Genomic DNA, 144,179 nt, shown 5'->3' on the forward strand with positions numbered 1-144,179 from the left:
TATGTTTTGGAATGTATGGTACCAGTATTGCATGCAGTAAAGATATGAGTTAGGGATGCATTATTAAACATTGGTAATAAGTACGGGTTGCTTGATTTCCTGCATGCTTCCACAATTCCCTGGTTATGAATAGTGCTTCGTAAGATTTAGTTAGTTTCATTCAATATTTAGTTATTACTCGTGTTCAAAGTGGGTGGGAGAAAAGAAAATCAAATCAAATCAGTGTTAATTACTTCCTTGAGCTTCGAACTTCTTATGTGTTAGTTCAACCCTGTTGTCTTTTGATCTTAAAAAAGCCAAGAAAACAGATTATTGATATACTGAGATATAAAATGTTGGTGAACATGATACATATTGTTGTTTTCTCTATGACTGTTGATAAAATCGAAATTTCACACCTTGATGGAAAATGTCTTGCATGCAGGTCCATCAAGATTACACATATCTAAAAATTAATTGAATATGACAGATGTACAGTACCATTCAAAAAAATAAACAAATATTCATTTAAATAATAAATTAGAAATATGTAATTAAATTAAAATGTATAAATAAAGATGAGTATATATACTATCCTCAATGAAATCTGGTCAGTATTGTGCTTTTCATTTTTTTCAAGCATTGTAAGGCTAAACTATATTCATATGCCCTTCTCACGTGTGGAGGATGATGGGCTCTGACTGGCTCTTTTTGATGGAAAGCATCACGTGTCATGATGGAATTACAGTATTGGTTCAACGCCATGAGCCCCTCCACCATATCAACAATTCACCATTTTCAATTCATTTCATATATGTAAACACAGAACTACTCTCTTCTTCTGAATTCTGTACAAGTGATATTTACAATACATAACACAGTGGAATTAATTTTGCTTACTTATTTTTCATCGACGAAGCCAAGAGATTCCTTAACTGCTGGCTTTTCAAACAAAATCAGTATGAATATGTATAATGCTTCAAGATGTTCAAAGCGCATATATTGTCTGTAAACATACATCCAATCAGAAAGAAAGAAGTTGAATAATACTCTCAACATGGCATGCCCACATAGAGGTGCAAGTAGTGTTTATAAGATAGACAACTGATGCAAGATAAGGAGAAAGAAAAGAAAAAAAGACCACTGGATTTGCCAAAGATTGTGAGGTTCGTAGCCTTGAATCTTTGAAAGATAGTTCAATGTTTTGTTTGAGGTAATTCGCAGCTGGTAAACGAGATCTTCCAGTGCGACTGGAGGTAACACTTTATTTTGATGGTCCACTTTAGGCATTCTACTAACTACAAGCAACATGTCAACTAGCAAGTCATTAGAGTATTAGTAGACTGCCTGCTTTATATCTACTAAACAGTCTATTAATAGTCCAATGAGAGTTAGTTGACTGGTTACTAATAGTAGAATGTCTAAAGTGGACCATCAAAATAAAGTGTTACCCAAATGTATAGCCTACTTTCATTTTAGTGATATATGTGTCAAACAATGACCCGGTTTCACAGACAGGGCTTAGATCCAGCCAGGAATAGGCTTTAGTTCAATTAGGGCATTTAAGTAGCTTTTCTAAACGTGACTTAGAAAAATAAAACCAATACTGGTGTGAATCTTGAGCCAAAGCAATGACACTGACATATTTTAAGAGATATATCAGTGCAAGTTACTTTGATTTAAAACAGCTCAAACATGCCAACATTTTAGTCTGGGACTAGTCTCAATTTCCGTTAATTTCATTAGTGTTTCTGTACAACTATTCACAGAGACATCTGTGCCATCGATTAACCTTGTGGACAAGATTTTTGTCAAAAGTTAGTACCAATCTATTCTCACTCAAAAGGAGACAAAAACCGAAGCGTGATCAATCGCTTTGACAATAATAAACTGCATGCTTGCAATTTCTTGCTTTATGTGTCTCTTATCATTATAATTTTAGGGAAAATGCCTCCACATTACTGTTTTTTTGTAAAACAAAATTGATTATGTTTTTAATACTTTTGCAAGTATCTGTAAATGTAGAAATTATTTGTATCCTTTTATAGATATTTTGAGCACCTAATCCCACTCATACACCTAAACCAATCACTTCTCAACAAGATAAAACACATAACAGGACAGCCCGGTCTCACCCCAAAACGTCATATACTGACGGGTCTTGACCATACGTCAACATACGACGAAAAGGGTACCCCTATAACGTCAATATGAGACGAAGACATAAGCGCACCAGCAGCGCCTCCTAGCGGTACCCTAACGCATACCTAAACCTACCCATAACCCGAACCGTCACAGAAGGACGTTAAAGGGGTACCCTTTTCTTCGTATGTTGACGTATGGTCAAGACCCGTCAGTATATGACGTTTTGGGGTGAGACTGTGTTGAACAGGCAGATGAAAGAACAGTCACAGTAATGTATTGCATACAAGTATGAAAAATGACTTGTGGTGCATTCCAAGTCCTCTAAAGCCATAGGTTATTTTTATGTGAGGAATAGAGTGAAATTTAAGGTTTTAATCACTGAAAATCTCCATGCTCTGTGAAGACAGTCACACACCTCATTCAATACATGACGCTTCTTCAGCAAGACTTGGAATATTTGCAAGTTTTGAATAAATAATTGTGACTGTACTTGTATGTTCTTATATCCTCCTTTATGTTGTTTTATATTGAGAAATGGTTAGAGTTAGGTTTAGGGGTTAGGCGCTCAAACTGTCTAAATTGTAAAATCAGGGATTGGCATTCACTTTTTTGCTCAGTGGTTTTCCAAAGTTACTAGCCACTCAGCATTTTCACTGGCCACCATTTTGACATCGATACCATGGGGAAAAACTGGCATATAGATATGTTTAATATTATCTCATAATTTGGCAGCAGGTTTATTAGGCTGCTGTCACTTTAAGACCTGACGCACAGATCCATTATACTGTTACACATGCGTTTCTCAACTGTTTACGTTCACTTCAAACATAACTGTGTTTACGTGAATACTCATCAAGACCAGCACTTTAACATTATTTTGTGTGTATTTGACTGTTGAAGTGCAATAAGCAGCGAAAAATAACTCAATAGCTGGGTTTCAGTCACGTGATTATGATGACGCGCGAAGGCGGCGCGATTTTAGACGGAGGGCAGGAAGTAAACATGGAAAATACGTCTATGGAGGAAACCATTGCAGAGAGTCCGTATCGTACAGATTTAGATCCAGTTTCAAGACATAGATACAAGGAGTTAATTAACAGATATGTTGGACGTGACCCGTTCCTCATGAAGATGAGTGAGTTTTCGGTAGAACTTAAAGATTTGCAGACAGTCGAGGCTGTTGACATCACCAACTATCTGGTCCTTCAGACATCATGCTACACCAGATAGCAAATGTAGGCCTATAAAAGTCTGGAAGCGTACAACTTTTTTGTCGAAGAGATGCCTCTGATTTAGGCTGGCCGTCGGAGCCCAGTCTACCGACTCAATGTCATCTAAAGCGCTAGGGCAGCCTAAAAAGTCCCAATGAAGTCCATATCAGACTACCGGTAACTTTATAATCACTACTAAGTAAATGAGCATTTAACGACAACCTAATGCTATATAAACACAGACACAAAAACCAAGTTAGCTAGCTAGCATACCTCCGACGAAGTGGTCGCTGCAGACACGGGTATTAACGACTCTGCTCCTCCCGACCGCAGACGTAGGTTTAAAATCCACTTTTTACGGCGTTGTTCTGTGAGCTTTTTACATTTCTCACCTTTATGAATGACTATATTTGGTACTCTATAAAACCCCTTTCCCTTTTCTTGGTTAGAACGATTGGAGCAGCCGTAAACTACACAAAACATGGGCATTTTTTCAGACGGAAGATCCAATTTCACTTCCTGCCCTCCATCTGAATCTCGAGCTCTCGCGAAGCAGCAACGTGACGTCACGCGAAACCAACCTATTAAGCACTGAGAGGTGGCACAAAATTTGCGGGAATGAGTAAAATTATGCACAATACGAGCAATGTCACGCCAAAATTCAAGCTCTGTAACAGCAACAATATTAATCCGGAGCAAATGAAACGAGTGAGTGAGGAGAGGCGGGTTTCTGTGTAACTCGCTGTCAGAGAGATGAGAGAGCGAGAAAGCGCAGCTGGTATCGTGTATCTATTCTGCGGAAAATGAGTATTTCAGTATTGATGTGTATCAAAAAATCTATAATCTATAACACTACATTGCACTTAGTTTTTTTTTATTTCAGATGCCTTTTTAAAAGACTACAAGTGTAAAATTGATATATTATATATAAAATTCAACCCGCCAAAATGGCTATTAGGAGTGACTGCGTTACACGCCACTGCTGAAATACACACGCATTTGGCGGGAGTTAATGTCAAGCCCTGAGTGTAGTGTAAATAAAATGATTGTGGCTTAAACTAAAAATCAAAACTCAACACTTGTGTCGTAATGACAAAATTATACCCCAATACATAATTTCCTGACAATAAAAACCACATGTCCTGTGTGTCCATGTATTGACAGGAATGGTTTCTCATTAAAAGCAATGGTAATCCTAGTCTGTAGATAGTGTATAGCAATTGCCAAAGGTGTGCCTTTAGCGTCTTAATAGTGGCAAGGCATCTGTCAATGCTGCAGTTTTTGATGCCTTCGGAGTGAGAACGGTTTGAGACTACACACAAGGTGTCAAGGTTAGGCCGGTCACTAGATGTTGTAAAGCATATATATATATATAGTCTGAGGAATCAAATATTTATCATTTTTTGCCAGTGGTGGGGTTTTTTGGAGTGCTCTTACAAACGGGGAAAAGGGATATATTTTTCCTTGTCTGCTGCCTTTCACATCACAGCTCAGAGTAATCGCTGCTGAAGGGTTTGGGTTTAGGTTTGTTCCTCTGATGCTTTCAGCCAATAAGCATTGCCATTTCCTGCTGAATAACAATCAGTCATGTGGCATTTTCACCATCATGAACAATGATGGCAGAATTCAGGTCACATACTTTCAAGCATCAGTAGAACAACTGCAATTGAGATGAATGGGAATGCTAATGGATAGGCTAGCATTACACAAGATTTATGGGAGCTATAAAAATGATTCGAGTTAGCAGCTGAATCGAGTTGTTTGGGGTAGTTAGAAGTAATACCTTCAACTTCCATAGCATGCTGAACATCAAAATTAAACATAATATAAGCATACTGGAAATGTAAAGCTTACCAAAGTGTCAATAAACTTTAGAGTAAAGGATTTGAGTGTCACGTTTTACCAAAATAAATGAGGTTAAGGAAAAGTGTATAATAAATTCTCTTGAATAAATAAACTATCATCTGTGTGTAAAGTAGAAAATACAACCATATGATAAAACTATTCCTATAGTCTCTTTACTCAATAGACCATAAAAAAAGGAAACTACAAATAAAGGAATAGAAATATTAAATTATTGAGTGCTGCTTTCTTAACAATTGCTAAAGGAGGAAAGAGCTGACAGTGAAGTGCTGTGGATGTCTAATCTTTACGATTTTTCTGTTGCTAAAAAGATACTAATTTGCAGCAATAACTGGTTTGATAATTTTGCAACAAAACAAATATACCTAATATTGAACAAAACTCTCAAACGCACTAAAAACGACTGACTTTTGGAATAGGCACCATTTGTTCTTAACCTCTTTAGAGTGTCGGTGTCAGCCAGCAATTAAGGTGAACCCAAGGTTAAAGAGAGTTAGTCCTGATTTTAATCTGTCAACATAAGTCCTGCTTGTATTGCGAAATCAGACGCAGGATAACGGAAGAATATACTGACGTAAAAATTTGTGGCGCTTCTTGGACGGCCCCGCAATCCAGTTAGTTGACATAATAAAGCCAATAGATGACATTGAAGAAAGAAAATACGGTGGGGAAGATCATTCTCGACCATTTGTCGATTGAATTCACATCAGTTAAGTCAGGGATGTTGATTTTGAGCTGTGAAGTGCGCCGTCGTAGTCGGCTCTTCTTCTGAGCAACGTGGCGTTCCAGCGCATTGTGCCCGAAGTTGTGCCTGGCCAGGCCGGCTTTCCGATACTGCAGTGTGGTGCTGTCGAAGGCCAGCATGGTTGAACGTGGGTCGCCCAAACCCAGGCTTAACTCGGATGTGCCCATTTCATTCTTGATCTCCAGAGGAGTGAGAAGGATGTTTTCATGGGGGTCCATCTAAGACATAAATACAGATGGACAGGTTAGTAATGGTAACAGTATTATTTGCGTTATTACTTTGATATGCATTATATACATTATCAAATGGAATTTTTTTTTTTACAGATTGATTTCTGATGGTTTTCTTAAATATCTTAAACGTTTTTTAGTTTTAGTTTTTAAATACATTTCCAATCAAACTAATCACATTTACATAAAACATAAAGAATAAGAGTGCTAACTTACCTACTGCTTTTCATGAATTATTCTTTATACTTTTTGGCATTTTAACACAGTATTTAACATAGACTGAGACAAACCAACAAAGTGCCAGTAACACAGTATAATGGAAAAGGGTTTGGTGCACATAGAGATGTAAAGCAAAGTAAGGTAAGGCATGATGGTACACATGATAGTATTTATGCTACATATTTCTACAAAATTCTGACCTTTTCATGACATATAATAGGGACCGATATGTAGAAATATCTAATAAATACAAAATATATAATAATAAAAAAAAAACTGTTCAGTTGTTCACCCTTGTTTTCAAAGCAGATTACCTGTTCCTTTCTAAATTCTTACTTTCAATGGTATTTTATTAAATAGTATCTAAAATAGTAAACATCTGTTTTGGTGAGTGGTTTGGAGGGAAAAGAGAGGTGATGATGGTAATGGAGAAAAAAAACAAAAAAACACATTCTGTTATGATTTACTCACCCACATGTCATTCAAAACCTGACTTTCTTTCTTCCTCGAAACACAAGAAGAGATTTTGGAAAATATTCCGCCCACTCTTTTTCTATATATTGAAAGAGAACTGGACAAGTTCCAATAGGACAAAAATTTACCAAAAAAAAGCATGACTTGTGTACTTTATGGGACTTTTGCAAAATCATCTGAAGCTGCACGATAAGACCACGGAAAATCTTCCCTTCTGAAGAAAGTCATATCAGAGTTTGGACAACATAAGAGTGTTGAAATGATGACAGAATTTTCAATTTGAGTCAGCAATGTTTTTAAGAGGAAACAAAAAAAAAACAAGAACACCACATTCTTAATCCCAACTCGTCACATTAACATACAGGCTACCCCTTTAGCACCATTTTTCGACATGCAAGGTACTCCATTGCTTTCAATCAGAAATATAAGGTATTAATACACAAACGCAATGGTCATGGGAATTTTATCATCATGATAAAAAATATAGAATGAGTATAATTTTGCCATTATGCCCCAAAAAAGTTGGTGTTTGGATTCGAGTCTATGATTGGATCATTATTGCAGTGATTATTATGTTTCTAGAATGTTACATGTTTGGCAACAGTTCTTCTTACCCTAGTTGATGGAGTGTGTAACTTTTCATTTCTTAAACAACCATGTAGAAAGACACATCATGGCCATATTCCAGGATGACAATGTCAAGATTCATCAAACTTTACAAAGTGCTGGACTCTTGTATTGACAATACAAAATGTTGATGCCCCTCTTGATAGAAATAAATGTTTTTCTATCAAGAGGAGCATACATTTTTGGTCAAGATCTTGAATTGACAATGCAAGAGTCCAGCACTCTGTAAAGTCTCCTCCAGCACATCCCAAAGGCTTTCAGTGAATTTAAGGTCTAATGTAGATAAAATCAATTGAATGCAACCACTTACGATACATTTTTTTTATTAATTTCAACGAATCATTTTTATCAGTGCATTCTTTCCCCATTCGATCCTGATGAATATTGACATTGTCATCCTGGAATATGGTTATGATGTGTCTTCCTACATGGTTGTTTAAGAAATGAAATCTACACACTCCATCAATCAGGGTTAGAAGAACTGTTGCCAAACATATAATGCGCTACAAACATAATAATAACTGCAATAATGATCCAATCATAGACTCTTAAGCATTTGCCTATTTAAATCCAAACAGCGACAGTGTATATTGTGGTATGATTTTCAGTTTAAACAGCCAGGATAATTGTATTTGCATTACACTATTTAAACATTTTTGCACACATAACCCAACCCATACCCCTAAATCAACCATTTTGTATATTATATAATATAAAACACAGGATATAACAGGCAGATACAGCTACAGTCACAATTTATTCAAGTTGTACATATATTGGAGGGTTCTGAGGCCAAACGATTGATTTACTTGAGGAGCAGGCCCAAAAAGTGATCACAATTTTCATCCGCCGTAAAGCTCATTTCCTAGTGATTCAATTCCTCATTTCCAAAAGAGTCGATTCCTCGACTCGTAATAACCCTCATGTCGGAGTTGACTCCAGCACAGGAATCGACTCTCGTTGTCGACTCCGTTGCTGTGTCTGAAATCGCTCAATCGTGCATCAGAGAGCTGGAGCTGTCGCAGAAACAACATCACAGTCACATACTTTTGTAGCTTGCTTTACAAAAGATAACAGCCAATTACATTGTAATTATACATACCTCAATGCCAGCTTTGTGGTTTCACCAAAGTTTTTTTTAATACAATCGATATTAAAGGGATGGTTCGGAGTAATTTCAACCTAGGGTCCTTTGCACCATGACCTCGAGCCAAACACCCCCCCCAGAAGCCTTTTTTCCCTGAAGCCTTTTCTCCCTTGGTTGAACATTATCAAAGTTAGAGCTTATTTAGAGATATCAGCCGAATGGCTTAGTGCAGGCGCTAATGGATCCAAGGATATATCTCGTAAATTACCCCACTAATAATGCCCAGAATGGCACCAAACTTCTACAGTAGTACAAATAGGTTCTGTACTCATAAAACGAGGCATTGGAAAGTTTGAAAGTACATCAGGAGTGTATTTAAATAACACTTGCCTGATGGCTTATGCTACTGCTAACCCAGACATTGACGTCACTTCCGTGATTTGGGTCATGGTGCAAACGACCCTAGGTTGAAGTTACTCCGAACCATCCCTTTAATTTGGTTTGCCATGGTTATTCTAATTTGTGTTCATAATCAGTAAACCTTTACACTTTTTTTTAATGTGTCCCTGTTAGAGCGTAATTATACATTTAAATATTTAAATACTTAGTAATATGAATTAACTACATGTACTTACTATAGGGTTATGGTAGGATTAGGGTTTGGTTTAGGGCTAGTTGCATGTAATTATGCCTTATTTAAAGTTATTACTATAGTAAATATATGTAACGTGTTACAAGGACACATTAAAATAAAGTGTTACCCAGTAAACTAATAAAAAAAAATATATATATAATAATAAAAAATTAATATGTGTATTATATGTATTTAGGCAAGACATTGTTTTCAGTATCTTGAACTTTCCTGTCCAAGCAGCTTTTTGGACTAAACTGGACTAATTTGACCAATCACGCTTAACTATGTGTGGCTTAATAAAAGGAGTTTTAGGCTTCATGTCAAAAAAAAAAAAAAAGATTAGCCAACATTTAGTGTGTAATAATACGGAGCCCATGAAGTGATGGTGGAAAAAAAATATGAGATGGGAGAAAAAATAATAAGTCAATGATTTTGCGTTCTCTCGCAAATGTGTGTTCGCAAAACCTTTGCGTTAACCATGAAACTTTGCGTCAGCCCGCAAAACTTTTGCGTTCCCCCTAGAAACTTTGCGTTTTCTTGCCAAAATGTTTTGTGTTCCCCTGAGAAAGTTAGCGTTCGATCGCAAAACGGTTTGCGTACCTCCGAGAAACTTTGCAAGCGAACACAACTTTTTGAAACATTTGGCAAGAAACATTTTGGCAAGAAAACGCAAAGTTTCTCGGGGGAACGCAAAACATTTGCGAAAGAACGCAAAAGCTTTGACAAATATCTTTTCCTCCATCTCATATTTCTTTCCTTCACCATGTCCCTTCAGGTGCTCCGTGTAACAATGACGGCAATCTTGTATTCTCATTGCTGAACCTATTTTGACAAAGTAAATGGAGAAAATGGAGTCGATTCCGGGAGTCTATTCCATTGACTCCTACGGTGGGAGTCGGAAATCTGTGTCAACGGCCAGAAGAAGCATTACATTAGCTTTGATTGAGAAATGCCGTTGGCTTTTGTGTGCCTTGCGACTGATTGCGACATGCTAATGTTCGGCTGTATCATTTGAATGAGATATGACTGCATGCGTTCATTTTCATTTGCTCCAAAAATATCTAGGAAAGTATAAATATTTATGAAATCATCTCTACTTTTACAAACGCATTCAAATAATTAAATGTGGCTTGATCTGATGTATAAGGCAAACAACAGAAAGCAATGGAGTGCCCTGCACATTGAAAAACTATGATAAAGAGGTACCCTGCACGTTAGAAAGTGACGCCAAGGGTTCCCGACCAAGCGTCCATATGTGACAAGTTGGAAGTGAGAACATGTTGTAAAAATAGACGAGGTCTCAAATAAATTTGCCGCGCTATACGCCATAACTCTCTTGATGAACGTTTTCAGTACCTTATTTTTTGAATCGCCTAGTCCTAATGCTGCATCGTCCACAAAGATTGGTTCCCACATGGAGTCATGCGCGTCAATATCCCTCTGTTTCATTCTGGCATACAGAGCATCGTCTCTCTGAACTACATTTCCCATCAACCACTGAAAGCATACAAAATCATCACCATCAAAGCAGTCACTTTAAAAAAAAAAAAATTGAAGTGTGAGGCAATGCAGGCATTTTGTGGATTATGCTTCAAAGAAAACCACAGCTCTGAATCCAAAGCCATCCTTCATTAACTTCTACTACATCTGAGCACCAGCGAAACATCTTCAAATTTTAACAAACAAGAGTCTTGACCAGTTCCCTGAGTGCTGTTATTGCTCAGTGGTTTTCAGATATTAGGGTCAGTACCCAAAAATAGGTCACAGATCTGTAGCTGCTAATAGGGTCTCAGAGAGCATGGGGAAAACAATGCTAAATGCCAATAATAAAATCCCCAATATAAATATAGATATCTGGGTCTAGAAGCAAAAACCAGCTGAGATCTACTGATATATGTCTCTATGTTGTAATCATATAAAATATATAAACAACTTAATGACTACAGTATCACAACTATTATTTTATCTTCTTACCATAGTACGTTACTAGCCAACATTATCCTAAACAATCAGCTTTTTCCTGAAATACTGCTTTTTCTTATCCGTCTTAGATGCATTTATCTTATAGATGCAAGAATACATTTGTGAATCCTTGCAAAATATCTGGATTTCAGCATTGATAACTCATAAAACAGTTCTGGCAAATAATTATACAGAACCGCTTTGACGACAAATCAGTATTTCAGATGTTGTGCAAAGAGATCGGTCCGCTGGTAAAGCCAGCTATGCTGTCCCATCGCAAAGCCTTTTTGATGCGCATCGAGGAATTTATTCGGTAAATGTGTTTCCATCGTGGTTTATGCGAATGTTTTCTTATCGGATAAAAAGCTTATCGGACTCAACTCCATTATGCACTTTTTTTTGGTGCAATTTATGCTCATTTTCGCATTTCCATTCAGCGTTTATTTTCCCAAAATGTGCATAGAAATAGGAGGATGGAATAGTTATTGACTCCAATTAGCTTTTGGAGAAGTCGTAACACAGAGGTTCACTTACCAGCCTGCTCTGTCAATCATAAATCAGTGTTTTCACTTTTTTTTTTTTTTTTTTTTTTTGAAAAGTAAAACTTTTTGTGTTAAGTCAGATTGTGTTTATACATGAAGATCAGACCACATATTATAAGCAATCAATGCAGAAATCCACTAACTGTATTCTCAAAGGGTTAACAAGCTTAGTGTAGCCACTGCATATATATCGTTTTATTTGCCTTTTTATTATTTTATTAAATGTATTATTTATTTTATTTGTTTGATGTCCTAGAGGGTAAAACAAAAGTGAATGAGTTATTCTCACTGCGATGACGGGTTATTGCATTTGGTTGTTTGTAAAAGTTCTGCGAATATCTGTAGTCAACATATTCAATTTCATATACTAATGTAGTGGTGGTTGCATTCAGTGCATTATGTTAAAAAAAGGTTTGACTCAAATTCTACTTCAACATAAAACCACATTGATGCCTTCAAATATGACTGCAAACAAAAGGTTAAAGAAGAACGACTGCTTTCATTGTCAAACAAATAAACTACTCTAAATGTGCAGATTGTATAGTGCAGTCTCATGTTGGTTACAATCACGTCAGACATTGAAATTACAGTGAAAATATGAATACAGACTAGACAGAACATTCAAAACAAGCATTCACAAGTAACAGGCATTGACACTGACATCGATTTGCAGTGACAAAGCCACCTGGAGTCATTTAGGCCTATTTAAATTCAGAGTTGCCAACAGATTCCCGGCAACATGAGTGTCAGTGACCGTTTTCAATGTTCTGTTTTAAACACTGTTATTGAAAATTGTACACAAACATTCTGAGCAGAATTACTTCAGTATAATAATATACTATTTTGGTAACACTTTACAATAACGGCCCAGTAGTTAATGCATTAACTAACAATGGGCAATACATTTTTTTCACAGTATTTTTGAATCTTTGTTAACATCATATAATAAAAAGACAGCAGTTCATTGTTAGTTCATGTTAGCTCAGGACCATTAAAAACATTAACAGATACAACTTTTGATTTTGTTAATTGGTAGATGTTGAACTTAACATTAACTAAGATAAAAAAAAATGCTTAAGAAGTACTTATTAATCATGTTAACTAACATAGTTAAAGGGTAACCACTGATTTTCAACCCACTTTGTTATGTTACAATTATGTAAATGAACATTGTGTACACTTTCTCCACGTTACCTCCCTGTATATTTGTCAGCAAATGTCCGCTGGATGACGTAAACCATACTTTTGAGAGGCTATAATAAAAACTACAGATCATACTTTCACATTTTGTATCCCAGCTCATGGGCAGTCAGGTCAAGCCCAGTGCATTATGGGTGCTAAAGTCACCTTTTTATCTGTTTTCTATGGAAGCTTTTTTCCGCCACATAATAAAAAAAATCTAAAAGGTAATAGCAAATTTTTATCTCACAATTCAGACTTTTGAGATATAAGTCAGAATTGTGAGATATAAATTCGCAATTGCGAGAAATAAACTCGCAATTCTGACTTTTTTTCTCAGAATTGCATGTTTATATCTCGCAATTCTGACATTATAACACGCAATTGGGAGTTATAAAGTCAGAATTGCAAGATATAAAGTTGTAATTGCGTGTTATAAAGTCTGAATTGTGAGAAAAAAAGTCACAATTATCTTTTAAAATGTGTCATTCTGTGGCGGAAACAAGCTTCCATGGTTTTCTCTAGTCATGTGGCACAGAAAGAAAAAAAAAACAGTGCCTTTCTACTGCATAGACTGCCAAGTTTTACTAAATGCCCACCTTGCCAGTGGTCAAATGGAACCTTACTGTAAAGTGTCACCAAAATATTTTTATAATTCACTTTTTTCAACTTTATGTACAATTACTGTTAAAGTTACTGTGCAGCTATTATAAACTTTGCATATAATAATTTGTATAAACATACTTTGTTGGGATCCATTCTCATTTTTTCATTGTTGGCTGTGGAGGCTTTCTCTGCCGCTCTCTTCTGCCGCTGCGGTCCTCTGCCGAAGAAGATGTAGTTGACCAGCGCGTACTCCAGCAGAGCCAGGAAGACGAACACGAAACAGCCCATCAGGTACATGTCAATGGCTTTGACGTACGGAATCTTTGGAAGAGTCTCCCTCAAATGTGTGTTGATGGTGGTCATGGTCAGCACGGTGGTGATGCCTAAGTTCAAAAGGGAATTATTGTTAAGGGTGCAAATGACAAAAAGTGGATTCTATTGAGGAACTGTAATTCTTGGAAACAAAGAAGACAGGCAGGATCAAGGAAGGGAGGTAGAAGCTAGTGGCTCGAAGTGCAGGGTTTTAATAAATAAAAGAGCAAAACAAAAAGCCAGGAAACTGGAAACTTAAATAAAGCAAAAACACAAAATATAAATATGACCAAAAACCAGGAACTCGGAGGGGAACAGAAACACGAAACAAACCCAGAACAAGGGTTTCAACAACTGACAAAACACAAGAGAAAACATACGTGTATTTATACACAAGTGCTAGAAAACACCTGGGAAGGATAATGGGCTAATCAACAGAGTTAAGGGCCTTGCACACTGAGTCCGAAATTCTCGTCCGAAATTTTCGCGTGTTAAAAAATAAATACTATATCACGGCCCTCGGCCACACCTCTGCTGCCTGGTATTTCTGTCATGGCCAAGGAGGCTGAATCTGAACTCTCTGAGCTTCCTGTCATGGTCACGGAAACCGATTTTGAACTCTCTGAGCTCCCTGTCTGCTCTGTGGTGGTGTTCTTCTGCTTCTCCGTGGGGGTCTTCAGTCCCGTCTGCTTGGCCGTGGTCCTCTACTCCGCCAAGGGGATCTTCAGTACCGTCTGCTCTGCTGTGTTGGTCTTCAGCTCCACCTTGGGGGTCTTTTGCTCCTCCTGCACGGCAATGGTGGTCTTCTGTTCTGCCTGCTATGGCGTGATGGTCTCCTGCTTTTCCCTGGTGGTCTTCTGTTCTGCCTGCTCCACCTTGGAGGTCTCCTGCTCCGCCGGCTCCACCCTGGAGGTCTCCTGTTCTGCCTGCTCCACCTTGGAGTTCTCCTGCTCTGCCGGCTCCACCCTGGAGGTCTCCTGCTCCGCCTGCTCCACCCTGGAGGTCTCCTGTTCTGCCTGCTCCACCCTGGAGGTCTCCTGTTCTGCCTGCTCCACCTTGGAGGTCTCCTGCTCCGCCGGCTCCACCCTGGAGGTCTCCTGTTCTGCCTGCTCCACCTTGGAGTTCTCCTGCTCTGCCGGCTCCACCCTGTAGGTCTCCTGCTCCGCCTGCTCCACCCTGGAGGTCTCCTGCTCCGCCTGCTTCACCCTGGAGGTTTCCTGCTCTGCCTGCTCCACCTCTGAGGTCTCCTGCTCTGCCGGCTCAACCCTGGAGGTATCCTGCTCTGCTGGCTCCATCCTGGAGGTTTTCTGCTCTGCCTACTCCACCCTGGAGGTCTCCTGCTCCGCCTGCTCCACCCTGGAGGTCTCCTGCTCCGCCTGCTTCACCCTGGAGGTTTCCTGCTCTGCCTGCTTCACCTCTGAGGTCTCCTGCTCTGCCGGCTCAACCCTGGAGGTATCCTGCTCTGCTGGCTCCATCCTGGAGGTTTTCTGCTCTGCCTACTCCACCCTGGAGGTCTCCTGTTCTGCCTGCTCCACCTTGGAGGTCTCCTGCTCTGCCTGCTCCACCCTGGAGGTCTCCTGCTCTGCCTGCTCCACCTTGGAGATCTCCTGCTCTGCCTGCTCCACTTTGGAGGTCTCCTGCTCTGCCTGCTCCACCTTGGAGATCTCCTGCTCTGCCTGCTCCACTTTGGAGGTCTCCTGCTCTGCCTGCTCCACCTTGGAGATCTCCTGCTCTGCCTGCTCCACTTTGGAGGTCTCCTGCTCTGCTTGCTTCACCTTGGAGGTCTCCTGCTCTGCTTGCTTCACCCTGGAGGTCTCCTGCTCCGCTGGCTCCACCCTGGCTCCCTGAATTGTCAGCTCTGCCCTAGATTCATGAACTGCCGACTCCCCTTGTTCTCTAGGCCCACTTCCGCGACACAGGCCTGGCCCTTCATCCCTCCACCTGTTCCGCCTTCGCTCCACCACCTTCTTGACTTTTTGTGTCAGTTTTAGGAGCGTCTGGAATCTGCTCCTTAAGGGGGGATCTTGTTTGTTTGCATGTCAACTGTTCACCTACACCTGTCCTTCACTTAGTCTCTTGTTACCTTTATGTATTTAAGCCCTCAGTCATCGTCTGATCATGGTCTTGTGTTGAAGTTGAAGTGTCGTGCTGTTTTTTCTGTGTATCGTTCCTGGTGTTTATTAATGTGTTTTCATTTTTCTCCTGCATGAAGCATCGTCGTGGATTATCACGTCTAGCCAGCGTGTGGCAATTGCATTCTATGAAAACCAAATGAGATCACCCTAAGTATGTCCTCATTTAGAAAGTTCGAAAAACATGTGCAGTGTGTGAGGGGACTTTATCAGAATTCTTTTCTTTCAGTTGATGATTCAGAATCTTAAAATGGTGTGATTTTTCATGCTCTCAGCCGGCAGAGTGGGAGCTAGGCACCTTAATTGGTGAAACACAAAGCCTTCCTGCTTCTCAACAGTGATTAAGAAATAGTTCTGTCATTTTAAGCAGTGAAATATCCATTCAGTGTCATTCTGACTATTTTCATGAAATTCACCGCTGATCCTTTGACAGGTATTACAGAGCTTATGAGGTACAAAGTAAGTATTGTTCAAAAATCCTTGTGTTTTATTGTTATTATTATTATTATTTGCACTACGACAGATGCTAAAGTCATGTTATTGAAACCTTTTTGTCAACGAACATTTCGGCCTGTTTCTTATCTCTTTTTGACTGTTAAGTACTGAAAGTGTAATATGCATATGGTACCAATATAGCCATGATTCAACTTGATCAATAGCACAGCAGATTCCGTCCTCCTACTCCTGCCTTGTGGTATTGGCTAAATCAGTTGGTTATGCACTTGATACACAGTACTGCGGTAATTGACACACACTATCCATCCAAGCAGATACACATTTGTATCCAAATATTTGATGATTCTAATCAGTATGAGCTTTAAACACTTATATCTGCTCATCCTATATACACAATCACTCAGTCTTCTGTTAAATACTAAAGTTGTCATGATCCAAGTGTGTTTAATTTTCATGGACTTTTAGGGTAAGTTTACACGACAACGATATGCTTAAAACAGAGAAGTTTTTCCTTTGAGTTTTCCACATTCATGTCTACAGGCTGTTTCTTTGCCTGCTTTGTATCTGTGGACCACCTGAGTTTGTTTTATTTAATAAACACCTTTTGTTTTGGACCCTTTGAATCTTGTTCATCTTCCTCAGGACCTATACATGGCAACAGTGGTTTAAACTGGTGTGGATGAACGAGGCCAGGCCAGACAGCAATCACAAAGAGTGCTCTTTTATTCACACTGAGAAGCCAATCTCAGCCTTACATAATCAGTGATGACAGGAAAAATGTGGAGGCTTATGAGAGAGAGAGAGAGAGAGAGAGAGAGAGAGAGAGAGAGAGAGAGAGAGAGAGAGAGAGAGAGAGAGAGAGAGAGAGAAGAACGTGTGGTGATAAAGAAAATCCAATGAGTAAAAATGTCTGTCACGATGCTTGATTAAAGACTTTTAAAAAGGATCCTAGAGGGTACTTGGGGTGAATCATGTTCCAGTGATATTACATTCACATGGGAAGATCATTAATAGAACAGGGAACAGGGGAGACAGTAATCAGGAACCATAGGGGCTTTCGCACCACAGGAACCTTTTCATAGTTCCTACAAGTTCCTTTCATAGTTCCGCTTTTTGGCATGTTCGCACCGTAGGAAATGGGAACGATGTTGGTTCTAGGAACGCCTTTTGGGGGAACTTAATTAGCTCCTACTTCAGAGCAGGGTCAAAACCAGCACTATAGGAACTGCCAGAGATGTAAGTGCAGCGCTGATTCGCTGAACGCACGCAAAACACCAGTACTCGCCATTTAAAAAAAAGAAAGTTTTTTACCTATCTATTTACTCTACAAACTAACTCTATACACATGGACAACAGTGATAGAAGGACCTCTTAATTCAAGCTGAGGAGAAAATTCAACGCAACCCTGAGGGGACCAATCGAAACATGATTATGTATTTTTGATCAGCTAGCGACATTGAGCGTCAACCACACGGCAAACGTGTTTACTGTTTACTTCCTTTGTATAACAGTTCTTTCTAACGTATTAGACAGTATCATATACTAATGAAGATGGAGAATAGGAACACTGTGTGCTCGGGCTCTGGCGTACTCAGTGCCGTCAAAATAAAAGTCACAACAACAAGCGCGGAATATGTCACGTCAGTGTTCCTGCTGGTGGTGCGAATGCAACCAGGAAAATGTTCCTAAGGGAAGATTTAGTTCTCTGGGAACCACCCTGGTGGCTAGTTCCTATAACTACCCAGTGTGAAAGGGGTTCATGACAACTAAGGATAGAATCAGAACTCTGGTGACAATTAAAACAAACAAAACAAGATAATAAAACTAAACTTAACAGAACAGAACAAGACATGAATGTGACATTTACATCATATTATTTTCTTGATAAAACAACATTGCAGAAGAGGGCAGAGCAGAAAATAAGGAGAGAACACTGCTGCACTATAATAGAAGAAAGGTATGTATATATGGATAGGTGAGTGTGTATATATATAAGTATATAATGAATGTCACCATATGTGTGCGCCTACCTAAAGCAACCCTGGCAGCCGAGGCATCATAGTTGATCCAGAAAGATACCCAAGATAGGATGGTGATTAGGATGGAAGGCATGTAGGTCTGCAGAATGAAGTAGCCAATGTTTCTCTTAAGCTTGAAGCTCAGGGAGAGGCGAGGATATGAACCTGGATGAAAATAACCCAGCAACAAGATCACAATCCATTAGCTACATTTATAAAATGCTTTTTGAACAGTTAAGGGATTTGTATATTTTGTCATAGGACCAGAAAAAGTCCCACTCAAAACGTTCTCTGTTAATCTTAATTGCGCATCATGTTGTGTAATATATGCAATATTCACATTTGTGCATAGTGCTTTATAAGCCCGTAGGATAAAAGTGATGTTTGAACATATATACTGAACATATGCAGTTGATTGAGATCATTTATATTTATTAAATATATTTCTCTCTCTCTCTCTCTCTCTCTATATATATCGTCTTTAATAAGACAGTATAGGGAGGGAGAGAAAGGAAAATACAAGGGAGAATAGCAGGAGACGGGATCAGGAAAGGATATCACACAAAAAATCATGCCATATGTCAAAGCAGGGCCCATATGATATAATATAACATTTAATATATAGGGCACATGCTTAGCCATAATGTAGCATACACTTTGCTTCTCTCATCTACACAGACGCAGCAGTTGACATTTTTGCAAACCATAATTACAAGGAAAAATATTCCACATGTGGGAAATCATTGTGGTGTCCATGAAGATGTGAAAAAATAGGCATAAATCTATCTTACACATTTACCCAAATTATTATACGCCTGTTTAACCGAAGCTAATTTGGGTGTGTTTCTCCATCCCCATACAATGTCACTTCTCTGTGTTTTACTGCCCTGACGAGAACGTCGGTCTCCTCGGCTGTGAACCGCTCCTGGCAAATCCGCCGTTATTATAGCAATCCGCCATGGAACAAGTGTGCCTGCTCTTAAAGGGAATGTGAGATGACGCTCTGATTGGTTTATTTCACGTTACGCCCAAACCACACCTATGAATAATGAAGCTACTTCAGACCAACCCATTTTAGATTTGCGTCGGGCGCAAGAGTCATTTATCCCGCCGGTATAATAGCAACAGCGCCCCAGATCCGCCCACAAAGTTACTTGCGTTTCAGATCGTTAAAATAGGGCCCCTAGACTTAATGACATAGTCGTCTTGTTAAAAACTAGCAGGCTTGGTAGAGCTGTTGAAGTTTAACATCAGAACACAGTCTTCATCCTCTTTGACATGCTGAACCAAACATCATTTTTAAAGACTGCATCTACAGCTAACCTTGCGTGACAAATTCATGAATATGAAAATGTAATCAGTGAATAAATCAAGTGGTCACACAACGATTTGTTAAATAACTTATAAGAACACCCTGTGTCTTGTTTTTAGTGTATGTGTTTTTCATTCTCAGACCAGAGTTCATTCATACAACCGCTGGGGATGGGACACCACTAGCCATGCCAAATTGAGAGGGTTCATGAACCCAGACGTGTTGCTTATTTTTTACTAGGGTTCATGAATGAGTTGCTTACTGACTGACTCTGACTGAAACTGCTTCCTGAAGCAGAAACTGCCCACTAGAGCCAGCCGCATATGTGTCTATGTAGTAAATGGGTTTGAATGGGAGAGGGTTTTCAACCTCAAAGTGTCATAATATGTGATGCAGTTAAGTAACATAGACTTTTTTTTTTTTTTTTGCATTTGAGAACACCACTATAACTTTACTATTTTAATAAGCTGCGAACTGGTCTTTTAAGTAAAGTAAAGACTTTACCTTTACTTTATCAGTCATATATTTATTTCAGTTCTTGGCTTATTCCTACAGTGTTCTGTAGTTTGGTTTTATTACCTGTAGAAAACACCACGTTTTTCGAGATGAGTTTGTAGTCCACTATAGAGAACTGAGGAAGCTCTATCCTTTCAACCCCAGTTACTGCATGGTCGCCACCTCGCCAGTAGAACTCAATATCATCTGTGGTGTAGCCATCTGAGGGAGACAAAGGCAGATATTAAAACATATATGGATGGTGGTCATGTGATTGATGTCTCATTGGTTGTTCTAAAGTTTTGGTCATTAAAATGGCCAATAAATAGGCATATTCTGGCATCACTACAAGTGCTTAAGTAATGAAAAAAGAAATAAATGATACAGCTTACTTTCCTACTTTATAACAATTTGCATAATCTTGCAAATCCATTACACAAATGAACAGACACTTGCAAAGCTAACTTAAGTTGATTAGCTAGTGACCCAAAAAACAACAAGAAGATGTTTATGAACAATTTCTGCAGCTGTGATGTTGTCTGGACAGATGCCACAAAATACAATAATAAATTGTGGGAAAAATGTAAAACAGTTGTTGAATTATAAGAAATGTATTCTCTTATTTGCTCTTAAATGATTGGATAAATGTAACTTTGCCAGATTACGAACCGTCATCTACAGCAAACAGAGTCTTAATTCATTATAAACTTTGCATATACATAATTTAACATGTTAAATCATTCAAGGCATGCTAAGATGTGAAGAATTATAAATGATGAAAAAAAGTTCAGCTGTGAACATACATCTGAGGGGAGCTCTGAAATGGACCTGTAATATGGGTCATTATATGAGATATTCTCTTTTTCTAATAACAACAGAGAAATGTGTCTGTGCCATTTGTTGCTGCCTGAATCACTTTTTTTTTTTTTTTTTTTTGGTTAGGATATACCCTTGACTTCTATTGTATGGACAAAGACATGATTTTCTTTTATGTACCACATATTATTTATTTATTTATTTATTTTTGTGGCTAAAATTCGGCCCTGGACAAATCCAACCCATCCGCGCGACTGGCCCACGAGTTCTCCCTTTAATGTTTTTGTTGAGGTTAAGGCCTTAAATTATATAAATTAATAAATAAAACTAGCATAGGGGCAAATAATGATAGATATAATTGAATTTACTCCAAATGCAGTTAACAAACTTAATATTGCATTTTTGTCACATAAAATGCACTTGATAGTAAAGCACTGATTTTGAGCAAAGATGCTGTAAATTTATTGCTATTAAATTCTATCATCATTTACCAACCCTCATGTTGTTCCAAACCTGTATGCCTTTCTCTCTTCTGTGACACACACACACACACACACACACATATATATTTTGATGAATGTTGGCAACCAAACCATTTTGGTTAGGCTATACCCTTGACTTCTATTGTATGGACAAAAAACAGACTCAAATGATTTTCTTTTATGTTCCACAGAAAGATAGACATTCAGGTTTGGATGACACTAGGGCGAGTAAATGATGGCATTTTGGGTTGAACTATCCCTTTAAAAACAATGACATTTGTAAAGAGTTAACACCTAATTTATGTAAGACACTGATATTTGTCATTCATCAGGCTCTCATTGAATTAACATCTAACTGCAATCCTATTTAACTGTAATATCATGGTATTCACAGGTAAAATTATGCTCCTCATTACTGTGGGTATATGGTTTCTAAAATAAATAAATAATTATAAACTATAGAATTTGTAATAAAAAATATTGTACAATAAAAATATGAAAACAACCTCTACAAAAGTGATTTATATTCCGTAATATTTAATGTAAGTAATAGCCACATTTTAAATACTGCCAAAACACCATCTTTCTTCAGTGTTAGTAGCTGCAAGGTAAATGACTATAAAGGTGGTGGTGCTGGATTGATAAGCTGTGTGTATAAGCATTTTCCAATTTAAGTCGTCATGTATTTTGATGGCCACAGCTGTTTTCAGCTATAGATTCACCACAGAACCTGTAATGTTGCCATATCACACGGAGTTCTGACCTCCAATCAGTTAATTTGCGCTGCTCTTGGTAGATTGTGTTGGTCATTATGGAAATTATCCGGCTGCATCTGTGTTCTTTAATTTGTGCGTCGTCAGCTATGGAATTACGCTCCCAGGCTAATTTACCCAGTTTAATAAATCTGGCCCTTAGAGATGCGCCTAAAAATACAGCGCCTAATATGGGGGAGGTCTGTCTCGCTTTCACTACCAATTGGCCGCTGTCCCTGCATGATGGGCCAGTCCATGGCAATATATATATACATATACATATATATATATATATATATATATATATATATATAAACCTTGTATCGGCCCCAAAGTGCGTCGGCCCACCAGGAAAGTGCCTGGTATGCCAGATTACCAATCTAGCCCTGGTTGAACTGAACCTGTGTTATTAGAGAGCAGAGGATAAGCACATGCAAGCCTTGGGTCAAAATCATTGTCAAGTCAAATCATACGGCACTCCATTTCTGACCTCAGCTGCAGAAAAAAGCCATCATAAATATTCAAACAAAACATGAGATATTTTGTTTGCTTCAGTGCTCCCTGTGCTGAAACTGACAGAAACACGAACAGCCAGCCCATCTATCCATAAATGATTGAGAAACATCGTATTGTATCGGAGCAAACAGCACTCTGCATCAGACCAGAAAACTTGGTCTTGCATAATCCATCCATGGACGGTCCCCTGAGCGACTGTTGACTTATCACACTGAGGGCCAAAATGCAAAAGAATGATAAATCAGAGAAAAATATCCAAATTGTTAGCAGATAAAATAAAGTGTTTCATAAACATATTATATATAATTGTTTTACTCTCATGCCTTTCGAACCCATTTGACGTTCTTTCTTCCTTGGAGCGCTAATTATTTAAAGCAGAATGGTGAATCTGCTCTTTTCCATACAATGAATGTTAATGTTGACCATTATATTTAGTGAATAATGACTGTTCTCACACAAAGCTATAAAATGTCTTCAACAGACAGGAAAATATAGTCCATGATTTAGTCTTCATGGTGCTTTTTGGAACTTGACAGACCTTGGTCTTTGTTCACTTTCATTATATAAAAAAAAAAATTTAAATATAAAACCATGAACAAAAAGAAAGTCCTTTTTGTTTAGAACAACATCAATAAATTATGACTGTTCAAGACTAAGAGCAATTTAAAACATTAGGGTTGCTAATGTAACACGATGGGAATGCCTTCAGCTTGCGTAAGTGTATGAAGCATGTGTGAATTCACAGATTATTGCCCTCTTCAGTCATATGAAGTCACTGGTGCACATGCATTGCTGTAAAAGGGCACCACTTTAAACGTTATCAACTTTGAGAGGGCGCTGCTTTCTCCTGTGGCATCTTCTGTTCATCTGGGATTGAATGATTCAGTTCCACTTGGTTGGGCCGCCAACCTATGCTCAGGTTGAGACCAGGCTCTGCCTTTAGTACAGTATACTAGGTAATAGTAAGGGGGATAGAGCTGTGAGCTCCCTAGGCGTTTAATCATTGGCACAATGCATGGCAGCTTTTGTGGACTCGCTTGGTGGAGCAAAGCAATGATCAGGCATGATTTTGTAGTGGTTATATATTCAGTGGGTATTAATGTTCCCATTGTGTCGACGTAATGATGCAGCATAGAGTTCCTGCGAAAGGGAACGTCTAGGGTTATATATAACCCATGTTCACTGAGAAGGGAACGAGACGCTGCGTCTCATTGTCATACTCCAGGCATGCCTGCTGTGTCTTACTTCAGACAACCTGAAGCTGGTGACGTATTGTTTGGGTGCCCTTTATAGTACATGCCAGTGCGCCAGTGACGTCATCCTACTGCCATAGCCACTCTGAATCAATGTGTGGCACACGTGCTTCAGCCTCATGCATTAGAGCTGCAAAATTGTCTGTAGGTGTGTGCATGTGGGAAAAAGTTTAGCACACTACCAACCCTAAATGGGAAAAGAATTGTTGCTGTGGATACATATTTAAAAATTCTCGTTAAAAAAAACCCAAAGAGGATTAAGGATCTTGAAAATTTTTGTAAAGATATCCATACAATAAAGTCCCAATTGGTTTAGCTTTCATTGCATTTCTTTTTTTTTTCTGTTAAAATGACCATTACATCACACAAACATGACTTGATATTATTTTGCAAGGAATAATGGCATTTGTGTGGTTGGTTGGGCCACTTAACTCCATTGTTTCTATGTCATTGAGCCTGACTTTGCAAATTAGCTTTTGCCGACATTCCTGTCAGGGCTCTTACATCACTGTATTTGAATCGCTCCGGTAGCTGTGAACCCACATGCACAGGAACTCCAGGATGAGAATGAGGAAGAGGAATAGTGTTAAACTAATTCCACAGGGATCTGTTTCAAAACCTAGTTGTTGCCTTAGAAGGCTTCCTACAGTAACTGAAATGGAACCTCTTAAGTGGCGGATTAGGAAGGCTGTAACTTTGTGCATCATACAAATACTTTGCAAAGCACATACTGTAGAAGAAATCAAAAACTGACTTCAATAAAGTTTGCTGTCAACATGTTACTTAGTCAAGTAAAGTCACCTTTTATACAAAACAGATTGTTTTAAAGCATCTCCACAGTAATAAACAGGACAATAACAGAATCAAAGACGCAAACTTCATCAAATATGAGACCAATTCGGATTATGCTGTAAAGATAACAGTGTTGTTATTCAGCTCCAGTCAGTTCAAGTTTTGTTCTCATTTGAAAGTGTCAGTGCAGTCAAATCAAATCAATAATATTACTAAGTTAATATTAATAATAAGTTTATTATAATCTTCTATTATAATAATAATCTAATAAGAATAATGGTCACCCAAACGATGGGTAAAATAGTCATTTGTAATTAGTCTGAGCTGTTTTAAAACTGAGCATTGAAAAATAAAATAAAAGTATATTTAAAATCAACATAATCTTGCTTTGTCTGCCATCTTTAATTGATTTTCCACTGTGCTTATGACAATTGATTATGGAATGCCTTCTACACGTGGATGCATGTGACACTGCATTGGAAATGACATAAATAAAGGAATTTTTGAATGTTTTTTTCCTACAGTGTGCCTACAGTATAATGCCTAAAAATGCTTCCTTCTTAGGCAGCCCACAAAGTTGTTTCTAAGATCTGAGAACAGTCCTGCTTTGAAATCTGCTTAAATGTCTCATGTTTGCATAAAATTGCCCCCCATTAAAGCATTATGGATATTAATAGGGATTAAAAATAAATAACCTGAAGTCAGGATGGACTTTAATGTGTCTGAACTATATGACAATTCTTAATAAACCAGTCCTTCCTAAAAAAAAAAAAAAAAAAAAAACAATAAAAAGGATAAAACCCTCACCCCTAAGTGGCAGGGTGAGACCGAAGGAGCAAAAGGCCCGCTAGTTATACTTTCCCATTCTTATTTATATGCATGTTGCAGAATCATCTACTAGCGCATTTAACAAAAAAGAAAACAGAGATCTAGAGTGGGAATGTCTCCAGTAATCCACGTGTGCCTCTGCAGAAAGTTTGACCCAGATGGTTCAAAGCTACTTTAATCCTTTTTCTAATGTGCAATTAAAAGTGTCCCTAAATTCACACACGGTATACATCATCTCCTTATCTTTGCACCAACACAGAGCAGGAGAAGTCAAAACAAGACATCTATATAGGCAAAACTCTTTATACACCAGAGGAGATACAGTATGCAGTTCAAGAATTGGTTCTGATGGCTGCCTGGCTCTATATGCTGTGCTTCAGCAGTGCAGAACATTTGAGTAATATGTAGAGGCCTGGTAAAATGAGATTAGACCATCAAAAGTCAACATAAAAGTAAAAAACTATGTTAAGTCACCTCTATGAAAAGGACAAGCTTTCCCCATCCCCTATTTCTTTGTAAAATATATTCTGTATAACAAAAATATTGAAGATCAACCTGAGCACTGCAGCTACTTTCTGCAAATAATGTACAATCCAATGCATTTGATTTATTTAGCAAGCAGCCATGTACAGTATAAAGCGGGATAATGATTTATAAGGCTGGTTTGAATTCCTGAACACAGCTGTTCTGACTGAAAGACACAAAAAACAGACAACATGCAATACAACAATAAACCCACTAATCTGGAAAGAAGATCTAAAATCTAAAAGCTCATTCTCAATTTTTTGCCCCATGATTATATGATCAATCAAACTATGGAATACAAGAATAATCAAATATCCAAATTAAAACAGAACTAAATAATAATATCAGGCTAAATTTTAAAATCATTTAAAATTGGAGTCAGATTACAAATGATTCCTTTGCCAATGCCATTGGATTCTGTCGTTGGGCGTACAGTGCAGTAAACCAATCAATATCACAAAATAAGCTCTAAACGAGTTTGTGTGGACAAATTACAGTTACTTTTCGTAAGTTTTGTTCTTATATGAAGATATAATTTTAGGCAGAATTACAAAAAGACATATTATTAGATTATTTTCAAGCATATCATAGTGCTATTTCAATATGGCCATATTTATTTTCAACGTATTGATTTTTATCAAAACATTTTATTTTTGTCATATGAAGGTAACATATTAAAATTAGGCATATCTCATAGGCTTTCAATCTTAAAAAAAAAATGACATTCACCATAAAATATGATTTATTCCATATATAGAAGTATGTCAATGTAAACCAACTCATTATTTATTGTGTGGGGAAAAAAATGGTAAAATTTTTTCCAAATTGCATAAATGTCAAAGGAATTTAAACGTCATTCGAAGCTACATATGCTTAGATCGGTGTACAACCATTCATGTACTCTTATCACTCTCTCTGGTGCTCTGTGAGGTTTTTTGATATCTATTATTGCTTTAATTGGGACCTCAACATGACAAGAAGAAAGCTCCTAATGAGATCAGTTTGCCAGGACATTCTCTACCAACATCGTCTCTAATTAAGCGGATGTCTAGGCAGACAAGCACAAGTGAACAGAGAGGGATCAGTTCTCAATAAGGAGCTTAACCTGTCTGTCTCTTGTGCCCTGGTGTTACTGTTCTGCCATCAGTCTAGGTAACGATCAGAACTTGGCAGAATGACAGTTCACACACTACATTGATCCTTGAACTGAAGCTCTTAAACATCTATAAAGGCAACGACTAAACAAGCACATGCAGCTTATAATGAATTTCGATTCAATTTCACTTTAGCCTCCAGTGCATAATGGTATTCATAATGTCTTATGATATACATTTTATAATTTTCTTGAGTAATAGACAATAATGAATTTTCCTTTCCAAATGTAGTGGATTCCCTTTTTTTCTGATGAACAGGATTTGTGTATGTGTACTGATGCTCCATTTCAGTCTTTAAAAATCAAACAGGGGTGCGTTTTTAGAAAGCATTGCTAGCCAACTATGGTCGCAAGTTCCGTCACTATCAGCATAGTTCGACGAACTCTAACGAACATTCGCAAACAGCATCGCAAAGTTGTGTGTTTGGAACGACAGCTCTCCTCCACCTGTGGGTAGAAGCAGTTTCTTGTTTGCATGACATGTAGACTCAATAAATCCTTATCTTGAGCCAAATAAGCAAGCTGACATTCAGTGCAATCTGTATCTTTGATTTAGAATACATACAAATGTAATTTACGTCTTTTAGTTTGTCAAGAGATTTAAAGCACCGTTTTTGAATACTGCGCATGTGTGTACCAGCTCTAGTATGTAAGAACGAGCCTATGATTGAATATGAAAGCTTTAGCGTAAGTTCTGCCGGGAAGACTCAATTGCTGCGTCACTTATTACCTTCTCATCTATCCAATCATGTTCTAATACTAGAAGTATAAAGGACCCGTACTTACACTTGTCTGAGTTCGCAGATGCTGAACGCTTTCACTCACCACCATCCACCCCACCACCACCAAGATGGTTTCTTCCCTCCACCAACAAGATGGCTTCTTCCCTCCATCTTCTCTACCACCGCAGGATGGTCCCTTCCCCTCCAACCTCCCCACCACCACCAGGACGGTCCCTTCCAATACCTCACAGGGGGTCGGCTGCGCCCCTGCCTTCATCTTCAGGTAGGAAATGCTGAATCCGTACCCTCGGATTGCGAGTTACGGACGGGGCCTACGCCAAATACTTTATCGCATATATTGCTTGCTGGGTCACTAATAAATGCATGATTGTTACAATATCTATTCTCCCGAGTCTTTCTGGTAGAACTGGAAATAGAGCAAAATAACTGAGAAAAATGAGAAATAGTCCTAAGATGCCATGTCCGTAATTTACAGCAAAACATCCAGTATTAATTCAAACAGATTAATTAAAAGTAGTTATTACTCCACCACCTTCAACGTGGTTGAATGACCAATTTGCAACAGTATGGTTTTGGGAAACAGTCGTGACTAGCTACTTGATTTCTTCAACGATGCATTGTACTATGGTAGTTAAGCAGGGAGTTACGTCGTTGAACGGGAAACACACCCTAGAATAGAAATATTGCAGTAGTAGCTGGCGTTAGGAACACTCCTAGATGTGACGATTGTCTGAAGCCCGTTAAAAACACACCAATCCATTGGCTGATGGTGCTAGTACTGCCCCATGATCTGATGATGACTTCAGGTCTATGGAGAGTGAGCAGACTTTTTTTCTCTTTCTCTTGCTGGAATGCATACGCATGTCTTCAATCAATTTTGCATGTGAGGATTTGTGCCCGAGCCAAGAAACTCATGATGCTATCTCTTTCGGCCTTGAGGATATTTTATATTCTGCCGCTTTGGACGCAGCAGAGTTTGGCAGCAGTCAGACTGAAGCTCTCCCCCAAAGCAGTCAGGAGGCATGGTCTTCATTGGTTTATAAGTTGGCCAGCATGAAGCTCAGTCTAGACTAGACAATCATGTTATAGCTGGCCGTACAGCAAGTCTACTCTTGAGGTTTTGGAAGCAGCCTTTCTCAATGCATGTGACAAACCCTGCTACTTCTGACCTCGCCACAATTTCTGGTTTAGTAGAACAGGGGTTTTCAGAAATGACAGCAGTCGAGGAGATTCTAGTTTCCCATCTCTGACCGTCTTGGTTAGGAAACAGAGGTGAGGCCCCCACATGGAAAAATTGTGTTGAACCACTGAAGCGCATTCTCTTTTCTCCTCACTGCCATCAATAATCTGTTCTGTCAGCTCCACTGCATCTGGCACTTCGGACAACAGCAGACCATCTGTGTACGAGTTACAACGATCTACTCATTTGTGGTCCACGCATAAAGGCTTTTGGAACACACAAGTTATGCCTCGGCACACATGTCGATGACATTGTGCTTTCGGCAAATGGTGTCCCAATGGTACATGCTGGGGCCCCTATACGTTGAGTAAGATTGTGTCTCCCCTGCTGCTCAGTCATTTCAGTGTCTTGGCCAGGAAGTAGTGTTGTGTCTTTTGTGAACGTTGTTTTCTTGTCTTTTATTTTGAAATTTGTCTTGGAATCACAGGACTTGGAATCACAAGAGTCATGGTAGGGAGGTCCAATATACATATATAAAGTACCAAGCTCAAGCGGTTGTGGAGCTTGGTCCAGCATTGAACTTCCCTACCACTTATTATGTTTTTTTTTTTTTTTTTTTTTTTTTTTTTACCTTGCTTTTATGTAATAGCTGTAAGTGCATGTACTGTAAACAAGTCCACACTAAAGAGAGTTAATCTCTCCAACATATAACAACTGCCTTAAATGCACAATTTGTCATACTGTCACTGTTTCTAGGAAGCAGCTACGTCACCATTTTAGACATTTGCATAATGCCGCCTGCTGGCTACTTTGTCAAGTTCAGTATTCAGTATCGCCAACAAACACAAAGTTATAAGACTAGAGATTATCACTGCCACTGTTTATTTTTTTATATTTTTTTTCTACTGCAAGGGCAAAACATAATTACATGGACTTTCACAAAGGCAGAGGAATTTAAGAATCAGTAATTAAAATGTATTTTTAAAACTATTCCTCAGCAGTACAAACACAGCCTTTCATTCACACAATTTGTTGCTAATGATTGCTTCCTGAACCTTGCAGTTCGATGCCATGATGTACTGTAGAGAAATGAGACAGTTATAACATCACATCTGAAATGTAAGAGAGGTATGAATTTAAGAAAGAAAAAAAAGTAAAACACAGTAAAACGTCCTGCTAAGTCAATGCTTGTGAAGGTGGTTTGGGTCAATCAGCTTGTTCTTCTTGACTGTCATTATTGGACTCATGGCTCAAACTGATAAAACAGGCGCCATAGTTAGCGTAGTTACAGTGGTATTTACAGCACCACACGCTCTAAGTGCTAGACTAATCACAGCAGACAGGGGCCGAAAGAGTAATCAGAGCAGAAAACAGCTTTTCAGAAGCCGGGTTTTAAAGAAGAAGGGTTTTAAAACAGAGCGTTTAGACAGAGGGTGAAAAACACTGAAGTATTTTAATTAGTAAAAAGGCCATTCAGCTAAATCTGGATCCTGCATCCTAGAATTTAATAATGTATTAAAGTAAATTAAATTAATTAACCTTTTAAGCCCTGAAGGCATTTTTTGATTTCTGAGTGACATACACAAAAGTAAAGACTCATAACTACGAAACTAGCAAGGAGAGTCAAAAGGTAGGTATAGTTTGATGGAAAACTTTTTAAATATTTAGATGGAAAAATCATTACATTTGGACATTCTCATGCTGAGAAACTGATAAAAGACAAAACATAAAGTGTGCTAAAGGGAAATTTTACATATCTTTCTTATTTGGCATGCCATAACTCATGCCATAAGGATAATTATTTACATGTGAGCTGCATCTAGATCAGCATAAAGTAATCAAAATTTACAGCATTTGGAACCAAGGTAGCCTTTTTGTTTAGCCTTTGACAAAATGGATTATGTTGATTTTGGCCTCATTTCAATCGGGAGCATCCACTGTAAGTAATGATGTGCCATTTTCTACAATATGTGCATGTTTTATGAAGTTACAAGCGTAAATGCCATGTGAAAGCTACATTTGATTTTACTTAGCTACATGTGTGCCAGTGGAGTTTTATGTGTGTTAACTCCATGAGAGAAAATATATTTAGATCTAAGTGACGGATTATGGTGAGTTGGGCTCTTTTTAATCGAGATAATCTGCTGTAAATAATGGGTGATTCTCCACAATCAGAGCACGTTTCATGAAGTTACGAGCGAAAACGTGACTTTAATGCAGCATCCGTATATTATCAACATATGCGTCTTGCTGGGCTTCATGTAGAAAAACTAGCTCAAATTTCAAAGCCCAAAACAATTATGCTTATTGTATTCTACTCTGTAGGACCTTTCAAATGATATATGACACATGCCAATCTGAGCTGAATGATGTTTTTGACATATTACAGTTCATAGTACAAAAAAGTGTGGGAGGAGGTTGGGTGTATAGGGTTAATACAATTAATTATAATATTTCTAATTACTTTTTTTTCCCAGAAAGTAGGAGGAGCCCATAGATCAAAAACAAATTTTTAAAACTTACGACTTACAATATCATATAGATGACCTCATAACTTGACTGCCACTGAAGTACTGTTAGGCCTTACGTACTGTTGTTCTCATGTTGATGTTTGGATTGTGCGTCATTGGAGTTCTCAGCATTAACTTACAATACTGATGCTGCTACAATACCTGCATCTTTCTGCTGTGACCTATAGTGGGTGGATGGATTTGTGTGGCAGCTCCTTTATTATTGTACCTGTTTTAGAGTTACATCCAGTTATACATCATGGCAGATATTCGTTTTATAGCTCTCCTTGGGGCTAAGTCGCAGTTCATTTCTCCATGCATGACATTTTCTCAAGACATACACAGAGCAGCCAACAGCTGTGATGGAGTGGGAGTTGCACAGAAATTCCTAGAAACACAGAATGCATAATCTTGGCCATCTATTTATTGTGACCTGCATTATGTTTTGCAAACATCTGCACTGTTTCTACTAGCACCTCACCTTTCCAATTAGAGTTGCAGGAAAAATGTGTATGCTGCAACTTTTGGGCTTCCTGTTTACACTAATTATGATGCATTTCATGCCCTTTTGAGGTGATTTCCAATTCCCATGTCAACTATAATGAACAAAGCTTTGTTACAATTTTCTCAATTCACCATTTTCTCACAACTATAAACACAATCTCAGAACTACACACCAACTTAAACAAATCTCAAACTGTCACGTCAAACACAATTATTTTAGCCAAAAACACATTTGTCAGAATTACACACAAAACCTAACAAATTCATAGACTAGTTTCTAGTGAGATCACACTAGTGAGATCAATTCATAATACTGTAACAAAAAAACTCTTATTGGGATTCAGTAATTATTTTTGCAGCTCAATGTCTATTATAGTTGGATTATAGTTATAGTTGGAAAAAGTCTATATGATGAGAATTTCTGTCCCTGCAAAAGTAATAAAACATAACTAGGGCCTTATTTTAACGATCTAATCGCATGGTATAAAGCGCACAGCGTAAGTCAACTTAGGGCGTGTCTGAATCCACTTAAACTAGTTTGAATAGTTAAAAATGGTCGGCGCATGGTCTAAAATGGTTGTCCCTGATCTTTTAATGAGTAATGGGTGTGTTTTGGACGTAACGTGCAAAAAAAACAATCAGAGTCTCATCTCCCATTCCCTTTAAAAGGCAGTTGTGTTCGCGCCATGGCGGATTCGCTAGTTACAAGGCGGAATTTGCAAGCGGAAAAAATTAAAGCTTCTCTAGTGAGAAAACGGATCTGCTCGTGCGCAAGGTTAAAGCCATTTGGTACGCAGTGTGTGGACCCGCCTATAGGCGCATATTACTAGCGTGCTCTTTAAATAACAAAATATTCCGGCATTGACTTTAGATCAGGTTTCAGTTGGTCAATGGCACAGTGTATTTCAGTTTCCTCAAAATAGCAACGCGCCAACAATGTGCCTGAACACACCTCGTTTTCAGACCAGCAGCCCATGGGTGCACAGATGGGCGCAAATGCATTTGCTATTTAAACAACGTGGCGCAGGACGTGAAAATTATAACTGCGTCGGGCTGAAACTAGCAAAAAACACTTGCAGCCTGGTGCTGCATTGCGCTGAAATCTTGCATGCTCTGAGCCTAACACCTACTAGTAAGGTTGGAACTGAAAAAATTAAGCCAGCTCTTTATTATCTATTTTGTGTGCAATATCCATCAGATGGTGCATGAATAGACTTCTGGGAGTCCCGTCAGAGGATGACCTGGCTACCTGGACCCCAATAACTATTTTTGCAAAATGACTTGCTGTGCATTCAGTATACATTCATCAATATGTGCTCTCAGGGAAATGAACCCATGACCTTGGCATTGCTATAGGTAATGTTAGAGTATAGCTGATGCTCTCAGCACACACTGTGTTCCCACAAACCTCTGTGGAGTTTACTTGAAAGAAAGTAAAACTTGTGAAAAACTTCGACAGAGCTTGTGAAAGAAAAAGGTAAAACCAATTAGGCAAAGGTTCATAGGATTCTCCCAGGATTTGAAGTTATAGACACATAATGCTCACTGACAGGACGTCAATACATGTCAATACAGAATGCCATTTCACCAAAGGAAAAAAGAAAGAAAGAAAGAAAGAAAGAAAGAAAGAAAGAAAGAAAGAAAGAAAGAAAGAAAGAAAGAAAGAAAGAAAGAAAGAAAGAAAGAAAGAAAGAAAGAAAGAAAGAAAGAAAGAAAGAAAGAAGCATTTCCCAGTTGAGAAACCATGGACTTGGACATCACATTGCAGTTCTGCAAGCTCTCATGGTAGAAACCATTAAAAAAAAACTAAAAACATTAGCTCTTCTCTACAATGCAGCCAATGTGCTGGAGTTCACAAGAGCACAATTAGCAAGTGTACACATGCCCTTTTCTGATCTCCTCTAGCTCTCAGCTTTCTATCTTTCTGCTTTAATGACAGCAGCCAATGGGCCATGCGTAACAGTAGACGCTGGAGGATTACTGCTGGATTTCCACTGATTTCCCAGTGTACACCGCATATATAGAGTCACAATTAGATTTGATTAGGCCTTTTCTGCTCATGGCGCTGTGTAGCATGAATGCTGACTGGCTCTCTTTATCTCTTGGCTTTATGGAGATGAAGGTCATCCTAATTAAGGTAACGGTGGAGTACGGCTGGCTTTCTACACACACACTGTGCTCAAACCAAAAATGTGTTTCTACTAGAAAAAAAAAAAAGAACCCTTAGAATTTGATATGAATTGGTCATGATTGTCAATCAAACTGATCAAGATTGTAATGCTATGACATTTGTTTAAACAGTGTTATTTGCTTGAGTCAATTTGTTGACTTGTTGTCTAATACTTGAAACTATTTATGCTTATCTTTATATTCTTACTTTTTTCTGATGGAAGTCAATTGTCAATCAAGAAATGATTATTTAATATTACTGATCAGAACTCATCCTAAGGCATCTCATAAGGGAAACATTGCTGTTGTGACCTTTTATACGCCACCTCCGTACAGCAGATATGTCAATACTTTTGCAAACATCAAACTTGGAGTGTCACAGTCAGTCATAAGACATGCGAAAGACAATACGATTTGATACCATTGATGTCAAACCTATCTCAAAACGTCATGGCGAGTTTTGATGTGTGCAAGATTCCATGGCTATGGGGAAAAGGATAATTATCGGTAATTATCAGGGTTATGACTGTAACCCTTGTTCCCTGAGAAGGGAACTAGATGCTGCGTCGAAGGCGGCACTTTGGGGAACGTCTCCATCGTCTAAAGCACGTGTGGAACTAGTCCAATCTCTGCTCTTTTCAGAAGAGGCGAGGGCAGCCTGTGCACCTCATACGCTGAAGAAATAGCCTCCACAATCCACCATCCGTCTGCTTAGAAGCAGGGGGGAACAAGGGGAACCCTTCTTAGGTGACTCAAAACACACGGATAGCTGGTCCGAATTTCTCCCACCTGAGGACCTATGTACATAGGCCTCCAAGGCCCAGACAGGAAATAGTAGGTATAGCCTTTCCTGGTCAGCTGACAAGTGGTGGAGGATAAAAGGCCTGCAGGATAACTGACCATGCAGTGACCATTAGATGAAACCTTGGGCACATAGCCTGGCCTAGGGTGGAGAATGGAGCGAAGGAGCGAACTCGAGGCAAGAGGGAGCAACAGAAAGAGCCTTGCAGGTCCCCCATTCTTTTGAGGGACGTAATGGCTAGCAGGAAGGCCACTATGAAAGCAAGAAACTTGTCCGCCACTTCGTCAATTGGGTTCAAAGTGTGCCAGGGATAACCCCTCAAGAACCACTGCCAGGTCCCATACAGGATGAGGAGGTCCCACTTGCTGCCAGGTCCCACTTGCTGAAGAGCAGAAGCTAACACTGTTGTGTGCAGGTGTTTCTTTGTAGCTTCCATGTACGCCGTCACATGTGACGTCATGACGCAACACCAATCAAAATTGGACTAGTTCCACACGTGCTTCAGACACTATCGCGCTTGAGGCGTTCCCCAAAGAGTCGTTTTCGACGCAACGCGAGTTCCCTCAAAAAGAAACTCTACATACATTTTGGTATTTTCCACACACTATCAATTGACTCTAGAAATTGGGAATATAGCACACACATTGTATGCTGTACTTTTATCCCACACAGTTTTTGAATGTCCTAACTACAATAGGTAGTCAACCAGAATGCCTATTACCGCCACGCTAGCTGGCGTGGCAAAGTCACTGCGGCAAAAATAAACCAGTCACATTTCAAAGTCGTTGCAAAATGACCGCCAGGTGGCGCAAAGGACATTTGCAAAACTGCAGCAATTGCCGCATTTTGAAACGTAAGTGAGGCTAATGTCAATTAACAAATAAGGATGAAATACTACAACTATGGCAATTTCCAAATAAGCCTTCAATAAACATGAAAAATAAAACAAAGGAGCTATTGACATTTGCTGTACAATAATGAAACAACCTAAGATTTGGTGGAGTTGAAACTGCATGTTATAAAGTAATAATTTTATTATTAAATAAAGAAAGAAAATAAAAAATAAAGCTGATTATTTTTACTATTCTATTGAGGAATGAGACAAATGAAGAGTGCTTCTCCCTCGTGTGCGCGCACACACTGACTGCTGAACAACCGCACTTCTGAGCTTTCTAGTAAATTTGTGGTCGAGTGGTATAACTTAGGTGTCAATCATTTAGATGACACAGGTTCAAATCCCGAACAAACATGGTCTTCTGTATTTTTTTTAATTATTACTAATGGAGAGAGATTTGTCTAGGTCTAAAACTCTGTTACACCATATATTTTTGTTATATTTTTTTATATATAAAATAAAATTACCATGCATTTCCATTTTACACTAAGGACCAAATATTATCCAACAGAATGACTGAATTTACAGTTCTATAGTAATTCCACTCGTATTTTTTTCAAAAGCAGTTCTGTTAAAAATAGGAAAAAAAAGAAGAAGAAAAAAATAAACTTTATGGGGTTCCCTATACAGAAAGAGTAAAAAAAAAAAAAAGGTTGTAAGCAAGGTGCAATTTGCCAGGGGGGACGGGGATTTCCTTCTGGTCTAAATATCCCTGCTTTTACTGAATTATTTGTATTCCCCTCCACCCCTCCACAGTAATCAATGCTATACTTCACCAATAGACCATATAAAATATATAAGATAAAGATATGCAACACACACGTTTAAACAACAAACAATAAAATCAGAACCAGCACTTCTGCTCCTGTATTGAGAGATAACATGTAACGCGTTTCAGTTACAATCTTGGTTCCAGTGGCCTTAATGCATGCATGGCTTTTCAAAATGTCACAAAGCGTTTTGGGATCGTTTTGAATGAAATATTGAAGTTTATAATTAAGTATTAGGTAGGCTTGAGTCATCTGGAGATGAAGACTCGGCTGTGCTGCCTCTTTCGGGGGTGCCAGCATTGCCCGAGTCTGATCCAGAACTGACTGCCATGCTTTCCCGGGCAGCCGCGAGCATCGAGCTTGTGTGGAACCCTCCACCATGTCCCGAGCGCTCAGGGCTTGATGATCGGGCCGCGCCGTGGAAGTAGTCGCAGGAAGGCGCCCCAGCCCATACCAGCCCCACAGCCTGCCGCAGCTCAGAGATGGCTTGCAGTTCTTTCCAGAAAGTGGTTGCAGGACCTCTTCTTCCAAAGAACTGACATTCCCATCTCTGAGCCCTCAGAGGCCGCGGATGGCAGTGTGTGACGTCTGCCTCGCCACTCTCGTCCCCCTCTGTCGCCAGAGCCCTGTCAGAGCAGGCCACCGCGGAACACTCATCCTTCCCTGGCCTCCTAAGTCAGGACGCGGCATATTACCGTGCCTCCACACCAGGACGCTCTGCCTCCCACGTCTGGGCCAGTTATTCCACCTCGCTGCCCCATCGTGGGTACGTCTGTGGTTCACATGACCCCGCTGGTTCGCAAAGGTGAGATCGAGACTGTTCCTCCAGCTGAAATGAAGTCCGGCTTCTACAACCCCTACTTCATTGTACCCAAGAAGAGCGGTGGGTTATGGCCAGTCCTGTACCTGCGCATCTTGTTCCGAACCCTTCACAGACTTCCGTTCAAGATGTTGACAGCCTAACACATTTTCGAATGTGTTCGTCCGTTGGATTTGTTTGCAGCGATCGACCTGAAGGACGTGTACTTTCATGTCTCCATTCTTCCTCGACACAGACCGTTTATTCGGTTTGCTTTCGAGGCTCAGGCATACCAGTACACGGTTCTCCCATTCTGGTTAGCCCTGTCTCTTTGCATCTTCACGAAAGTCTTTGAGGCAGCCCTTGTGCCACTCTGGCAACACGGGTTTCGCATCCTGAACTATCTCGACGACTGGCTGCTCCTAGCTCACTCTCGAGACCAGGTTTGCGAACACAGGGATCTGGTGCTCCGGCACCTTGCCTGTTTGGGCCTTCGGGTCAACTGGGAAAAGGAACTGTGCACTAGGAACTGTGTCAACTTGCATTGGCCTCCATCAAATGGGTAGGGGACCTGCAGGCATTTTCGGTCGACGAAGCGTGCCTAGAATTCGGGCGGGCTAATTCTCACGTGATCCTGAGACCCAGGCCTGGATACGTGCCCAAGGTTCCCACCACACCCTAACGTTTAGCCTACTTTGCTTAAATTTGATGCAATAAAAGAAGCCTACATTTGTTTCAATTCTAAATTTGTACTGTAATTTCAGTATTGGGATTATGAATTTGTTTAACTACAATGTTTCACTTGAATTTATCTTCTGGTCAGTGAGCCACGCCAGAGAATAAACTGACACTTTTAAAAGTCTGTGATTTTAGCGCCTCTTAGCGGTAAAAGGCAGCAAATACACACCCCAAACAAAAGTATTATTCTGGTTGAGCACCAACTGTAGGGCTTGACATTAACACCCGCTAAATGTGGGTGGATGTCAGCAATGGCGTGTAACGCAGTCACTCCTACTAGTCAAGTTGGCGGGTTGAATTTTATATATAATATACAGCATGCATTTTTTTTTATTTTTGTCTTTTAAAAAACGCATTTGAAATAAGAAACTAAGTGCAATGTAGTGTTGTTAAAATTGATTTTTCGATACATATCGATACTGAAATATCTGAAACGCTTCCAATACTAATTTTCCACAGATAGCAGCTGCGCTTTCTCGCTCTCTCATCTCTCTGACGGCAACATCCCTTCACTCACTCGTTTCATTTGCATGTTGCAACCTCATGCTAAATGCTTTTTTTTTTTTTTTACATCAATATGCACTTCATACCTCTTAATGAAAAAGCAAAAAACATATTTTTGATAACATATTTGGGATAACTGTGAAAATGCATGTCAGAGTAACAACTAAGCCTTGAGGTCAAAGGAACTGTGTCAAGACACAGATCATGGGAAGACTACAAACACAGCGGCCAGACGAAAAGCATGTTTTTTTTTCAGAAGCAGGGCTTAAGGGACTGTTCATGGTAGAAAGAAAGCTGAATGCAACAAAATACACAGATATCCTTAACTAAAATCTGGTACAGATCACTCAGGATCTCAGACTGGGCCAAAGGTTTACCTTCCAACAGGATAATGACCCTAAACACATAGTCAAGACAATGTAATAGTGGATTAGGGATGACTCTGTGAATGTTCTTGAGTGACCCAGTCAGAGCCTGGACATAAATTTAATCAAATATCTCCAGAGAAACCTAAAAATTGCTGTCCACCGACAGTCCCCATCCAACCTGACAGAGCTTAAGAGGATCTGCAAGATATAATGGCAGAAATCCAGGTGTGCAAGGCATGTCACATTATAACCAAAAAGACTTTATTCTAAAAGGCAGTAATCGCTGTTAAAAAAGTCCTTCAACTAAGTACAGAGTTAAGGGTCTGAATACTAATGCAATGTGATATATGAATCAGCTTAGAGAGTGCAGGTGGAACCCGTCCTATTTCAACCTCTCATATCTAGTGTCTGGTGTTCCCTCTGCTATTGAGGTGTGTGGTTTCATCATGCAACGATCTAAAGAGTATTGTAAGGCCTTCAAAAAAACAAACAAAAAAAACAAACAAAGGTTGTGGATGCCTATGAATCTGGCAAGGGATTTAAAAAGATCTCCAAATTATTTGAAATATATCATTCCATTGCAAGAAAAAAAAAATCAGACCTATTGAAGCAATGGGCTCTGGACAGACAGATCAAAGATAGAGTTGTTTGGGCACAGTAACAGCAGACATGTTTGGCACAGATCAAAGACAGCTTTTAAGGAGAAGTACCTCATACCAACTGTGTAGCATGGTGGTGGACATGTTATGGTTTGGGGTTGCTGCCTCAGGGACTGGACAGCTTGCATTTATTGATTCAACTATGAATTCAACATCATATCAATGAGTGCTTAAAGAGAACATACTGTAAGGCCATCTGTCCAACAGTTGAAATTGAACCAAAAGTGGACCTTTCAACAGGATAACGATCCTAAACACGCTAGCGAATCCACCAAAGAATTGCCCAAAAAGAAGCGCTTAATGGAATAGCCCAGGCAAAGCCCAGATTTGAATCCTGACATACAAGAATACCTTCAAACACCTTGCAACTGAAAGAATATTGCATTGAAGTGTGGTTAAAAAAGGCCAGATGTCAGTGACTGGTGGACAATTATGGTAAAAACGTCTATGAGAAGTTATTTCTGCTAAAGGGGGCAGTACTAGCTAGGCCAGGGATGTACTTACTTTTCCAATGGAAGAAATTCACATCTACTGATATTTCTGTTGAATAAATTATTGAAAAAGCTTTTTTTTTTTTCAAGTGGATCAACTTTATTAATAGGCACTGTTTCAAAGAGTTTGCTTGTCCAAATATGTAAAAAAAAATAGCCAACAATTTCCATGGGATGTACTTATTTTTTTCACTACACACACACACACACACACACACACACACACACACACACACACACACACACACACACACACACACACACACACACACACACACACTTCAAAAATTATGAAAAATTAGTGGAGAGAAAGTCTCACGGGACACTCACAGCTCTCGATTTCCAGTGTGCAGTTCTGCTCATCTAGTGGGTATCTGCGTAAATCCATCATGCAGGCGGCTGTGGTAGTGATCCTGTGCACATAGAGGGTATAACTATTAGTCACAAGCAACTAATTCTCTAGAATCCTGTTCTTCATAGACCACATACACATTCCTTTTTTTTTTTTTTTTTTTGCATTTTCACCCATTTCATATTTTATTCCTGTAATGCACTTTCAAGTCAAATTTTGTAAATTGTATTATGATGGTTTTAAAAAATCGGTTTCCTGAGCCCTCTAAGGGAGCATCAGTTTGGCTCACTCCAGCTGAAGGACATAGCACTTTTCAGTATTCTGAAGGGTGCAAGGCATTCTGTTTACAACTTTTACTGCCTGAATGGCAGTAAAATGAATGATTAGAAATTAAAATTTGAATGCCTGAAGCATTCTGCACAAGGTTACCTTGATAATAACAGCAATATTCATGTTTTTAGCTGTTAAGATTGTTGTGGACAAATTAATGCAAATTCAATTAAGTCATTCAAATTGATGGTATTCAAATTTAAATTAGGTGCATAAGAACAACTAAAGGTTTTAAAATCCCAAAGTAGAATAAATAAATAAACTCAAGGTTCAGAGCATGAGCCAGCTACCTGAATAACATGATTCAAAAACTCTTCGCTAACAGCTTTGCAGATCCAATCCAATTACTGGTGGATAAAATAAACCCAATGTCACATATTGCTGGGTAAAAAACAAAACAAAACAAAACAAAACGAATCCTCAGAAAATGTTCATGTTCACTCAGGAATATGTGACATTAGTGTTGAGTGCAAGACATTTTTTTCAGTTGCATTTTTGAGTACTAAATTGTGCTTTATTTATAGCTGTGTAGAGAACTACTCTAAATTAATTCAACCATGTCACTACACTTCATTTTGATTTCATGACTGTTATGTCTAAAAACTGTGGACTGTTATGTCTAAAAACTTTGTACTTTTAGTGAATTAAATAGTTCCTGTCTTCCTCTTCAAAATAGAAAGTATCTAAAGAGGGTTTGAACTAAGTTCAGCACTGCAAACATTTACTGCAGTGGTAGGTGCAAGATAAATCCTCCTGCAGGGAAGGATAGATGAGCGAAAATCCGTGTCCTAGTTTCCAGTCATACCAGAATCACCTTGCCTCCATGTCATAGCAAAGTGGGAATACCAAAGAAAAGAGGGCAAGCAAGAGGGGTATTAGTATCTGCTTTGATGTATACGCTACAGTATATTACACTTAATAGTCCAGGAGCATCTGACAAAGACTTGCCTTCAGCTTCTAGTAGGGGGCTTGTCTATTTCTCCCTTTAGGTTTCATTAAAGATGCTGATAAATCTGAAACTTCCCAAGAGACAAAAACGAATATCAAAGCAGTAAAAGGGCCAATCTAACCAGTGTCAGATCATTGTCCAGCCTGGTCACTTTGGCTGCTGAAAACTGAACTCAGACCAAATTAATTCCCCTAACATCATTTAGTAATTCAAACATAGAAGCAAAGAGATACAATTCTTCTGAGTTATAAAGGTTCATGTGGAATGTTATTAATATTGAAAAGCTATTATTTTGTTTATTTAATTTTTAATAAAGTATGTTCTGACTCTGGATGGTGAGATATCCATTTTGGAAAGGAAACAGCAATGAGAGGCATCTGGCCATGTCTAGGGCTGTACTCTTTCACCTTTCAAAGTTACAACCTGCCAAAATCAGTCAAGCAGAGTAAGGGCCCTGGGTGTGTTAGCTGACTGGCAAGCCTCGGTGAGAACAAAGAGGAAAAAGAATGATATGAATTCCTCAGGGAGAGCTTGTTCAGTTTGCTAAATTTGCTATCAGGACTGGCAGCTGTTGTTAAGGTAGAAAATGGTGTTTGTGAGAGTGGTTCAAGGTAAGAACTATACTCCAACATCAGTCTAAGTACCATCATGTTCTCTGCAATTAGGCTAGACGTGTCAAATCTCTCTGAAATCACAATATTTACTCTCATATATATTAATAATTATGTAATTATTCAAGAAAGAGTTTTCTGTGGAAGGTAGAGGCATGCAGTAAAGAAAGGCATGCAATAAATAATATCGTTGAACAATATTCGTTTACTCTTGCATTGACAAGAGACCATACCGTTTGAATTGATTAATTCTAGTCAATTACAAGGCATTTTCACCCATGTCATTTTTTTTTTCTGTAAAACATGAAAAACATTTTAATTAGTTTACATTTTGTTATATAAAAAAATAAAAATAAAATAAAAAATAACATACAGAGAATGTTCCTAGAATGTTCTTATTTGGTTCCCAAGAAAATAACCAAATGGGAACCATATGGGAACATTAGGGGGAACATTCTTTGTTTGATGGGCTATTACAATTTATTTCTGGACATTTATTTATTTTTTGTGCGTGAATTTGTTATTGTTCATATTGTTACAGTGTAATTACACATTTAAGTACTAAGTAATAATAATTAACCAGGTATAGGGTTAAGTTTAGGATTAGGGTTTGGTTAAGGGTTAAGTGCATTAATATGTTATTACTATAGTAACTACAGTACATGTAACGTGTAACAAGGACGCTGTAAAATGAAGTGTTACCTAAATTTCTGATTTAGCCTTGTATTAGCAAAAAAAAAAAAATCATATTTTAAACTAATTATTGTGATAATTTTTCTCCAAATCCCAAAGTGTGTGACTCAGATCTGTTTTTTTTTTTTTTTTATGTGAACAGCACAAAACACATGGAATAAATTTTTTTTTAGATTCTGATTTGGGCCATTTACATATGTGAAATTAAATCAGATACAAGTCGGATGTTTTGCAACGAGATCTCAGTCTGAACGGTCATATTGGATTTCATGCGACTTTTACGTCACTCTAGATCGACATTCGTTGTGATGGGAGTCACTCCAAAGATTTTGGGCCTATCCAAATACCCACACTTGCATTCTTGGCCACTTGAGAGCGCGTGCACGCAACAGAAAGTAAGACCACCAAAACTCTGTGCCCTTAACGCACACTAAACCCACACTATCCGAAATGGTACTTGAGGCAAAGAGTATCCCATCATGCATCATGTTCAGAAACTCACGTGCCCCAAAATCATAAGATGTCGAGGGAAACATTCCAGTGTAAGTTAAATTAATTAGATATTACATATAATTTTATAGTAAAACATAAAGTGTTGTAAATTTTTTTGGAGCGAAGAGCATGAGTATGTGTATTTTGAACATTTGCAACTGCTTTTTAACACTTAATTAGAAGCACCGCAATTACTAAATTGTGTCATCTGGTACATAGGGACTACTGAACAGACATTTAGGGGGGGGTTTTTTTGCGTTTTTTTTTTTGCGTTTTTTTACAACACTATGGGCTAGATTTACAAAACACACAAATTAGTGTGAAAGCACAAAACCAAAAAGTGGAAAGTTCTGCGCGTGATCTACTGACGCCGCGCAAATTAAAGAACACAGACGCAGCCGGATCATTTACATAATGCAAATTAGCGTCTAGTGTAAGATATGCTTTTTTCTGGATGGTAAATAATGGCACAAATAAATTGACTAGCGCAAACCTTAGTAAATCACCTTGCATGATTCCTTTAAATACTCTCCTCCCATAAATTTTTCGTCTGAAAGAGAAACTCCTACAAATTCATATGGAACATGGTCAGTCGCAAAAATAACCGTCCACGCCTTTTCAGCGCTATTTTTTCAATGCATGTCTTTAGTAAATCCTGATAATAGTTTTTTAACGCCAAAAGAGTGTTTGCGCTGGTGCAAGCTGTTAGTAAATCTGGTTCCCTTCTCTGATAGGAATCTCGCTAGAGAGGCCAATCTACTTCGAGTGAAACTAAAACGAGCCAATGCACATTGGCATGCAATCATTTGTATCAGCTGTTCAGCCTCGCAATGCAGGTATAAAATGAGCAGCAGGTGCGATTGCATTTCAGCTTTTTGTTTCGGAGCCAAGCACTTCGATGCTCTCTTTAAACTACAAGAGTTTTGAGAACTATTACAAGCTTTTACGAAACTATTACAAAGTTTCTTTTTTGGATCTCTCCACTCTGGTGCGACTCCACTCTTTTTTCTCTCTCTTTCTCTCTCTCTCATTCTCTATTTTTTTGTTTTTGCTCTTGAGCAAACAAAAAGCTGTTCTTACAGCTGGTAAGGTGCGCGGGTGAGAGCGCTCAAAAGCCGTTTTGACGGCTGGTAAGATCAGCGAGAGAGACGAGCACAGACAGGTGCACACTCCTGTCTGTGTTTGCGTGACTGTTCCCCTGCATGTCTCAGCACCAGTGAGAGCAGTCTGGTGAAAAACGCTTATTTACAAAGATGACATTCTATCTGTGTGTTTCTGGATGCGGTCGTCACTTGGGATCGCGGGATGGTCACGATCGCTGCCTCGTGTGTCTGGGCCTTGAACATGCCGAGGCAGCTTTCATAGATGAGTAGATGTTTGATAGGGTCAGTGCTTTCCTTCTTGCAGCAAGGGTTGGAGCGAAGGCTGAACGTTGAAGTGATCTAACGATAAGGGAACGTCTCGGTTACATATGGTAACCCTCGTTCCCTGAGGGAGGGAACGGAGACGTACATCCCGTCGCCACATCTGCTGCTGCCCGCCGGGGCGGCCAGCTTATCAGGCTTGGCTCCTCAGCAAAAAACTGAAATGCAATCGCACCTGCTGCTCATTTTATACCCGCGGTGCGAGGCTGAACAGCTGATGCAAATGATTGCATGCCAATGTGTATTGGCTCGTTTTAGTTTCACTCGAAGTAGATTGGCCTCTCTAGCGAGATTCCTATCAGTCGGTCACGACGTACGTCTCCGTTCCCTCCCTCAGGGAACGAGGGTTACCATATGTAACGAAACGTTCTTAAATGTGCAGTGTGTTATTTCTCAAAATTGTTGATATTCAAAATCAACCCAAACAAACACACCCCTCTCTTCATTACTCCGCCTCCAAAGCTCACCCTCCAATCCTAACCGCCCAGCTCCAAGTTAGTCTCGAACCCCGATCACTGGCATGAGAGGCGAGTCCACTAACAAGGACTCTAAACTGTAAACACTGCATTCTCTAGCAGTCATCAGCCTGCACAACTCTCACTAACTGGCCTCTGTTACACACTCAATGCAAGAGTGGATGTCTATTTATCGTAGCAGAAGCGCAACAAAATAATGCTTCACGAAAAATAAAGCTAAGATGATGAACAAACTACAAAGAAGAACAAAAAAATGAACATACAGATCGTTGTTAGTTGCCAGACAAACAAACAATGACAGTCAAAACCAGTGTTACTCACGTTTGGAGCGAATAAAAGCAACCACCGCATTTGTTTTCAGGTCTGTTATCCATCGCTGGAAAGCTTTTCTAAATTTAGCGTGGGTCCTAAAGCTCTTTCCTGATCATAACCCTTCATTTCCCAGTGATATTCTTACGAGCTTTTCTCTTTTGCAAGGTCTCTCAGCTCTCTCTCTTTCTACAGTCTTTCTTCAAATCTCCCTCTTGCTTATTTTCTCTCCTCCACCGTCATAAGCCCCCTAATGCTGATTGGCTACACGTTCGTTGTTGTGTCTTGTTGTCTGTCTGACCAACTTTCAAACAGCATTTTTCAAATATCGCTTCCCATCGGGTAATCAAAACTTTTCAAAACACATTCTTCACACCCACTTAAACATTTAGGCCAAATACAGGAAATACATCATGTAGGAAGACAAGTGGTCAAGTGCAGAGACCACGAGAGTGGGTATTTGAACAGGCCCTTTACACACCGGTAGTTCTTTGGTACATTATGTATGATACAATTTTCAGTGATAAACCAACTCATTCACTAACTGTTTTGTCAATAACCTTCTGTCAATCTGACTGTCTGTGGCATGGGCGGGGATACAAAAATGAGGAAAGTACAATCTATAGTTTTGAAAAAGCCCCGGAGCTGTCAAAAGTCTGCCGGATGACGCAAAACTAACAAATGGATGGAATTTCTCAGTCCAGGGTAACACAGAGAAAGAGTAAACAGACAGTGCAAAAACTACAAAGCATGTTGAAAATCTGTGAAGCTACACTTAAAATAACTAGCTGTTTTCAAGCTTTGGGGTGGACTGAAATGTGCAATAATGAAGTGCTTCAGAAAGTGTTTAGATACACTGTATGAAGGAAGAGAAAACTGGACACTTTCTATGCTACTGTATTCATGCAGTCTTTTATGAGACTTTAATTGTCACTGCATCACTGAGATAAAAACATATTCTTCTTCTTCTTCTTCTTTTAAGAAAACCCTGTTAGACAACAAAGCCATCTGTTTTACTGCAGGGCCACAACAATGCCAAAGTCAAAAGATCTTTAATTAACAGTGCAGGCAACCTGACTGTCAAATAAATAAGACAGTAACTAAATTATTACTTTCATGCGCAAAACCATATGAATGGTGTACCCAAGCTTAGTTCACACACGCACGCACATGTGTGTGTGTGTGTGTGTGTGTGTGTGTGTGTGTAAATTGTATCATAAAAGATGAATTTGACCAGAAAAACACAGAAAGTAACAGAAAAAAAACCCAGCAAACTCTGATTTACTTGAGCAAAAAGTGAAACAATATTTCATACTCAGTCTGTTGTTAATGTAGATTTATGAGGCACTTGGTAACTCGTCATATAATTTTAATAATGCATTTCTTTACTTCAGCAAGATAGTTCAACTAATGTAAGGCTAATTATACTATAATTAGTTATACATAAAGAGCATATCTCTGTCTAATTAGTAGATGCTCTCATGCATATTTATATAATCAAGCATGAGTGCATTTAATAGCTTGAGATCTTACACGTAAAGAGCCAAAAAGTGTCAGTGAAGTCAAATGCTCTTACTTGCATTTTGTTAAGAGTCAGTTGCTTTATGAAAGGACAGCACTCGCTCATGACAATGTCAGTCTACGTATACCAGTGAAATTTCATGATTCTTGATACCAACTTGTCCATGCTGAAGCATGCAATATGGACAAATTGACAGCATCTATAAAACCTAAAAATTATTACGTATTGACAGCTATAGAAACAAAATATTTACAATTGTTCATAACATACATATGTTGGTGCATATTAGACATTTAAGCTAAGCATTAAAACACAGTTTACACTATGTAAATATATACAGACTGATGGCAGAAGGTCTGGACTCCATAGCAGCTTTCATTGGCCAAGGACCGCACAGAGGCTGTTTGACTGACATGTAAAGACACCAATCACAGTTCGTTTTGTTCCACGTCATGTTTAGGGGCGTGAAAATGTAACGTCAATGTCCCTTCAATAACAGACCGTTGTGTAAAACTCTTTTTGGCATATAGAGACACTGCTCCCCGCTGTAACTTTACCTGCTGGTGTCACTGTTGGACAGTGTTACTTTAGAAAAACGAGTGATTTATACACTTTTTAATGTTACATTTTGTAATATTTGCATTGTTTTAGTCTTGTAATATGGATTATTTTGTCATCCTATTTTTTTTTTTTTTTTTTAGGAGGCACTGCCTCCATTGCCTCCTCGGAGGAAACGCCATATCTCAACCTCAATAGCAGCAAATGTGAATCTGGCATGCAGAACATGCACACAATAAATACATTGCATCAAATGCTTTTATAATGTAAGTGCATAGAACTAAGGACACCTTGTGGGACAAAAAAATAACCAGGTCCTTATATAGAGCAGTGTTTGCCAATCCTGTTCCTGGTGGCACACCAAAAGTAGACTTTTACATCAACAGTACACAACTCTGCCTAATCAAACACACCTGATTCAACTCATCAGCTCATTAGGAGACTCCAAAACCTGACATGGGTAAATCAGGCTGCTTTTACACTGCAAGTCTTAATGCACAGATCTGATCTTTTTACCAAATCAGATTTTTTCCCCCTTCACATTCTCTTTAGACATGACTGGTATCCGATATCTGTGTTTACGTTAATCCTTTTGGTGAATGCTTTACTATGCGACATGGTTGACCCTCGGGCCATGCTATTAAAATAATTTATATAATTCACATCGAGTGGCACCATGATTATTTGCCACCATGCATATCTAACTGCAGAACCACATATCACTGCAGTGTTGATGACAGCAGCCTCAGACCAGAAGTTAGGGTAATGCTTACATTACCTTTTACTATAACTAGAAGCTCTTTCTTAATGAATCCCCAACCCCACCCCACCACTAAACCTACCCTTAATGATGCTATAAGCTCCAATCCAACACCGGTCTGAGGGGCTGTTTACACGACACCGTTTTCAGCTAAAAGCGTAACACTTTTTATGCATTTCGGCCGTTAGTTTACACGACAGTGACGTTTTGTAAACGTACCCTTAAACTGCTGGTCAGGCGATGATGTCCTCAGGCTGCTGAGTTATTATTGGCCAGCATAGATAAGTTAAAAGCTGTCATGGATGTTTGCAGTGCAAAATCAGATTGAACAGACAGAGCAGATCTACGCTTTGTTAGTTCTAGAATTCTCATGTAAAATAGCGAGGTAAGATAATATTTGAAGTCATTCGAATGAATTAGCAAGAGAGAGAGAGAGAGAGAGAGAGAGATTGTGAGTGTGAATTACCTGTCTGTGTCTCTATGTAATAGTGAAGCTATGAGTTTAATTACAAAAACAGCAAAGTTATCACCTCACTGCTGAGATTTTTTTATTTATAAAAATTCACGCGCCAGAGGTTGAAAACCAGTTTCTGTGAGTGCGCAATTTCTATATATATAGTTTCCACCTTAATTAAAAAAAAGAGTTAGAGTTATAGTTATATTGCGAGGACAAACAGTCACCTCTGCTTCATAAAGTTATATTAAAAAGCTATCTTTGTGGGCAAACATGTTGCCCTCGCCTTGTGGTGACTTGGAATTCCAAGGGGAATCGGATATACATGTTTAGATGCAGGACAGATGTCCAGATATCGGATATGATTTAAAACCACAAATTCAGAAACACAAATTGTGTCAGATGTGAGTAAAGTTTTATACCAGTGTAAACAGAGCCTCAGATAAGGAGAACATCCCAAATGTACACTGTTGGTGTGTATCCAGAAACAGGGTTGGGACACACTGATATATAGGAATATATATAGGAATATACAGATTTTAGACTTGCACCACACTCCTCTATCACAAAATCTTTCTGATAACCAAAAGACTGCATTCTCACAAGCCCAAGGTGATAGAGCCTCCTGACCACAAATGTCATGCAGCAAATTGCCAGTTTTTTTTTTTTTTCTGCTCATGTCTCTGACTTCTCTTTCAAGATGAAGGGGGCTGTTTCTCAATACTGCCCGTGAGAAGTGCAGAAGTGATGTAAAGCTCAGGTGTGCGCTGGGATTTGCTTCTGTTCATGCAGCTTCAGGGTTTAAAGCAAAGCATGCTTTGGACATCTGCCTCTCTAATCCTGCATTTACACTGTTAAAATCAATAATACTTGTAAATTCACTGCATGGATGAATCTCACATTTCACCCTCATTTAAAAAGAAAGGACATGAGAAAGTATATTTTGCTTAAAGACAGATTAAAAAATCATTTGCACTTTGATTTAAAAAAAACCCCTAAATTTAAGCACTTTCATCCACAAGCTGAGCTCCCAACAATTCTTATTACTGTAATAAAAACAAAATACATTCTTATAGATTGGTGCAGTGAAGATGTCAGAATATGGGGTTTTATAATGGGGGGTTTCGATTTATGCGTAAAATAAAGCCTGTGGTAAACATACTTCACTAAACTTTGATATGTTGTACTACAATGTAAATTACACACATCCATAGTAAAAATAAGATTTTTGAAGCAGCTATGTTCATTTCTAAAAAAAAAACATATGATTTTAATAAATAACTAGATAAGACTAGATAAGTTTGGGGTGTGAGTGTGTGCAGAGTACGTTGTAGAACAAAACACTGAAGTATCACTAATTTACCTTGTTTAGTAAATCTGGGCCTTGTACTCTAAAAACAAGTCTTAAATTGTATTTAAATGTATCATTGTTACAGTGTAATAACTCAAATAAGTGCTGGGTAATATTAACTAACAACATGCATTTACTAAAGGTTTGGTTTAATGTTATTAAGGCTACTTGTGATTGTGCTTGATTTACTGTTAATACTGTAGTAAATACGTGTAACATATGTAACAAGGATGCATTAAAATAAAGTGTTACTCAGTTTTGCTCCCAATGTAAATCTATCTTGTTGTAAGGATGTTTAGATTGTTTTATTGGAGAACAGTATGAAGTTACTTCTATGGGTTTGCAGCAGAGGCAATATCTAAATCTGAAGAAATGTCAAAATGATGTCTGTAATCAGATAAAATCGGATGTGGCCCGGTCTTAACCAGAAGTTTGTCATGCATTTTCTATATTCCAAATATGCCTTGTATAATTCATAACATATATATATATTTTTTTTTTTTTACAACACAATTTCTGTAAATATTATTAAAACAATACTAAATGGTACATAAAAGGGTAGTACAAAGGCACCATTTGTGTGCAGGACAGGTGGGAAATGTCCACACCACTCTTTTGCCAAATTGTAATATTGTCTCCAATAAAAAGAAAATGTGAAATCCACAAAAAAAAAAACAGTTGAAGTTTAAACAGATACAGTGAACGAGAACAGTACATCCACTGCCGCACACAGATGATGGCAGAGAACTGATGCTAAGAATGTCCTAATAATAATATGCAACTTCCACATGCATAATTCTATGACCTTAATAACGCAGCACTTATACTAAATCTGTGTGTGATGTATCAAGTTGACATAACTTCACACACATGCTGCTTTAATAGTCTTTGCAAGAGCTTGTGAGTAAGACAAAAGAGACAAATGCCTCCACAAGTATCCATCACCTCGAGGTGCAGTGAAATGTTACAAAGGGACAATTTAAAGATTCTGTCTAGCACATGCTAAATGTGTTCGAGGTACAGCATTACAAACTGCAGAAAGAACTGGCAAATAATTGGGAAATAAATTAGTCATGAGAGAAAGACTTATTTGAGAGAATGTTTGCCACAACATTATCCTATTTTAATCTATTTAAAAATGCCCTTGATGTGGATTAAGCCAACATACACATTACAGGTAATCTCTTATGCACACATGCATCTATTTTCCCTAAAACTGTGAGTCATCTCTGTGGGCACACAGTATGGTTTATTTTAGAGACAGTGTAAATACTGCCATGACTTCAACAGATGCCAAACATTTGGGTCAAAGTCCTCTTAGTGTAAATGTCATTTCACTAGAGCTCATATGGGAACAATCTGATAATTCCATATAGAGGACGACCGATAGTGGATTTTACCGTTAACGATAGCTAGGTTGGGCCATACTTGCCGATAACCGATTAATCAACCGATAGTTTTTAAAATTGATACTGGATAAAAACAAACATAACACTCCAAGTAAAACAGTGCTGAACTTTATTATGAAAATAATTCTGTCGGCTGTATGAACATATCAGTTAGCTATCTTACGTCTCTAGCTTAAAATATGCAACTTCTCTTAATATTAAATGCTTAAAAGTGACCAGCTGGATATAAACTAATGCAAATAGAGGTAACAATTGTGACATTAAACATTCGGGTCGGACTTGAGCACAGTGTTTTAACCGCTTGAGGTAACTTACTGCTAATGTTAGCGTCCTCTCAGCCTTGAAGGCAAACAAACATACTGTTGTGCTGTTCTTTCTCTACTAATGCAGCATTTAGTCAACAAATTAATCACTTTATAATGATATGACAAAATGTACTGTATACATAGGCTACCTCTTAGCTGTCGGTGCTTTAAACACGCATCTGATGTCGGCGCTCTCCACGCAGCATGTGCTCTCAGTGCAGCACGCGAATCACGTGTCGAAATAAACAACACGAGGCATCAGCGATAGTTTTTATTACACCTCTAGAGGCCGCTCTTGTACTGCATGATGCCAGCAGGCCCTTCTCAGCTCTCTCTTACTGTGTAATGAATGACAGCGCGCGCTTCTCAGCCGCTCCAGCAACGGACGCAACCAGGAAAAACTATCGGTATGTATTTTTGCCGATAACGATAGTTCCACCAATCAACTATCGGTGCCGATATGATTATCTAAACAAAATTAAGGCTTTGCCTAGTGTTTATCCTAAATGAACACTTATGTCAGGGTCAGAGTATGTTAGTTTCATTTTGGTCCATTAGTTCCGTTCTGTGTTGGTCACATGTTCATTTCAGTTCCCTGTGCTCATGTCATTGCTGTCATGGTAATGGATTGCCTTGTGCACCTGTTGCTTGTTGAGTTTGCTATTGTCTGTGTATTGAAACTCTGTTTTATTATGTTGGTTGTCCTGTATTGTCTTTACTTTGCGTGGGGAGCTGTTGTGTGTTTCTGCTACGATGCTCCTTGTTCTGGACTATCTTCTTAGTTTCTGTTTTGTAAATATAAATAAAGTAAATATAAATATAAATATAAATGCTGCATCAAGATCCAACTCGCCTCTCCTCACCTCAACCCCGACGTGACAACTTACATACTTTTACAATGTATTCCACTACAGATTACATGCAGTAAAATGTGATCTGTAATGCATTACTCAGGGTAACAATCTAAATACTTCTCCAAATAAATCAGAGATTGAACTTCATGAGGTCAAGTTTTTTTTATATTTTATTTTTTATTTTTTTTATCAAATGTCTTAAGGTCTGATACTTGCTTCTCATTTATTAGCTCATAGTAGCCTCATTCTTATAAGTCAGATTCAACATAATAGACGATTGTTGCCTAAATGTGTTAAACATTTACTTTTTAAATTTGCATGCTAAGTAATTTGCTGTTTATGTTGCCCGGACATATGATAATACATACTGTTGCTGTAGTTCACAGCATCTAGCAGTCTGTGGATTACTTTTCTGCACCAACAACAGACTTCAGAAAATTACCTCACACCGTGGGTTCTCAACAGTGCTCAAAAAAAGGTGATTTTAAGTCTGAAGTTGAGGGCCTTGACTTATAGTTTTATATATACAAGCACAGGTTTGACTGTCACTGATAGCAGGTACATGTATCAGGTCAAATCTCACAGGAATATGAACCCAAACACAGGTTTAAATAGAAGAGCAAACATCAGGTAAGTAACAAGTTCACAGTAACTTTCTGGGATAGTATAAACATCTGAAGAAAATGCATCATTCCACTTGAAAAACACCAACGCCATAACAACCTAAAAGAATACAAAACAAGATTACATGGGAGAGTATAACTGGAAGATGATCAGATGATTAGACAGGAGTTCAAACACAGGTAATCCAGAGAACATGACTACAAACTCCTGTGTCAAACTCTGTTCCAGGAGGACCACTGTCCTGCACAGTGTCGCTCCAAACAGCTGCAAAACACCTGCCTGGAAGTTTCGAGTAATCTTAAAGACCTTGATTATCAAGTTCAGGTGTTTTTAAAAAAGTTATTTGACCCAAAAGTCATAATAACTGAATAGTTTAGATGAAATCACATCACAATCTAAGCACTAACAAGGAAAATGTGATGGGTCTTCGAGTGAATGACAGCTGATGCAGTAGGGTTACACAAAACCTGATAGAATATTCTTCAATCTGAGAACAACAAAACAGCTCAGAGAGAATAATGAGCTGAACTCCTTTGATCTTTAAAGTTTAGCACTCTAAATGGCCCCGACAATATAACTAATTTTGTAGATTTGAAACAATTGGCTAAATGCTCTTTGCTCCAGAGAAAAGAGATGAGAGGTTATGTGAAGCCAACTACCAAGCATTTGCTAAAGTCAAGTCAAGTCACCTTTATTTATATAGCACTTTTTACAATACAGATTGCATCAAAGCAGCTTCACAGTGATAACATTAAAATAATACAACAACGTTTTTTTCTAGAAGAAAACTGCGTCATCGTCCACCCTAAGTAAGTCTTTCATACATTCGTTTGTATGGACTAAGTTATTTTCATGTTTTTCTTATGTTTCATTACGGTTTCTTTTGTTCCCTATGTTTCACTGCTTGTCTGTTATTATGGTTACTGATTATGTTCACCATTAGTTTAGTTCCTTGTCACCCCTGTGTATATATTGCCCTATGTTTGTATCTTGAGTTGTTGTCGTTGTCTTTATGTGTGGATGTAAATCTGGTGCCTTTTAGCCTGTTATTATGGTTTAATAAAGTGAAAAGTTTGCATTGAGATCCATTTCTCCTCCTCCTCCTCCTTGCCTGACCCTCAATGACAATCATAGAATTCTCATTTATGGCTCATTTAAATATTTTATCTAAAATATGTTTCTACTAATATTTCATCACAAAAAAAAAAAAAAAAAAAAAAAAAAAAAGAAGATCCAAGCTGGATTCACACCCACACACCAGAGTGGATTTTATTTTTTAAATAACAGATAGCAAAGTATATCTAAGATGTATCTAAAATATTGAGATTTTTCAGTGCAGGGCTATTTGAAAACTCACTTGCTATCCTTGTTTGAATGTGTCTGTAAAGAAAAACTGAAACAAGATGCATTACGTGAAGAGTTTTAATACATTTAAAGGGCACCTATTATGCCCCTTTTCAAAAGATGTAAAATAAGTCTATGCTGTCGCCAGAGTGTGTATGTAAAATTTTAGCTCTAAATGCCCAACAGATAAAAAAAAATTTACAGCATGTTTAAATTGTCACTTTTTAAGGGCCATTATAGTGTGTATCCCTTTAAATGCAAATGAGCTGCTGCTCTCAGCACAGAGGGTGGAGCCTCACGAGCTCACGCTCAGTGTCAGACCATCTCATCTCATGGAATGATAATATCAAAACAGAAACTAGCGGTGTTCATTTCGACCCGGAGTCGGGCAATAATGCCTACAGAGCCAGAGAATATATGCTGTATGGAGATAGAACAGGTGTAGTTTAGTTTAATTATGGTTATAACGTATTTGCCATCAGCTTTGATCGACTAATAATACAAGCCTGCTGTAGCGGACCCCGTCCGAATGATGGCCAAAAATATACTGATGAGTTCAATCAAGTTTATTGTACATCACACAAAAGATGAAGCGTCAGTTTTACTCCAGAAAATCACTGTAAGAGCTGAATAAACACAGTATAATAAGTGCTCTGAAAAAACAATAAGAACAATTTACTTAATTTTTCTTTGGCAAGTTTTTGCACTTAAAGTAAATTTCACACGCATATTTTTAAGTAAATTTCACATATTAAATTAAGTAAACTCTACTTAACTAACTTAAGTGAAAGCAACAAAGGAAATAAGTAGTTTTAACTTGGCTAGTAAAAGGTTGAGTAATATCTATTTAGTTGAAAGTTTCTTTGCAATACATTTCACTCATTGAATATTGAATTAAACCACACTTTTAAAGTATATGCTTTACTTAGAAACATCTAAGTAATTAATACAATAGATATTCTACATGTAGGGAGTCACACATCATGTGAACGCAGAGACCTCAATAGGTAGACAATACACAATGACGGTAACATTTGATGGATAGTTTTTGTGTTTGAATGTGTCATTTTGAGTGGAAAATGATCTCCAAATGTCACAAAATGGCAAGTTACTAATCCTAACAACAAAAGCAATGATGAAACAGTGTAAATACAGCTGGAAAACAGTGAAAAATCTACCTCATTAATTATTCAAGGCCCAGTGCATGATGGGAACACCAGTATCAGAAAAGTTGAGTAAATTTACTTAATTTTATAACGGTGATATTTACACTTTGACTTTGGCACATTTTAGAGTGGCCTTTTATTGTGGCCAGCCTAAGGCACACCTGTGCAATAATAATGCTGTCTAATCAGCATCTTGATATACCACATAATCTCGGCAAAGTAGAAGTGCTCACTAACACAGATTTAGACAGATTTGTGAACAATATTTGAGAGAAATAGGCCTTTTGTGTACATAAAAAAAGTCTTAGATATTTGAGTTCAGCTCATGAAAAATGGGGGCAAAAACAAAAGTGTTGCGTTTATAATTTTGTTCAGTGTAAGTATAACAATAAGTGGCTTAACACTGCACTCGCGATAGTTTGAAAAAAAAAAAAGAAAGAAAAGAAAGAAAAAATATATATATAGAAGAATGGCTGTTTTCTCATTTTGTTTGGTTGTAAAAAGTGTATAGGGTCGCTAACGACCCGAGCAGTGGCGATTTCTTTAAGACTGCAAGGGAAGCTCGGCTTCCCCTATAATGTCAAAAAATGAATGGTCAAATATGTACTATTGTATTAACATTTTATTGACTAAAAATGCGTTAGAAAACGTTCATCTCAAAGACGAGTTCGTTCAGAATCAGTTACATACAGCAGGTCGGCTGACTCGATTTCCTTCTCATACATTCCCGTAGCGTCACAGTGCATTTCCCTGTTGAAGCCCAGCTTCCATTGACTTCAATGGGGCTGCTTCGAACAGTTTTTTTCAGCGCTTCGAAACTAGACGGTCATTGGATAAATGCTGCGATTATGTCCCGCCCATGGAAGCTCAGCTTCTCTGGGGGTGAACGGGGAGTGGGCTGGCCTGGACTCCGGGCTTCCGCGTGATGATTGGAGGGTCTGTCGAAAGGCTGCGTCTCCTTTTGATTGACAGCGATTTCATACAATAAAAAGTCGCTGATGTTGAAGCTGTTCGAGCTCAGTCCCATCGCGGATTTTTCAAAGACAAACTGCTGCAACCTATTTCTTGGTATTTGCTTGTCGAAATTGCTAGCCAATTTTTATAATACATTTCACACAATTATACATTTATACCTTTATTATATTATTACTTATTATATTTTTTTATATTATTATTATTAGTAGTAATAATTAAAAAAATAATTATTAAAATAATTAAAAAAAAATCTTATTATTAGTAGCATTATTATTATACTTTATTATATTATTATTTATACCTTTATTATATTATTGCATTAATTTTTCACAGAGAATTTTCTTGAAAAGGAACGTAGAATTTACGTATAAATAAATGAATAATTTTTATGATGTAGGCCGAAAATGAGCTTCCCCTCTTTGAAAGACCAGCAGCCGCCACTGGACCCGAGGTATGTAATAGTGTAAGTATATTTTTCTCTGATAACTCAACAAGTGCCATTTACCTTAATTTCCCAAGGTGGCAATGTCTAGTACATGCTGTGATGTTTCACCCATAATTACCAAAGGCATAAACCAAAATAATAAGTGCCATCAGCAAAACTTGAAATGGCTCAGAGAAATTACTGTATGCAATATTATAAAACAGTTATAGTTCCAATCCTTGATTCTGATTGGTTAATAGCTGTGTTTTATTCCCGATTGATCTCATTGATATTGTTAATTGAAGCTATAGTAGAGTATTGTGAGAGATCGAGTAACCTGCATTTACAGTAGACATAGCATTTTCCTTCAGGTCAGTCCTAAATTCATAATAAAAAAAATCTGTTTGAATGTCCGCTGTGATATATTGTCCTTTTGACAGTTAAGGGGTTTTCCCGTGTCTATAGTCATCTGTCAGTTGTGTCTTCCTTCTCCGTGATCACAAGTTCACAAGAGTCCTTTCAATGTAAAAGTCTTCTCTACTGACTGACTCGCTCATAAAGACAGTCTTTGCTGCCATCTACTGGCGAAAAAATGCATGTAACTTCTGTTGCTGTTTACGGTCAGAGACTATTTTTTTTTCCAGCGGAAGGAAGGCTTTTAGTGATTTTACTTCATGAAAGTTGCATAGATGCATATTTTTCGGCTTTAATATTTGTATTGTGTGTTAACTGTTTTATAAAAGCAATAAGGTACTCAAGGCTAGTGCTGTATCGTGAATAAGTAATGGCTAAAGGCCTATCGTACCTTATTGTTTACATATATTAGTGTCAGTGTCACTTGATGGTGAATCTGGTGAAGAAGCTGTCAGCGATAAAGATATTTATTTTGAAGATGTTGAAAGCAATAGTTTTGAGAATTTGGTTGAGATCGAGAATATGAGCCAGAAGCTGGTAAGATATAGATATCATCTGTGTTAGATAGATCTGGGTCACCAAAGACCCAAATATGTAATAATGATTGGCGAAAAATTCATGCACTTAAGGCATAGTTCATTGAGCAATGACATTAACTCTTTCCCCGCCAGTGTTTTTTTTTTTTTTTTTTTTTACATTGCCAGCCCACCAGCATTTTATCATTTTCACAAAACTTCCATGGCCCCCAGAATATCTTGCTGTATGAATATCTGAACATGCAACATATCAAAATAAATAACAGAGCCTCTTTTCTAGCTTCATGCACTCTTTTTTATCAACACTTGAATGTGGGTAAAGTAAAAAAAAAAAAAAACAACAAAAAAAAACCTTTTGAACAAAGTTAGTGTTTTTCAAAGACTACAACATGCATAAGCAATGTTTTTATCCCTTGTTTCTGTTTTATTCATTTATGATCCGGAGATTCAGTAATATTTCAGAAGATGCATAATAGTGCCCCCTACCGTACAACAGTGAAAACACAGAAAACAAGAAAATTCGGTCAATGGCTGGGAAGCGTTGTCTCATAAATGACAGAAAATGTTAAGAGTATTATTAATAGTCACTGGCACATTATTCAAAATTATTATTTTTATTTCTGACCTATATATAAACTTTTTTTTTTTTTTACAAAAGAAGCTCTTTTGAATTATTGAACTTAAGTCTTTATTACCTTATGGTATGAATGAAGAAATGGAACTGTCTTTTTTGTCTTATTTTTCCACTGATATGTGGTGATTGTTTGCATTATTTGTATCATCATTATATTTACAACATTTATATGATTTTTCTGATTTTGTATATTTGTAATGTTTTTGTATTATTGCCATATGCTTTTTGAGTTCTAACATTTTTAACTAAATCCAGAAAGTCAAGTGGTGGAGGCAAGAGAGCTTGAAGAACGACCAAATGAGCAGTCAAGAAAGGCCTCTTCGGACCGTAATATGACCGTAATATGCAATATGACTTTGACCAGCCCAGGGGCAAAATCTAAACAGGATAAGGCAAGTGAAAGGGCCTGCAAGTCTCCTACTCTCTTATGTGAAGTAATCACAAATAATAGAGCCACCTCGAGAGTCAGAAACTTCTCCGAGGCTGACTCCAAGGGCTCAAAGGGAACACCTGATAAGACTTCCAGGACTATAGCCAAATATCACGTATCCCAAAGAAAAGTGTAGCAGGGGACAGCCCTGCTGAAAGATGTTCTTGCAAGGACCATCCTTCGGAAGAGATGTTAAACCGAGGTCCTACTCTCTGTGGTCATTAAAAGTCCCACTTCTTGTAAGAGTAGGGGTGAAACCCCGGTGCACCTCTAACCGAGCTGGAAATGTCAGGGCGAAGGGAACAGTGGGAACAGTGGGGTCAACTCTGCTGAAGCAATCAGGTCCACCAACTCCACCATTCCCCGGGCCTCAGTCCCTGCCTCAACAGGATTTCCACTCCCACATTCTAACACCCTGAAATAAAGACTGTCTTCAGTGATAGCAGTCTGTTCTCAGCTCAGAGCATGATCTGCTGCTCCAACCTGAACACAACCTGTCCTGATGATTTATACATGAGACTACGGATGAGTTGTCCATCCAGACCAACACATGGTAGCCCCTTAGGTCTGGGAGGAAGTAATTCTGAGCCATAAACACAGCTTTCCTCTCTAGGTAGTTCATGTACCAGGAGATTTGCCCCAAATCCCCAGGGTCAGGGTGACCATTCCGGACCGCTCTCCAACATGTGAGGGAGAAGTCTGTGGACACAATCTTGCGACAACAGTTCGCTCCCAATGTGGAATCCAAGGCATACAAATTGGGGTCTCTTACACATAGAAAGGGTACAAAGACATCTGTGCATAACCCTTATTGTTTTCAAAGTGTTTCCTGATGGGTGAAACCCACTGCTCTTGACCCACAACTGGAATGGTCTAATGTGCTGCAGCTTCATTGGTATCACATTAAGAGTTGCTGTCATGAGACCCAGCAGCCTCTGATATTGGCTGATAGGAATATCCTGACATAGCCTGAGTACTTTCATGGCTGAAAGGATGGACTCGACCCGACCCGAGCAGGTGACAAATGTGCCTGTATCGATGTTAAGTCCAACAACAACCTCACAAAATTCTTCACAAAAGTCTTGGAGAGAGCATGCTTTTCTTACTGATTAACCTCAAGTGGACAAGAACGAGATTGATTTCAAAACGCAATTTTTTTAGACTGAGCTAGAATCAGACAGATGTCAGTGCAGTTCAGTACACCGATGCCCTGAAGTCACAATGGAGTCAGGTCGGCAACGTGCAGTGCCCGGGCTCCCAGTCTTGACTAGGGGGGACACAGGCAGCCACACTGACTTCTCCCTACTCCTGTAGAAGCCACAGGCTTCTGGAACTGGGAAGGGAAAAAACTGTCATCGTCTGCTTTTTGGCCACCTGAAACCTATCGACAACAGAGTTGACTGCGTCACCGAATAGTCCAGATGGTGAATTCGGGCGTCCAACAAGAAAGTTGTTTCCTTTTCCTTAATGCTGGAGAGGTATAGCCACAGATGCCTCTCCGTGGCCACCATTGTAGCTATTGAACGATGGCACAGGCTGTGTCCCTCACCAGTGTTCAGGTGTTTTAGCAGGTCAGCCTAGTACGCCTGCAAAACCGCCATCATGTGCAGTGATGCATCAGCCTGACCTGCAGCTTCATATGCCTTATCTACCAGGCCAGGTTTAATTTTAAAGGGCCTGGATCTCGAGAGCTGATCAAGCATGCTCTGGTCCCAAACAAATCACACTCAAATCATGAACATAATCCCTCATAAAATAGTGAGGGCATGGCAGCACACATTGCTTATACTCTTTCTAGATGCCATATTTCACTCATTCAATACAATAAAGTACAATACACATCCTCCACACACAAACACAGACACGCAGTGTCTTTATGACAAAGAAGCTGATGACATTTATATTGACATCGCCTATGTTCCGTCACCTGACCTTGAACAAAAATTGCTTAGTTTCAACACGTCAAGACACACTCAAGCAGAAGTGTTAACATTGCATCAATGTCATGACACAGCATTGAGTTCCCTCAAAAAGGAACTGGTAATCATAAGGATTCTCTGTGAAATCGAAAACCCATTAGGATAGAAATTTATGTGATGGCAGTATTGTATTTTTATAATTTATTTTGACCCACAATATTGTAAGTGAAGCTACAGTAACTTTCACATCGTGTTCACCTTTATAATTGACATTTTAGTCAGCTTCCATGTACTGCTGGCCTCCTATCCTTCCTAAAGAGTGAACTAAATCAATATAAATATATATATATATATATATATATATATATATATATATATATATATATATAAGTCTTGTCTATTTCAATCAGTTTGATGATGCACAGATCTAGAGCACATAACCATTTTGAATTGTTAACTTATAAAAATATTGTTGTAGATGCATTGATTTACTCAGAAAATCAAAAGCATCTGCTGTGTGTATTCTGTCATGGGGATTATGATGCTTTGGCAAATATTGAATGAAAGATTTGTAATGTTTTAAATAAATTGCTATTATGTGATGAATAGATGCTTTTGAATTGTTACCTGAGCCCATAAAGCACAGTGCCATCTGGATGAAGACGGATCATTCTGTTCTTCACTGTTACACCATGTACAAAAGACTTCTTGTCATTCAGGAAGTATGTATCCGGCACCCACAGCTGATCAGCTACCCTGTTATCCAGCGTCAGGTTAAGAGGAATCTCAGAATAGGACAGGCGTTTGTCTCGCCAGGCTTGCTGGAAATACATAGTCAATGTGTAGTCCTGAAAAAACAAAGCATAAACACAGAGAAGATTACTGAATTACCAGGTCTAAAGACAATATAAGAAAGTCAAAGAAAGAAGATAGGACAGAAAGAAGGAGATATTTTAGGGAATATTTTTAAATCTTTTGGGGGTTAATATTACATGACTGGCTTTAAAATTTGATGATGTAACGTTAAAAGCAAGAGTGCACACCAGGTTAAAAATGAGTGTTAAAACACTGGAGACTAGTATAGGTATAATGAGACTTCTGAACAAAAATGAACCATTTCAATCATTCTTTAAAGGCATTGTTCACCTAAAAATGCCATCATGTCGTTCCAAACCTGCATGCTGATTTGGACTATCAAATAACTCACTGACCTTTAAAACAGCAATGACACTTTTTGCATAGGCATTTCAAAATGCAAAGCATTCATCAGTAAGCAACCAACGTACATGAAAAAGTACAAAGCAGGTGACAGAATATGGGAGACTAGGAATGGTTGTATGATATTTTGCTTTTAATGTTTGTAACTGTGTTTTTTGACTATTTATTTTAAATTGTGATATGTTTTCTTAGTTGTTCTGAAATTCAAATCAAAACAAGATGTGAAATGTATACATTTTTGCCAAATTCAAGCAAATAACACTGATTAATAAAAGAAAGGGAATATATAGGGAAATCATTTGTGAATGTCTTAATGGCATGTATTAGTTTCAGGACAAATATTATTTAAAAGGTAAGCAACTATTTAAATGTTCTTTATTAAATGGAAGAGGCACTCATGCACTTTTACCCCACACTCTTTCAAGTGTCGCACTGGAATTTGGCTTATGTTAATAGTACAGTCCAACTTCATTGATTTGTTTGGCCATCTCAATAATTTTACATTGACGAATGCTGCTAGACCAGCTTAAAAATGTAACTTTTTCCAACATTTTGTCATCCTAACAACAGGGCGGTGCGTAATGAAGTGCAGGGGGGACTTGTTCACCCTCAGTGTGGGCATGGCCCTAGTTTGTACACAACAGCATTACTGCTGTGTAGCAGAACTCGAAGTGTGTTTGGGGTCCAGAAACCCCACTGATTTACCCTAAAATATGTTTTAATTAGTTCCTAATTAGTTCTTAATTAAAACTAATTAAAACCCAACAGGCAAATATTGCTTCTGTTTGACCACCATGTAGAGATACACTTTTCAGAAATGTTAGATGATGGTACAATTCTTTCTTCTTTTAATTTTCCTTTCTGTTTGGGGTTATTTTTAAATACATCGTAATTAAGTAAATGAATAGATATATAAATAAATGGCTAAGTCTCAAATATTTGCTAAAGCGTTTAGCATTAAAAGAGAAAATATGTCTGTGGCATGTGGTGCTAAATGCCAGTCCAATGTACCTCAAAGGTGATGATGACATTTTTCTGTTTACACGCTGATAAACCCAATCTCAGATTTGCTCTCTTGCTGCAAAGCTTATTATGAAATACCATGCAACCTCAGGCGGGCTTTCATGGCTTTCTCTTATCATTATTAAAGGGAGTTCTGGAAAGTTTTAAAAGAAATTGAGTCTCTGAGACTTAAAGAGTATGCTTTGTATGATCAGCAAGACTTCTTAAGGTTCTAATCTTCTCCTCATGGTACTATCAGGCCAGGTACTGGGATACTGAAGAGAGCTGTCTTCTATTAGGATACATGTAATCTATTTACTCTGGCTAGAAGTTTGAGTGTGGCTCATAGTCTGGGAAAACTATATACATCCTGTGTGCCACCAGAAACACTACAGTGAGGCAGCAAACAACATAAAAATAGCTGTCATCATTGCTATCCTACATTTTCTCAGTGGAGGTGGCTGTCAAATGCTTGGAGCTAATGAGCATCATGGTGTACAGTAAGCTAGTGTGGGTGGGGACGGATGATGTTTCTGTTGTGCTTCTGTCGGAAAGGAAGGAACCATGTGAGTAACATGCTCTGGAAAGAGGTTTTGGGAAGTGTCTTCTGAAGAATCATGGGACAGAGAGTTGACATCATCTTCAGAGTTCATATGGATTTTCTGCAATGGGTGACCACCACTCAAGAGATAATTAAATGGAGAGGGTCGCCACATGAGTGCAACAATTACTAGACACAATTAGAGCTGTCTGAAGTCCAGTCTCATTAAGTTGTTGAGTTTAAATTTAGAAGATGCAGCAAATGCATTACCAAGGGCCATATTTCAGTAAGTATGGTCTAACGTTTCCTGAAAACTATGAGCATCAGATTTTTTTATTAGGTTAACTTTAAAGGAGACATATCATGCTTTTAAATCGTTCCTTTTTACATATAAATCATACATTTGTAGTCTATATAAAGCGGAACTGCAATGCTTGGGTCTGAATTCCTCATTATTATAGCTCCACAGGCCCCTTTTCTACCCCTTTTCTGATGTGCGTCTGAGAGCAACTTGTTTTGGTGCGGTCTCTTTAAATACAATTGAGACACTTCATACCCCGCCCCCTCTCCAGGTTGCAGAGGTGACACTTAGTTCAACTCCACCCCGTTCGGCCATTTTTGTAGTTTGATAGCAGAGATACGATTATTTAGCGGCACAGAAAAAAATTATTCACACGTTATTAACAAAATGTCAACAACGGAAGACTTGTCCAGCCAGCCTTACATGTTCGAGCCAGAGTCGGAGCCGGAGCGAGATGAAAATGAAGACGACGAACCTGCAGAACAACGTCTTCATATGGATGTATCGCAATGGTGTTACTGTATTTACACATGAAACTTTGGTCTTCCAACCTTTTACCACCGTGTCGATTTATTTTGATTAATATGTGCGAGGGAGAGAGAGCAAGACAGCGTCTAGTTTGGAGACGGTGATGTCTTGTTTACACTTTCGCCTGGCTCTGAAGAGAGAGAGAGTGCGGGCGCGCGACCGGGTCTCTCTCTGCTCGTTCTTTCAGTTAAACATGCGCCCTGTCACAAGCGCGCCAGTTTATCTACAGATATCGAAGATTATTAAAGTGTGCTATTAGCATTCTTCTCTTAAACTAAAAACGTTTTATGTACTTCTCAGAAATATACTTAAAATTGCAATAAAGTATACTTGACTTATACTGACAGAAAGGTCTAAGTATATTTGGACTATACATGTACTCATTCTTTTGATTGAGATATACTTAAAAGTATAATTAAGTTTTCTAAGTTCCCTTTTGAGGGAACTCGAACTGCGTCGATAAGACACTTTGGGGAACGCCCTTAGCGCAGCGGCTCTGAAGCATGAATGGAACTAAGCCAATCTTGATTGGTGTTGCGTCGTGACGTAACGTGTGACGGCATACATGGAAGCTACAAAGGGATGCCGGCACACAACAGAGTTAGCTTTTGGCTCTTCAGCAAGTGCTCTGTGTGAAACTGTCTGTCCTATTTGGTGTTGTTTGTCCCCTAAGAATTGTCCCAAATAAGGTCTGCATTGCAATATAGAATCTAGTGGCTCGGATCTCGCGTTTGCCGAGGCAGCGTGTAGATTACTGGTCTACTCTGCAATAAAGATTCTGTGACTGGGATCTTGCGTTTGCCGAGGCAGCGCGTAGATTAAAGGTCTGCATTGCAATACAGAATCTATAGTGGCTCGGATCTCGCGTTTGCCGAGGCAGCGCGTAGATTACGTGGCTACTCTGCAATAAAGATTATGTGTGGGTGCGAGGTCCGTCAAGATTATGTGGCTCATTCAACCAGAGGCATGGCGTCCTCTAGAGCCCTCATTTCAGGGGCCCCGATCCAAGAAGTGTGCGATGCAGCAGGTTGGGTCACCCATCATACTTTCATCAGATTCTATAGCCTGGACATTCCTTCTATGCCAGGCACTCTAGTGCTCTCGTCCTAAGTGTGCCTGCGTGCAGCTTCACACTGGGACAGGCAGGGCTCATTGTGGCATAGTGGGTACTCGTTCCCCAAAGTGTCTTATCGACGCAGTTCGAGTTCCCTAGAAAGGGAACGTCTCGGGTTATGACTGTAACCCTTGTTCCCTGAGAAAGGGAATGAGAACTGCGTCCCTCCGCCACACCTTCCCCTGCCTGGGAACGACTTGCTTCATCGCAGAAGCTAACTCTGTTGTGTGGCAGCATCCCTTTGTAGCTTCCGTGTATGCCGTCACACGTTACGTCATGACGCAACACCAATCAAGATTGGCTTAGTTTCATTCATGCTTCAGAGCTGCTACGCTAAGGGCGTTCCCCAAAGTGTCTTATCAACGCAGTTCTCGTTCCCTTTCTCAGGGAACAAGGGTTACAGTCATAACCCGAGACGTATACTTGGCATACAGTGTACATATAGTCTTAAACTTACATTGTTTGATTATATATGTTCCTAATCCTGGGTATCAGAATTTTTGTCTAGTCTACTGGTAGTGTACATAGGAATTTGCTTCAAATCTAATTTACTCTCTCCCCATCACTGACTGAATTTTTCAGCTATCCATGTTTTCACTGTTATACAGTAGGGGGCGCTATTATGCATCTTTTTAGTACAGAATCTCCGGATCAAAACACAGGTGAAGAAGAAGCAGATGCAAGTGATAGAAGATTGCTTGCACAAATGTAAAATAATGCGATCATTAAACATTAAACAGCATATACTGTAAATCAAAACTCCCTAATGTTACCAAATGAAATGTCGAACCCATGAAGAGGAAACGACTGTGAAGCTTTGGGGGTGTTGATGGACGTGATTTACTCCATATATGTTTTGATCATCATTCTGAATCCGGACGTAGTCTTTGACGATTTTCCCAGCTTTTTGTTTAACATTTTGCTTTTTTTATTTTTATTTTTTATGAAAATTACCCACATTCAAGTATTGATTAAAAAAAGATGCATGAAGCTAGAATAAAATGTTTTTAAAATGGAAAGAGTTAAAGAACAGTTAAAGGTATATTTCAAGTATAAAAATAATACCTAAATAGGAACATAGTAGCATACATATAAAGTGCAAAAATAATATATAAAGAGTAAACTATAAGTGTTTTATGTTCACTTAAAGTAAACTTACAAGTATACTTGCAGGACGAAACTACTAAATTAGTAGTTTACTGAAAAGTGTTCTTTCATAAACAAACAAACAAAAAACTACTAGTTCACTTGTAGTAGAGATGTTGTACAAATGAGAAACGCAGTTGTGAACTAGTTGTGCACTTAAAGTTTACTACTGTTACTCTTATGGTATACTTAAAACTTTTTTTATTTACTAAAAAGTGGGCCAATTTAGTCTCAAGCAGTATTAAGTTTACAAGTTTACTCAAGTTTACTACTAGTACATTGATATTAGTATAGTTACTACATAAAGTATACCTAAAATATACTTTACCTAAGTATACTTCATAAAATGAACTTGAAGTATACTTCTTTTTTTAAGGGTAAATAAGATCCAATAAACAAAAGTGGGGTACAATAGAGAGGTCCTTTTAGAATAATTCCTTGATCTATTTTGTTCCACAGACAGTCCCAATCTATGTGAAAATGCCAATAATCGGCAAGTTCAATGGACCAGCAAGTTCACAATAGTCACAATTTCACACACCATATTATATATATATATACATGCATGTGTGTATTGGGTGAGAAGCAGAGCTGGTCTGAGACTGGTTAGTGTTAGTAGAGTTAAGGCTGATTTATACTTCTGCGTCGGACCTACGCCGGAGCCTCTACGCTGTAGGCTACGCGTTGGTTTTCATTTATACTTCTGCGTCGTTGTCCGCGTTGACACGCAATTAGGGTACGCCGAAGGGTACGCGCGCTACACACAGCCTACGACGTAGCTACGGCGTGAGTTCGACGCAGAAGTATAAATTGGGCTTTAGTCAGGTTAGGAAGTCTCAGAACCAGCTGATCTGGGGGGACTTTTTTCAGGGTTCAGGTCTTGTGTTTGTAATGCTTTAAAATATAACTAATCTGTGGGACTCGATTTTAGATGCATCCAGAATTTAAGGGTTGGTCTTTGCATATTAATCAATAGAAATCGGCCTACAGGCATTATTTCCTTTGTAGTTTTAGAATTAAAGCAAGGCAGGCTGAACTCTGCAAATGCTTTTTTATCCTTTCCTCCCATCAACATTTGAAGTAGCTTCTCTATTTCATGGCAGTGCTCTGTGAATTGGAGGGGCCAGAATATGAAAGCCACTGGAAGCTCAGAGCGGCTATGATGTAAATGACTGTTATTCTTGCTTCTGTCACACTGTGTCTTTTCTCTGAGGGAGGTTTTTTTTTTTGTTTATTTGTGTGACCAGGGGAAGACATGATAGCATCTTGATGACTACTGAGAAAAGTGTGTAGCCTCTAATCTTCTCTGCTAAGTTTTTTTTTTTCTTCCCCTTTTTGTTCCCAAGGCTTCTATTTATTAAACATCAGTAGCAGCAGAATCAGCTCGCTAAGTGCTAAGAGAAAAATCTTCTTTCTGTTTCCCCATAAAGGTCCAGAAATGTGTAATTTTTTTTCATCAGGTGTGTGATGTCCTTTGTTAATGTGATGTCATTATGTTCCTGTCTTGCCGCCAGCCAATCGCTGCATTGCTGATCATGGTTTAGAGCATCAATATATCTGCCCTTTCCAAAGAACACAAGAACGCACAGTAATCTCAGACAACTTAATCCAGATATTGTTAGAAGGTCTGGCACATCATCTCAGATGTATAAAGCGAAGTATGAATAAAGAACCCCTGGTTCTTTGAATAAGTACAGCGTTTACTCAGAAAACACTAAATATATAAAGGCTAATATTTTATGTATTTGAGGAGCGAAGAAGAGTGTCTAAGTCTAGCATTTGTCCTCTACTCATAGCCAGTACTGTCTGAAACAGCCTGTGTGAAGAACTTCATCTTTTTTAACATGAAATTTTGGCCAAATGACAGAACAAGCTAAGAGCCCACAGGGCTAAAGTAAACTTAATAAGTTGATGAAAACGTAATGCGATGCACCAAGTGCCACAGATGCAGCCTTTCTAATGACGGACAAAACATGCATTTCTGAAATTCTTTGATCACCAACCTGGTAATTTCATTTGAGCTTGATTTTGGAAAATGTTTAATATCCCTGTCCCCTTAAATTAAATTCATGAAAAAAACAAAAAAAAAAACAGATGTTCACACACCAGCTGAGATTTACCCTAGATATTTTTGAAGACACAGCAGCTCAATCGAATGGAGCATCACACTCAAAACACATACAATCAGAGCTGTATCAGCACTAGAAGAGGGAAGGAATATAAACTAGATCTCTGTGTAGTTCTGTGGAGTGTGTCCCTGTAGATAAAGATGTAGCTGGCCGCCACATGATTTAGACACTCTTTGAGCAGATTGTACACACTATGCCTTGGCTCTATAATGAAATGCCATATGTTTCCCCTGTGCATTTCACAAATGTTATGTCTCTGAAGTGAGAAAAAAGACATACAAAGCCATTGTGATGTGTAAGGCTGATCAGCTGTTTTTCTGATGCATATTTCATGCAAATAAAATCTGAATTTATCTATCAGGCGGGAGGAATTGGGGGTTGGATCTCACTAAAATGAGATTAATTAATGATCTAATTTTAGTTAAATTGTGGACACATTTTACTTACTTGCTCTCTCGAGTTTAAATCATGACATTTTTAATCAATTTGTGCCCTCAATTTTATGAATCCATCCTCATTTTTCACATTTTCACATCCACATTCTCAATGCTTTGCATTGAATATAAGCATTTTAAGTGAGAGTCATTTTGGATTGAACGTTAAGAACAGAGTGCTTTACCAGTGGTTATATGCTTACTTGGAGGCTAAGCAAGGAATAAATAAGCAAAACGTGGCCATGATTTAGCTAAAATGAGGGAACTAATTACCATGTCATGTGCCAGCCTGATCTCATTGTTTTAACAATGCTGAAATGTACAATACAAACGTGTTGACAACATTTAAATGTAAACATTATTATGTCTTTACAGCTAAAGAAACAAAGATTTTTTCATTTACATAAGATATGTGTATAATTGTCATTCTTACATTTTAAATATCCATTTTAGATCCCTTAACCCTATCCCCAAACCCAAACATGACCATTTCATAGAGAAAATAAAAATAATATATAAAACGTAATGGACAGAAATGTGTAGGAAAATGACAATTTGAATAACAATATAGCATTAAAATATATTTTGAGCTGCTAATCCCACTCTTACCTCTAAACCTACCCATAGCCATTTCTTAAAAATGTGTACAGTTATAAAGAAAAACATAACCGACAGACGAGTGTAATTAAAATCATTTATTAATTAATTGAAAAAATGTCAAAAGCGGTACCAAAAGTAGTCCAAATGACAATGTGTTGCAGTCGCAGTTCTCTCTGGCGGTATATAATAGTTTTGTGAGCAGAATTTGAGGTATTAATTGGTAAAAATGTTCACTTCTTGAAGGCATTTATCATTCAAACACACGTCACCCAAAACACGGCAACCTGTGATGAAGCATGAAGTTTGATATCACTGCTGTAAAACGTGTCGTAAAGCTTTTTGAGGTGGCATTTATTCGCTGGGATTTTGTTTATGGTTGCTGCTGAGAATGGAGATGAAGATCTCTAAATAAAGGCTTGAACTTGGCTCTGGTCACAATCGAATGGATTCTAAAGATTTGGATTATAGCGCACACAAATATTGATTACTTTTGTGAATTTATGTTGCATTTTATTGTCAGTTACTACACTGGGAAAACAGCTTTTGTGTCCAATGGCACCTCGCCCTATGAATGACTAAAGTTAGAAGTAAATAATGTCTATTCTTTTTCTATTACATTCTGTGCCTGCGTGAAGCATCCACTAATGTCTTTTGCATGCTCGCTCTGTGCAGTCTATTATTATATGTAGTGGGTGTCAGGTATGAGGGAATATGTGTGTTGATGTATTCATGACCATGCGCTCAGAGCAGCGGGCGTTCTACACGTCGCTGTGGGCGATTTCTGGGCCCTGCTGTTGCCTGGACGAGCTGTCGTCCTTGGGAGCCATTATTATGCTGTCCACCTTTCCTCCAGCTTCATCTATTGATGAAAATGAGATATAACAGAACCCTCTTCACGTCCATGGATCGATATTGATCCATTTTGTAAAAAAAAAAAAGAAAAAAATGGATGACAGAATTGGACAAAATAATGGATATGATTTTTGTCTGTGTGTGTGTGTGTGTGTTGTTTTTGATGAAAGAACATTTGTTCAGGGCTCACTGCCTCAGTGGAAATGGTACATGTTTAAGGGTGGGGTGTGCGCACACACACACACACACACACACCCTTGGTCAAGGACACCCCTGAGGAGGCAATATCCCACCTCTATAGGAGTGAAATGCACCGGCAGGGTCTGCATGAGATGATGATGCATTGACAGATTGTAATGACTTGAAGGGATAGTTCACCCAAAGATGAAAATTATGTAATTAATTACTCACCCTCATGTTGTTCCAAACCCGCAAGACTTTGGTTCATCTTCGGAGCATGAATGAAGATCTGTCCCTCCATTGACAGCTACACAACTACCACTTTCAAGCCGCAGAAAGGTAGTGAAGACATCATTAAAGTAATCAATGTGACTCCAGTGGTTTAACCTCCATTTTTTATGTGCTTTGTTTGCACAAAAAAACAAACAAACATAAATTACCACTTTATTTACAAAATATTAATCTCCAACTCTGGTTCAGGAGAGTTGGTTAATGGGTTTTCTATTGACCCGAGAGCAGAAATATGGTGTGTGAACGCATGTTGGAGATTAATATTTTGCAAACAAAGCACTCACGCCGCTTCATACATTTGAGGTTAAACTACTGGAATCTAATGGATTACTTTAATGATGTCTTTACTATTTTGTGGGGCTTGAAAGTGGTAGTTCTTCATTTGTGTTCTGAAGATGAACGAAAGTCTTACGGGTTTGGAACGACATGAGGGTGAGTAATTAATGACAGAATTTTCATTTTTGGGTGAACTAACACTTTAAATTTGTTAACATTGTTAGTTCATGACATATATTAGGTAATGAAAATACTTATTTTTCACATTTCAATTGAAACTAAACTTATGTCAGTGCTTGTAGTACTGTATGCACAGAGTACTGTGCTTTTCTATTAACATTATCTATTAACATTTATTAATAACATATTGTTATGGTCTCGTTGCCAGAACCACCTAACCAGCTAACCAACCAATCCCCACTGTAAACACCAAAAAAACATATATATTTTTTTAATGATATTTATATAGTTAATTGCCTGACTGCTTGTTATGTATTGTACATGCAAATATAACATTGTTCAAAATCTGTTATTTTATGTGTAATGCAATAAACAAAGTCATTAAATAATAAACAACACAAGGGCGAGCAAATTATGGCAGAAGTTTCAGTTTTGGTTGAATTATTCCTTTAAAATATCATCTTTAAACATAATGTTTCTATAAAATAAAATAAAACACACTGCTTAAAATGGCCCTTGGCTAAAAACACCCACAAATAAAACACTTCAGGCTATTATTACTCATATGTAAATTGTAACATCGATGTCCAGTTTTTCTCTTGTTTGCTAAAGTGCAGAAAGCGGAACAGTGTTAAGTCACTAAATAAGTCTGTTATTGTATCCGCCAATTAAGAGAGGCTGGCATACTTTATGCATTCAGTACAACATTTGATGCTTCAAAGGTTGAGTGTATGTGTGCAATAAGCTCTTCTTAAATATTTTATTAATATTAAGTTCTCCCCTTCAACCATACCATTTTGCAGTTAAAAAGAATGCTATTATGTAATGATACAATGATGCACCATACAATGTGACTAAAACCCCGAGGTTCAAAGGAATGGTAGCTACTGTGAACATGCACAGATTAACACAGAAGAAATTACAAATGTTTGAGGAATGTTATAATGTGGTGTATTTACTGTAAGTAAGGCAGGCAATGATTGACAGTGAGTGAGTGAGTGTCAACAGACTGACACTAAGGCATTAGTGCATAAAGCTCTCTATGCCTGCATTTTTGCCCTCCTCTCTCTACCCGTCTTCAGTTAGCTCCCTTAACTGTGCTTGTAGGACTAAATTATTAAATGCCCTTAGGGTTTTTTTGGCGTTAACATAACTGCTGATGCAAACACTTGCATTCTCCTAAGTTTCATAGGGTTGTGTTATTCCTCACTTCTTCTAGATGAGTAGAAGGTGGTGATTTGGATATTGGCCTTTATGATGTTTTTTTTTTGTTTTTTTTTACATAAATCATGTAAATCAAAGAGGTTGTCAATAGTCAATGGTTTAGTGAAATGTAGTGTTATAATTGTTCATTGTTCAAAACTGGGTGCTAAAGCAGGAGAAGCAATTCTTACTAACTGTGACACCTTTGTAACTTATCCCACTCAAAATCACATTTAAGATCTGAAAAATGTGAGAACAAATGAAAGTGTGTGCCATCAGGAGTGTGTGAACAGATCAACGGAGAGCTTTATTTCTCACTCATATGCGACTACTATTAATCTGCTAAAATAAACACAGGCACAGATACAATTCCAAACTTCTATTGGTTTAACAAAAAGATGCATTGTGGCGGGTCTCAATTTCTCATCACATTAACTGGTTTATATCACACGAGAGGATTGAGCCGTATATATATTTATGAGGATGTGAAATCATCACAGATTCCTAAAATAAAATGTTAAATTTACCAAAACTGACAAACTGTGTATACATATTTAGAGCAGTTCACCATTAGTCAGGTGGCAATTGGATCAAAACTAATGTTTAATCATACCGTAATATCCCATTAAGATGCACTGCTTGCAGTAACCAAAAGGCTGTTCTGAATTGTTTGTGTCATTACCGTTTCATCACAACCATTACTAAAATTATTTGCGGTAAAATTAGCCTATTAAGGTACAAGCTATCCAAGCATCTGCCTCTGCTGCATTAGATCATCATTTAAACATTCTGTGGAAAATCACAGTCCTAATGAGATGCCCTGGCAGTTATGGCAGGGTCTTTTTTCTATTTCTCTTTTTCTTTTTTGTATTCTTTGATGCTGGTAAGGAAAATAAATCCAGACTGTGCATTCTCCTGGGCCAAAAAGTTGTCTTCGATTGTAGCTATAGTCATTCATATACAAGAAATTTGTTCATTATGACAGCAAGTATTTAGCAATTAATACAAATGACTGGGTTACATAGAGACTTATCTATGAGATCATCAAAGCTTCTGGAGCATTTTGTATCACATGCAAAATTTTCTACTTCAAAGTGAAAAATAGGAAGTCAAACTAACACCTGATATACTATATAGGGCTAATATACTACCTGTAGCAGTTTAACTTAACCTCACATAACCAGTCATGTAGGGGTTCTCACACGTGGCTCCAAATATGTTTTAGACACATGTCCCGGTGAGTGTGAGAGTGTCAAATTCCCTTCTCTGATTACAGGGTTCCAGCCAGGAATTTCACCATGGCAGTGAAGAACAAGTTTGTCATCTCCCCAATCTTAAGGATTTATGAGATATTGAACAATGCCTCGCTTACGACTGTAACCTCGGTTCCTGAAGAGTGAACGAGATGCTGCGCTGTAACTTTACGACACTATGGGAATGCCTCTGCATGACTGCAAGGCAAGGCAAGGCAATTGCATCTTGAAGCATGTGTGAAGTGAGTCCAATGGTGTGACAGAATATCATAGGCGGGTGAAGTCACGATCAGGAAGGAATAAGTCACCCCTGAACCAATCAATGTCAGCTTCTGATCTGCTGAAGTTGGTCACAGGCACGCTGGAAGTATGGCGGGGTGACTCATCATCTCGCTCCCTCTTCAGGAAACAGAGGTTACCGACGATGCTGAATCGGGGAGAGATAGCTCGCAAAGTCTGCTCCACCTTATGAGTATGGTTTCTTCTTCGGTGTGGAGATCGTGAAAAAATGTCAGGCCCCGACATGGAGGTTGCACTCTAGAAGACAGCGCTTGCTGATGACAGAGAAGCTGACATTGTTTGGTTCAGGCGTGCTTATTCCTTCCTTGTAGTGACATCACCCGCCTATGACATTCCGGACTGATTTCACAAGTGCTTCAAGACAAAATCACGAAGAGATGTTCCCATAGTGTCGTAAACTTACGACGCAGCGCAAGATCCCTTGAAAGGGAAATTTTAGAGCCTTTTACTAATATTAAGCGTGACCTCTTGGATAAATTTAAATAATTATATTTTTGCAGTAAAGTCGAGTAGATTGTACTTTTCCCCCCCCATTTTAAGTGTATTACTATTTGTTATATGTTGAATTCATGTTTATAAAAAAGACGCTTCATAGCGTGACATCACATCACGACCATTGCAGTGTCCAAAGAAATTTTGCATGCTCAAAGTCTAGTGTAACCACGGCTTTAGGCTCAGAACGTGGTTGTATCTATTGCTGCCTCACAAGCTGAAGACTCAGAGCATGGAATCTGTTGCTGTCTCTTCCTTTACAGACCAGAGACTCAGAAAAGTGTATCTATTAATGTCTCCACTCTCATGGCCCAGAGACTCAGAACAGAACAATGTCTCTGTTACTGTTTTACCTGATGGGAGACTCACGGTGATGAGCAATGTTTTTTGAGAAATGTTGCCAGGCAATGTTGCCAAGCTTGGGCACTTTCCCTTTAAAAATGGGCAACAAATTTCTATCTGGAAACTGTAGTAAATTTAGCCTGGTCCTACCAGACTCTCGTACATTTCATTTGTACAGAGAGTCTGCCCACTCTCCATTGACAAGCGTTAACTTCCTTGAAGGCGGGTACTTTGTTGAAGTTTAAACTATTGGATCTGCCCAGAGCCACTCTGGATCTGCCATAACCAATCGCTAACGTTTGGTCGTGACGTAACCCTACAACTCAAACTAGCGCACGACATCAACGTCATCGTTCTCAGCCACTTCCTCTGTTCGCTGATTGGACCCCAAAAAAATTGTCCGGAGAAAACCCAAGAATATACCGCAAACCCAGACGACTTACTGAAGGAAAATGAAAATTGAGCGGAAGTACGTAGGAGGGCAGAGCCAGGCAAATTAGTAAATTAGCTTTAAAGAAATATTAATAAATTAATAACGTGTTATAATTGATTATGAATATTTGGATCAGTTAATAGAATTAACATCATGTAATAGAATTAATATTACAATCATTTAACCTGTTTGTGCCATGAACACTCAGTGTTAATTGTTTATTAATTCTAAGAAATGTACATTTCCGGGGTATGGGAAATGTCTTTCTTACTGTACAGTACTACTAAGAGCAAGTAGTCAAAATCTGCATGATTAGTGACTCCAGTATATATGAGCTTGAAACACGGACAACTTTACGTGTGACATGAACAAGATTTTATTAACTAGACTAAACACTTAAACTACTCTAACATACACATACATACATGCATACAGTTTACAAAGGGAAAGAAAGCTGAAGCAGAATACAGGAAAGCAAGAAGTTATAGCATTGTTTGAAATTCAGCAGATCAACAGCCTTGAGCAAACCATCAGTTTAGTTCTAACATGCCCTTCTTTATAAGGGGTAAGGATACTTAATGTATCAAATAATGAGACTAAGTTTGATACTTGCATGTCTCGCCCATTTGAATTAAACTGTCTTGATGCAATTTGTTGAGGCTCCAGTCGATCTTTGCTGATGTTGTCTTGATGAGAGAGAACCAGTGTGAGTCAGAGGATCTTTGGTGAATGGAAAGACAAGGCCGCAGCCTGGCACAAGCTTGGGGGTCCTTAGAAAACTTCTAGTTCAGCATCATCTTCACATCAATATTTCAGAAAGGGACTAAAAGACTAAGGGCCCTATCTTGCACCCAGCGCAATTGACTTTGTACACCGACGCATGTATCATTCCTATTTTGCACCCGCGCACAGCAGACTTTTCCCTCCACAGACGCACGTCGGTAAACTAGGAAATGCATTTGCGCTCCCGGGGGCGGTTCAGCGAAAAGAGGAGGCGTGTTCCAGCGCAAACGTTCCCTGGTGCTATTTTGCAGGTTTAGAAAACAATTCCACCACTGACCAGGAAAAACCTAGTCTAAAGTCAGTGGCGCGTTGCGCATATCACTCATATGCTATTTTAAGGGCGCATGCTTGGCCATAATCAATGTAGCGTGTGCACAACGCGCATACACTTTGCTTATCTCATCTACACACAGACGCAGCAGTTCTCATTTTTAGAAAACCATACATTATTACAAGGAAAAATATTAACACACGAGGGAAATCATTGTTGTGTCCATGAAGATGTGACCAAATTATTATACGCCTGTTTAACCGAAGCTAATTTGGGTGTGTTTCTCCATCCCCATACAATGTCACTTCTCTGTGTTTTACGGCCCTGACGAGAACGTCGGTCTCCTCGGCTGTGAACCGCTCCTGGCGTGCGCCTGGCAAATCCGCTGTTATAATAGCAACCCGCCATGGAACAAGCGCGCATGCTCTTAAAGGGAATGTGAGATGACGCTCTGATTGGTTTATTTCACGTTATGCCCAAACCACACCTATGAATAATGAAGCTGCTTCAGACCAACTCATTTTAGATTTGCGTCGGGCGCAAGAGTCATTTATCCCGCCGGTATAATAGCAACAGCGCCCAAGACTCGCCCACAAAGTTACTTGCGTTTCGCGCTTGATACTTGCGTTTCAGATCATTAAAATAGGGCCCTAAGAGCATGATCTTGTGATCAGTGATTTTTAAAGATGTCACACCCTCTGGAGGGTTGTGAGCCAATAAGACGTTGTTCCCTTTGGAGGGAATTTCTATACGACCTTTTGTTCAAGCAGGCCTTGGAACATGTAATTTGATTGGGTGTTTAACACAGGAATCTTCAAGATTCTTATAATATTAATGCGTCACAAAGTTAGCAAAATGTAATGTAAATGAACAAATGGGGGACGACGATTGGAGTTTATAGACTAAACATGCTACACATAAGATTTTGGTTAACCATAGTATGCAAGAGTTTTAAAGAGAGAATGAATACATAGACCAAACCACATAAAAGGAAAATCATGAGATGGGAAAATTAGATACATGTCTATACATTTCTCAAGTGGTTATATATAGAATATATATTATTAAAAGAGTGTATTTCTCCTTCTCAGCAAGAATTAAGTGAGAGTCACAACTCTCTGCAAATTCCGTTCGGGGTCGTAAAAGGTCTTATCGGTCTTAATGTGTCCTGTAACAGGACATCGGGTTCTGCCAGTGTGTTAGCTTCATTTGGGATGTTAGTTTTGGGGGAAGTTTCATAGACTTTGTTGGGAGAGTGAGTTTGCTAGATTATTCATTAAATATAATGAATCATTTGTGTGTGTCTGATTGGTTCAGATGCTACAAAACTTTAGATTGGTCGTGCGCCCTGTGTCTCTCCTGGTTGCCCATTGATGGCAACATTGCTCAGCAACATTGCTCAAAAAGTTGCCCAGTGTATCATCACCTTCAGACCACCACCAGAATGCCTTCTGTTCAGAATGTGTTCTGAACACATAGAGCATAAATATGATGGGAAAATATCATGCATGCATTAATTTGTACATTAGCAGCTGAATTGTGTAAGATTATGCATTACAAATAGCTGTCACTGAGAATCACCACATTTTGTAAAATGCAATAAAATCAAGAATCTGTGGTTTGTTAATTCTCTTTAACCTTTATTTAACTAACAAAAGTACAAAGAAAAGATTTCCAAAGTTTTCACTGACCTTAATTGTATTTCGTAAAAATAAACACATTTCTATTTTGATGGCTCCTACACCAAAATCAAATAAAGTTGGGACAGAGGCATGTTTACCACTGTGTCACATCACCTTTCCTTTAAATTACACTTTTTAATTGTTTGGGAAATGAGGAGACTAATTATTGCAGTTTTACAAGTGGAATTTTTGCTCAATCTTGCCTGATACAAGACAGCTTCTCAATCGTCCGTGCTCATCATTATCTTATTCTCTTTTTCATGATGGGCCATACATTTTCAATAGGAGACAGATCTGGGCTGCATTTTTCAAAAGCATTGTGAGCTACGTAAACCGTAGACTATTGATGGCAATAGTTCTATGATCAACTTAGACTTGCGATGCTTTTGTAAAACACTGCAGGGAGGCAGTCAGACACATCCACACTTACAGTGTAGAGTATCTACGAAACCACTCTGTTGTAGCACATGCAGAATGAGTTCCTGGCACTGTCTTGCTTCCCAGGAAAGATGTCATCTTGATGGCAGTGTAAGTATCTGTACAATCCCAATACATCTCCACGTCAATGATACCTTCACACATCTGCAATTCACCATTGCAGTTTGCACTGATGCACTCCATACCATGATAGATGTTTGCTATTGCATCAGTCGCTGATGAAACTCTGGATGGTTGAGAACTTGTTATCTGTTTTTCACAAAAACAAATGAAAATGTGGACTCATCTGACCACAGCACACATTTCCACTGCCTTTTGGATCATCTAAAATCAGCTCGGGCCCAGAGAACTCGGCAGCATCTCTGTATGGTGTATAGCTTTCTTCTTGCGTAACAGAGATTTCTTGATGCAGCGGCATACTGTTAAGTGACAATGATTTTCCAAAGTACTCCCGAGCCCATGTGGCTATTTTTAACACAGAAGCATGACGGTTTCTCATGCAGTGCCGTCTGAGGGCTCAAAGGTGACGCACATTCAACAGAGGTTTCCTGCCTTGCCTTACACAGCCTGAGATTTTTCTGGATTCCCTGAGTCGTTCCACAATATCATGTACATGTTAGATCAGGGATGGGCAACTTCGGTCCTGGAGGGCCACTGTCCTACAGAGTTTAGCTTCAACCCTAATCAAACACACCTGAACAAGCTAATCAAGGTCCTCGGGATTACTAGAAAATTACAGGCAGGTGAATTTTTCAGGGTTGGAGCTAAACTCTGTAGGACAGTGGCCCTCCAGGACCGAACGGGACCGAAGTTGCCCATCCCTGTGTTAGATGGTGAAAGACCTAAATTCTTTGTAATCTTGCATTGAGAAATGTGATTTTTGAATTGTTTGATAATTCTCTCATGATATTTGGCACAAAGTGGTGAGTCATGACCCATTTTTGCTTGCAAAGACTGAGATGCTCCTTTTATACCCAATCACGATAATTGACCTACTTATTGTGGACTGTTTCAAAACAGTTTAACTCAGATATTCTATAATCTTTTCACTTTTATTTTGCCGCTGTCCCAACAAAATTAAAATTTGTTTGTATATATATATATATATATATATATATATATATATATATATATATATATATATATATATATATATATATATATACATACACTACCGGTCAAAAGTTTTAGATCGGTAAGATTGTTTATGTTTTTAAAAGAAGTATCTTCTGCTCACCAAGGCTGCATTTATTTGATTAAAAAAGTGAAATATTATTACAATTTAAAACAGCTGTTTTCTATGTGACTATATAGTTAAGTGTAATTTATTCCTGTGATCAAAGCTGAATTTTCAGCATCATTACTCCAGTCTTCAGTGTCACATGATCCTTCAGAAATCATTCTAATGATTTGATGCTCAAGAAACATTTATTATTATTATCAATGTTGAAAACTGTTGCTATGATGAATAGAAAGTTCAAAAGAACAGCATGTGTCTGAAAAAACTGTTTTCAACATTGAAAATAATAATGAATGTTTTTTGTGCATAAAATCAGCATATTAGAATGATTTGTGAAGGATCATGTGACACTGAAGACTGGAGTAATGATGTTGAAAATTCAGCTTTCATCTGAGGAATAAATTACATTTTAAAATATATTAAAATAGAAAACAGTCATTTTAAATTGTCATAAAATTTCACAATAATACTGCTTTTTTTAAATTGTTTTCTATCAAATAAATGCAGCCTTGGTGAGCAGAAGAAAAACATAAAAAATCTTACCGATCTAAAACTTTTGACCGGTAGTGTATATATATATATATGGTCAGTGAAAACATTGGAAAAATCTTTTCTTTGTACTTTTGTCAGTTAAATAAAGGTTACTGATTATCACAGATTATTGCATTTTAATGCATTTTGAAAAATGTTCCAACTTTTCTGGGGTTGTATTTCTCTAAGTATGAAATGGATGTGTTATAGGTTACTTCAATTTGAAGGTTTTCAAACATATGTATGAATGGATCTGGATGGATCCTTGTGGCCTCTCTTTGTTTAAGCCACCGCTGCTGCATCCAAAAGGCTTCTAATGAATTTGTATGGAGGTATTGGCCTAAACATTAGGAATTAGTCTAAATATAGGTGAAGGGCAGAAACTGCATGTCGACCAATAAGAATTCCTGTTACTAGGGTCCTTTTAATTGCCCTCTAATAGATATCTGTCAGTTGTCCTAGCATCCTTTTCTGATGGCATTGGACATTTGTTTGTGCTAGTCCACCAACATCCAATCAAAATATAGCAAACGTTTCTCCACTGTTGCACTCAGAGAGGGGCCCCGGCAAAAAAAAAAAACTGGGCCCTGGTATGTGCTGTTCGCTGCATGCCTATATGAGTAGACAAATTTATTTTGTGAAGACTGTGCTTCTAATGAAAAATGCTTGTTTCCTAATCTTAACAGATATTGTACTCTCTGGCAGTATACAATAGTGTTGCGTAAGGTACTGAGTCCCTGAAAATGTTATCCTGATAAAATGAAAAACAATTTGGAATCAGAAGTAACACCGAACAGAATGAAATGTTAAAAAATATAACACTTTAGAATAATGGTCCGTCATCAGTGTTGGGGTTAAATAATTACATATAACAAGAGCTACGTAATCAGATTACTTTTTTTAAAGTAACAAGTAATGCATTTTTTTGTGTTACTTTTACTTTTTTTCAAATAAGTGACATGTTTAACATTGTCATGCACTCCTATCATCATATTAAAATATGCCAGCAAGTGTTAAACATGCTAAAACATGTTACACCATGTTAGCAACACTTAGCTAAGTGTTAAAGCATGCCATGAAATGGGGAGATGTTTTCACTCAAAAATGCAATGTCCAATCTGCCTCAAACTTTACATGTTTGATAAGAGTCCAGGCCTAAAGACATCTACATGCCAATATTCAGTTATAGTTATTGCGCCACCAGCTGGTAGCAGCAACTGAGTCACGTACAAATGACTTTGATATAATCCTCCTATATTTACCCATTTAAATGCATATTGCTATATTGAAAATCCTAACACCGTGTCTACACCGCTCCATGCCGCAACAGCTACAAGCTGACCACACCAGGCGAGAAAAAGCAACCACTGCAAATAAATAAAACAGGGCATCAGTTTACCTTCGGAAATGTGTCATGTTAAGCCCCATCCAGTGTAGACAGTATCACTGATTATAATGGTTTATATTTGCTTTTGTCACGTCACGTCACGCCGCTCATGTCTGGTGTACACACGATGTAGTGCCACTGGGTTGCAGTGGCACCGGTGCGAGGGCCCGTTCTTTGCAGCTTTAGTTAGTGATGCATTTTATGGCCATGTTCAGAGTAAAAAATATAATTAATCACATCTTCATGCAGAGTTAACTATCAATGACAGACCATTATTCTAAAGTGTAACCAAATTATTTATATTTTAGTAGTATGTTTTATTGCATGTTTTAATGTCTATGCAAACGTAAATAAATGTATATGTGGTAGAACCACAATTCATGCAAAGTACGTCAGAATACTTATGGGATCACAATGAATATTTAGGGCTAAGCCCAGACCTTTGTGGATTCATGCCATCCTTTGATTAAATATTGGAATATGATATACTTCATTATCAATGTGGAAATTTTGCCTCTATGAGTTTTTTTTTTATTAATCTTAAAATTCTATTGGAACTACACCTAAAAATGTCTCACTAACCTGCTCAGAGATCAGAAGCTACTTCAAAACACAAGCTTAAAACAAGCTTTTCCAAGGAAGCTTTGTCATTCCCTTATCATTGCTGTTTGGAGGCCATCTATTCCTCCATAGTGCTTGCAAAGAATTCTCAGTAGAATTCAAATGGGTTGCACGAGATTTGTGTACTGTAGCATGATATCCGGTGGCTGTGGAAACAATACACTTTGTGCTATCGATTTGCAATGTATGGTTTGTTGCACAGATAATTGAACAGTTTTTTTTTTTTTTTTTTTTTTGATGCAGAGAGTGACTAGCAATTATCATTTAGTACCAAACAAAAGTAGAAAGTGCAAACATCTTAGAGGTCCTTTTTTTTTTTTTTTAATGCAGAAAAAACCTTGCACATAGCCAAGCAATAATGTAATACTGGACACCTTAAAAAAAGAGTGATCTAATGATCAGAAACAAACACTGATGTTGTCAAATAACCAAGATCTGTCATTCTGGACTTTATACACTATGCTAACACATTGCGTCATTACTGCATGCAATCCACCAGACATGAGGAAGATTTACATAGCATAACAAGCAACACGCCACAATATGCTGTCGATCCCGCAGTTGCCCTCATGACAAACAAACAAGTCTACGATCTGCTGATGGCTGCACATTGCACTCGTCTTTCACTGTCAGCAAAAAGCAGACACCACACTGCCAAATGACTTGCCGAGATTATTTCTGAACCCCTCTGTCTGGGTGGTGGAAGTGCTTAGAGATAATTGACTGACAAGAAGCGGCTCATTTGAATCATTGGGTAACAAGGCCTCATAAACTCTTGTTAGGGTGTTAGTGTTGTGTCATCAAGTGACATCTGTCTCCAGAACGTACCACATGTACATCAGAAAGTTGACGTGCTTATTACGAATGTCCCAAAGAATTGAAACTCACAGTCCCAGCAAGACCCTCCAGTTTGAGTTAATATAACACCTTTCATGCATTCCAAAAGCAAAACCAAACCTTAGACTCTCCACATGTGGTTGAATATAAAAGAGGTCTCTAATGGAGCCATCTAACATGTCCTGAATACTCTCTGGATTTGAGATCTAGGCAGTATTCTTTTAGGTTTCAGACATTTAAAGGGATAGTTCACTTTGAAATTAAATTTTGGTATGTTTTAGCTTACCTCAAGGGCATCCAAGATGTAGGTGTCTTTTTTTCCGCAGTAGTTTCAATTTTGATATTTTTAGGTCAAACCGTTCTTGTCTGTCAGTCATATAATGCAGGTCTATGGTCACTATCTCAAAGAGCATGCACAGAGAAGTCCAAATTAAAACAATTCCCCATCGTCCAAATGAAACAATTGCCCATCGTAAGTACACATTGATGGCCTAAGACACGAAACGAGCGGTTTGTGCGAGAAAACGAACAGTATTTATATCGTTTTTAACTCTTGTAACACAGCCACGTCCAAGTGATCTGAGGGCGCGGGCGCTTCCTGCTGCGCAGACTTGTGCATAGATATATATACACTAGATGCCGCCTAAAAGACATTCGTTCCAATGAACTGCCGTAGCCAATGCGACATCTAGTGTATATGTCTATGCACCAGTCTGCGCACACGTCACACACCAGGATGCGCTCGCGCCCTCAGATCACTTGGACGTGGCTGTGTTACAAGAGGTAAAAACTATATATATACTGTTCATTTTCTCACACAAACCGCTCGTTTCGTGTCTTAGGCCATCAATGTGTACTTACGATGGGGAATTGTTTAATTTGGACGATGGGGAATTGTTTTAATTTGGACTCTGTGCTTGTGCTTTGAGACAGTGACCATCGACCTGCATTATATGACTGACAGACAAGAACGGTTTGACCTAAAAATATCAAAATTGAAACTACTGCGGAAAAAAAGACACCTACATCTTGGATGCTCTTGAGGTAAGATTTGATGATGTGTTTTATTCATATCAGATACACATTGTGTAGATAACTATAAAGTTCACTCTATATTTATCCCAGTTCACCGGACACTTACTTTCATGTATTTTGGGAGAAGTTGATGAATTTAAGTGATATAAATCCGACAGACCCGATTCCCAGCACTCGACTCGTTATAGATTAGCTTTAACATGATCATTCTAAAGGTGTTTAAATGACAAAACACATTCACTTACACATATTTGAGAATCTGAATATCAGATAGTTGGAGCCCGATCTCATCCCAAGGCGTCATACTGACGCTTTTGACATTTCGTCTACATCCAACGCACATGGCACCCTTTAGCGTCAATATGAGACGCAGATAGATATGGGCCAGAAGGCGCCTCCTAGCGGTCTAACCCTAACCCTACCCCAGACCTAAACCTACCCATAACCGAACAAAGCTCTGTGCGTGTCATATTGACGCTAAAGGGTGCCATGTGCGTTGGATGTAGACGAAATGTCAAAAGTGTCAGTATATGTGCCCTAGGATGAGAATGTGTTGGATAGTTCATATAGTTAACAAGTTTGTGAACATTTTTAATAAGAAAGAAAAAACTAAATAAAGTGATTGTGGCTGCAGTTTGTCACGTGACAAGCTAAAATAATAAGGTGATACGTTCTAAAATAATGGTCGTGTCACGATCTGCTCCACAAAGTATGACGAAGAGAAAGGTATCCGTTTAAATAGTAGAGTAACTTTAATTAAACAACACAAAAGATGAGAAGCAAAGTAACAGTGTGTACTTAAACAACACCAGACAAAGAACTGACAGAAGCTGAAGGCTTAAGGACAAGGGCAAAGAAGCTAACAAGATCATTAATAAGGGACAGGTGAATAGGATGAATCAATAAAACACATGGGAAAACTGGGTCAAAGGAAAACAGGCAAACAGAAACTGACCACGATGAAAATTAAGACAAAACAAAACGTAACCCTGACAGTTCGCCTTAAAAAAAGAATCACGCTGGGGGCTCAGCTATAATGTTTTATACTTCAGTGCCAAAGTGCTGAAAATATTATCTTTATCTACTCTGTCGGAGATATCTTATTCAAACTTTTATTATTAAATGAAATAATATTATTATGAAGTAATATTACAATTTTTTATGATTTTTGTATTACTTTATACTTTTATGGTGCATCTATTTTATTTTGTTAATTTTCTTTATCACAGCATATTTAAACAAGACAAATGACGTCCCTCCCTTTTAATGTTGTGAATTAAATACAAGATAGAGGCCTATGTTTTGATGTGCAACCTCACAATCGAATCACAAGCATCATCAGTGTCCCAGTGTTTAGTGGAGCAAGGTTCGTGTTCACAATATATTCATTCATATCATAGGAATTAAGGGAGAGGAAACCCACATCCATCTGGTTTTGAAGGCTAAACTATATTTGCCAATCTGTTAGACACTTTATAGTGTATTTGGATCCACATATTACTGTAATTCTTTTCCACAATTGCTTAAATATTTTTCTTTTCATTCTTTTTTATTTTATTTTTATAATTGCATTGAGTTGTGACAACAATTATTTAACCTCACTAGACTGATATTTAAACAAGTGTGGCCAAATAATACAATTATGCTTCGAATGCATCTTTTTTAATATAAAATCAAAATAATTATCTTTTCTTTATCAGCCTTTTTTTCTTCTTTTTTTTTTGGTGTTTGTATGACTCCACTCTGTAAAAGGAAGTCAACATTTTTTAAAGTATGACAGTTGTCTCAGTGACTCATTTTAAATCTTTAATTAACCCTGGACATGGTTTGGAAGGCGGCTTAATTTCACAGCTGAAAATCCATGAGTGCTTTCAGATGCTGCTGATCAAAGAGCTCTCAAGACTGGGACTGGGGGGATGATGAAGAGAGAGAGGAAGACAGAGGCAGAGGAAGTGATGAGAGAAACAGCAGGGTTGTGGTAAACATCCAGAGGAAGACAGGAAAGCAATAGAAAGATATTTCAGGACAAAAATTACTTGTGAGGAAACCAGTTGATGGGCCTTCACACAGCAGCAGAATATGGTTGTCAATGCACTTTGGAAGTCTAAATATGTTTTTTCATACAGTTTTTTTTTTTTTTTTCTCTCTGAACAGATATATCTATAACCAAAGTGACTTTTCAAGACTCACGACTGAATTTTGAGAGTGACTTTTGCTAGTTTTTTGTTGTGTGAAAGCAACCCCCGTGGAAAACTAGTTATCTATCTGGGATTAGGGACTATTCGACATGTTGCCTTGCCCCTGTGATAGAACAAGGTTTTAGGAAACACCAATGAAAAGCACAGAGGCAATATTTCAGCAGATCTGTATGTGTTAGAGCATTCCTTTTGTGTTCCAGTAGAGCATATTTGATTCTGGACAATGTCCCTTATGTCTCTAGTCTGCTGTCTCAGCAAACAGAGTGTCTCGAATCCCCTGACTCTGTTCTCTGAGAACGGCTGTCTAAATTCAAACATTTGGCTAAAACATCATAGGGAGAGAGAAAACATATACTGCCTCCACTGATGCTATAGTATTCATGTTAGTAGCACATCTGAAACAAAAAAGTCCGCAACATATTAGGCATACCTTAATATGTTTTCTAAAATTGTCACATTCTGCTAAATGTTTGAATTGTTAGTTAACCTAAAAAAATGCTGTCATCTTTACTCCCTCATGACGTTACAGCAAACCTTTATGTCATTGATTTCTTCTGTGGAATACAAAAAAAAAAAAAGAATAAAAAAAACTGTAAATCTTTAGCAGTTTGTTCTGGGTTCTCTTTTCCAAACAATGGAGAAGTTAATGTTTACAAGGCACTAACCAACATTGTCAAACCTGGCACAACACCAAATGAGAATTGAGAGCTATGATGGAAGGGGAGATTTTTTATAACGGTTGGAATAAAGGATTACATGTTTCTCACACAATGCTCTTGTATGGTTTCAGAGACTTGACAAATGTAATAGGCTATAGACAATTTCATTGCCATTGGCATGGGGGAAATGTTCACTCCCATTTACTTTCATTATATACATGCAACTTTTTTAGTGTTACACATAAGAAAGAAGCCCATACTTGAAAATTAGATAATGACATTTTTAATTTCTAGTCATTTCTATCACTTTAAAACTGTTTTGAAACAATATGCATTGTATAAAGGACTACATAAAAAATGGTGACTTTATAATACCACAGAATTTCTGATTCTGTGAAGAAACTTTAAATTCATTAGGGGGTCAGTGAAGATTGAACAACAACAACAACAACAAACAATTTTTTTTTTTTTTTTTCAGTAATTTAAATAACTGATTATTCTAGATTTCTGGAAAGTAAAAATAAGATCGTCAGGATGTAATTGTTGGCAGTAACAGTGTTGAGGGTAACGCATTACAAGTAACTCAAGTTAAGTAATCAGATTACTTTTTTAAATAACTAGTAAAGTAACACATTACTTTTAAATTTACAACAAAATATCAGAGTCACTTTTTCAAATAAGTAACGCAAGTTACTTTGTTTTCTCATTTATTGACTGGCAGCTCTCCTGTCCCCATGTTGAGAAAAATTCCGTGAGTATTCCTCAAAATGAATAGAATCAGCAAAATGCAAATTGAGAATCCTACGCAAACCTCCAATAATTAAATTTACAATTTTTATGCATTTAATCTTACTTTATTGACCAATGCACTTGCTGCTGACCTTCAATGATTCAGTTAAACCATAAGCAAAAATGACTTTAGATTTTTTGTTTTTATTGTTGAAGTATAAATGTTAAAGGGGTGGTATAATGCCCCTTTTTACAATATTTAAAATAAGTCTCTGTTGTCCCCAGAGTGTGTTTGAGGGTCAGTAAAAAACGTGTCATTTCGTGTGTGTCCCTTTACATGCAATTTAACTGGTGCTCCCGGCACAGAGAGCGGAGCTTCAAGAGCTTGTGTGTGTGTGTGTGTGTGTGTGTGTGTGTGTGTGTGTGTGTGTGTGTGTGTGTGTGTGTGTGACTGTGTGTGTTAGAAGCTCCGATTACCTGACAAGCACTAAAATATCAGAAACTCTTCTGCCTTTTAAACTGGAGTCGGACAATGATGGAGAGACTCAAGAAGAATTGACAACATGTAGAATGCAACAGGACGTTTCTGAATGGTTAGTTAATGAATTTATGTTGCTGATGTGGAGTTAACTATCTTCAAGTCATTGAGTAGCATATTCTGTCATGACATGATAATCTATAAAATCGCTTGAGTGGGAACTGTTGTAAGATGCCTACAGTGACATGCTATTGCATTTGTGTTACGTACTGTATTGCATGTGAAAGGACGGATGCGACAGCTTGAGCAGAGACGCACAAATGTGCTCTACAACAACAACTCTTCCTCTTCTCAACATGGACTGCGCATTCCCGGGGGCAGGGTTTATGTAAATTTTACAGTTGGTGATGTCACTAACTCGGGAGGAATATCTTCCTTTGCTTAGAACTTTGAGTGTTGTAACTTTGCAGATGTTGTTTATGCTCAGACAGCAACATTACATACTAACTAAAGTTAGAAAAGTGAAATCATAATCAACCACCCCTTTAAACTTTCTTCTCCTGCATTCTATTCTTCTGTGGTCCAGAATAGCTGCACTGCTTAAAGGTTTGTTTGAGCTGCGACCTCTATTGTACAGGTGTTAACTTGCATTACCTTCAGCCTTATTATTTCAATTCAAGTAAGCTTCTTGACATCCTGGTTCCTCCCAGTCACCAGTCCACCACATTATCTCCATCATCAAGGCTGGACTCACCTGGTAAGCTGGTGTCGCACAGCTCCTCAGTTTCACCTTCACGCTGTCTACCTCCAGCTCCTCGGCTCCACTTCAGGTCTCTTCTTCACCAGCTAAACTCCGCGAGACGGATCCACTGGCTTCACTGCAGGACTCCAGGCCCTTGACCCCACCTCAGCCTGTCAGCCCATTGGCTACGCACTCCCTCCACTACACCATGGTCTGTCATCACTAAGGCTCCACCGGGATCCCTCGTTCCTCCGGGTTCACCTGGGTCCTTCCGAGCCTCTGGCTGCCCCTCAGTCCTCCATCCCTTCAGCTCCACCGGGATCCTTCTTCTCTCTGGTTTTGCCTTGGTCCTCATTCCCACCGGCGTCACCCCATTCTTCCAGTCCCCTGTTGTCACCTCAGTCCCTTGAACCTCCAGACCTAAAATGTCATCACAGCCCATCATCCTTGCGGCTGCGCTGAGGTCCCCACCTTGCTTGGCTCCACCTTGCTTGTCCCATGGCTTTGTACAGAAAATCCATCAGGACTCCTCCTCAGCTCCTCCCTCTGTCTGCTATGCCGTGGAGGGCCATCTTCCCAGCTCCTCCTGTTACACCACGTCATCGCCATCCACCTGCCGCCCTCCGCGGTCGTACTGTCATTTCCGGGAGGGGGCTGTAGTGTCAGGAATATGTTTTGTTTAGTTGTATATTCGTTTCGGTGTGGTTGTTTCTTGTGTTTCAGTTCAGTTTAGTTTTGATTGCATACTAGTTAGTCTCCTTGGTTACTGATTACTTTCAGCTGTGTATCTTTAAATTTAAATACAAATTTCCCGTATATGCTCTTCCTCTGGTGGAACCTCAGAGTATGATGTACAATATAACATGGGATGGACTCAAATATCTAGAAACAGCATTACAATAAAGAAAAAAATAGCTAAGTAAACTGCAGATGCCATCGTCATTATTTACAGCAGAATCACCGAGAAATTTAATGGAAAAAGCTGCTTACTGATCAAAATGCATATATGCGAGTGAAGTGTACACCAAATATATAGTTGCATATAAAAGTGATAAAAAATACAAATTAATAGCTATTTGTTGTTCTGAGAAATTAGGTATAATTCATTCAATTTTGAATCAACTAATTAGTATACGTTATTATTCCATCACCTCATTACCACCACTTTACGTCATTAAGTTCTATTGTTGAACCATCTTTCAAACGATAGATGTGTGACAAATTAACTAGATTTTCGGGAAACAATTGTTACTAGATAGATAATGTCTAGGTTACATATGTAAGTCCAGTTCCCGGAGAAAGAGAACGAGACGCTGCATCATGAAGTTGGCATTATTGTGAATGCCATCAGTTTACCAAACATGCCATTTTCATTGGCTGATGACAGTCCATGATGTCAGAAGTGGAGCACCCATGAAATTAAAAGGGCACCTATAAGACACGTCATCAACTCTTTTGTCTGAAGGAGATGTGCAGGCAAGCCCTAGGCAGGGCAATGAGATGCACCGACAAAGAGCGGAGCTCTGAGGCAAAATGGCTCAGCTATGTCAGCACCTTGACAAAGCTCTTAGGGAGTAGCCTACCAAAGGGAGTATATTCTATAACCTTCCATATTACCACTACTTTCATGGAGAGAATGCAACCCATAACTTGATCAAAAGGTATGCAAACATGAGAGCGGCATAATATAATTGCCAAAGACTCTCGCCTTCAAAACTCAACGCCTAGGGAAACCGCAGGAGAGAGCCTCAGATGTACTTAAAACATCCTAGAGCAGTTAGGGGAGAGTGTTCATGCGTTGCTTGAACAAAGATACTTCTCCGGGATCCAAAAAGAGTCCATTCACTCATCTAAAAAATAGAGTGCTATAATTACAAGGAGGGATGCTATCGGGAAAACTACCTTTACTTGTCAAGTTCTTTGAAAATGGATCATTAGAGAGAATTTACACAGTATCCAACCAAAGGGGAGCAAAATACCTTACTTTAAGAGCCAACAACAGTTGGGAAGGGAGGCAACTAAACAGGGGCATACCAATTGTCTGCCATACTTCAGTTCACATTACTCAACCCTAAGGGGTATACTAAAGTGTAGCTTACCAAATGGAGCATGCATGGCGCTAAAACCGCAGTGATTACCTCTTCAGGCTTCAACCTTCGATTTTTCCACTTCTCTAAGGGGGAGTCTACATCCCAATTCATACTCAGGAAAAGGAGAAAAAAATAGAGAAGGGTAATGTAGTGTGCCCAGTAACTCTCATCACCCAGACTCTAAACTCCAAGGGAACCAGAGGGGATCTTGGAATTCATCGGGTGTCTACTTAAAGACCCCAATGTAACTGGGGGAGAGCAGCTCAACCCTGCCTTGAGTAAAAGCACTCTACCTATGTCCCTTTATGGGTTAGTGTTCCATTCTTCCCTTTAAGCATTAGATCATAGTATGTGACAGATAACAAAGAGGGATGCCCCATAGGTGAACTTCCTCTAATTGTAAGCATTTTCCAACCAGGCCCCAGTAGAGCCCATTTCAAAGAGGAGCGACATCCCTACTTGAAGACCAACAGTAAAAATGGAGGGAGGTAAATGAAGTAGAGGGAATCTAAACGGCCCAACACAACTCCACTTACCTAACATTGACCCTTAGTGCCAGCCAAAGGGAAGATATGTCCCAGACAAGAGAAAGGCCGTCTGCAGTTTGCCAGTTTATATCCTACTCTTATATATATATATATATATATATATATATATATATATAAAGGAGGCAACAAGAGCAGGACACAATGCCATTGTCCAGAACTCTCGTCATCAAGGACCTTACTCATGACAGCTTTTTTAAGCCTTCTCATGAAGTGTAGACGTTGTTGGGCCTTCTTCACCAGGGAAGTGGTGTTCTGGCACCAGGAGAAATCATTAGTTATGTGAAGAACTCTCAGCAGATCGGCCTGGTATGCTTGCCACAAAGCCATTGTCAATTAAGCGTTTGGTGGTCTGTAGCGGTTTAGATGGCAAGACCTGAAAGACTTCAGCGAAGATGTCTTACCCTACGAGAGATAGCTGACCAGTATCTTTTCAACAGCTGGCCAGCGTGTCTTTAATTTGAATGTTGGAATGGAAAAACACTAGCTGAATAAGGTTTCTTCCAAGACTTCTCCACTTCAGCGTGAAGCTCTGGAAGAAATGGAAGGCTCATGGGGGAAGGACATTCATGGCCTGACAAGAATCACTCATCAAGTCTACCCAAAGCGACTTCCAGTTAGGCTGTAGTCAAGACCACCTTTGTCGAGTCCAAGACAAGTCCAAGACCAGGACTAGTTGAGTCCAAGTCAAGACCAAGTCCAAAAAGGTTTGAGTCTGAGTCAAGACCGAGTCCAGAACAGGAAAAAAAAGTCTGCTAAAAAATATAGCCTATAGAAATTAAATCATTATGTAATAATGAAATAATGAATGATTTAAATTTTATTTAAAATAATTGACTAATTCAAAGAACAAAAAAACAAAAAAAATTATATAGGCCTAAAGGAGCACACACATTCGTTTTGACTGTCTGATCGGCCTCACATTCTGTTCCTGTCAATCATACATGCAATGTCAACCAATTAAACTGCATGAGGGAGGGCCGAGACAACTCACACACACACTAGAGATTCGGATAAACCGCGGATCTGGCGGATGACGTGACGAAAACTAATATTTTAATTAAATTCGGGCGGGTGGCGGTTGAACCAATCAAATGAAAAAAGTTTGCCACTAAGCAAACCTGCAAGCTATGAGCCCAGCTGTCAGTACTATTGGAGGAGGCCTAAACGTCTCGTAGATGAGACTGCCTGGGTTATTTTGTTTCGATATTAGCTATATTTTAAAACAGCAAGTCATTGTAGCCTACCACTCGTGGAATAGGCATTTAAAAGAGAGGCAGATTATGGAGTGATATGACTCAGAAATTACATCGGGCAATGTTCAGATGTCATTCAGCGAGATGTTCAAAAGAACGCAAGAGCTAAACTTCTACAAGCTCAATAACATCCACACACACAAAAAAAAAAGAAGAAAAAAAAAAGGTACAAAAAATTAATTAGATGTGCAAGGCAAGTAGGCAAGTTTTCGGGTTGTTATGGACAATTAAAAATGTGAATATTCACGTTGCACTAGTGGTGGACTTTCAGCGAGTTTATTTAAACATTTATTTTTTAAAGAGCCGTTTGTGAGTCAAAAGAGCTGTCTCTTTTCAGTGAGCTGAGTCAAACGAGCCGGCTCACGAAAAAGAGCCGAAATGCCCATCTCTAGTTATTAGGTGGCCAGTGTTTCACTTTCCCTACAATAATATTTTGTTTTAATATTGCGGCGACGTATGTGTGCTTACTGGGAACATAATAAAGACACCTGGACTCGGTCGAGACCAAAAGCCATATTTGGCAAGACCAGTGGCCGAGACCGAGACAAGTCAGAGTCCGAATACCAGCGACTCCGAGACAAGTCCGAGACAAGACAAGTCTTGAGTCCGGACTCGAGTCCAAGACCGGACTCGAGTACTACAGCCCTACTTCCAGTTTCTCATGCCTGCAAGCCAGATCCAATCTGTCTGTGGTTTGGGCCATATCCAGCAGTTCCCCGTCAGTAAATTAAATTGGCATGTATGGTATATGTGCTTCAGACACCAGTCACACTGATGGCGTTCCCCATATCATATCACCTCCATGTGGCAGCATTAAAGTTCCACTTCGAAAGGGAACAACTTTTTTAATAGATTAACTTGATTGTAGTTTGAACCATTTAAAGAATATATTTTAAAGGAGACAAAGAATTGAGGTCTGCTAGTGTATTTGTCTTATAATTCAGACAAATATGTACTTTTAATTAAGGGAGATTCTCAAGACAATGATTCTCCAACAAATCATTCCACTCTGAGTGGATGGCGTCTGAAGATGCAACAGAATGTTTAATCTCCCTGACACTTGTTTCTATCAACTTTGTTTCCTAGCAACCATAAACCTCATAAGTGCAAGAAGTCTGATCTGGTCCCGGTCATGTAACAGCTGACATTTCACTGCTAGAGCTGTGAAGTAATGTAATGGCAGCTCACATGTTATGAGTAATCAAATGAAAGTAATCACACCTTATATAACTGCTCCAGTCTTCAAATAAATTACATTTCCACACACTTGTTATATTTTCAGCAGAATTTGCAGAAAACTCCCAGAAATATAGAAATAATTTGTTATGTCATATGATAAATTAACCCCCTGGGGTCAGCGGTCGCGCCAGCGCGATTGTCTCGCTTTTTTTCTTATCAGTGCAAAAGAGACTCAAAATACTCTGTTGATTTTGTGTTATACTGTATATTAGGGCTGCACGATTAATCGCAATTTCCATGTAATCGCACTTAAATCGAGATCGCTTATCGCGATTTTAAAATCGCAAAGGCTGCGATTATTTTTTATGCGCAGTTTGTCATTGATGTACGGCTCTGTAAACGCTGCTCCATCTGAAACCACTGTGAGTTTGAGTCACTTATAACGTGCATTTGAAAAAAACAACACGAGTCAAATATCTTTCCAAACACGAGAATCATTTATGAACCTCGTTTTAATAACATGCAACATTGAATAACAAGCATTTACTCCAAACTCACTTCATAACGACAGTTGAGCTACTCCTTCTGTGAGATGATGAGCTTCTGACACAGAATAAGGCAGTCGTGTATTTATAAGTCATGTTTAATCAAAGCGTTTCAATCTTCTGACTATTCAGCTACAGCGACAGGGATTTCCTGGAATGATGCGCTGTTATTGTACTTCTGCGGCGGGGCATATTTAGCGTGTTTGCGTGAGAGCGCCCTGTGGTGTTCAAATGGGGCAGTGTTTACTACCGATCAGCCGCACTCCACTGACAAGCTGCGCTTAAAATAATCGCAGCCTTTGCCAAATCGCGTGCGGTTTTATTGCGATTAATCGTGCAGCCCTACTGTATATCATTGAAAACTGTTAAATGTCTTCTTTTATTTATGTACACATAATAAAAACTAAATGTTGTGTTTTCCGTAAAATAAATTGATGCGCGTCAATTTATGCTATATGCTATAACGCTATATGATGCGCGTTCTGCCGTCTCTCTCAATGTGAAGTTCATTCTGAAACGTGACAGAAAATGACCTGTAACTAGCGAATGTTTGTCACACAGACTTGAGAAGTATGTCTTTACAAAGCTCTCAATTTTTAATGATGTAAATGATATCAAAAACAAATATTCTCTGTTTAAGTAATCTGTATGAAAGCAACAACATGTACAGTTTCTCCAGCCCGTGCTCATTATCTCTATTGTGACCATACCCACGCGTGCATGAGCAATTGACACGCAAATCAGCCACGTGAAGGAACGCAGACCTGAAAACGCCCCATCACTTCAAAAACAAAGAATCAGAGAATCAAAGAATCAACCACCGAAACAGTTGTCCTGTCAGTCAAGTAAACGTCAAATCAGCCTTTTATTAACTTTATTTACTTTCTGTTAACATTGTGGTAGTTACGGTTCGTGAAGTCGTTAAGCTCCTGGTAACCCGCGAGAGCACCACAAGTTTATCCTCCATCATCGCACTCTCCAGGCGTTCAAAGCAACTGTAGCTTTCATCACTACAACGGAAGGCCCGCCTCTCCATTCATTCGATTGGACAGTGGAAAAAAACGCGATGCCGCTTTTTCCGCATGGAGTTGCTTTTTTTTCAACTGCAAAAACGCGAGGCGCCCGGGGCGCATAAACAGCTCGCAGAATGCTCACTGCCTCTCACTGCAAAAAACACGTTAGGTGTGACCGGGGCCTTAGAAGACCACGATTTAAAGATGAGAAGATTTTTTAAGGTAAGACATTTCCACTCATAATAGTAAGCATGTTATTGTTGTATAAACTTTACATTGTAGCAACTAGTCAAACTGGTGCCAGACTAAAATGTACGTTATGAAATGAGATTGGAGTAAAAACATGAAGCCTAATGTCGTACATGTATATAAATGTATCTATATATACACAGAAACATGTTGAAATGTGAACTATAGACAGGTAGGCAACCTTTCAATGCTAAATTTATATACATGTACGACACAAGGATGTTTTTATGTTCGATAATAAAACACAGCATGATAAAAGTAGGCAAGTATGAGTGTTTACTCTAATATGGAGAATATTATAATGTTTAGACCAGTGTTTACTGTTAAATACTGTGTTTGTGGATATCTGCTCAAATGTAGATATATATATATATATAATGTGGTAACAACAATGTTTCATAGTTTGGAGCGGCTCGATCGCTTCAGTAAATGTTCTCTGCACGCACTGTGAGTTTGAGTCAGTCGCGCTGTGCATTTGAAAAGCAAAACTTGCCAAACATTAGGCTTCATGTTTTTACTCCAATCTCATTTCATAACGTCATAACGAATGGAAATTTTTGAAGTAACATATGATAATCCATATATTTTTCTCTTGTGTAGTGTTACTGAAGTGTTCTTTTTTAATGATTTATAGGTCGCCTGCTATATGCTATTGTTATTATTATTTTATGCAGTCCTACACATATATGCCTACAAGGCACAAGAAACCTGGTGTTCATTATATATATATATATATATATATATATATATATATATTGTAAATTTTAAATCGCAATTTTAACCAGACAAATCTAAAATGTATTCCCAAAATCATGCAGCCCTATAGTTGTTCTTGATGTTCAGAGAATCATCATATATATATATATATTTTTTTTTTACAGAGACCAGATGCCACTGATGAGTCTTCAACATTCACATACTCTGTACATGAACATGGTCAAATTTAAACTCAAACACCATAGAAATGACAGGAATGTACTATGTTTCAGGAATGACACAAAGGTGTGTGACTGATCAAGTCTCTGTCTTTATCAGTGTGTTCAATAATGTGCTTTTTTTTTGTCCTTTGTTGTGTATCTTTGGATTATGTTGTGTTGTAAATAAATCCAAACAATCAAAAAAGTCATTCTTTTTTAAATCTCTCCTCATTCTTTGTGCAAGGTTCCTCATAATGATAGGGCCTGATAGCACCTGATAGGGCCATTATGGGAGGGTCTTTGTCTTTCTCAGGTGTGAAACACATCAATATTCATGATGATTCGCCTCCTCGCATAAAGTGTTCTTACAAAAAACACGTCTTACAAATTTTAAATCAATATATTGTTTTATTTGAATGAGTAGGCAGGATGATTTTCACATAGTTTTGAAGCAAATATTCTAGGCTACGTGATACAATTATCAAAAGTCTTGTGAAGAAATAATCAGTATGGGTTTCATGGTCTTATTTCAGTGACTTTTTTTTTTTTTTTTTTTTTTACAAACCACGCATAAATGTCATTATCTCAAAACTACAAACTTTTACATACATGCTGCTGACATTATTATTGTAGCAGAGTTTGTGCTGAATACAGTGTAATCAGACTTTAGCCATGAAAATGTCACAAGTAACAAAAATAAGCACAAATGTCAGCGCATGTCAGAACACCTCCAGGGCCCAAAAAACACCTCAGACCCCAGAGGGTTAAGATGGCTGTGTATGACTCTATGTTTCTCTCCCTTTACCCCTGTCTGTTTTGTCCAAGTCTCCTTTCTTATGATTTGCTAATGAGATGGTGAGCTGGAGTGAATGTTGCTGAGGACTGGTCGATTGTTGATACTCTCCTCCTTAAAAGTTTGCTGACCAGAAGAGAGAGCCGATTATGGCCATGTGTTTAGCTAGTCTGAGCTGTTTGCATTATGTGTTGCTGCTCCAAAATATTACTGTTACTAGAAAATGTGTAAAATGCTGTTGTATGACATTTTCTTTTAGTAGTAGTAATATTGGTGTAATCGCCTATCTTTCTGTTTTAGTTAAGATTACTTTTGTTTGTTATGTTCTGCCTTAACCCACTTTTGAAGTTTTTGCTTCCTGTTAGTTTATTCCATTGTTTCAGTTTTTACATAAAAAATTACACATTTTGGCATCTTCTTTGTCTTATCCCCATTCTTGACTTCTTTATAATACATAAGTTTGAAATCCAGACAGAAAAATTTCTAGTGTTTTACTTGTATAACATATTTTGTATCAAGCAAATATGCTCACTTCAGTTGCTAAGTGCGACTGACAGGCCTCTCTTAAACACTTCAGACAAATACGTGCCTCTAACCATTGCAAGTCAATGTCTTGAAATGTTCCCTAGCATGAATTTTCGGGTAGCTTTCTCTAATGATTCACACAATGGCATTGTTAAATTTAGCCTGCACAATAAGGATTAAAAAGCACTTAAGTGTATTTGCATATGATCAATACTTTCATCCAGGCTTGTATACAATATATATAAAAAATATTGATCAAATCCTGAGGGGAAGCACTGCGGTGCTGCTGTAATTACACAGGTAATCTGAATTAATTAATTCATACATTTGTATGCTACTTAGTCCTACATGTTTTAATAATAATAATAATAATTATATGTTTCATTTATATAGCACTTTTCAAGAACCCAAGGACACTTTACATAATAAAGTTTTTTATACCAAATTACTGGTAATTACTGGTTACTGGTGCCTTAAATGGTTAGTTCACCCCAAAATTTAATTTCTGTCATTAATTACCCTCATGTCGTTCCAAACCCGTAAGATCTTCGTTTATCTTCGGAACACACATTAAGATATTTTTGATGAACCAGCAACGTCATTACAACTTTCAAAGCACAGAAAGGTAGTAAAGACATCATTAAAATAGTCCATGTGACTACAGTGGTTCAACCTTAAAGCTGGCCAATAATGAGCCAGCAATAATGAGCCAGCGTTCTGACGTAGAAGCCAGAAGCATCTGTGTAATCAGTGACAGTAGACCAGACCACAAACATGAACTCAGCGGGATACTGTATCTATCCACTTCTGACTCCATTGAGGAACTGGTAAATCGACTTAATTGAGCGTTATCTGAGTCCTCACGCTCCGGAGTGGCAGCCACTAGTTCTTCGTCACTGACCGTGCAGCCGCCATTACCCCCGCCTGCAGCATTTTCATATGCCTCCAATTCCATGGTCAATCCCGTATCATTTTCCAGATCAGGATTGCAGTGGATTTAATTTGCAATGCTCATTAATGTTCAAGATGCAGTCTCAGAGATTTCCAACTGATCACTCCAAAATAGCATTTATCATCTTTCTACTCACTAAATTTGTTCTTCAATGGGCCAACACCAATTGGTTTCAGGCTGGCTCAGTCACTCAATCCCTGGACACTTTCCTCACACACTTCCGTAAAGATTTTGGTAATTCTTCAGTCAATGAGCATTTATACAACCTGTGACACGTAATCATTCCATTACTGTTCCCATCTATACTCCTGTTCCCATGAACCGCCCACCCTGCAATCCTATTCATCTGGAAGCACGTTCTACCATCCAGAACCAGCAGACGAATTAATGCAGACCAATTTTTTCTCAGCTGACATCATCTGAAAGACATTGTTGCATGCAAAGGGGATTATGCCTCTACTATGGAGCTGACAGTCATCACAGTGTGCCCAGTGAAACCACCTTGTGCATCAGTAAGTTCAGTTCATACTGTTCCAGTCACTCATTCTCCATTTTGTTCCAAAGTCACAGTGACCAGTGACTATTTTTCTGTTGCAGTTACAGCCCTCATCGATTTGGCCAGATTTTCCGGTTCTCTGGGCTCATCCATCAGCTCCACCTCCAGGCCATTCCCTGCTAAATCTCACTTCTCATCCTCTCAATAGTGGGAAAGCCACTTTGGAGGAGGAATTATAACATCGCTCTGAACCTGTTTTCCTATGCATCGGTTATACTCACCTAGAGAACACTTCACTTCTGGTTCTGGAGGACTTCACAGTCATATCCTGGGACATCACTGGTTGGAATAGCATTCAGTCCCCACTCTCATGGGCCTTGCTTTAAGCAACCCAACCAAAGCGAGCATATATACTCTTCCAGTGAAAAAAAAAAAAAAACTGTGCAGACCGAGAGAGTGGAGGGACTCCATCTGTCTGCTCTAACAACTGTCCACTCTATCCTCAGTCTTCAAAAATGGTATCAGTAGTTTCAGGAGATCCAGCCAGGAAAACCTTCCAGAGGACCATCGGGGAAACATGGCGATGTATGTAGTCTACACTACCACTGCTAAAGCTGCATGGGGCCGAAAGAGGAAAAATGGGACGCTAATAGCAGTAAGTCAGCTGTAACATCTCTGTCAGCTGCCCTCTCTGTCAACTGCCCTGGGGTGCGTTTCCCGAAAGCATCGTTGGCCAACTATGGTCGCAAGTTCCGTCGTTACCAATAGAGTTCAATGGACATTGCGATGAACTTGCGACCATAGTTGGCCAACGATGCTTTCGGGAAACGCACCCCAGGCCATCACAAATTTAAAGACCTCTGCCTCCGATCTGCCAGGTAGTGAAAGATCTGCCATCTAAGTAAAAGGTCCCTTAAGGAAGTGTGCTGACATAAATGTATATTTTACAATGTCAAGCTAATATCTCCAATCTAACTATAGACTGGAGGGGCAACTGAAAGACAACAGCGTCCGCCACTCTTCAGCAAAGTAACCCATCTCGGCTTAATGGTTGCTTATTCTTATTCTGATTTTGGTTCCAGCAAGGAAGCGTGCTGATGCTGCACCTTCACCTACAGACTGACTGTGCTGGATGGAGGACTACCCATTCCTCATTCCTCCAGGCATGATAGCATTGTTGCAATGTTCACATTATCACCCCTTTACTGTGCTGGAGGGGACGACAGATAAAAGTGGGATGCTAATAGTGCAAAAGTCCACTCATCTACTCTGTTAATGATCTATTCCTGGTGAGCCTTCAGCAAGTGTACTTACATAGTTCTAGCCAATTATGCATTGTCACCTCCAGACTTATTCTTGACACATTTGAGAAAAAAATAAAATAAAATAAAAAAATAAAACATTTATGCGTAGTTGTTGATATACTGTATCTTGTAGAATATAATTTTTGTTATAAATGATTTGAAATCCATCCTGCCCACTAATTCACAAAAAAAAAACAATATACTGATTGAAATTTTGTAATTTGTTTATATGCAAGTCATTATTCATGTTGTTTAGAAAGGCCATACGCCATATGCGAGGAGGCGTGGATGATAATGAATAATTATGTGATTCACACCTGAGGAGATAAAGACCCCTCCCCTAATGGGCCTTTCAAAGAAGAATGTGACATAGACAATAAAGAATGTGAGGGCAAAATATGTTTTTGTTTGTATTTTATTTACAATATAGTTACCAATATAATCCAAATGTCAATGAGGCACATTTTGGATGTGCCTGGATCTTGTAGAATATTATTTTTGTCACAAAATGATGTGAAAATCATCCTGCCCACTAATTATAACAATATATTTATTGAAATGTTGTAAGTTGTTTATATGTAAGTCATTATTCATGTTGTTTAGAAAGACCATACGTGTCATATGCGAGGAGGCGTGAATGATCATGAATAGTCAGTGAGCTCACCTTCACCATTTTCATGTAGAATAGTAGTCCAATATAGCTATACCGCTCACTGATGCTCACATTTGTACAGTTGACTCTATGACCTATTGCATTTGCCCCCACAGCCTGAGCATTTGTGTGCTGAGAAAGCTGAGAAAGCACTGTCAGGAAAAATTAGCCAGGTCCTTCAGGAGGTCAGCCTGGTATGCCTGCAACACTGCCATAGTGTGCAGGGCTCCACCAGCCTGACCTACCACCACATAGTCCCTCCACATTTGAATAATTCAAGGTGGTGGAGGTCACTATGTGCAGCAAATAAGGTTACCCCCATGATCTTGACACCTTAGCATGGAGATTGGAGAGAAATGGAAGGCTCACAAGGGGAGAGTCTGCTTGGAGCGATTTCCTTGGAGCGACTGAGTCTAGCAGGGTCATGATCTCTACCAGCTCCTCGTACGAGCTAATGGAGGCAGGCTTGTAGATAATGTCTGCCTCAACTCCTGTTACATCTAGCTCCTCAGAGCCATATTCAAGTCTCTCAGAGCAAGGGACATACCCGTCTCAAACTCCTCCGCCTGCTCCATTTGCGACCCCCACGACGGAAGTCGCCACGAAGAGAGCCAGACGGGAGCGGAGCTTCCTCTCTGCAAAGCGATCACAGTGAGTGCTCCCTCGAGAGCTGACTGAGCGTGCCCTGCTCCTAAACAATACACAGAGATTGTGTGCATCATCGCCCATAATGAGTGGGGACACTGACGTGCACTTTCTAAAATGCTGTTTTTTCACTTCCATCTTTTTAAATCATTTTGGACAGAAAAATAATAACTAAGACTCACAAGACACATATAGCACTTTCTGAAAATGATGTTTAATGCAGTCGCCCTTTTGTAGACATGCCATACAAAAAGAACAAGTACAATCCCTAAAAAGTACCAAATTTTTATGGAAAGTAATGCGTTACATTATTTTTGCATTACTTTTTCTCACCTGAGCTAGGCCTGCTTGTTTTTTTGTTTTTTTAAACAAAACACATTTTTTGCCAAATGTAAAGGCCCTTTTACATCAAAAGTGAAAGGAATAAGCCTTAAGATTCTTGCACTCTTGAGTGCGAAATTTTCGCACAGATAAAATTAAATACGATCACGCGTTGTCAATGACGTTTGCACACTGCCTCCGAAACTTTTGTAAAATACGTCGTAAAATTTCCGGCATAACAAACTTTGGATCGGGTTAGATTTTCTGAGTTTTTCGCATTTATAGCAAGCATTTTGAGAGGTGTTTTGACAATTCAGAGCCACCGAATAACGAATATGAAAAAACGCATATGAAGGACTCAGTGTGCAAGGACCTGCACGGCTGTACAGTAGAGGGCGCAGTTCAAACAATCCTTTCAAGCTGTGCAACCATTCTGGATAGAGGGTTTTCACCGACGTCACGTTCTGGGCGGTAACCCGGATGCGCGGCCATTATGGAGGCACTCGGATGTAAACAACAGCATAGACTGCACAATTTATGTACTACTGAACACACTGTTACACTAATAAACCACAGAAAAAACACATGGAAGCTGCGAAATATAGAGAAGAACTTAGTAAGCAGGAAAGAGCGCGAAATTTTGCCAAACTAAAGTTAATATGTGGTAAAGATCCGAACGACCTAGCTTCTCTAGCCCTTACTGCAATTCTTCCTTCTATTTCTTATCCCGACATAGGCTACGTTCAGATTGTCAGTCCAAAAAAGCACACGAAATCAATTTCAAGCTACATCCATATGTGGTTTGAAATCCTATTCAAATCACATATCAGGAAATCCACTTCAGTCTGAACGCTCTGATCGGATTTTGCGTGGTATGTTACTTTCTCACGCCACGGAAAATGTAAACGTCAGACGTTGTTATAGGGAACATGCTGGAAGTCGCTGCCGAAACAAGGCTGTGTTGTTGCAAGTACTGGTTAAATACAAATTAAATACAAGTACTGAATAGTTTAAAATTACTTGAATGTTTAAATTGGTAAGACTTAAAAAGACTTTAGTGACGATGCAACACTGGCCCGATTGTGCAAGTGACAATTCCGTCAGCTGTCCCGACTCCCGAAACGCGAGAGTCTGCCCTGGGGGAAAAAAGGTGGTATCACCGCCTGCAACGCGCTCGCTTGCCTTGTGCAGATGCGATGTGGATTTTGAAAAAATGCAAGCGCATTTTGAAAAAGAGAAAAAGAGAGAGAGCACCGCTAAATCACTCACGCTGTTTGACGCATGTTGCTTTTTCAAATGCACGTTATTAGCGACTCAAACTCGCAGTGCTTTCAGAAATGGAGCAGCATTTACTGATCACGCTGTGCACGTTTATTTAATTAAAAACCGGGGAAAAAAATCACAGCGATTGCAATTTCAGAATCACACTTAGCCAAATCGTGATTTCGGTTTCATTTAGATTGAATTTCTATTAATCGTGCAGCCCTACTAGAAATACAATAACCATCATGTTTACATAGCACACAGCACCTCTGCACTGTATTCCCAATTTATCTGAGCATGGGGACAGTCAATAAATGGTGAAAAAAGTAACTTGGAATGAGGTGGGAGAGAGAGAGAGGGGGGACAGGATCGGGAAAGGTCCACAAGCAGGGACTCGAACTCGGGTCTCCCAAAGCACAATGGCGCTACATATCACCACACTTGCCCACGAGGCAGACTATGTATGCTACATATTGCACAATTTGTCTTCAATAACAAATACACATTAAAAGACAAATAACACTTAGCTATATGTTGTACAAAATGCTATTGTATACTATAAATTATTTTAAAAGAATACTTTCAATACATTGTTATAATGATCATTTCCAGCACACAGTTAAAATATACCTAAAATATATATTTTAATGAAGTGCAAATAAATACACTTTTAAAAAATAAACAGAATTTTCACATCAAGTATTTTTTTTTTTTTCTAAAATATATGTTTAGAAAATATACAAAAGTACAATTATTTTAAAGTGTGTTAAAATTTGTATTGTGAAAATAGTTGTACTGGCGTGATTTCACATGTGCTTCAGACACTGGTCACGCTGAAGGCGTTCCCATAGCATCAGCAACTGACAAAACGTTGTTCCTCGAAAGGGACCTATTTTATAATTTAAAGAAATAGTGTCTCTTTAATTAAAGACCACTGTTATGCTCGTAAAATGTAAACTCACTGAGCAAAGTCCAATCAAGCTTAAAGGGATAGTTCACCCAAAGATGCAAATTTTGTCATCATTTACTCACCCTCAAGTTGTTCCAAAACTGTATGCATTTCTTTCTTCTGCCGAACACAAAAGAAGATATTTTAAAGAATGTCAAAAATATCTTCTTTTGTGATCAGCAGAAGAAGAAACAAAATCATACAGGTTTAGAACAACATGAGGGTGAATAAATGATGACAGAACTTTCATTTTTGGGTGAACAATTTAAATAATGTTTAAACAACATTAACATTAAATAATGTTAAAACAACCCTTTAAATAATGCACTTTACTTGAAATTCACCCTATATGTTGTTGCCTTTTCCCTCTTGCACATGGTGCTTATGAAGGATAGTTGCAAACCAAACTCGCTCCGAAATGAAAGTTTTTTTTCTAAAAGGCCATCACAAGTGTAATGCCAAAACAGATTCCCAAGCTCAAAGTATATTCAATACTGCAGCAATCTACTACATGGGTATATTGGAGTCTTGTGAACAGAGAGTAATTAGATACCAAACAGTATAAATGGTGTAAGAGTATTCAAGTTTCTCAGGTTTCTCTCTCTTCTCTGGAATTTAATTTCCTCACTTACTACTGTTCTCCATATTTTGTTCTTCAGCAGTCCACCCCAGCCTATTTCTCTCTCCGTAACGCCTACTCACCAACACAAACACCAACAGCCCATCACACAGTCCAACCACCACTCTTATTGTTTAAATTAAAAATACATTATACAGAAGGGATCAATTATATGACCATATTGAGCTACTGTATAATCCAGGGAAGCAAAACCCCCAAAACACATAGTTCACAATATCTGCAATGTCTAATTGGCTCTCAAAGCTTTTGTGCTGTTTAATGCCTATTATTTCAGAAAATAGTCCTCCATTTAGGTGATCTGAACTGAAGAGTTTATCTTTTAAACTGATGCTGAATTTACATCAACCTGATGGTACAAAGCTGTATACCCTATAGTGAAAAATAAATATACTAAAATGTATTTGAAATACATTTATTCTATGCTACATATTTATGCAATTGTAAATACCCTGCAATTGTACTTTTGGTATACTAAATTGGTACACTTAAAGTCTGCTAAATTGTAACTACTCTAAAAAAAAAAGATGGTTCTTTACACGTAGTAACAGTTCTATTTAGTAATGTATTGTTGAAGAACCCTTTATATGTTGAAATGGTTCTTTGTGTTAGAGTTCAGGGTTCTTTATCACCGCCTTTTTGTTTTTCAAATCTGTAACTGTCAAAGCCTCCTCATGACTGATTTTCTGGAGCTCAGCTATACAACTACAGTTAATACACAGACTGTCCACATACTCTCAACAGGTAAATGATTTCTTTCTTAAAATGTCTATGCTCTGTTCAGTTAAAGGAGTAGTTCACTTTCAAATAAACATTTCCTGATAATTTACTCACCCCCATGTCATCCAAGATGTCCATGTCTTTCTTTCTAAAGTCGAAAAGAAATTAAGGTTTTTAAGGAAAACATTCCAGGATTTTTCTCCATATAATGGACTTCAATGGCAACCAACGGTTTGAAGGTCCAAATGTCAGTCTCAATGCAGCTTCAAAGGCTCGACACGATCCCAGCCGAGAAATAAGGGTCTCATCTAGCGAAACGATCGGTCATTAAAAAAAAAAAGAAAAAAAAAAAAGAAAGTTATATACTTTTTAACCACAAATGCCCATCTTGTACTATCTCTGAGATGTGCCACACATTACGTCATCACGCTGGAGAGGTCACGCGTGGATGAAATAAAGGATGAAATAAATTAATTTTAAAACCATTTTGGTAAAGGTTTTTTCACTAGGGTAGTCATCAATAAATGTCTGGAGGTAGTACAATTCCAAGACACGTCTGAGAGGCCAAGAGTGGTACCTGAAATCTACAAGCATTGCCAGCAAACCTCTTTGGGTATGTTATAAAGTGTTCACTCAAATAATATAACACACAATTTCATCATGTATTACGTTTCTAAGTAGATGTTAGATGACACCTGAAATGGATCATAGATTTTCTTGAGTACAGGCATTCAATCTAACATCAAGTGCATCAAATGCCATAAGTGTCATCATAATGTATGCAATCTGCCATCAGAAGTGTACGTAACTTTGTCTGTATGGTAACTACTTGTCATGTTTTATGTATTCTCCACTCCATTCGTGTAATTTCATGCACCTATCTGTTTTAGCTGTATATGGAGAGGGACTACAGATGAGTCAACTGAGACTTTTCATAAATGTCCAAAACTGTCAAAAAACTGTTCATGAAAGATTAACACATTTAAAAATGTCAAACATGGAAACTGTTATTTTACAATCCCTATTATACACAGAGCAGTACAAAAGATGATCTGCCATTCATATATAGCAACTAAATATCCATGCCATCAATAATAGCAAAAGAGGTTAGCATGAGTGAAATATGAGTTATTTTAATACTATCTAATATACTCATAACATTTTAGCTAGATTGAGAATAGTAAAAATGCTGAAAAGGAAAGACTTGCAGTATCACATTAAAGGCAAAACCACAAAAGGCAGCATTAAAGGGTGTCAAAAGATGAAGGTTAAAATTGGTACACCTGGGTTTGTTGATATACATTAGTGTTCTGCCTTTTTTCCACAATAATTAGTGATGTTGTAACCTGAGTGGGCTGAGCTGGGCAGCACCAACCACCTGCAGCTGTCAAACATATTAACACGTGCTTAACTAGATTTTAATTTCCAGTAGGAAACACTTGTGTTTTATGCAAGTTTTATGCAAGTTTATCAGTTAGGCTTTTATGTTACGTATTAATATAATTGTGTTTTTACAAACAAGAATCACCTTTCATTTTAATTCTACATTAAATTATTTAAAGGGCACCTATTATGCCCCTTTTCACAAGATGTAAAATAAGACTCTGATGTCCCCAGAGTGTGTATGTGAAGTTTTAGCTGAAAATACCCAACAGATTGTTTTACAGCATGTTTAAATTGTCACTTTTTGGGGATCAGAAAAACACACCGTTTTAGTGTGTATCCCTTTAAATGCAAATGAGCTGCTGCTCTCGGCACAGAGGGCGGAGCCTCAAGAGCTCATGCTCAGTGTCAGGAATGATTAGCCTAGAAATATAGTTGTACAAATGTAATTTGCAGCCAGTGTCGTCTAGCAACTCTCCGTTGGCTTGCGAGCTGGAAAAACCAAACTCTAGTCAGGCCAATCACATCGTGTATTGAGTCGGTGGGCGGGCTTAACATAATGACAGCAGAGTTGTGGCGGTTCCGCGTGAATTCCCTGCTACTTGAAAACAAGGCTTTGGAAGACTTGGAGTTAAGCTTTTCTTTGAGAAAAGAACACTGAAGTCATTCTTAAAAAAGGAAGATGTGTTCGGAGTTTTGCCGACCGGATACAGCTCTGCTGGTGGTTGGTTGTAGTAGCGCTATCCTATTGCGTGCAGAGGGAATTTGAAAGACAACCGTTTATCCCGCCCCTCGGATTGAGCCCTGCCAATGGTCTGTTCTCAGACCCAACATCTTGATGTGGGTCTGGCTTGTCAGGCTAAGGAATGATAATATCAAAACAGAAACTTTCAGTAGCGGTGTTCATTTCGACCCGGAGATGGACAATAATGCCTACAGACCCAGAGAATATATGCTGTATGGAAATTACAACAGGTGTAGTTTAGTTTAATTACAATTATAACGTATTTGTCATCTGCTTTGATACACAATTAATACAAGCCTGGTGTAGCGGACCCCATCCGAATGATGGCCAAAAAAAAGTTTATTGTACATCACACAAACGATGAAGCATCAGCTTTACTCCAGAAAATCACTGTAAGAGCTGAATAAACACAGTATAAGAAGTACGCATTAAAGTCTTATCCATAAACTCTCTCTCTCTCCCTTTCATTATACACAGCGAATTACACAAAACACTCATTACAACTAACAGTAAACAAATATATACACACCTTTTCAGGGGGTGCTTAAAGGGTTACTTCAGGATTTAGCATTAAGCTTTGTATTAGTAGAAAACCTGTAGTATTTTAGAATTACCATGCTTTCCACCCTCATATCCCCCTGAGACAAGAGATTTATGTATTTTTTGTCTGGAAAAAATCCTCCGATGACGCAAAAATCGTCATTTTGCGTCATCGGAGGATTTTCTGGCCAGAGGCTAAAGACTACAGCCAGTAGATGGCGTTGTTCCGCATGTTTTCAGCCCGCCCATACAGGGTGGGATCTCACTCACAGAATGTACACAGTGTCAGCCGTCTTTCTTTGGAAGCTAAGCTAGCAGGCTCTTGTTCTGTGGAGAAAGCTGAATAGTAGGAGAAAGCTGAGTAAGTAACCATCCTCCTTTTCCCGGACTTGTCCGGCGGGCGAGATCGTTCAAAATGTCCGGGATTCAGCTTTTGCTTTCTGCGGTCGCTATTCCTTGTTTACATGCACACCTTTTGTTTCAATCTAACTGAATTCATTCCGATTGGTGAATTTGAATGTAGTGTTTACATGAACGCTGAACAAGTGATCGGTTGATGTGCGTTTTACCATTGCTAAGAAAAATTCCCGCTCCTCCGTGAGAGATGGGAGACCCGGCGCGTCTCAGTAATCATGCCACCAGCCTCGCGCTGTTCACCCGCGGCCGTCAGCCTCGTCCTGCTCGCCACAGTAAACATGATGAATGAATGGCGACTGTAGAACGCAAAAGCCGAATCCCGGACATTTTGGGCTATCTCTAAATCCCTCGCAAACTCATCACGTAGGCTAGCTTTGTTGTTTTAAACTGCGCACTCTTACCGGTAGGCGTGGCCTCCTAAGACAGCGAAGCAAGTGCATTCTGGGAGTTGTTGTCTTTCATCCACATAAGCCAAAAATACATTTTCTGGCTTTTCTCAGTCTAGAAAGCTCCAAATTCAAAAATTTCTTCACATTTCTTCTACTTAAATGACCTATTTTAAATACACATTCATCTTCCCAGAGGTGAAGTATCCCTTTAATAAACTGGTAAACTTTATATCCGTAAAACAACTCTGAACGGTAATAAAGTGTGCGCTCTCCCTTTCATTACTGCCGTGATCAGTATCGCTTCGGAGACTATAAGCTGGATCACGAACAGTTGGTACAGATCCATCCGCGAGTAACAACGAGACTAAATGAAGACTGCTATGTTCATTCTTACATCCAACAAAACACCTCAATCGCCTAGAAGACACTTGTCTACAGCTGCTCCGGCGTCGAAACAATGTTGGACTGTGTACAGTTCACTCAGGGCGGGTCTATGCTAAAACTGCAGTGTCAGTCAACAGTCGCCTGTACAAAAGAACGTCACATTTCCCAGAATCAGAGAACGGCTTGTTCTGAGACACTGCTTATGATTTATGGGGATTTAAAAAAAAGCACTTGGTGGATTTTGATCATTTTAGGGTCGTTGTGTACACACACCGCCAACACACATTTATGTTCAAACCATGTAAACGTGAATTTTGCATAATAGGTGCCCTTTAAAGTTTGAATACTTCTGTACAATAAGTGGTTCCGACTAAATTAAGTAAATGAGTTTAATGCACAGGGTTAGAAGTTTACAACAAACTTTATGAAGAATATTTCAAGAGTAAATGCAAAGCTTCTTTCCAAACGCAAGCCCATTAAAAGCTGCTGGATTTCATTGTCTTCACAATGGACATTCTGTTTTAGAAAACAAACATATATACTAGAAATCACCAGTGGCGTTTTCTTGCGGAGGCCAAGGGAAGCCAGGCTTCCTCACTTTTTCAGAATATAATCGTCATTTAATAAACACTTTTGTTTTCACAGTTTACGCAATCCTTCTGTCATCTCCTCATCGTCTCTCTTCGTTCATTACTGAGTGTTTTATGATGTGTAAAACAGCGCCCCTATAAAAGTGACATGGTGAATGAGCGTTGAAAACATGGTACTGCACCCTGTGTCTGTGAGGAGGCCAGGCTGAGTTGGCATCCCTTGATAGAAAAAAAAAAGAATGACTAACCAATCAGGTGACGCTATTGTCATGACACTGCTCCCCTGTGATTGGTCAGGACAGTGTCAAGGGAAGCCATGAACTTGTTGGCATCAAGCCAATCACATCACGTTATCATCGTCAATGAATTAATGAATGAAATAGCGGAAGATTTGTGGTTTTGTGCCCATCTTTTTAATTCCTTTATTTATTGACCATACACTCAAAACAAAACAAAGACACATTTAAATGTAAGCCTTACAAACAACCTTTTCACACGTAAGTTTTTCAAGGCGACCGTTATTGATCGTAGTATCACTTTATGGTTCCCATGGAGACGCGTCTTTCATTGCTTGTCACACCGCAGGCACAATAGCGCTGAATGATCAGCTTTTATTTCCTTTTTTTATTCAAAATTTCACAAATTTATTAGCTATAGCAGGATATATCTGATATTCCGTTTGTCAAATATGTGCAAGAGGGTGTGTTTTGTTGTTCAAACACCTTTATAACAATCGCGTTAGTTGAGCTGTATGCGCAACATATTTTAGGTATCTACGTGCTCAAAGTGTTGGATTGTAACAAGCGTAAGTCCCGGTAAGATGATGCTGGGCGCTCTAATAGTTCATCCAAATAGCAACATATAAATGGTAACGTATGATTTTCTGCCCCCACCCCTTAAAACACACAGCTTAGAGGTTGTGTCTTAATTGGCTTCCTCAGAAATTTTCCCCACGCCACGCCACTGGAAATCACTAACCACAACTAAAAGCAAAAATTCAAGTTATTTAGTGCTTGACCATAGGCCGTCAAAAAAAGAGAGAATTAAGAGAACTGAGAGGTTGAAGCTGATTCTATAAGTGCTTGAAAAGAGCATTTCATTTATTTTCATTACAACACAGGACAATGCAGCTCTATCATCTGAAGTTTTTCTATAGTTAACAGCTATCTTAATCTAATAAAAAAATAATAAAACATACAGAGTGCCCTGCAGTTTGTATGTTAGAGAGGCAAATATGCTCCTTATCTCAAGTGTATTGTAACAGCACAGTCCAGCTGGGTCAACAGCACACACAAAACCAGTGCATGCTTCAGTTAGAACAGATACGCCACTCATCCTAGAACATCACCCATTTCATGCTCACAAATTATCATGTTTTTCAATCAGAGAAGGCAGAGGTCACCACAATGGCATGGCACAGGATATGTGGCACATTATATCATCAATCTAGCATATTATTATCAGCATTCCTTTACAAATAGATGAACATTTGAAAATTTTAGGATTTATGCGTTTCTTTTTTTTTTTAAATAGACTAAAAAAAGATTGGGATGGATTCCAACATCCTCAAACACTCACACTAAGCTTTCAGCCTCTTGGTTTCCTGAATATTTTGATGTGCTTATAATACCATTAACCTGTTCTGGAGTCCATTTTCTCTCTTTTTACTTTGATAAGTAGTAAATTCTGTTTTTGTAATCATAAAGTTGTAAACAAGAGGTATTGGTAAAATAACAGAAGAGAAGCTGGTGAGAAGCTCATTGCTAAGATTGCTGAGACTTCTTTTGGGGGACTTCATAGTCACTCCCTATCTTATTGCTGTCTAGGAGAAAAAAACTGAGATCTCATTTGTCTTTTTTCTTTCCTATGGGTCAAGGTCATGGTAAGAACAAAGACTGCAGTGAAGACAGACAGAAAGAAAATCACATGTTTGCACTGCAAACATCAATCTGCACCTAAGATCAAAACGCATCAGGCTTCACTTCAGCCTAGAAGCTGCAAGACCATTCATCAGCACTCAGTCTCTGTTTCACTCTTTGTTTGCATTCATCTGTCCTTTGGTGAATCACACACACCGAAGGCGCTGTTGGGGGCACAACCTTCCCTACAACCACACCCCTAACTGCCTCCCAGAAAATGGCAGGTTGTTAATGTCAAGAAGCTTTTGCAAGTCTATGTCAGAGAGTCATATTGCCTGCGGTCATGTCTGACCTTTGCTCTCCTCTCTGGACAGACCTACTATATCATCTAACACCTACTGTGGGAGGTGCAGAGGACCTTTGATGATGGAGACATGTGACCATGTAAGTGAACAGAATTTGATGAGCCAGAAACAATATAGGGCTATAAATTGAAAGCATAGAGCCATTTTGCTTCGGCCCAGCTCCAGCCGTGTTATTCCGAGCAAGCCTCATATAAGGTCATATATAATTGCAATGAAGAAAATGTTTGCTCTGCTAACAAAATAACACAGGTGAAAGCGGTACATTTCAAAAGTCTACTTCAAACTCCAGAGAGTCGAGAGTTATGTTCAATGATTCACAAGGGAATAAACTGTAGTGGAGAAGATTAGGCTGCTAGTTCTTTAAACGTACACTATGTCATTTTTTTAGCCACTAGGGGTCGCTAACCTCTTACAATAACAAAGGCGTAGTTTGATGACGCAACACTTGCTAAGAATTATGGATCTTGTCGTCAACGTCAAGCCGACCGATCTAATAATGTTTATGGATGAGTAAATACATCGATGTTTTTATCATGACTGTGATATGAAGCAGGTCGGGATTGCTAAGAGACAGCTATCAGCTCCACACGCGACGCGAGTCCCACGGATATAAAAGGAATATGGACATTTCATTCTACCGAACTACACACAAGTGCAGAATTACAACTCACAGGTCAGTTTATTAGTCAAAATAAACTTGTGAGGTAACGCAGCGCTGTTTCACTTGGTCTAACATTACACTATCACACTAAACTGCATTTGAATGTGTTGAAATGTATGTGTTAGTTTGTCTGTATGAGACTAGCAGTAAGCTAGATCAACATTAGAATAACATACAGATCATATTCTAAACATTTAATCATTGTTGAACTATATAACATTGATTCGTTTTATGTAAATGTGCTCACCTGTTTAATAAAGTACATGTAGGAGCGGTCGAAGTCTCGGACGTGGAGCTCTCGTTTATATACTGTCTTATGGGAGCTCTCGGCATCTCGAAAACACCGCGCTGATATTGATTCTCGTTTTAGTTCTCCTTTTTTATCCAAAGTCTGCTTGCCATGGTCCATAATGTTTGAACGAAACAACAACAGCGTGCAGATAGACATTACGAACTACACAGTTGTCCACGTCAGTCGCCTTGGTTAATATCAGAGGGCTCTGGTTGCTATGGCAGTACGAGCGGAAACCAGGGACAACGCGGATATGACGCCACTGACGGCGAAAAAACGGAAATAAAGAAACGGGACGTGTCTTCGAATTAAATTACAAATTTCTCCTGGTTTGAAAGTTGTTGTAAAACAGTCGGGATAATGTAAGTACACAACTAAAAAAAATATATAACATAGATATAGTGATTTTTGCTATTTTTAAAGCAAAAAAAGTTACATATTGTACCTTTAAATGAAAGCAAACAATTGTGTAAACATGCTGATGTATTAGTTGTTGTTTTTTTGGCTTATTTGACCATAATCCATGTAGCTGTGATATGACAAAACCATTAATGTGTGGTTTGAAATTCAATCAGAAAAGCGAATAAAAAACTGAACTGTGAGACTAGATTTGAAGTAGTGCGACGTCTTGAACATGACATTGCATTCATGCAACTCTAGAGTATAGTGTCTACAGTCATGTATGAATTCACTCATTTACATTGACATGCACCACACAATAGTGAATGAGTGAACTGGTGAACAGTTTTGTGACACTGTACTGTATATGCTTGAATGAGTAAATAGTACAGTAATGCTTCTGTTGTCACATGTTGTCTCATGCACTTAATGGTGTAATAGGTGTAATGTTATGAAGGATGTAAAGATCAGAGTTGCAAGAATGAATATGTGTATAATATCATAAATGCCTCTTCTAATTATTCACATTGCTAATGTTGTCCTGTAACCGAGATACACAGAGAACAAGGAAGAACAGCATAAGAGTCTTATGCTGGTTATTCAATTCAGGAATGACTTTGAGATTGTGATGTAATAAACATTAATGTCTTATGATATAATGTCTTAAGTCTTACAAAATCAAAAGGGGTTGGGATCACATTTTAATATAGTGAACTTTGATGCCACACTGACCTAAAGCCTATCAAACAATACAAAATGCACCAACATATACTGTGAAAATACTTTCATTATGTTTCAGCAACGTTTTGTTTCCATATATTACTATTATAATTTTCAACTACATTTAAAGGGTTTAATGAGTTTAATCAATATTTAAATTCAAAGTAGTAGAGTGTAATTACCTCATCACTGCAGGTTGTAAAACCAGTTTGATCAAGGCACCAATTCAGCTTTCAATTTTAGTGGGTTGAAATTGTTTACAGTGTATAGGAGAGGCAGAGATTACACAAAATCAGGCTTAACAGATAAGAAGGGAAAGATATAAATAGTCAGAGAACATAAAACAAATCTCTAAAACAAAGGCAAAATATTGTAAAGTGAGGAATTTAAGCTTTTATTTTTTATTCAGAGAGGAAAGCCTGGCCAACTCCTCTTCTCCCATTATGAAGATGTGCTGACACATTGCTTCAAGTGCCAATACCAAAAATTCCCCATTGCCACAGGGAGCTGCATGACATCAAGGTTCATGGTGATTTGGACACTCGCTCTAGCTATTTATCCAGTGGAAAAGAATGTTTAATCCAAATGAATGCGTGCAAGTTCCAAGCCAGGAAAATGTGAAAGGGTTTAGAGCAGTGATCTGTGCTTTTTCGCTTTCTTGGCCTAGTAATGACATCATTTAAGCTTGCGGACACACACAAATGAACTCACTCAGACAAACACACTCAGACTCAGACATCAACTGCATAAATCGTAATCATTGTTTTGTCCTAAAGACATCTTCACAGTACTAATGAATGCGTGCACTGTTGCTTAAAACATTAATAATTATTGTGTGACGGAATTGCAAAGACTAAAAGCAAGCAAATGATCACACATTCACTTCTCAAACCTTGTATTCTCTGTCTGCAGGGTGAACAAAATCAATACTATGAGTAACTCATAGTGAATATCACTGGGCTATTTTGAGAACAACAGAAACAATAACTCAAAATACAACGCAGCCAGGTCCTGGTGTATTGGAAATACACTACCAGTTCTCAGTTATTGTTATGAATATCACCTCACTTGACCAGACCTCGAACACAAAACTTCATGTTGTACTTCAGAGCCATCACTAGGGGATGCTCTTGTATCTAAGGGAGGGGGAGGGGGAGGGTGGGGGGGATTCTACCAGATAACCATAAGGGTAGAAAGAGTATAAAAAAAATATTGTTGGCATCTACTTGTTTTGTTATTTCATAAATCCCAGCAAAAACATTCAGTTCATTTGCAGAAGGAAATCTGTTGCCATAGAAACCACATTAGCTCTTCCTTGCCATTATTCATGTCCATATGTGAATACTGAGTATAATAGGTAATACATGCTCTGAAAAGTTTTGTTATGCACAATCTCTGATGAATATTACAGAACATTTACTGCAAAATTATCATACAAGAACCACTGATATGAAGTACACACTCACGGATGTAGTGGCATACTGTTCATTGAAATAATTTGATGAAAGCTAATGGATTTATAATCTATAACTTTTCAAATGAAATATAACTTACCTGGAACAGAGAGCCTGGGAAAGGGGGGGGTTAAAAATGTGTCTCAAACAGGACAGCATGATGACACTTACCATATTCACTTCTGATACCATGTCTATGCTGGCTATGTCTATATTCATCCCCACTCCCACCGGAGGACCTAGAAACCAAACCAAATCATACCAATGAGTATACAGCTAATTGATTTTGTTTTGCACACTGAGATAAATTGCATGAGCCATTATTAACTCAATATCAGCCTGATAACATCCAGGATGTGGTGAAAACTAAACCAAAGATTCCCAAACACACTGATTTCAATATGATCGTTCAGTATGGTAAGTTCCCAGTTTATATTCATCATCATGATCATCACTGTTTACTGATATTGCTCTTACTTATTAATATGTGCAAATCAGAAGAACCACATGCAGGTACCTCTGGATAAAACGTACACGTTATAAATTAATTCGTCAACTTTGCGAAGCACCACTAATCAAACGTCGATAAGCGATTGTTTTAAAACAAGTGAAACCAAGTGTTCAGATCATATCCAAACCTGAAATAATTGGGACGTATTAGAGCGTAATTCTTCATCGTGGCGGGCTTATTATTTAACTATATGAAAGTTTAGAGGTGATGTTAAAAGGCTGACATAATAAACCTAATTAAAAACGTGCTTTACCTCCAAAATCTGGCCTCAAGCGAATGTCATATCCCTTCAATAGTCTATCAACAGTTTCTTTTACGATAGACATATTGCTTGGATCATTGACACTGTAAAGAGGGAAAATAAACCGTTAGATTCAGTTGTATCCTTAGAGATCATTTTAGGTGTGTGTGTGTGTGTGTGTGTGCGTGCGTGCGTGTGTGTATGTGTGTATGTGTGTAGAGTACAGACAGCCATATGAAGTGAGGAGAGCTTTTGGATCAGACTTACCTTTGCGCACACACCATAGCCATTATCACGGGGAACGTCCAGACGCGCATAAAGCCCTTTTCTCGTATTCTAAAGATCTCCATACTTTTATGTTTTCTGGTTTCCGTGAAGACAGAGAAAATCCAACTTAGAGTGCGCTGTGCAGTAATTCCACTGTGGTGCGCATGCGTACTCCAGCGCAGCATCCAGGAGCGGTATGGCGCTGATGGTGCTAGAAGAGCACTTCCCGACCAGAGACAGGGAAATATTTAAGGGAAAACTACGATAACACCAGAGTGAACCGTAAAATAGACGACCTTACATCTGCATTGTTTGTGCATCATGCAAAAAAGGGAGCCCTGTCTTGTCAAGTGGGCTTTAAAAGCTTCATGAGCAGTTTTAGTGTTCTTTCTCATCTGTCTTGAAAATTTGAGGTAAGGCACAAAAGTAATTAGTCTTACACAAGATGGAGCAGGAGGCTTGTTTTACTGGTAAAAATAAATAAAAATAAAATAATAATAAATTAGGACTTTAAATTATTTGACTTCTGTTGGCCATCATTTGAGGAGGTGTAGGTGATAAATTGGATGCTTAAAGGGATCGATATGAATCTAAACCTCTAGATTACACCATCCCAACACGAAGGGGAATCCTAAGTAAACCCATCCACAGTGCATGAAGGGGAAGGAGTTCAAAGGAAAAAACAGGCTGTGCACCTAATTTGTATTGGCATAAGATTCGTCAGACATTTATTTGTGAAGAAGAAGTGTGGGGGTGTGGGTGTGTGTGTGCCATAGTAGAAATGGGAGGGGGAAAAAAAAACATTAACACATTATTACTGTTGGTCAGTGTTTTCAACTGGTGTTAAATGTGTCTGTTCAGATAACATTTTCAAAAAAAATAAAAAATAAATAAATAAATAAATAGAGGGCTGTTTATTACCAACAAATGGTGCCAATAACTAAATAAAAGACTAACAGAGTGTTTGATATAATATAATAATCCCAAATATAATGCTATTCAAAATTTTCATTAATAGGGATAGGTAATCTATCTATCTATCTATCTATCTATCTATCTATCTATCTATCTATCTATCTATCTATCTATCTATCTATCTATCTACTGTTCCATTTAAAAAATAAAAAAAAAATCGTACTATTATTTCACAAGTCAGGCTTTGGTAAATTTTGAAACTTTTACATGTACTCTACATTTATCCCTAAATAAATATTTGTTTAATCTGAACAATCACAAATGTTCCCTTTCAAATGCTACTCACAATGCTGCGCTGAGTGCTATGGGAAAAACAGCAGTGAAGTATGTGTAGTATTCTTACGTTCTGCTATCAACCAATCAGTAACGTTCATGCAAATTAGCCCTCGAAGATTCAGTTGTGTTCTTGCTGCTAGAGAGATAACACTCATGTTACGAACCTGAAAAAGAATTTAATAAATCCTCATGCTAAAGTAAAACTCCGCGTGCACCCATCGCCTCCTTGTACACTTCATCACTGTAACGTAAACAAAACAGTATGTGTATAACACGTCAATGAAATTGACAATGAATTTGGTACCCTCAGACGGTGACATCATCGGAATGCGCACTGGTCAGGGGCTATAATTAGATGTGCCACAGGTGCATCCTCAGGTATCACTTTGTCTGAAGAGCGGTCCTGGAACATCCTCAGTGCAGCAATAAAGCGCAGCATCTCGTTTCCACTTTTTCAGGGAATAGGGTTACAATCAAGTAACTCAAGACGTTCCCTTTCAGCTACTCTCAATGCTGTGCTGAGCATTATGGGAACGAGAACAGGTGCATCCTCAGGTTTATTTGTCTTCAGAGCCATACTGTGTGTGTGTGTGTGTGTGTGTGTGTGTGTGTGTGTGTGTGTGTGTGTGTGTGTGTGTGTGTGTGTGTGTGTGTGTGTGTGACAAGTTCTCTCTCTTTCTGTGAGAGAGCAAAACGTCATGCAAAGTAAGCGTTGTGTGCTTTCCTCCCGTGATGACAAAGCACAGGGGGAACTACTCTAGTCGGTCACACTGGTCACCAGATTAGACTGGCCACAGAAACAGGAGACCCCCAAACATATTAAGTTAACTTGTTCATAAACAATATAGCCTACCTTATGTGTCTTTGTGCCCTCGATGTTGACCCATTCGACTATCGCTGGTGTGAAGGTGCACAGTTATACGATTCTGCCTCGATCAGAGAGACGCTCGTGGGCTATCTCTCCCCTGGGAGCGCATCATCAGAAGCATTTTACAGCGAGTCAGGCTGGTACTGCACTCCACACCATGGCTGAATTACAGGCATACCAGGCAGAGCTGATGAAAGATTTAAGCACAGCCTTACATCCAGACTATGTGTACTTGTCTGATTGATATTTGGCTGCATTTAATGCTGGGGAATTAAATGATGAATACTCAACTAATTTGAAAAAGATGCTTTTATTAATATATTTTTTGTCTGTTCTTTAGGTACATGTAATGAAGTTAGATGTTATGGGAAGAAGGAGGCGGGAACCGGCGAACATTCAACAACTTTAATAAAAAAATAAACACAAAATGAAAGTAAAGAAAGCAGCCCTTCTCGGACGACTGCTGTTGCATATAATAAAACATAAACAAAACACAACATAAGTCCAGGTCTGTTCCTCTCTCGTCCTCTTACTGTCGTCGCTCCTCCTTTTATGCTTCCGCTCCTCCGTGAGAGATACGAGACCGGTGCGTCGCGCAGGAGTCGCTCATCATCAAATCACGCCACCTGCCTCGCGCAGCTCTCTTTTACGGCCCTCGGCCTCGTCCTGCTCGTAACAGTACATTTAATTCTGAGGAATTAAATAGTGAAACAGCCATCAAAGAATTTACTTTCAGAGCGCAGCCTCTGAGTGCTCGCTCATGGGCTATCTCCTCCCTGGGAGCTAATCGTCACTTAAAAAGTCAGTGTTCCCCCCCAAAATGTTATTTTTAAAATTAAAAAAAGAAGAAAAAATGTCCTGAGGAGGACTGACCCCCTGACCGTTTTTTTTTTCTCCATGGTGCTGATGGAGTTTTGGTTCCTTGCCACTGTCACCTCTGGCTTGCTTAGGTGGGGACACTTAAATTTCATTGCACCCCCCTCCGTATTTCAATGGCGTGGTTTCCACTACCGTTAAACCAGAGCAGGTGCATTTAATGTTAAAAGAGCTGTAGTGTCTTCTGGGAAAAGGGGCTATAGAACATGTTCCCCTCCCAGAGAGAGAGACAGGCTACTATAGTTTGTGCTTTATGGTTCCCAAGAAAAATGGGGGGCTGCGTCCGATTTTAAATCTTCGTGGCATGAACCATTCCCTAATAACGCTCAAGTTCAAGATGCTAACTATCAAGATGATTGTGTTGCAAAAACATTACGATTGGTTCATCACAACTGATCTCAAGGACGCATACTTTCACATAGAAATCCTGCCACAACACAGGAAGTTCCTAAGGTTCCTTTTCAGGGGCGAAGCTTACCAATCTCGGGTTATTTTATTCGACCTAGCCTCCCCACACATAACAAAATGCATGGATGCACCTCTGGCTCTGCTGCGACACCAGGGCCATCCACATTTATTACATAGATGATTGGCTGATATTGGCCCAGTCTCAAGAGCTTGCGCTTCAATATCGATCTTCGCTTATCTTGTCTTTCTGGGGTTTAGATGCAATGACAAGAAAAACGTTCTCTCTCCTGCCCAGAGGACAAAGTATTTAGGGGTTATATGGGACTCGGTTACTATCGGGGGCACACCTGCCTCCCAATCATGCCGAGACCATTTTAAACACCCTAAGCAACATCAGGCTAGGTCAAGACATTACTGTTCATCAGTTTCAGAAAATCCTAGACCGCTTCAGTTGTGGCTCAAAGCCAGGGGATTTCATCCTGGGGCCAATACCCAAAGGCAAATAAGGGAAAGGGCACATGCTGAGTGCTTCGTGCTCTTTCTAAAAATCCATGTCTATGGTAACTCATGCATTTAATGCTTCGTGCACTTTCTAAAATCCATGTTTATGGTAAGGGTTATGCACTGCGGCTTCGTTCCCTTTCTATGTGGCTCAGACACCAGTTCCTCACCTTGGGTCCCACCATGCAAATAATGTCACACTGGGTGAGGGATGCCATTGCTCTAGCCTATGAGGCGCACGTTCAAGCTTCGCCTCTAGGAGTTAGGGCTCATTCTACCAAGGGGTGTCGCTTCCTCCAAAGCTTTGGCAAGGGGCGCACCCTTGCAACAAGTATGTGATGTGGCAGGCTGGTCCTCTCTGCATACAGGTTTTTATGGTTTGGATGTTCATGTGACTCCAGGCTCACATGTCCCTTTGTCAACATCACAAGCTCATGTCTGAGACCTTTCGCATGCTTGTGAGCACACACTACACAACTTTGAGGGGTCCAGACACCCCTGATGTAGCGGTGTGGGTATTCTTGTTCCTATAGTTTTCATAGCAGTATTGAGAGTAGCTTTTGAAAGGGGTTACATGACTGTACATCTCTGAAAAAGTGGGAACAAAATGCTGCGCTTCATTGCCGCACTGAGGATGTCCCAATACCGCTCTTCAGACAAAGTGGTACCTGAGGATGTACCTGTGGCACATCTAATTATAGCCTCTGATGAGCATACATTCCAATGACGTCACCGTCTGAGGCTACTTAATTCAATGTCAATTTCATTGACATGTTGTACACATACTTCACAGCTGGTCAAACAAAGATGTTTTTCCCATAGAGCTCAGCGCAGCATCTCGTTCCCGCTTTTTTAGGGAACAGGGTTACAGTTAAGTAACCCTATACGTTTTACTCTCATTGCTCTCACCAAGTGCAAATAGCTCATATTGTTGGCAGAGTGTACAGTTTTTACACTAACTCCGCCCACCATTGTTTGATTGAGCCAGACACAATTAAAAATAGAAATCCTACTGATAACAAGATCAGTGGTGTGGACAGTAAGGCCCAATCCCAATTCTACCCCTTACCCCCTTCACTTTCCCCTACCCCTCTGTTTTGTGCGTTCCTGTGAAGGGGTAGGGTTGTATCGATTCTCTTTTGGTTGGAGGGGTAGGGGTAGGGGGAAGGGCCAGATAGCCCTTGAAACGAAGATTTTTCGGGACCACGCTTCAAACAAAGGGGTATGAGAAATGTACCTGCATACACTGGCTACAGAGGCAACATGGCTGCCAATAATCATGTTCTTTATGTCACATTCAATCTTGTGTTCATATTTACGGTCATATTATTCAAAGAAACGTTTGCAAAAAAATCGCTTAAGTTAGCTAACGATAGTCCCGCAACATATTTTCATGTCTGATAACTGGTGAATGTAATTGCGGCAGGGAATTGGCTTATCTTTTACCGTACGTCTGCTATGAACTATGTTATGCTATGTGAACACGATATAAACGAACAGTGCTTACACAGTTTCGTGCTTTTTGCAACATGATCAACCAGTCTTGTATGTTCTTTATCAAACAGGGACACCAGAGGAAACCCGGAGGCTCATTCGTTTTCACGCTGACAACGAGCAACGTTTCCTGAAGTCCAAAAATACTTAGGCGTCGAAGATATCATCATCTCCGTTGTTTTCTGCGAACTTCAGAAGAAAAATGCAAAAAATAGCTGTAACCCACACAATTGAGATGACTACAGCTGACGACGGCACCTTGGAAGTTTGTGATAAACACTGGCGCATCTCCTGTGACGTAGGCGCTAGCGACGACGTATAATGACGTGTAATGGTGTAGTAGTGGTGTCCTATTTCTTAGGGGAATATTTTCACCCCTACGCATTGCCACTCTGTTTCATGGGGCAAGGGTAAGGGGTAGGCTAGGGTTAGGGGTAGGTGAAGGGGTATAAAATAGAACTGGGAATTGGGCCTAAGACGGGTGGTGTTAGCTTTTTACGCTACAGACTCAAGTCTGAATCCGCCTTTTATTAAACTTTCTATCGCATATCAGCTCAAAGAGGAGTTTTTTATATATAAGAATTAAGAAAAAAGTGCCTAAAGGGTAGTGATGTAGTACTCGAGTCGAGACCGGTCTCAAGACCGATTTCTGCTTTCTTGGACTCGTCTCAGACTTGTTCCTTCAAAGACTTGGTCTTGACTCGGCCTCGGACCACAGTGGGAGGAGAAGGACTCGTAATTTCAGACCGAGTCCTCGAGATTTTTTTTTCCAATGCATTTTTTTATGTTCATATAAAAAAAAAACACACAACACATAACAACAATAATAATAAAATGCAATGTTGACGGGCATTATTTGAAAATGACATCCCATGGTGCAATGCAAAGATACTGCCGTCAGAGCCGTTTATTTATCTCTATAGGGGGTCGCACACCGGACGCGCAGCGCCGCGTCACGTCTTGGACAACTCGAGGTATCACACACCGGACGCGTACTTTCTCAGTTTATGGCCAGCAATATTGTTATGTTTAAGGACATTATGAAATTGAGATAATGCCTGTACTATGTTATGATTGTACAGTACAATTAAATACAATCGTTGCTAAGTCTGCAGTCTGAATTCACTTTACCTCAGAGCGTCCGTTAACTGAATGAATTGAGAATATCACGTGAAAATCTGATAACATCAGCAATTTTCATTCCAGCAGCTGAATTTTGTAAATGAATGTAAAACTAAATGTATATTTCAGCACAGGGTGAAGTCAGTATATACATTAACGACGATTTGAGACAAATAAATGTACATTTTGATTTTGAACAAGGTCCTGAGCCGTTGCTGGGCGCCGCGGACAGACGCCGAAAGGCGCCGCTGGTGTGTGTACACTCATAGAGAATAATGTGTTCGAATTTAAAAGACGTGGCGCTGCGCGTCCGGTGTGCGACCTCCTTATGGCTCTGCTGCTGGCGAGTGTCAGTAGGTCAGTGTCAGTGACTTCACTTCAGCATAGTCCATATTAAGACGTTAAGACTGCTCCTCTAAACAATTCCCAATCTAGCTTAGTCTGTAGGCCTAACTGTTGATTATTAACTGGGGTGATATTAAATCATGAAAATGAAAACTGACATGTTTTATGGTCTTGGTCTCGACTCCTAAAGACTCGGTCTCAACTCGGTCTCGACCCTTCAAAGACTCGGTCTTGACATAGGCGGTCTCGTCCCCATCACTACTAAAGGGTACTTAATAGTGGGAATAAAGTGTTAAACGAGTAGGGTTAGGAGTGGGTGTAGGGGAGATAACGTCAGTCATGTCCCAATAAAGCAGCATCCATTTATGTATTTTAATTAATATTAGGGATGCACGGCTCCGATGCTGCGATTTTTGCCGGATCGGGTATCGGTCAGACGAGGCCGATCCAAATCCGATATTGTGCGTATACTATTCAGTGTTATTGTTAAGCCCCACAAAAGGCACACAAACATTATAAAGCACCATAAGTTTCCGTGCACAATATTATAAGTGTGCTGAAGCCATTATATAGTATGTGAGATAGAAATTAATATTTAAGTAGTTAAATTCACGTAAACGTTTCCCTCAGCCGCGGCTGTCAATCATTCTTTATTCAGCATTCAAACAGCGCGTCGCGTTCGGTTACGACAGTTAACACGATGAAATTCTCTCCAAGATGATTCAATGTTACTATTATTATACTTGATCTGTAGATAAAGGTCGATGGTTTCGCATAAAACAACTTTATCTTGCTGGACTTTATTGCTGTACCTTAATCATGTTACTTTCTACCGGGTGTCTGTTAGATCACAACACTGGAGTAAAGTCAGAGAGCACTATTTGTTCTTCACACGCACAGTAACTGAAATTTAAAACTGTTAAAAGAAAATGCTGAATAGACTATTGCATAGATATGCATTTTCTTCGCATTTTCTTATACTTTTCAATGCGGACTCGACGCGCTGCGCTCTGTGACTCATGTTGCTTTCACGCTTTGTGCCGCACTGTATTGGAGCCTTTCATATCATAATACAGTGACGCTATGAAAGATTATTAATAGCAGTTCTTGTTTTGTCCTATCTATCATATGTTGCTACCTCATTTAACAGCTGTGCTATACATTTTAAAAAATTCTCAAATTTATAGTAGGCTATATATAAAATAACTGATATTTCAGATTTTTGTTATATTGTTTTTCATGAATGTATTTTACAACAATTCAAAGAGCAATGTGTAAAGTTTTACCAGATTTAGGGTTACACTTATTGGCCCTCATTTATCATTCTTGCGTAGAAACGGGCGTATATGTTGGCGTAAGATTATGCTTACACTCTTCTCACCGCCTGATTTATGAAGCTGTGCGTACCTTTGAAATCCAGGTGTACGCAATACCTGCGCTTGATAAATGCAGCGGCTGAAAACGAGCGTCATTAGAATAACACGCCCCTATATATTCAAGTCTCCGCTCCCCCCACGGCCTCATTTTACGCCATGGACACACGGAAGACGGCAAAGAAGAGAAACTTCTTTGAGAAAGAGAAAGCGAAACCAGGGAAGTGGAAAGAAACAAAATTGATTTCTAGATTTTTATTATTAATGACGCTTATTGTTATTTAGAAGAAGGATGTCGTTATTATTATTATTTGTATTATTATTATTATTATTATTATTTAAAAGAAGAAGAATGTCATTTTTATTATTTTGTCAGTCTGAATAATTTTTTTGGTCATTGGTCATTTGGTCTTTCATTACTAAACCCAGTCCGTGCACACCTGCCGGGCCTAACCCTGGCCTAGCCATCGTTTCAAAGAATAGTACAACGGCGAGCGCGTTGAGTAAACGCCTCGACCGTTTGGGGAGGTGCACGCGCAGTCTGCGGAGACTCGCGCTGCGGAGCCAGGCGAAAGTATAAACAAGGCTTGAAACGTCAGGTAAAGCGCACAGGCTCGCAACTTAAGGAATACATATGCCTACAATTCAAATGCTTTGGTAAAGTCACACAAATTAAACATTGAAGTCCATGTTGCACAAAAATAAACACTGAAGTTTATAATTACTATGTTGTTGTTTTTTTTACAGTGGGTCATAATATATCATATCTTATAGTTTGTCAGTGCGTTTTGTGGTGTTAGGAATTGTTTTTCTGCGCATTCCTCCTGAGCTGGAGTAGGATTTGAGCGTGCCGTACGCCAACGTCCATATTGACAAATCTCAAAGTCACCGTGGTTTTGGGTGTACGCCAGGTGTACGCTGGAAATTTGGTGTACGCACTTTTGATAAATGAGGGCCATTGTCTCTAATTTGTTCCCCACTAAACTTTTTTTTTTTTTTTTTTTTTACAAAATGTTCAAATTTTATACAATTATTGTGCACAATTATCCACTAATCTAGTTTATAATAGCATTTATGTCAGATTATGATAATATATTTTTTGTTGTAGTTGTTTTTCTTTATAATGAAGTTGTCTGTATTAAGTAGATTGTGTTTAACACACAAAACAGTGATTATCAGTTCAAAACAGAGTTTTCGAAACAGAATTCTACTTGATAAAAAAAAAAAAAAAACTGCGCTGGTATCAGTATCAGATCGGTATCGGTCGATACTCAGAATTTTGGGTATCGGATCGGATCGGATCGATTCTGAAAAAATGGTATCGGTGCATCCCTAATTAATATAATCATATACACTGAATATGTTGTTATTATTTCATACTGTTTTATATTACAATACACTGGTGCAAAAAAGTATCTGCCACTATAACTATAAATAGCATCTAACCACTTTTCACACTGAGTGTAAATAGCATTTAACTAAATAGCATCTGTCAAGGGTGTAACTTTGGTTTGAGAAGTGGGGGGGACACAAAACGGGGGAACATTTTTTCTATTTGAATCCCATTTCCTGCATTTACATACATTTAGGGACTATGGTGATACAAAATAATTAATAATAATAATTTTGAAAATAATTAAGTTGATTATAATGATAAATTCTGCCAAAAAGAATAGTAGGCTACTAAACTATGTATAACAAAAAGATGTCTTACTTTTTTATTGTTCAATAGGGGCCGATTGCCAAGACGTGAGAGAATCATTTTATAAAGTAAAAAATGTTCACTATTAATGTTTTGTGTGTAAATAAAATTGAAATAAAGTGAGACTCAATTTCCACTGTAATGTAGAAACAACATAAAGACAGTATATTTTAAATAATTGTTTAATAGCATATTTTTATGAATGAAGGCCTGTATCACTGATATTAATATAGCTACCGAGTCTCGATGAAAATTATTTTTTCCCCCAAATTTTAAATATTTATTAGGCTTCAAAAATATAACAACTTAATTTAAGTGAACTTTAAACAATCCTCACTTACACCCATAATAAATGTCATATTTACCCAGGGCCGGATTAACATTTTCCTGTGCCCTGGGCATCAAGACTCAAGGCCCCCATAGTTAGGGGGGTTCGGGGGCATGCTCCCCCGAGAAAATTTGGATTTCTTTGACCTACATATGTGTAATTTAGGACTTTTGAAGGCCAAAAAATTATAAGAAATAGGCTATTTAAAACCTTGTCATTAGATTATTTGTCAATACCTGCTCTCTCCTCATCTTCATATTTCTTATTCTCTCAGTATTCTTATCCTGGCCTATTTCTTCCCCTCCTAAAGCTGAACTTAGACTGATAGTCTTTTCATTTCCGTCTGTGTCAGTGACGAAAGTAAACATAGGCTCAACTGATATTTATACGTTTTATGAATCATTTTCTTAGACAAGTTAATTTACTCAAGGCTACCTGTAGCCTAAGTCAGTATTGCCATTAGGAACCTTCTGCAAGCTTTGGAATTTGAAAACATCTGTTTTTAAATGTTAAAAGTAATTTTAAATAATAGAAATTATAGGCTACGTTTAACGCAGTTGGTGGAATTGGCAGACATTCCCTTAAGCATTGTGTGCTGTGGAAACGCGTCAAAGCATTATCAATTATGCAGCATTAATGCACGAATGATTTTGAATGAATATTTTCATCATGTCGATATACAATGGTCACATAATGTTAAAACTAATCTTGCTATTGATATCTTTGTTAGACTACCGACCCTGTAGAACAAATGTCCTGCTAATATCGAACCCAAATGAACTTTACCGCGCGAATTACACGAATTACGCCCCTGCGTGAACCCGCGTAGATGCACCTTATGCAGTAATTCGATTCTGGCGCGCTGTCTGTGCGTCGTGTGCGTGTGTCAGGAGCGCTCCCTGCTTCATTGAGCTATTTTTACGGTACGTTCACACGGGGCGTCAGCGTCAACGCTTCCCATTGACTTTGAATGGGTGACGTCAAGCGTTGCCGAAAAGAATTGTGGATCCGTCGGCGGCGCTTCACTGGCGTTGCTCGCGGCAGAAGTTGAGAATTTTTCAACTTCTGCCGCGAGCAACGCCAGTGAAGCCCCGCAGACGGAAGCGTCAGCCAATCAGGATCGCTCTATGCAAATACAGTAGCCAGGCGGCAGCCAATCACGGCAATGAAGCTTGTTGTTGAGTTCCTGTCTAATTTCATTGGCTGACGCTGCTATGACCATGGCGTCAGTGCCAAACTTCAGCCACGCCTTCAGTTAAGCGTTGACGCTGACGCCCCGTGTGAACGTACCGTTAGAGTGTGGACGCGACGTTCCTGGACGCGGCAGCTCGCATCGGCACAGGCTTTCTTTGTCCTGCTCCTCCGTGGCGATGACGGTGTGCGAAAAAAAAAAATATATATATCATCATAACGAATTGGAAAGTGGGGGGGACACAAACGGGATTTTGAAAAGTGGGGGGGACATGTCCCCCCTGTCCCCATAGGAAATTACGCCCGTGGCACCTGTCACTATTTGCATTTTTTCTTTTTCACTATTATATATTTTTTGCTGCAGCAAGCTCCTCCGCTTCGCATTGGTACACACATGTCATGACATTGACACTATGGTAACTCTCCTGCGTGAGCCGGTGTCTGAAGCATGTGTGGAAACATGCTAAATCTATTGGCCGACAGCATGGTCAGGTGACTCCCAGGAGGCTCCCAGAGAGCCTAACTACTTGATAACACTATCTGAGCAAAGCTCTGGGAAGCAGAGGAGGCAGATGTTAATTAGTTGCTGGAGCTCCAGAATTGAGCGCGAGAGCCAGTGCTCGCCTTCTGGTCTCACCTCTGGTCCTCAAACTGGGAAGAGCTAGACTCCTATGTGGCTTGAGGTGTACCGAAGCAGTATAAACGTCTTAAAAGCCACGGAACGCGCCTTCTCCTCCTGAAACTTTCCGAACACCATCTTGATGGATGTGCCAAAAAGCTTGTTAGGCAAAACTGACGGAAAAGCAAAAAATGATAAAATGTAAATTGAATGGACCAGAATATGAACGTAACGCGCAAAGTTTCACGCTAAGCGATTCCCAGTGAAGTACTGGCATATGTTTGCCTGACACTGGATATTCGCACATTTAGGGACCGTCTCTAAAGTTACATACGACATTGGTACACACATTTCTAACTTCAGTAGCATTTGAAGAGAATGACTTACAGTCATACAACCAACTGCAAATTGTCAATTGTTCATGTAGGTGCCAGACATGATGCACACTTTTAGATTTTTGATATTTAATCAAATAAACTGTCAAATCATGTGTAGGCCTACATATTGCTATTTTTTTCAGTACCACATGAGCTCATATTTATTTTAATATCAACTCTAAAAAGTGTGCATCATGACAGCTACATGAACACTTTACAGTTGGTTGTATGACTGTAAGTCATTCTCTTCAAATGCTATTGAAGTTAGAAACGTGTGTACCAATGTTGTATGTAACTTTAGAGACGGTCCCTAAATGTCCGAATATCCAGTGTCAGACGAACTTATGCCAGTACTTCACTGTGAATCGCTTAGCGTGAAACTTTGCGCGTTACATTGATATTCTGGTCCATCTGCTTGCCTGTAGCCTATTAATATAGTCTACATCCCCAATAAGGTGGGAGTTTGGTCTTTTATATCACTGTATTTTGTCCATTGAGTTACTTTGAGTGTCCTGAGACTGCAGGGGAATCCTGGAGAGTGATGTATTGAGGGAATCCCCAGTTCTGCAGCACAGCGCCGCAATATAAAGTTAAGAAAACTAAACAACCGAGATAAATATATGTCTACTACCTCAGATTTAATGTTTGATCTGTACATCAGCATCAGGGAATAACATAATCTCGGTCACGACAGAGGAAGCTGTGCAAAACTTACATGTACAAAAGTAAGAGTGAAGACTTCACTGTAAACACAGCTTTTGTGTCTTTATCAGCTTTTCCATATGATAATCATCAATTCATCGCCCTGATAATAATCACAAATAGCCTATTGCTTGCTCCATTTCTGTAATTCAACGAATGAATGAGTCTCTCACCCGTTGCTCTATAGTTTTCTTCGTCAACAGCCGTTTGCACCCCCTGCTGGTGAGTCCGACTAACAGCTATGGAGATCATCAATCGGCAATCTACTGATATTCCTGCCGTTCCCGGATGTCAAATGTTGAATTTTCTGTCGAATTTGAACCACTGAATTTGTGGAAGCGAATTTGTAAAGCGAAATAAAATAGACTGAAAATTGCATGTCGAATATTATAGGTTGTATTTTTAAACTGGGTTAATGCAATGCATATTTTTTCGAGTAGTGCAATTCAACAAGCTTTTTTGTTTCAAAAACATTTGTCATTATTTTACTTCCATATATCCAATTGCGTGCAGTGAGATTTTCAAATGCATACTTGGTGCCGCCCCTCGAGTTGGGCGATTTTCATTACTTGATGTCAAACCCTTAAGGTGATGATACATAGGGCAACTTTTTGAGCAATGTTGCCGTCAACGGGCAACCAGATGAGACACAGGGCCCACGACTGATTTAATTATCCAGATAGAAATGTATTGCCCATTTTCAATGGGAAAGTGCCCAAGCAACAATCGAACAATTGCTCAAAAGGCTGCCCTGTGTATCATCACCTTTAATCTTTCAGATTTGGGGATTTTCAGGCTACAAAAGCATTACAACCTTTAAAAATAACATTACTTTCAGAAGTGTCTTTATAACTACAAGTGGTCCAACAGTTCAGGTTTTAAAAATCTGGCTTGTATCAGACTACTGCCTCTTTTCCTTTGGGTTTTCTGAAATCTGAAAAAGAAAGCATGAGGTTACGTAAGAGCAAGTCAATTCAGTTGTCACATTCAAGAATGTTAATATTCTAAACACAATATGATTATTTTATTAAATTGCTCAACACAAAATAATCTAACTTTATTTATAATACTGTTAAATTCTGTAAATATAATCTTTTTATCTAAAATCTACTAAAGCTAGGTTTATACTCGACGCGTCCGCACAAGCACAAAGGTGCACGGCTTTTTTTGTATCAGCGCGCGCGTCTCCGCATCCGAAGATGAGCGACTTCGAGACGAATCTGGCCGAGTACGAACTTCTCATCACACCGGCACCCAGTTTGCATGTCTAAATTAGTTGCTTACATTTTAAAAATGAGCATACAATAGCATAAAAAGTATTTTTTTAATGAACATAAAGGTCCATGTTTAATAAAAATGTTCATGAAACTTTAGTGAAATTAAAAAATATTTAAGAGTCTATTAGAGGCCGGCCTTGTGTGTAAAATTAAAAATATACTCTCTTTGTAGTGCAAATTAAAAATATGAAGCTGATATGTAAACAGGTAATAAAATAAAAATAAAACTCCATGGCCATCTCTGACCATTGGCCATATAGTCACACAAGTGCTCCTCTCACAGTAGAGATCAAGCAGAGGGCACTTTTGTAATCCCCTCTGCCTCTGTTCAAATCACTGTCATTTGCCACATAAATCCAACTTAACATTAGCTCCTTAACATTCATTCATTAATTCATTCATCAATCGATACGCTCCCAGACAGCAACATAGTGTCGGCCCAGATCCGGCCCACATCTGGGCCATGTGGAATCCATCTGTACCAGATATGGGCCGGATCTGGACCGACATTATGTTGCTGTCTGGGCTCCTTCCTAACACTCATCCATCCATCCATTCATCCACCATAGCAATCCATCCACCCAACCCAGTCATCCTCCATCCATCCATTCATCCACCATAGCAATCCATCCACCCAACCCAGTCATCTACCCATCCATCCATTCATCCACCATAGCAATCCATCCACCCAACCCAGTCATCTATCCATCCATCCATCCATCCACCATAGCAATCCATCCACCCAACCCAGTCATCTATCCATCCATCCATCCATCCACCATAGCAATCCATCCACCCAACCCAGTCATCTTCCATCCATCCATACTTCTACCATAGCAATCCATCCACCCAACCCAGTCATCTACCCATCCATCCATTCATCCACCATAGCAATCCATCCACCCAACCCAGTCATCTATCCATCCATCCATCCATCCATCCACCATAGCAATCCATCCACCCAACCCAGTCATCTATCCATCCATCCATCCATCCATCCACCATAGCAATCCATCCACCCAACCCAGTCATCTTCCATCCATCCATACTTCCACCATAGCAATCCATCCACCCAACCCAGTCATCCGTCCATCCGTCCATCCATCCATCCATCCGTCCATCCATCCATCCATCCATCCATCCATCCATCCATCCATCCATCCATCCATCCATCTAACAAATTTTATTCTTTAGGATAAACCCCTTAAGATGCATCATCTAGTTTTGGAAATATACTGGAAAGGCTTAGAGGTAAACTCAGGAGTGCACTGGGTAAACTTAATGTCACTGTAGATACTTGGAACAGAATAGTCTTTAGAATTCACACGTTGATACAAGGGGCTTGAGTAATACACAATGATAATACTTGGAGCTTGGGAGATACGATGATACACGGAGCTTGATTCAGAAAACCGCGTGCACACTGGAGATCAAAGGAACGTGGTCCCGGGAGTCCTGGGAAACCACCGCTCACAGATGCTGCTTGGAATTCAGACATACAGAGAGGTTAATGATGATACGGAGAATACATGCGTAATAGGAAGCTTTATTGGAACCTGATTGTTAGGCTTAGAAACGGGAAGACTCAGACGTCTAATGACGGTAACTCTCCGCAGATAATAGGTCACACACAGTAGACACAGACGGTACCTCTCGAATATACTCCCTCGATTCAGACGATAACTCTTAGATGCTTGGATAACACTCAGTAGACACAGACGGTACCTCTCTGTAGACACTTGAATAATACTAACTCCCTCGATTCAGACGATAACTCTTAGAAGATGCTTGGATAACACTCAGTAGACACTGACGATGCCTCTCTGCAGACACTTGAATTATACTCTTGGAATATACTGAGATCACTCTGAGTGAGGAAACCTGGAATCACTCACGATGATCATTAGTAAACTGAGATAACACTCGGAGGGCTCGAGGGACTAACCCTGAAACAGTGAACACAACATTATACCCGGCAGTGAGTGCATGTGAGAGAGCAGGTTAAAAAGGCTGGTGATTACGTGAAATGAGGAGACGAGGTGCAGGTGCAGGTGATCACAGATCAGGAGAGTGCGTGCAGGTGCGGGACAGGACCAGGGAAACCGTGACAGGAAGTTTCTAAACAACGAAACAAACCATTTGTAAACATATAAAATGAAGTCAAAAATTTTATTTAAAGGTAAATTATTCCAATCTGCAGGAGCCTTAAACCTTTAGAGAGTCTATCTCTTCATGTGGATACTAATTGTTCTTACACCTCGGAGTTTAACTCTGTATTGGACTGTTTTAGTTTGACACAGCATGTTGACTTTCCTACTCACACTCATGGCCACACTTTGGATCTGCTCTGCTCTTCTGGTCTGAATGACATCTCTGTCTCTAGTTCCACCTCTGGTGTCTCTGACCATAAGCTCATTGAATGCCGTTTTCATATGATCAGAGAAAACAACTATCACATGTCGTAACATCAGGTCAACAGACCACAGCATGTTTGCTGCCTCTATACAGGCGTCGCCACTGTTTGACCTTGACGAGCTCTTGTCCGCGGATGACCTGGTTGCTATGTACAATGGCACCCTGACCAGCCTGCTTGATAGCTTAGCCCCTGTCAGGACTAGGCTTGTACCAGCAAACCGTACATGCCCCTGGTTCACCCCTGAGCTCAGGCAACTTAAGGCCGCTGGCCGCCGTCTTGCTATATAAGAAAACTGGCCTTACAATTCACTCCATGCTTTACACCGAACATACTCAGACATATAGGGATGCCCTCAATGCTGCCTGCTCAAACTATTACTCATCACTCATAACCTCCTCCATGTCCAGGCCTAAAATCCTGTTCAGGACCTTGGACAAACTCCTCAAACCCCCTGTCACTGCCTGTCCTAAGACCCCTGAGCAGTGCCAGGCCTTCTTACACTTCTTTGATGACAAAATTAGCCAAATTTACCACTGCTTCAACCCCAATGCTATCTCTCTCTCTTCTTCTCCTCCTTCTCTGGGCCCACAGCTCTCCCATTTCACCGCTATAGACTCCCTCACTATCACTGACATTATTAATAAGTCCAACTCTTCATCGTGTCAGCTTGACCCTGCCCCCACCCCTCTACTTAAAGCCTGCAACACATCCTTATCTGAACCCATTGCATTGATTGTAAACACCTGCCTCAACTCTGGTGTTGTGCCTGCTGCCCTCAAGACTGCTGCAGTCACACCCATTCTCAAAAAACCGGACTGCGACCCAACATCACTATTAAACTACCGCCCTATCTCCAACCTCCCCTTCCTGGCCAAGGTACTGGAAAGAGTGGTGGCCTCACAACTACACACCTTTCTTAACCACCATGACCTGTATGAGCCTTTTCAATCTGGCTTCCGTTCATGTCACAGTACAGAGACTGCCCTTCTACGCATAGTTAACGACCTCCTCCTGTCTGCTGACTCTGGTTCACTTAACATTCTCATCCTCCTTGACCTTAGTGCTGCTTTCGATACGATCAACAACTACTAGTAACAACTACCCCTGTTGTTAAAAACCTTGGCATTCAGCTTGACTCCACCCTTAGCTTTGATCCTCATATCAAATCACTCACTAAGACTGCCTTCTTTCACCTCCGTAACATTGCCCGCCTCCAACCCTTCCTCTCTGTTAGTGATGCACAGACTTTGGTTAACTCCTTCATTATGTCCCGTCTAGATTACTGCAACTCACTTTTCCTTGGTCTCCCCACTAAATCCCTTCAAAGGCTACAATTTATTCAAAACTCGGCAGCCAGGCTCCTCACCCATACCAGACGATCAGCACACATCACCCCCATTCTCCACCAACTCCACTGGCTACCAGTTCCATCCCGGATCAAATACAAAGTACTACTACTCACCTTCAAAGCCCTCCACAACCTTGCTCCCCCCTACATCCGTGACCTCCTGATCCCTTACACTCCTTCCCGCTCACTCAGATCCTCTGACCAAAATCTCTTGGCTATCCCCCGCTCCAGACTCTCCACCCTGGGTGGCAGGTCCCTCAGTGCATTGGCCCCCAAACTCTGGAACCGCCTCCCACAACCTCTTTGTGAATGTCCTTCCCTTCCCTTCTTTAAAGCACATCTCAAGACCTTTTTGTTTAATGATCACTTCTCCACACCCAACTTATAGCTTCATACAGATAACGTGTCTTTGTTGTATTGTTTTGCTTGTTTGTTGTTGTGTTTCCTTGCCTTCCTACTATGTAAAGCGACCTTGGGTTTAAGAAAGGTGCAATATAAAATAAACTTATTATTATTATTATTATTATTATTATTATTCTGCTCCTGATTTGAAATAATCTGCGACTTGACTTTCAGTGGTAGAAGAGGTGTCATCCTCATCCTCAAAGGAAAATAACTCATCCTCTATGGCTGAGTCTCTGCTAAGGTGGCGTGTTGATGTGCTGGTACCTGCTTGCTGGTCTTGGTCTAGGACAAGTTTCAGGCACTCTGCCAGTAGACTTGCCTTGGCCTTGTCCTTCCTGTCCTGTGTCCGAAGCCAGCGTAGTTTGAACTTGGGCAGGGTCACAGCAGCCAAGACAGCATCCTTGCTTTCCAGCACTTCTGCAAATCTTGTTTTGATTGCCTGAAATTATAAGAATGCAAAGAACATATTATACTTTTTTGTCTATATCCACACACATACACACACAGAGAGAGCATCATACATTATTATCAGTTTAAAATTTCATTTGTGTATGACTAGCCTTTACTATTTCTTTACAACAAAACACTTTGCAGGTCCATCATCTCTAGAAGCACTGTTAGACTTTTCTGTAATTTCTACAGTTATTTACTTTAAATCCCCCAGTATTATACTGCTATTTCTCTTTACAGTAAATAACTGTGATTCCAATTGCATCATGGGAATTTTCTGTGACGTCTAACACCACATACAGAGACTTACTGTATTTTTTAAATTTGCTGTATACTACTGTATTTGACGTAACTGCCTCTCTGGCTGGCACCATTCCACCGTGCTTTTTATTTCCTAATTTTTGCCTTACACCGCGTGTCTACAACGCTATAATAGCCAGAGGCTGTCTATATTGGACACATTGAAGCGACCGGACCTTTAAATGCAAACCTGTTTATCCCTTGTAAGAACTAGCGCGAGCGCTTGGACTCGTATCGGACTACGTCTGAAATATAACGGCCGCGGCGCATCACTACACTGTCTGGGATTTGTCGTGTCGCGTCAGACAGACATCCAGTGTAGGTAATGGGGTCTGTCTTTTGTTGGATCGCGACGTTCGTGTCTGGCCCAGGGAAGAGACGGAATTCACTTCACCGAGAGAGAGATCAGCAAGCAAGGTAAAAAAACAAGAAAAAAAATAAGACATTCTGTGTATGTTGACCATAGACTGGCTGTTGACAGGATTGTGCCCAGTTTAACGTATGTTATAACGTTAACGTTAGCCTAATAACCAGGGTTCGAATTACGGGGGAGCTAAGGGGAGCTCGGCTCCCCTGAAAAGGACCTGGGCTCCCCTGAAAGCCTACTTTGAGACATTTAGGGGGAGCTCTAAAACACTGTCCATTTTTTTGTGTCGCATATAGATTTTGATTTTCTGTACATTTTTTGTACATTCTGTACAAGGGAAAACTCCTTTTCTCGAGAATATTGAAGCCTTTATTTTAAAACGTATTGCAGCAGCACAGGCGAGAGCATCAGAGCTCGCGCAAGTGCGCTGATGGGCTGTGCTGAGGCAACTGCACAAACCAATGGCGAGAAAGCAGAAGCACGCGATCCAATAGGAGCGCTTGGCGACCTGCCAGACTCTGCGCGCCAAATAGAAGAGTATAAATACAGAGAAAACTCGCCATATGACAGATCTAATCGACTGAAGCGAAAACACCTGACGTGAGAGAAATAGCACGGCAAGGCAACGCAGTACTCGTTCCCTTATCTCCGAGGTAAGGGAACCGAGGTTACGTAAGTAACCAAGTACGTTCTGTACTTTTTACTGTAAAACTATTGTTTTAAATGCCCGAACATGCACCAAAAGCGTTAAAATCAGTCAGGGAGGATCGGAAAATAGGGCTCCCCCGAAAGCCACTTTGTAATTCGAACCCTGCTAATAACGTTACTCGTCGTCAACATGGCGGTAACGAACTTTACCAAGGTAAACTGAGCTAACGTTTCATTTTACACACTTTGTTAGATTATTGAATTGTCGAGTTAAAATATGCCAACGAGCAACGCGTTTACATTAACAATAAATGTGAATAAACTAATGTGAAATTCTGTTTATAGCCTAATGTTGGCCTACTGATGAGAACCTTAGTTTTAGCATTAGTTTGCAAACTATACCATATTATATATATATATTTTTTTTTTTTTATGGAATTTAATATTTACTTCCATTTTTGTGTTTAAAGGCAACTGCAACAAAGCGCCAATTCGCGCCAGTGACTTAGCAAGATTCCAGAGGTAGGCCAGCCCATTTGTGATATATTTTGAGATAAGTTTGCTGAAATGATTAGCATACGCTATGTGAAAATTGCTTTTGAGCCACTGGTGCAGACTAGGTAGCTTACAATATCTTATAAAATCTCTATAAAATTGGCTAACTTTATATCAAATAAGTGACCTTTGCATTATGTCTAACTTTATTACACAGCAAATGAACCAATCAGAAGATGGACCATTGTCTTTGTTCAGTCTCACCAGATTAAATGTATCCAGGTAAGCACTGCAGTAAAACTCTCACTAATTCATTCAGACCAAATCTAGCATTCTAAACAACTTAAGTTTATATTTTTGCATTATTTTTATATTTTATTAGCCAGAAGACTCTACCATTGCAGTTCCACCTGACTAGGAAGGTCCTAACATCAGCACACAGGTGGGTTAACTACTGTAGGAAGGAGAACGATCATCACACAGTGATTTCTTGCATGTATCTTACTGTGTATTTCTCTCAAACAGGTACTCCTTCACTGCAGACAAGCTGAAATGGGCAAAAATCATCTATTTCAGTCGTTCTTTCTATGGATCTCAGCATTTTTGGACAGAATTTAGGATTTGTAAGTATTAAAATTTAATCTGGCATTATTTAATTTAGTTCTTTTGTATGCTATTTATTGACAAAAGCTGTTTACAAATATATATATTCTTAAGTTTTTGTGAAAATAATAATAATAAAAATTAACAAAAAAGGAGGTTAAAAATAATGTGACACTAATATTCTCTCTCTCTCTCTCTCTCTCTCTCTCTCTCTCTCTCTCTCTCTCTCTCTCTCTCTCTCTCTCTCTCTCTCATATAGTTTTGGAACTGGGATCTCCTCTGAAGGACTGAGTTCATTTGTGTTTGTGGACACGCACACAGACCAGGGAACACTCTGATGTTGTCAATCAAGTTCTGAACAGGAACCAATCTTTGGAGAAGTTCATTTATTCACAAAGGTGGACAAAAACATTGTGTTGGCTTTTTAAAGATTATTTTGATGATGACTTTTACTCCTATGCTGTAGAAAAGATGGAGTAGACAGTCAGACATTGATAATAATAAGAAATGTTTCTTGAGCATCAAAGAGACTTCTTTCAAAAACATTACGCCACTTAAATACTTCTTTTGGCCACCAGTGTACATGAATCCAACACATTTTTGGAAATAAGTGAAATTATTTTTAAGGTGGGGTTATGTGTCTTTATTGTATTGTGAAAAGAACTGTGTTTTGTCCTGTTTTGGACATTTCCTTTTTGACTGCTTAATGTATTTATATTCTGCAGTTTTATGAATGTAATGGTTGATATTTCATTATAATACTTGTATAAGCTAAACAACCAATGACTCTACATTAATTTAGTCAAATGCTAATGTTTTGTTTATGGTTTTATATATGTTTTCAAAAATGTTTGCAGTGAAGGACAGCACATAATGTGTTAATTTAACACGTTTACACATCTTTGTGCTAACCTCTCTGACATATTTACTTTGTTAAAATCATTAACACAATGAATGAGTTAAAATTAACACAAAAAATTTTGTCTCTAAACTCACCCATTAATGTGTAAAAATTTCACACATCATTTCCAGCATTGGCATGTTTATTTTGTGATATATATGAAATGTTTTAAATAAAAAAATGGTATTTTGTGATAACTTTGTCTAATTGGTTTGTATGAAAGTAGTACTTATGTAGGATAAAAATAAAATTAATCATATATCAAAATTATCAAATCTAATTTATATTTAGTACAAATAAAAATAATTACAGTAGTGTACTGATTAGCTTAGTTTTTACAGTAATGCACTGTACTGATTAGCTTCGTTTTTACAGTAATGCACTGTATTACACAAAACTGAAATACGGTTTGGTACTGTAACTCTTAATTACAGTAACTTACTGGCAACACTACTGTAAAAAACCCTTGAAAAGTCTAACAGTGAGGGCTGTGCGATTTGGGGAGGATATCTAATTGCGATTTTTCTGACAGAGATTGCGATTTTTGATTTGCGATTTCGTTTTGTAAAGTCAAGCTTCAGCTCAATATTCTAAAATCTGGCAACCGATAGCATGAATGCTCATAGCGGCTTGTTAAAAACAGTCTGTAATTTTTTGTCGTCTCTTTTTTTTTTTTTTTTTGACTAAAACAAAGAGTGATTTCGGTCAAGTTAAAACAAATTTTTTTTAAATACATTTAGTCTTGTCTTTTTTCTCAACGATATTTATTTAGTCACAATTGTCGTTTAATGACGTTGGTGTCATCTTGTCTTGGTCATGGAAAAAAAGGTTGTCAGCAAAAAATGTTCTACTACTTTCTATCCAATTGATGGTTAGCTTCTTTGGGGTAGAACGGAGGTGCGCTCACTCAGGTTAGTAAGACAGCCACACAAAGAGGACTTTTCATGCTTTTGCTTTGGGACATATTTTTCAGATCGCATCCACATCGCAGCCTTTTGCGATTAGCTAATCGCAACATTTCAAATTGCGATTGCAATTTGATTTTGATTAATTGGTCAGCCCCAATCTCTAGTTACAGCTCATAACTGTAAAGCCTAGAATATAAAGCAATTCATTTTTCATCCATCCAAATAAATAAAATGCAATTCTTGGGTGACTGGTTAAAGATATTTAAATAAATTAAAGTTCTTACCGTGACAACTGCCTTTGGACAACTGAGGCCACTCTTCAGTTCCAAGGTCTTGAAAATCCATTTTTACAGTGTGGGTAGGAGTGTACCATGGAAACAGTTGTCTTCTCCCTGAAGAATGTCTAAGGCTACTGTAAGTGGCCTCATGACAGTACAGTACTCCCTGATGAACTGATGTTCTCGTTCTGTGATGGCTATCATCCCGAACTTAGACGAGATGGTGTTCAGCTCAGCCATAGGAATCTCACCAATTCGAGCCAGGGCATCATAAAACAAATTCCATCTCGTACTGCAAGGGACCAGCAGCTTCTTTGCAAGGATGTCATCTACGGTTTCTGCAGCCACCGTTGAACGACTAGCCTTGTTCCATAAGCCTGTACATTTTGTGGTAGCGCTTCTGTATATCGCTTTTGTTTGTGCTTTTGACAGTAACCACTTGTCAACATCAGTACATGAAACAAGGTTTAAAGTGTGTGCAGCACATCTCTGATGTGGCGGCAAAGTGATCACAACTTCACCACCATCATCACCACCACTGTTTTGCAATACATCATTAATGTCTGTAAAATACATCCTTGTCATCCTCCTCCTCGACTGGCTGGTATCTTTTGATGGCCTTGACGAAATTAGAGCCATTATCCATGACAGCTGATGTAATTTTATGGGATATGCCATGAGATGAGTGAATGTTGTCAAGCTCAATTGCAATCATGTCATGAGTATGACAACCTTTGAATCTTCTGCATGCTAGTGCTACTTTCCCTCGCTCCATGCTGTTTGGATTTATCCAATCTGCAGTTACTCAAAGATAGCATTTATTATGTGCCGTCCAAATATCGGCTGTTGTAGAGATATAATCTATGCAGGGTGGCAATTATACCGCGGCCACGCGGCCATGGCCGCCGTTGCCCTACACTTTGGCCTTCATGCCCCGTGAAAAAAAATCAGTGTGCCCTGGCCCTGGCCCTGTCCAAGTTCCATGTATAAAGCAGAGCATGTGAGCGGAGTGGAGCGGGAGCGAGCGGGGAGCGCGAGCGGGCGGATCTTGGACAGAGCGCAGAGCGGCAATTTCAAAAGGACGGAGCGTCGCCCTATTTCCCGCTCCAGTTTCGCTCCGCTCACACCACGAGTCTGAAGCATGCTCAGTCAAGCCTGACCCTGAATCCATCTGTCTTGCACAGTCATCAACAGTAGACTATTTTCAGTCAAAACTCAGCTCAATAATGGAGTTCAAAAAGTACTTCAAAAAGGAAAATGAGAAGTCATACAGGTGTAGCCTACTATTAATAAGTCGCTCCGGAGTATAAATCGCAACAGTCAAAAAATGCGCCATGAAGAAGAAAAAACACATATAGGCCTAAGTCGCACTGGACTATAAGTCGCATTTATTTAGAAATTTATTTCACAAAAAAACCCAAAAAACAATGTTACAGACTGGACAGTTCTCCGAAAGCAGCACTAAAAGACTGATTTGAGTGGAGCGCGAAGCAAACTGCGTTGAGCGCTGAGCGATAATGATTGTGAGGTTGTATACCTTCTGGATGAAATGGTTCTCTCTCTCACACTCACATGATATAGAGGACTGAATTAATATTTTGAATGCTTTTATTGGCATTTGTGTTGTTTCTGAATGCTTTTATTGGCATTTATGTTGTTTCTATTGTTGTGTGAGGGTGTATACCTTCTGGATGTAATGGCGCTCTCTCTCTCTCTCATTAAAAAATGTTTTTTTTTATTAAAAAAGTCATAATCCATGTCTTATTCCAAATTAGGATGTTATGGTATCAATCTGAATGGGAAAACCATCGAATTGTACTCAATGGCCTTTGTGCCCTGTCATATGGCCTTGGTGCCCCTAAAAAAAAAGAAAAGGTGGAGGCCAAATGGCCTTGCCCCTAAAATTACATAATTCCCACCCTGATTCTATGTGTTCAAAGGTCTTTTTGAGTTCGCCATTCCTTCTGGCAAACTCTGCATCTACGTACTTCGAAAAAGTATTTTTGCGTGGCGGGCCTACCTCCTCTCTTGCGGGTATTTTAGCAATGATTGGCCAGAAAGAATCCGACTCAAGTGTCAACAACGGCAGCATGTCCTCAACTATACAGTGGGTATAGAAA

The 144,179-nt window shown here is 39.0% G+C and overlaps 1 protein-coding gene across 2 annotated transcripts; it reads right to left on the reverse strand.

Annotated features, from left to right (window-relative positions):
- Positions 1-4,740: 4,740 nt before the first annotated feature.
- gabrb2b (gamma-aminobutyric acid type A receptor subunit beta2b) lies at positions 4,741-118,692 on the reverse strand. Of its 2 annotated transcripts, XM_084386893.1 has the most exons (10): positions 118,507-118,692; positions 118,252-118,343; positions 117,659-117,726; positions 62,420-62,640; positions 40,808-40,890; positions 20,313-20,450; positions 18,434-18,586; positions 13,642-13,886; positions 10,571-10,711; positions 4,741-6,161 (listed from the first exon to the last, which is right to left on the reverse strand). In XM_084386893.1, exons 1-10 carry the CDS (start codon positions 118,689-118,691, stop codon positions 5,814-5,816), a joined length of 1,674 nt encoding a protein of 557 aa, XP_084243019.1. In that variant the 5' UTR covers position 118,692; the 3' UTR covers positions 4,741-5,813. The 2 variants fall into 2 exon arrangements, with proteins under 2 accessions (XP_084243019.1, XP_084243020.1); XM_084386894.1 differs by lacking the exon at positions 10,571-10,711 and having other exon boundaries at positions 5,702-6,161.
- Positions 118,693-144,179: the final 25,487 nt, after the last annotated feature.

The sequence above is a fragment of the Rutilus rutilus genome (assembly GCF_951802725.1).
Source record: "Rutilus rutilus genome assembly, chromosome: 18".
In the NCBI taxonomy this organism is placed as follows: domain Eukaryota; kingdom Metazoa; phylum Chordata; class Actinopteri; order Cypriniformes; family Leuciscidae; genus Rutilus; species Rutilus rutilus.

Bases quoted from the DNA above. Each gene is read 5' to 3' on its own strand.
- gabrb2b (XM_084386893.1), bottom strand. From the start codon at position 118,691: ATGCTGCGCTGGAGTACGCATGCGCACCACAGTGGAATTACTGCACAG. The intron at 118,344-118,506 runs GTAAGTCTGATC...CCCTCTTTACAG, and splicing joins GCTATGGTGTGTGCGCAAAG to TGTCAATGATCCAAGCAATA. The intron at 62,641-117,658 runs GTAAGTGTCATC...TTGTTTTTTCAG, and splicing joins TGGTATCAGAAGTGAATATG to GACTACACATTGACTATGTA.